At 43.3% G+C, this 111,473-nt stretch overlaps 3 protein-coding genes across 3 annotated transcripts; all 3 read left to right on the forward strand.

The window, feature by feature from the left end:
• Positions 1 to 1,029: 1,029 nt before the first annotated feature.
• LOC310878842 (phospholipid-transporting ATPase ID-like) lies at positions 1,030 to 21,793 on the forward strand (the record flags this gene model as incomplete). The annotated part of the gene is made up of 25 exons (XM_083793257.1): positions 1,030 to 1,084; positions 1,546 to 1,604; positions 2,428 to 2,541; positions 3,646 to 3,744; positions 4,577 to 4,638; positions 4,937 to 5,009; positions 5,994 to 6,064; positions 6,699 to 6,781; positions 7,126 to 7,284; positions 7,885 to 7,973; positions 8,979 to 9,172; positions 9,828 to 10,036; positions 10,513 to 10,556; positions 10,707 to 10,872; positions 12,225 to 12,413; positions 13,419 to 13,534; positions 14,487 to 14,651; positions 14,776 to 14,887; positions 16,399 to 16,504; positions 16,825 to 16,975; positions 17,732 to 17,915; positions 18,533 to 18,756; positions 19,579 to 19,662; positions 20,730 to 20,975; positions 21,788 to 21,793. The coding sequence occupies 25 exons, from the start codon at positions 1,030 to 1,032 to the stop codon at positions 21,791 to 21,793; spliced, it is 3,060 nt and encodes a 1,019-aa protein (XP_083649383.1).
• Positions 21,794 to 51,754: 29,961 nt separating this feature from the next.
• LOC310879084 (5-hydroxytryptamine receptor 4) lies at positions 51,755 to 89,666 on the forward strand (the record flags this gene model as incomplete). Its single annotated transcript, XM_083793518.1, has 6 exons — positions 51,755 to 51,833; positions 59,181 to 59,339; positions 64,008 to 64,208; positions 67,774 to 67,927; positions 69,124 to 69,851; positions 89,576 to 89,666. Exons 1-6 carry the CDS (start codon positions 51,805 to 51,807, stop codon positions 89,664 to 89,666), a joined length of 1,362 nt encoding a protein of 453 aa, XP_083649644.1. The 5' UTR covers positions 51,755 to 51,804.
• Positions 89,667 to 100,085: 10,419 nt separating this feature from the next.
• On the forward strand, positions 100,086 to 111,076 carry LOC310879221 (serine/threonine-protein phosphatase 2A 55 kDa regulatory subunit B alpha isoform-like). The gene is made up of 10 exons (XM_083793725.1): positions 100,086 to 100,201; positions 101,010 to 101,081; positions 104,357 to 104,454; positions 104,868 to 105,033; positions 105,380 to 105,489; positions 106,266 to 106,443; positions 107,133 to 107,297; positions 108,051 to 108,220; positions 109,074 to 109,165; positions 110,031 to 111,076. Exons 1-10 carry the CDS (start codon positions 100,195 to 100,197, stop codon positions 110,308 to 110,310), a joined length of 1,338 nt encoding a protein of 445 aa, XP_083649851.1. The 5' UTR covers positions 100,086 to 100,194; the 3' UTR covers positions 110,311 to 111,076.
• The last annotated feature ends 397 nt before the right edge of the window (positions 111,077 to 111,473 follow it).

Here is a 111,473-nt window from a genome sequence, read left to right on the forward strand (position 1 = left end):
AAAAGGTTGAGAAAGGAGTGGCTAGATAGATAGATGTCCATGGAGTACTATAGAACAGTAAATGAGCATGTCACCACTGGTGGCGGCTGTTAAAAAAATATATAATTTTAATTCAAGTACTGGTACCTTTCTTTGGCTCCGACACACTTCTGGTATGTAGACCTGCAGAGGTCGAGAGTAAAATCTAGTTTCAAGATTGCTTTATTTGTCATTCTTTCCAACTGCAGCAACAGAAAAAAATGATATTATGTTTGTCCTAGTTAAAAGACAACAAAATGCATTCGACCTGACACTTGCCTCTCGATATCACCTCTGCTGAAGCTGAATTGAATTAGTGAATTCAATGAGGAATCATATGTCATCTATTCTAGGCTTTCCCAGGGTGGACCCACCACTGAAGGCAATCTCATGTAGCAGAAATGCTAAATGTTTTGTAAATGATCGATATTTTTGAAAGAAAACTCACAAGTCATTTTTACTTCCTCCTGCTGCGGAAATCTTCATTTATTTTAACCCATTTTGGGCGGGAACCCCTTTTGGTGTTTTAAGCATTACATTATACTTTAGCTATTGAAAAATAGCAGATCTACTAGCTCATATCTAGAGTGCCGCGCTATGAACTTGTAGGTCTGCTATTTTTGAAAAATCGTGAAAATGTGGCGCACATCTTTGAATATATATTTCAGAGCCAACGTTTTTAACTCAAATCTTTGCTTCTGGGAGGGTCCCTGGAACAACATATTTTCAGATGTGGGATCGGCGGCCAATTACATATATAATCTTGGGGGTCCTTGACATGAAAATGTTTGAGAACGACTGACATAGAAACATGCAGTTTTTCAGATTTAGAAGACATTTGTAGAATCGTCCTCGGGTCCAAAAGGCACACCCGTCTGTGCTTCCTCAATGTACTGGTTCCTCTTCCTTTACCACAATGTCCTGTTTCCTAACGAGGCGTATATTTATCAGCAATGTTTCCCAAATCTTTCTCTTCCCCTCTAGATGTAATATGTGAGCATACAGCTGAAGATGGGCTCACTATTGTCATCCATTGGTCAGTTGTGTGGTGGGGAGAAGGTGCAAGGTGAGATCCCAGGCAAAGTGTCTTAGTTTGCAGGCCTATATATAGGATTATACTTTTACCTTTTTGATGTGTAGGCAGATGGCATGCCCACAATATGAGTACTGTTCCCTGCTACACTATATATAATGTATAGAGGGTATGCGCAGGCATAAAGTGAATGGCAGATCGAGTGACAAAGTGAATTTAATGTTGTTTAAAGTCATTTAATGCAATCAATTGGGACTTTTCTGTTTGGATGTATGGGCTATGAAGGCCGGAAAGTAGTTTTTTGCCACTCAGTCAGCATTCCCGCATAACTTCCGGGTATGATGAATGATGATGTCACACGCATAGTCGCATACCCTCTATTGTTTGAAGCAAACCATACATTATCCATTATGTTATAAATCTCTACTTAACCAAGAAACATTTCTGTACTTTTGCCATGTGATAATGGTGTATTGCGTGTTGTCTCTTTATAGAGACGGAGAGGTTCCTACGAGCCAATGACAGACCCTTCAACTTGTCCTATCAGTATGCTGTGAGTGAAAAATAAGATAATAATAATAATAATAATATTAATAATATCTGGGACTCAAAGACGCTTTACATGTGTTGGGGCCAGGGGGGGGGGGGGGGACGGACAAGAAAAAGGACAACTTTATTAGAATAAAAAAACAATTAAAAGAATAAAACCAATGAGATAGATAGTAGGCCTATGTGATTCTGATAGACATAACAATAGGATTTCTGTACATGCTCATACGTTGTAGCCTGGGTAAACCCCCTCGCCAGATTTGCATTCTGAAATGTTGTCCAGCAGGGGGAGTGGCTTTACCCAGGCTACATGCGTTATGCATTTAATCAGACCAGTGTGTGTCCAGCGGAAACCTCGTATGAATCTGATCTCAGGTCAGAAGTTATTGCAAGGTATACAGTATATTATTGCCTATATTCACAACATGGTCAACGGCATGTGGACACCGGTATGTCTGATGAGCTCATTCTAAAATCATGGGCATTAATATGGAGTTGACCGCTCCTTTGCTGTTATTAGCAGTTGGCTATTTTCAGCTAAGAGATTTTATGTAGTATAGGGGGGGGGGGGGGGAGTGTGAATTTATATGCTGCTTATATACATAATTATCTCACCACTCACTGATTGTTGTCATATACACTACAGTGATATACACTACAGTGTATAGTGGATGTTATGCACAGCTGCTCAACATTGTTTGACCCATCCATTATGCTTAATTAATCCTCTAGCTATAGCACACAAGCTTGTAGATGTACTATGTTCAGTGCACAGGGACCGTTTTATGACAATGCACTGTATAAACGAGGCGTTGCTCTGTTCTCAGGACAATGCCATCAAGACCTCCAAATACAACGTTTTCAACTTCCTGCCACTGAACCTCTTCGAGCAGCTCCAGCGACTCGCCAATGCCTACTTCTTTTGCCTCCTCATCCTTCAGGTTAGACATTTTCACCTATCTGGCTTTAAAACAAGAATTGATGAACGTCAATCGATTACCAGCTGCCTTGTTGTATCTCAACTGAATTGTGCTATGAATGTAAATGTCTGTCAGTTTTGATCACGTCGCATGCGTGTGTGTGCCGTGCCTGTTATCCCTTGGTTTGCATGATAGGTTGTATAGTTGTAGGACTAATGACTGGTCTAACCAATGACTAGTCTAAACCAAAAACTGTCTAAACTAAGTTCTGCACCCCGATGTTAAAAAGTACTTGGACCCCTTGGCCGCCTCGTTACCCATTCCTATCACCGGCAGCGCTCACTGTGACTTTCTTAAGTTTCATAAAAGTTAGTGTTGGATGTTGCTAGCATCCCATGGCTGAGACAGAGTCATTCCGTTCTGTTGCTTGCTAGCATCCCATGGCTGAGAGATTGGCTAGAGGCAAACAGTGCCTGGTTGCCTAGTAGAGACGAGGCAGGCGATAATGGCGGCCAATGAGAATGATGGCTTGCTAGTACGTGAAAAGGTTATCTTTGAAGAACAAAGAAGGGTCCCGCACACTGCCAGAAACTTGCCAAAAATGTTGCTCTTTATGTGTCAACGTTTTGGTCTATTCGACCTTCATCAGGACAGAAACGTTGACAAATAAAGAGCAACATTTTTGGCAAGTTTCTGGCAGTGTGCGGGACCCTTCTTTGTTCTTCAAAGATAACCTTTTTAAGTATGCTTTGTTGCCCTACGCACCTGTCACTAGACTCTTGAGGTGTGCATCGGCCTTTTGCTAAAAAGCTTGCTAGTCAGTGAAAGCCAAAGTGATCGATCATAGACCAGCTCAGCTGTTACACAGCAGCTGGTAAAAACAAATACTAATGTATAAAGGTATAATTCTGATATGTTGAAATGTTCTACTTTGGATTATGCTTATATACATTACCCTGTGTGAGCATTACATTGACTTTTTGTATCATGGAGAGTACAGGCTACTATATCTCTGATATAGTTTACAGTTAAAATGTATGTACTTAACAGACATTATTGGTTATCGCGTGCGTGCGTGTGTGTGTGTGCGTGTGTGTGTGTTGCACGTGCGTGCTCTGACCACAGGTCATTCCAGCGATCTCCTCTCTCTCCTGGTTCACCACGGTCGTTCCTCTGCTGCTGGTGTTGTCCATGACGGCAATCAAGGACGCCAACGATGACATCGTGAGTTCTACACAATGCCCATATTTTCTATCGTGGCTGAACATTAAATGAGGCTGTAGATGATCACGATATTAAAAGGTATTATAAGGCGCGATCGGGTGGCACAGGGATAAAGTAAGAGGTCCACCGCCGTGGAGAGTATATAGGTGTGAGAATCCACTGCTGTGCGTTCGGTTTGGCCGAGCGCCTCTCTATGTTGTCACTGTGCTTGTTGTATAGCCCATTCTGACCTGAGATCAGATTCTAAAAATGTCTGACAGTTTTCTGAAAAAGCTATGTTCCTATGTCAGTGGTTCTTCGATTTTTCAAAAATAGCAGACCTACAAGCTCTTAGCGCGCCACTCGGTGGCGCGCTATGAGCTTGTAGATCTGCTATTTTTCAATAGCTAAAGCATAACATAATACTCTATACCAGGGTTGGGGTGCCCGCACTTTTTTGACTTAGAGGGCTACTTTCAAAATGACCAGCTCAACCAGATCTACTGACCAAAATAAGTATTATCCCTTTGCTGGAAATAGTTACATATACAGTAAGACACACTAGGAACAGGGAATGGAGAGGAGAAATAGAATTGGGTAGGTTTTCTCGTATATAACTTTGTAATGCGTACTGACATTTGCGTGTAACACTCTTGAAAACAGTGGGTTTGAGCTGGCAGGCCATTTTTTTTATGTCAATCAATCAAGTCACCTTAATTCAAGTGATAGATTTTGCGTGGTCTACCTGCACAGCCTTTGTGATCTCCTAATGGATCATGATCTACCTTTTGGGCACCTGACCGATCTGTATCAAATGGTCTGTTCTCCTTCCTCTGCTCTCCCAACCTAACAGAACAGACACAAGAGTGACCGGCAGGTAAATAATCGCAAGGTGGACGTCCTCATCAATGGAGAGTAAGTCACTTCTGCTTGCCCACAAAAACAAACGTCTGGCTGGCCCATCAGGCCTTGTCTCTCGTAAATCAAATCTCTTTGGTTATATAGGTTTGACCACCAAAAGAAAATGCGTGTCTGTCCAAGTAATTCAATTCACTTTAAACATTCAACCGGAAGAACTTCATTCACTATAGTGAAATCTAAATTATCGTAATTTAAAGGACCTGTCTGACACACATACAAAGACACATAATTTGTATTGTATTATCATTTTAAACTTATATACTATATGTTTATGTCTTTTGTAATTCACCAGGATGAGCAGTGAAAAATGGATGAACGTTCAAGTCGGAGACATCATCAAACTGGAGAACAACCAATTTGTCACAGTAAGTTTATGGACAAATGGAACTGACGTAAAATGCCATGGTTAAAATTGCATAGATTTAAATACGCTTTTACTTGAGGCAATGGTGCTTGCACATGAAGCTGCATTTTGTAAGTGGCATAAATTCAGATATCGTTTGTATTGTTATTATAATACAGGTTGTGCTATACATTGGTTTTGATGATGATAGAGATGGTAGCATCAGCATTGAATCACATGTGGTTCTATTTTCATGGTTCGCATAGCCTCCCTCCTCCCTCCCTCCCTTTTTTATTTTCTGTTATTTGATTGACTTGCGGTTGTTCTTTTTTTGGCCATTTGTTATTTTGTGGTGTTCTGTGTCAGCCGGCTGTTGTATCTTGAAAATCACACCCGTGTGACGTGAGTGGTGCAACTGGGTTCCTGGGGGGGGGGGGGGGGGGGGGAGTTCCAAGGAGCACCCAGGGTGCCGGTCCGGTTCCGGCGAGCCGCCACGTGTCCGAAACGGTTGAGAAATGACAGTTATCGTGTGGCGGTCCCTCTATTGTACCCTCTACTCAGTCTACTGTACTGTATTGTACTGTCACTGTACTGTACTGGCACACCCGAAAGCATCATATATACTACAGTTAATACATGCGTGTGTGTTTGTGCGTGTGTGTTAGGTTGCGCACAGGTGGTGAAAAACAACCATGCTGTTTTCGTGCTCATACCCACCCATACACCCAGCCAGCCACCCACACGCATAGCTCCGTAAGGGAGTGGTTTCACCACTCAAAAATCTAATCAAATGCTAATCATAAAAATGGGGACAATAAAATGTATAATATAAACATAATCTACAGTGACAGAAATAACACTGTTTACACCCAGCCTTACGGAGATACAATGCTTCTGCCTGATAGCAACGATATAAGGGCATTTAGAATCGGGTGAGAATGAGATGCACGCTAATGCCAAATGTGTTCTTTATTTTCTTTATTGTATAATGCTTTATATTCTCCAGGCCGATCTTCTTCTGCTGTCCAGCAGTGAGCCTCTCAATCTGGTTTACATTGAAACTGCTGAATTAGATGGGTAATGTATATACTGTATGTCCTTCCTTTTAGCAATTACAAAGAACGTCCAAAAACGTTGTGGATCCAATGGAGTTATTTATTCACAAGCTTTGTGAATCCACAAAAGCACTTTAACTTTCCTATCTGACGAGGTCATAATGTGTCACATCACGACGTGTATAGTGAGCTTATAGAATATAGATTATCTATTTTCACTACTTTTGCACAAGACAAATGATGAATTAGGACATTAAAGAAAAAAACCCCATAAAATCTTAAAATATGGAGGTTTCTGCCCAATAGCGATGATGGGCCTGTAAAGAGGTGTATCTCTGTTCAAGTCCAACATACAAGTCTCAAGTCATTTGTGACCGGTCTCCAAGTCAAGTCACCAGTGGCGTGTATATAATTTAGGCCCCAAAACCTATAAATCTCACACTATTAACACTGCGTGAAAAGAGGAGTTAACGGGGAATTATGGGCACTAGATTTGCCCGTAGACCTCAAGTTTAGCGGGCATATACAGTAGTATACGGTAATATACAGATGTGATGGTACAATTCTGGAGTTTACCGGGATTTGTTTAACGGGAGTTTCCTGTAATATACACATCCGTACCCCCCCCCCCCCCCCCCCCCCCCTCCCACACACAGGGAGACCAACCTAAAGGTGAAACAGGCCCTGACCGTCACTGGAGAGATGGGCAACAGCATTGAGGCACTAGCCAACTTCAACGGTAAGAGCCGGGAGAGGAAAGAAAAAAATGATACTTATATATATATTTGGTTTGATTAAGGCTAATCTTCTAGTTTAAACCTAAAAGCTATACCTTAAACATGCAATATTTGGTCACCTGTTGAATAGTCTCTCAAGAGGCCTGGGCCATGAGCTCAGCGGTCCAGGCACCTTGGCCGGTAGCCCGAGCCTGGCAGCGTGCCGCGGGTTCGACTCCCGATCCCGACGGCCTTTACTGCATGTCAACCCCCCATCGCTCTCCCCACCCCCCCCCCCCCCCTCTCTCTCTTGTGTATTTTATCCCCTCTGTTTAATGACGTGATGTGAATCACCTGTGTGAACCAGGTGAGGTGCGGTGCGAGGCTCCCAACAACCACCTGGACAAATACAAGGGGACGCTGACGCTGGACGGAGAAGCATACTCCTTGGACAACGACAAGATTCTGCTCAGAGGATGCACTCTGAGGAACACGGGCTGGTGCTATGGCCTGGTGGTTTTCGGAGGTGACGGATGGATGGAACTGACTGATTTTTCGTTCGCAATGTTGCTTTATGATTTTTGTGCTTGAATACAAGCGACGCCGTAGTGTTGTCTTGGAACTATAGGGCTTTTGGACGGGAACCCCTTTTGGTGTTTTAAACATTGTTATGATTTAGCTATTGAAAAAAAAGCAGATCTACAAGCTCATAGCGCGCCACCGAGTGGCGCGCTATGAACTTGTAGGTCTGCTATTTTTGAAAAATCGTTAAAATGTGCCTCAAATCTTTCCGAAAATTGTCATGGTTTAGAAAACTTTCCACTCAACCACTCGTTGGTAAACTTTTGCACCGTTCTGGCACTTTCTTTTCTTCTTGCTACGGTATATGTTCATAAATAACGTGGATAACTTGGATTTAGGCTCATGTACAACATGAAATCACACTGAAACTAACTAACTCACTGTTTATAAAGTGGCACGTTCACGTATAGTAAAACATGGCATCATTAGACATTCTTTGTATATTTTAATTATCTAAATACTGTAACCTTTTATGCCCTGTATTTTTAAATGATACTTTAGTATAGTATATGACATGGCAGCGTATGTATTTCCTCCTCTCCAGGCCCAGACACCAAGCTGATGCAGAACTGTGGAAAGACGACGTTCAAGAGGACCAGCATCGATCACTTAATGAATGTGCTTGTGTTGTGTGTAAGTCTGTCACATCTGCCCAACAGACACGCACGCACACACATGCACGCACATAAGCACGCAAGACTCGCGCAATATCAAAGCAGAACATGTTATATGTGTGTGTGTGTGTGTGTGTGTGTGTGTGTGTGTGTGTGTGTGTGTGTGTGTGTGTGTGTGTGTGTGTGTGTACTGTCTCTCTCACTCCTCTCATCTCTCTCTCCCTCCCTCTGCCTCTCAACTGACGTCACACACAACAGAAACGCTCATTTGTGCTGACGTCAATAGTTGACCAACAACAGAACATTTTTCACTGGCTTTGGGCATGTCCGGTCCATATACTGTACAGTACAGTACGGGGCATTTTTGTCCAGACGGACTCGGAGACAAGCCAGACAACTTTAACTTTATAGACAGAGACAGACATGAGTGGAAAGAAACTTTATTTATCTTGAGTGAAACTGCACTGACTGAATACACATGAGTAGTGTAATCACATTATCAGTGGTGGAAAGTCATTAAGTACTGTACGTACTTAAGTACAATTTTGAGGTATTTGTACTTTACTTGAGTATTTCCAATTCCCAGTACTTTTACTTCTACTCCACTAGATCTCGGAGCCAAGATTTGTACTTTTACTCCACTACAATTATTTGAAAACTTGAGTTACTTTGGCGATTAGACAACATACATTAACCACTTCGACCCTATATGCCTACAGTACATTTCGGCCATTTGAAAAGAGCCGATCTACAAGCTCTCAATGCGTCGCAACGCGACGCATTGAGAGCTTGTAGATCGGCTCTTTTCAATAGATTTTCTACACATTTTGAACTTGTTCTACACATACTTTTACTTTTAGTACTATAAAGACATTTTGATGCCGATACTTTTGCACCTTTACTCAAGTACATTTTCAATTCTGTACTTTGACTTGTAACGAAGTAGTTAAGAAATTGCAGTATTGGCACTTTTACTTTTTTCCACCACTGCACATTATTATTATTCCCTTTCCTCCTCCTCTAGATCTTTGGCTTCCTGGCCAGCATGTGCACCATCCTGGCCATCGGCAACGCCATCTGGGAGGTGAGGGAGGGCTCCGTGTTCACGGCGTTTCTCCCACGGCCGGACGACATCAGCGCCGGCTTCTCCGCCTTCCTGTCCTTCTGGTCCTATGTCATCATCCTCAACACCGTCGTCCCCATATCTCTATATGTCAGGTATAGAACAACACTGTAATCGCTGCTGTTGTTGTTGTTTTTTGGCAGCAAATTTTTTATTTAAGTTTTTTTTTTTTTTTGTCTCTTCAATAGTTTTCATTTAGTTTCAGTCACATTTTAGTCACCCGGAATGTTTTAGTGTTGAGGCTTAGTTTTTGTCGACCTAATATCATTCGATTGTAGTCGACTAAAATGTATTTTGGCGGGCCTTCAGCCTTGATGCCGTCGTAATGTTTTTACACGTGCTGAAAATAGCCGATCTACAAGCTCACACTGCGTCGCACTGCGACGCGTTGTGAGCTTGTAGATCGGCTATTTACACTTGGTTGCATGCAACCAAGTGTAAAATGACTTATACTGGATCTCTCGTCCACTATATTCCTTTGCTAACATTTTAGTCTAGTTTTTATTTGTTGACAAAATTGTCAGTATATTTAGTCTCATATAGTTTTAGTCATCATAGCTTCGTTTTCATTTAGTTTCCATTTAGTCTTGAAAAAAGATAGTCGACAAAAACATCACTGCACGTTCTGTTCTGTCTGTCTGTCTGTCTGTCTGTCTGTCTGTCTGTCTGTACATCATTCTACATGCCGCTGTATGATCTGTTTGCCTCTATCTAAACATGTGTGTTGTCTGTGGGTCGTTGGCTCTCTAGTGTGGAGATCATACGTCTGGGCAACAGCTTCTACATCGACTGGGACCGTAAGATGTACTACCCCAAGAACGACACGGCCGCCCAGGCCAGAACCACCACCCTGAACGAAGAGCTGGGACAGATCAAATACATCTTCAGTGACAAGACGGGCACCCTCACTCAGAACATCATGACCTTCAACAAGTGTTCCATCAATGGAACGTCATACGGTATACTAATAACATTAAATAAACCATCATTTTCTTAACCACTTAAGCCCTATACACTTCTACACTGTATGATTTTCCCCCTCCCCCCAGCAAATCAAACACTGACATCAATACAATGTGTTTTTAACTAATTCAGCAGCAGTAACATTAGCGTTTTCGCACAGTCAGTATAGATTCTTCATATCCATATGAGTGAAACGGCCGGGATGATTTGCTTATTTTTCAATTGCAATTCTTATACAATGCAAATAAAAAAGCACATGAACCCGTGGACTTAGCGCCCTCTGCCGATATCGACGCCAGACTTCCGTGCTCTAAGTACTCATTGGCTTTCACATGAAAGTGTGAAAGTTGTGATTTGCATGACTGCAACAGCAGTTGTGCGAATGAATTACGTGGAATGTGAACCACAACATTGGACCATTTGATTGAACATTTGGTCTCTGGCCATCTTTTTCTTTTCATCCGTTATCCAGGGGAGTTGTTCGACTTTTCTCGACAAAGGGTGGAAATTACAGAGGTGAGGGGACAGACGTAATTACTCTGAGAGAAACCTCGTATCATTTTTCAAAAACAAACGAACACAAAATGGCCCATGTTATACATTGTCGTATGATAGTGTCCGTGTGTAAGAGTAACTACGTTTCTCCTCACCTCTTCTCGTCTGCAGAAGACCGAGAAAGTGGATTTCTCCTGGAACAAGCTGGCCGACCCCAAGTTCGTTTTTCACGACCACAGCCTGGTGGAGGCGGTGAGAGGCGGAAACCTCCAAGTCCAGGCGTTCTTTCGCCTGCTGGCCCTATGCCACACCGTCATGTCTGAGGAGAAGAAAGAAGGTAGGTACAGAACATTATGACATTCTGATTCCCAGATGGCCTCTCTACCCATTCAGGCTATAATCCATTATCCAACAGGCATCATTTCTGAGCAAGCTAATCTGAATGGTCAACGAGACCATTACGTAGAATGTGGTCAAATCAGCATGCCTTTTTTGAGTGGTGCAACCACTCCAAGGAACCGCAATGTCCGTGTTCACCTATGTGTTGTTCACCTATGTGTTGGTTAATGAGCACCAGTATGAGTACCAGTAGGGGCACTGTTGTGCCAGAAACAGAGAGAGAGAGAGAGACAGTGCTGCACTGTTGCCTGCTAATGAGAGAAAAACTCTCTTTTACAATGAAAAATAATTTCTTATCATACACGCTCTCAAGGTTATTTGATGCTTGAGACCATATATACATGCCTCCACTATACATCTGGAAAATCTGCTTTCAAGTGCTCTGTCCCGCACACTTGGAACACCTTACAGACGTCACTAGAGTGAAGCTCTCTTCCTTTCTCTGTCACTTTCAACTGGATATATCAACGTTGGTAAATCTCAACTGTACCGGTTTTAACCCATTCAAAATGGGAACGCCTTTTGGTGTTTTAAGCATCATGTTGTACTTTAGCTATTGGAAAATAGCAGATCTTGAGCTTGTATACAGTAGGTCTGCTATTTTTTAAAAATCGTGAAAACGTGCCGCAGGTTTTGAATGTATATTCTTTCAGAGTGAACGTTTTTAACTAAAATCTTTAGTTTGCTTCTGGGGGGTCTCTGGAACAACATATTTTGAGATGGGGGTCGGCGGCCAATTTCATGTCATTTTTGGGGGTCCTTGACATGAAGTAGTTTGAGAACCACTGATATAGTGTCATTTACTTTATTCATCTATGTTTGGTTTTTCCTTTGTCTCCTACCCCTCTCCCCATATTTACATATTGTACATCAGTGGCGTGCACAGACATTTAGAGGGGCAGGTGCTCAAGTAAAAAAAGGGCACCTTGTGCAGCGCATTTTGGTGCTTTAGCTATTGAAAAATAGCAGATCTACAAGCTCATAGCGCGCCACCGAGTGGCGCGCTACGAGCTTGTAGGTCTGCTATTTATTTTTTAATCGAAGAACCACTGACATAAAAACATAGCTTTAGATTGTGGGGGGCCTAAATAATATAGAAGAAGCGTTTTTTATCAAGATTTGATCAATGTCACCATGGTCCACCATGGTAAGAAAAAAAATAAAAGTTTTTTTATTTTATTTGTTTAGAGCACATTGCCAAAAGGGCAGGGGGTGCTCTAGCACCCCCTAGTGTCTATCTGTGCACGCCACTGTTTCATTCCCTTCCTCAACCTTTTCCTCCCCGTGCAGGGGAACTGTACTATCAGGCCCAGTCTCCTGACGAGGGTGCCCTCGTGACCGCGGCGAGGAACTTTGGCTTTGTCTTTCGCTCGCGCACGCCAGAGACCATCGTGGCGATGGAAATGGGGAAGGAGGTGACCTACGACCTGCTGGCCGTGCTGGACTTCAACAACGTCCGCAAAAGGATGTCCGTCATAGGTGAGAGAAAAATGCGTGTTCTACACACCAGAAATAGCCCTTCACTAAATCCCACCCCAAAAGGCGATTCTCCAATGCCAATCCAAATAGTTTAGCAACGGTTGCTATGCAGGTCAAGCTTTCTTCGCTGCTGATGTGCCTATTGGACTAAAGGATAGGTTGGGGTGGGACTTAGTGAAGGGCTCATTGGATCTATCGAATTCTAGCTGCGACCCCTTGACGTACTGTACATGCAAGTCCTGACGCTCCCGTGAGGTGAGAGGGTGGCACTCGTAAAAGGTTGGTTTGTGTGGGAGACTGTTTATTACAGTAGTTACACCCAGGTTACATAATTTTTTTAAAGATTGGTTTTTTGGCTTTTTCTGCCTTTTTTTGATAGTATCAACTAAGAGGGAGAGAGAGAAGGGGAGAGACACGCAGCAAAGGTCGAACACGACTCGAACACGCAACCCTGTTCCCTAGACTCCTTCAAAACCGCTCAGTCAAAGTCAAAGTCCCAAACTGTGCATGTTTTCCCCTTTTTGAGGAGCGCTAGCCCCTCCTATATTCAGCAATAGTGTAGATTTTTGTCCTAACACAAAAATTAAATGCCATTGAAAATGAATGGAGAATGTACGTCATATGTGGACGAGCAAATTGGCGGGCTATTTCGGTCAAAGCAATATAAGGCAAATGGACATGATGACAAATTATTTGACACAAACATAGATATCTTCTATATACTAGACCTCTAAAAAAAAAAAATTCAATGTTTTATTTTTGTGGTTTTCACCTTTATTTTATATATTTTGTGGAGGGACAGACAGGAAATGGGAAGAGAGATGGGGGGTGTTTTTGGTGTAACACAGGTACCAATAGCCGGAATTCGAAAGTTTATTGAAGCAGATATTTCCATTTTTCTGGTAGACTACAGTACACACTATAGGCTGGTAGTGTGTGCAAAGATCCCCCCCCCGTGTTTATGTACATGTGAAAAATGCTATGTCCCTCCATGTGTTTGTTCAGTCCGAAACCCTGAAGGTAAGCTGACTCTGTACTGCAAGGGAGCAGACACCATTATCTATGAGAGGCTTCACCCATCCTGCAAGAAGCTGATGGAGCTTACCACTAGTCACCTCAATGTGAGTGACACATTATCTATTTACTTACCACTATAGTCACCTCAATGTGAGTGACACATTATCTATTTACTTACCACTAGTCACCTCAATGTGAGTGACACATTATCTATTTACTTACCACTATAGTCACCTCAATGTGAGTGACACATTATCTATTTACTTACCACTAGTCACCTCAATGTGAGTGACACATTATCTATTTACTTACCACTATAGTCACCTCAATGTGAGTGACACATTATCTATTTACTTACCACTAGTCACCTCAATGTGAGTGACACATTATCTATATACTTACCACTATAGTCACCTCAATGTGAGTGACACATTATCTATTTACTTACCACTAGTCACCTCAATGTGAGTGACACATTATCTATTTACTACCACTATAGTCACCTCAATGTGAGTGACACATTATCTATTTACTTACCACTAGTCACCTCAATGTGAGTGACACATTATCTATTTACTACCACTAGTCACCTCAATGTGAGTGACACATTATCTATTTACTTACCACTATAGTCACCTCAATGTGAGTGACACATTATCTATTTACTACCACTAGTCACCTCAATGTGAGTGACACATTATCTATTTACTTACCACTAGTCACCTCAATGTGAGTGACACATTATCTATTTACTTACCACTATAGTCACCTCAATGTGAGCTTTTGTAAAGCATGTGTAGCACTCATGCTCTGAGATGAGTGCTACAGGCAATTATGTAACAAACCTACAATATACGCATAATAAATCTAATAAATCTACAAGCTCATAGCGCGCCACCGAGTGGCGCGCTATGAATTTGTAGGTCTGCTAAAAATCTGTAAAATGTGCCTAAAATCTTTCCGAAAATTGTCATGATTTAGAAACTTTTTTTTTTTTTAATTCGACGTCAGGCCTGAATGGGTTTAATTTGCTTCCGTTTGGCCTGGCCTCAACAGGAGTACGCTGGTGATGGTCTGCGTACATTGGTCCTGGCATACAAGGACTTGGACAACGCCTATGTAGAAGACTGGGAACGGCGCCACCATGAGGCCAGCACTGCCATGGACGGACGAGAGGAGATGCTGGATGAACTCTACGAAGAGATTGAAAAAGACCTGATGGTTGGTTCCCACACGGACACGTCTATCTGTGCTGTAGCTACAGGATATAAAAGGAGGGATGAATGGATTTAAAATCAATTATTAGTTTGATTAACTGTTGAACCCCTAAATCTGTCTAATCTAGTTGCTGGGATCCAGTGCTGTGGAGGACAAGCTCCAAGACGGAGTTCCACAGACTATAGAGCAGCTAGCCAAAGCCGACATCAAAATCTGGGTGCTGACTGGCGATAAACAGGGTTGGTACAGAGATTATTGTTTTACGCACATAACGTGGTACCGGTGTTACATCTCATCTAATCTATTTTTTTCTTTTTACATGCAGTACATATTGTTGTCGTAAACGGGACAAGGTTTATCTCCATCCTAGCTCTCTCCTTTGGACCACAAGTTCATGGGTTCGAACCATAGACTGTAAAAAAGCGTTCGCCGGGTCTGATATGGACGTAAAATGAAGCCAGTCAGTCCTTGTATTATAAATCGCCATCTTTCTAGATCCGTTTTGGCCCAGCTGGCCATTGGCTAGCCCAGACAACGAGGCGGGACTTCCCCCCCTTCTTCTCTGTTGGTTTTTATTTTGACTCGAACGGGGGGTGGCTCCCGTTCATAGACTGTAACGGTAGCCATGCCCCTCAGAATATACGCGACTTTATGGTCCTTTTTTTAATAAATGGGACCATAATTTTCCAAAAAGAATATTATGACATGAGAAATTAGATTTTAAACTAGTGACTGGAAGCAGAAAGTAGTCATGACCATGTTTATTAAGGTAATACAGTCTAGGTGAAGTTGGGCCCGCCCCAAATACATGGACCTCTATGGGGATATGGGTTTTTTTTGGGCCCAATGACAGCGCCACAACAGGCCATTATATGAACTTTCAGGATGTCCCGATTTCCTTAGTGGCTTCACAAAATATCTGTCTGACTGCCCCCCTGGTTCGAACCAGGGCACGGCCAACTCAGAGTATGAGTTAGCACGGCTTTGTGCAGCAAGTCGTGCGGTATAAGTACTGGGAGCTGGTGGTAGGTATGGCGCTCCACCTCAGCAATCCATCTCCCAGGGGTTACCGGCTGATACCGACAATAAGCCACTCCCGACCTACGTCTTACTTCTTATCGGTACACATGTTCTAGGTATGTAACGATAATATATCGTATATCGATAGTAATCGATTCCATACTTTTTTAGGGGGTCTGGTAAATTATGGTGGGTGTGATATGAAATGTGTCCATCATATTCAAGTGGTTTTGGAGAAAAATGAGACAGACTCCATGCAGTCACTTTCAGTAGTATAGAAGCCTGCAGAGGGGAGCTGTGACTGTGACCAGGTGATGGTCGTTGATGCTCATTAATACATCAAGGAAGGCAATTATGTTTCTGCACTGTGGAATAGGTCTACATCTATCCTAAGATGCTATCAAAGAAACCTTTTTTTTTTTTTACATGTTAACTCGGTTAGCTAGGTTCTAAACAAGAAAGCATGTTTACAGTTGTTGCACAGAAATTAAGTAATTTTACATGAAAAGTAATGCTGCTTTTGCAATGTAGTTAAATAAAAATAAAATTTGAGGAAAAAAAAACTGGGGGGGGGGGGAGAGATAAATCATTAAAAAAAGATTTGTCTGGAAAACATTCTGTGTTTAAAATATCGTGAAAAATCGTATTGTGAACCTCATATCGTGATGCGTATCGTGAGTTGAGTGTATCGTTACATGCCTAATATATGTTCGTTGTGTTTTTGAGACAGAGACGGCAGAGAACATTGGCTACTCGTGCAACTTGCTGAGGGAGAAAATGAACGACGTGTTCATCGTGGCTGCCAACACTCCTCAGGCAGTGAAAGAAGAACTAGAGTAAGTTTATGTCTTTGAATTAAAATGATAAAAGGCTAAATTAAGAAACCAATTTGTGTATGTAATTTGTAAGATAGGAAAAGGAGGGCTTCTAAGGTCATATAAGAAATGGAACAACATATTTTTAGATAAGGGTCGGCGCCGGCGGCCAAATACAGATATTCTTTGGGGTCCTTCACATGAAATAGGTTGAGCACCACTGACATAGAAACATCTGGGTTTTTCAGAAAAATGTCAAGGATTTTGAAGACATTTTTAAAATGTCGACGTCAGGCCTAAACGTGTTCTAAAACACAACCGGTCCTTTGCTATGTGTTAAGGAACGCAAGACGGAAGATGTGTCCGGATGCACCCGATCAGCCACACGTGGTCACAAGTCGTGCGGGTCTGTTCTGGCGCATCAAGCAACAGAGGGTGGAGGACGAGCAGGTGGAGGGAGAGTATGCCCTGGTCATCAATGGACACAGCCTGGTAAGGTCACAGTCAGAGTCACTGTGAACTGGACACAGCCTGGTAAGGTCACAGTCAGAATCACTGTGAACTGGACACAGCCTGGTAAGGTCACAGTCAGAGTCACTGTGAACTGGACACAGCCTGGTAAGGTCACAGTCAGAATCACTGTGAACTGGACACAGCCTGGTAAGGTCACAGTCAGAATCACTGTGAACTGGACACAGCCTGGTAAGGTCACAGTCAGAATCACTGTGAACTGGACACAGCCTGGTAAGGTCACAGTCAGAGTCACTGTGAACTGGACACAGCCTGGTAAGGTCACAGTCAGAATCACTGTGAACTGGACACAGCCTGGTAAGGTCACAGTCAGAGTCACTGTGAACTGGACACAGCCTGGTAAGGTCACAGTCAGAGTCACTGTGAACTGGACACAGCCTGGTAAGGTCACAGTCAGAATCACTGTGAACTGAAATCCCATAAGAGAATATATATTCTTTCGGAACGTTTTTAACTAAAACAATTGCTTCTTGGGGGGGGGGGGGTACAAATTTCCATATATTTTTGGGGGTCCTCGACATGAAAACGCTTGAGAACCGCTGACATAGAAACATGGGTTTTAGAAGACATTTTGTAGAATCGTCCTCAGGTCTAAATGTGGCCCACGCGTATGTCGGACTATAGCGGGATGTCGGACTAAGGGCCGATTCATACTCCTATTTTACCGCTGTAGTGCCGAAATGATTTCCCCCTTTTTCCACCATGTCTCAAACCCAGGCCTACGCTCTGCAAAAAGACCTGCAGGTGGAGCTGCTGAGGACGGCCTGCATGTGTCAGACGGTGATCTGCTGCAGGGTCACCCCTCTGCAGAAGGCCCAGGTCGTGGAGCTGGTGAAGAAGTACAAGCAGGCGGTCACCTTGGCCATCGGCGACGGGGCCAACGACGTCAGCATGATCAAAGGTAAGCGGGGTTTAACATAGAACATGTTTGGAGGGGCTTCTGTCTATATAATACATTATACATTACAATAGATCCGCTTTTGCACAACACTCTTCTACAACGAAGTAGTGCACTGGTTGCACCCAAAGTGGTCTCCGGGGACCCCCAGGGGTCCTTGAGGGAGTTCCAGGGGGTACCCAGCTAAATGATAGTTTGGACCCTTATGGGTCCATTTGGTTCCATTTGTACACTCTCAGAGTTAAATTAACATTGATTTTACAATATAAATCGGGGGTCCCAGAGATAGAAATGACATTAAATGGGGGTCCGTAGACTAATGCATGTCAAACTGGGGGTCTTTGAAATGGTTGAGAATCACTGCTAGAGCTGTCGAAATCTTCTCTTATGGGGGGGGTCCCTGGCATATATTTTCCAAATGGGGGTCCGCGGGCTCATTGGTGTCAATTTGGACGTCCTTGACATGAAAAGGTTTGAGAAGTAGTGCATTCATTTACCAAAAAACAATTGGAGAATTGGAGATGCAAGGTGTCTTTCTACACAACAGCAACACCATCTACTTATTGCTCTTTCTATTTGTACCCTCTCCATCTCGGACCCCCCCCCCCCCCCCCCCACAGCGGCCCATATAGGTGTGGGTATCAGTGGTCAAGAGGGCATGCAGGCGGTGCTCTCCAGTGACTTCTCCTTCGCCCAGTTCCGGTACCTGCAGCGCCTCCTGCTGGTGCACGGGCGCTGGTCCTATCTGCGCATGTGCAACTTCCTGCGCTACTTCTTCTACAAGAACTTCACGTTCACCTTCGTGCACTTCTGGTACGCCTTCTTCTGTGGGTTCTCCGCTCAGGTGAGTGAGAGGCGACACGCGTCGTGTGTGCTTGATCACGACGGGAGATGGTCCCCCTGCCATTTAGGCCTGACGTCGGAAATGTTCACTTTTCTGAAATGTTGCTGTATCAGTGGTGCTCAATATTTCACGCCAAGGACCCCAAAAATGATATGTAATTGGCCACCGACCCGTATCTGAAAATATGTTGTTCCAGGGACCCCCTCCCCCCAGAAGCAAAGATTTGAGTAAAAAAACGCTCGCTCTGAAAGATTATATATTCAAAGATTTGCGCCACATTTTCACGATTTTTCAAAAATAGCAGACCTACAGCTATGAGCCTGTAGATCTGCTATTTTTCAATAGCTAAAGTGTAACATAATGCTTAAAACATCAAAAGGGGTTCCCACCCAGAATGGGTTAAATTCAGGGTGTAGCTGATACTTATTGGGACAGCTGTTGCCTGTTTTCATCATGTACACTGTCCTATCAATAAACCTTCATCACAATATAAATTAGAAATGGTAACTACATAGGATATTAGTAGAGTAATATTATAAGATATAACCTAAAACAAGTACCGGTAGTAATAGGCAATAGTGAAAAGATGCTTTGCATTTATAAAAAAAAGTCACGCTGTGTGTGTGTGTGTGTGTGTGTGTGTGTGTGTGTGTGTGTGTGTGTGTGTGTGTGTGTGTGTGTGTGTGTGTGTGTGTGTGTGTGTGTGTGTGTGTGTGTGTGTGTGTGTGTGTGTGTGTGTGTGTGTGTGTGTGTGTGTGTGTGTGTGTGTGTGTGTGTGTGTGTGTGTGCGTTTCCCCTACACCTTTCTTTTGTTAAATGCAGACTGTATATGACGAGTGGTTCATCACATTGTACAATCTGGTTTACACGGCTCTCCCTGTACTTGGTATGAGTCTCTTTGACCAGGTAAGACAAGAAAGAAAGAGTGCACACATTGTGTTACAACTGTACGAAATGCAAAAGTATTCTGAACACTTTGTGTCCCAAATACAATGACAGTATAATGTCTCTGTTTCTGTTAGTGTGTACGCCTGTACGGCATATTGTGTGTATACTGTACTGGTGCTAATGTTTTGTGTAATGTATATTCTCTAAAGAAAGAACATACTCTTGTATATTTCTCTCTGTTCATCTTCTCACTCCTTCCGTCTATCCTTTGTTCTCCTCTCTCTCCCTTGCCCTTTCTATCCCATGGACCGTCCCCTCACTCTCTCTGTATCCTATATATATATATATATATATATATATATTCCCCTCTCATTTCTCTGCCTTTGTTCCAAGCCTCGGTCCCAGGCTTACTTATCTGCGAAAAGAAAAGCTTGGTCACAATGTAAGGCAGAGAAGCTATCGGCGGACGTATCCTCTGGAATATCCGCCAGATGTATTTCCCCCGGATACGATATTTTCCCGACCAATCGCAACGCTTGTTTCATTCGCGGAGAATGTAAACTGATTTGCAAAGCATCAACGTCATTTCCTTGGGCAATACTTCCGCAAAAATCCTGCAACTTCCGCTGATATAGTCTTTTCAGCGTAGGTCTTGCCCAGGGTGCTTTGTTCCACATTCTCCCCCTGCTCTCTCTCTCTGGCTTTAAAGTCGTAGTCTCTTCAATAGTTTACATTTAGTTTGAGTCACATTTTAGTCACCTGGAATGTGTTAGTCTAGTTTTAGTCGACTAAAAGAATATTTTGATGGGCCTTGATGCCGTCGTAAAGGCTGTTTTTACACTTGCTGAAAATAGCAGATCTACAAGCTCACAACGCGTCGCAGCGGCTATTTTCAGCATACAACCAAGTGTAAAATGACTTATATGGATCTCTTGTCCACTAGTCAACATTTTAGTCTAGTTTGTATTTGTTGACGAAATTGTCAGTATAGTCTTTAGTTTTAGTCATCATAGCTTAGTTTTCATTTAGTTTCCATTTTTTTCCGTCTTAGTTTTGACTTTGTACTATCTGGCCACTTCTTGCAGGACGTGAACGACCGGTGGAGCTTCCAGTATCCTCAGCTCTACGTTCCCGGGCAGCTCAACCAATACTTCAGTAAGAAGGCCTTCGTCCGCTGCATGATGCACAGCGCGTACAGCTCCCTCATCCTCTTCTTCATCCCCTGGGCGACCATGCGCGACACGGTCCGGGACGACGGCAAGGACATCGTAGACTACCAGTCCTTCGCCCTGCTGGCCCAGACGTGTCTGCTCATTGCCGTGAGCATCCAGGTGAGAGGACTGACCATAGAAGTTTTCGCGGCAGTGGCGTACTTGAGTACACATTTCCAGGTGCTTTTACTTACTACTGGAGTACTTCCGATTTTCAATACTTTTGGGTTGGCCCACCTTGTGGAGCGCATGCTATTAAGGTTCAGTAGCCTACTTATGTCAGTCAGGCTTCGGAAAATCTCACTCCACTGACACATTGTCCGTTGTACTTGACTGATTACATCAGACGTGAGGTGCACTAAGGCAAGTACTGCGGCATGGTCAAGCTGTACATCTCCCATGCTCTGGTCGGACTCTTCTCTCAGGGTACCTCTTGTCCTATATGTATAGCTCCCAGCCTTATGTATAAGGATTATTTTTATTTGTTTCATGGTTGTTTTGTCTGTACAGTATATGTTTGAGTATAGTTTCATGTTACAAGGTGGACCACAATGGAAACAAGCAAAGGCTTTTTTGTGTCTAAGTCCATTTGCCGTTTTCTTTTTTAAATGATGTACTTTCAAATCTGCTCTGAGGCTCTTTGCTGCTTGGTCCTTCCCCACCCCTCTCTCTCCCTGTAATGTAACTATCTGACTAAAGCATGAAAATGTCTAAAACAATCAAACAAAAACAAGAATTCTCTTAATAGGGAGACACACAAATCACACGAAATCACTTCAAATGGGCGGGTTTTCTGCCAAATACATATATTTACACAACATGTTTGACCACTGGTATACTGCATTTGTGTCACTCAAGAATGTCAAGATAGCTTGTATGTATGTGTGTGTCTTGCTTCTTAAAGCTGTGCCTGGACACCCACTATTGGACAGCGGTGAACCAGTTCTTTGTGTGGGGCAGTCTGTCTGCTTACTTCGCCATCACATTCACCATGTACAGCAACGGAATGTTCTTCATCTTCACCTCAACTTTTCCCTTCATAGGTGAGTGGCACATGGGCCAATGTACAACTTATTTCAACTAAACTAAACTGTGTTTTAAACCAGTGTTGATTTTGTCGACTAAAGCTAAAGACGGAAAATGTCCGTCGACGTACCTTTTTCCACTTTGAAAACTAAATGGAAACTAAATGAAAACTAAGCTATGACGACTAAAACTAGGACTAAATATACTGACAATTTCGTCAACAAATAAAAACTAGACTAAAATGTTAGGAAGGGACTAGTGGAGACAGTATGTCACGAGGAAAGCTTTAAAGAATGTCAACCGAAAATAGCCAATCTCACGCCGCGTTGTGGGTTATGGTTATGGTTGCAGATCTGCAAATTTAGTTGAGAGATTTGGTGTAGAAGTGGTTAAACCAAAATTATCTACAGTGGCTAAATTCAAAATATTGTATATACTGTAGTACAAATATAGTATTCTGAGGCACCCTTGGGCTTGTGTCAAGGCACCCTTAAGTGTCACGGCACCCACTTTGAGAAACTAAATAGTAGACAACACTTGTCTGTACTGTGTAAGCAAACACCTTAGGGAGGTGTTTATGGATCTTAAGAGTCCATATCCAAGTGGAACTTTCCACTAGACTATAGAGTGCATAAATCAAAACAATTATGCCTAGCACATAATATCATAGAGATGGTAAATAGTTTCAAGAATATTTGAACAGTACCATCAGGACTTCTTACTATATGTCAGGGTTCCCCAATAGGCGGCCCGCGGGCCATTTGCCCCAATGAATTTTCAGGGCAAGACCTCGACCTTGCGCGTGCGGACTCGGCCCCCAGTCAAAATATGGCCCTTGAGGAAAATTAATTGGGGAACTCTGCTGTATGTTATGTGGTTAAACATTTTGAATATTCTACCCCCCAAAAAAAACAATAGCTGATCTACATGTTTGCGATGCGTTGTGATCTGATAATAAAATACGACGCAGACATCGAGGCTAACCCATCTGATCCGTTATCCATGCTTGGTAAACATCAGGTACGGCTGCAAACTCTTTGAACCAACCGAACGTGTGGCTGACAATTCTGCTCACCTCCACACTCTGTGCTCTCCCTGTGGTGGCCTATCGCTTTGTGCTCATTCAGCTGTCACCAACCATCAATGACAAGGTGAGTGAACTACCGGTAACCACTTTATTAAACCATTGACCACAGCCCGGCCTCACCATTAGATGAACCGTTTTTTTTTCATGATTTAAAAAAAAGAAAAAAAGAATGTCGACGTCAGGCCTAAACGGGTTAAAAATATGTATCTATTGTAAATTAACCCATTTTGGGTGGGAACCCGTTTTGGTGTCAGCATTATGTTGTGCTTTAGATATTGAAAAATAGCAGATCTACAAGCTCGTAGCGCGCCACCGAGTGGCGCGCTACGAGCTTGTAGCTGCCTGCACAAGAAACTTCATTCCATCTCTGTTGCCCATGAGTCTCCGTCCAGCCGTGACGTCACGCAGTCACCACAACAAACCACACGTGCGCCCTGTCTGTCTGAGAGCCTTAAGGCTCATACATAGTCTGGATTTACGGTGGTGGGGTGACCACCGAACTACAACATGACGTCACGAGCCGCGGTGAAGAGCAAACCACCGCCACCGCTCCAGCCCTTCTCTCTGTTTTTACTCACCACCGCTCAACGTTATTTCAGCTCCGGTGGTCAGCTCACCACCGGAGCGGTGGTCACCTTACCACTGAAAATCCAGACTATGAATAGGCCTTTAGTCAAAGCACCTCATTCCGTCAGCATACCATCTCATCTTAAATGCGCACTGTTTAACTCCCGTTCTCTCATCCTCAAGGAATCCATTATCAACAACTACATCACTGACAAAAAACTGGATTTTATATTCATCACTGAAACCTGGCAAAAACCCCAGGAATACATTACACTAAATAAATCTACCCCCTCCGGCTATTCCTATATGGACAAGCCCCGCCTGGACGGGCGTGCCGGTGGTGGTATTGCTGTCATCCACCAGCTTAAAGGACCTATAACATAAAATTCAACTTTTTCCATTTCTTTTGTGTTTTTGGGGCTCCCATATGTGTTTTCTATCCCCACAAATAACCAATTTTGAACAATCAGGCTTTCATATCATATGGGTGTTTTAATGGAAATTGCTCTCAGGAACAGCTCAACTGATTTTGGTCTCATCGTGATGTCATCAATGTCACCCTACTTTGTATAATTCTTCCTCTCCTCAGTCTTCAGTTCCAAATTTATGATATGCAGATTATTTAATATTTGAGTCATTATAATACTGATGCTAGATAAAAACCAGGCTTGTTTCCATTCCATGCCAGCTTGGAAAATTAACAATGGTGGACATTTTAAACAAAGTGGAAATGCTAATTTGGAACTGAAGACTGAAGAAGAGGAGGAATTATACAAAGTGGGGTGACATTGATGACATCACGATGAGACCAAAATCAGTTGAGCTGTTCCTGAGAGCAATTTCCATTAAAGCACCCATATGATATGAAAGCCTGATTGTTCAAAATTGGTTATTTGTGGGAATAGAAAACACATATGGGAGCACCAAAAACACAAAATAAATTGAAAAAGTTGAATTTTATGTTATAGGTCCTTTAACATAAAATTAACCAAAATCCCCATCCAGCCCCCACCATCATTCGAATCCCTCACTTTTAAACTATCCGGCCCCAAACCCCTGGTCATCGCAGTCATTTATCGAGTCCCCAAACCCAACCCATCTTTTCTCTACGACCTATCAGGATTTCTCACACAACTGTGTTCCATATCCCCATCTGTCACACTCCTGTGTGACTTCAATTTCCACGTGGAAAAATCCACTTGCACTGCTGCTTCTGAATTTATGAACATCCTGACACTATTCAATTTCACTCAACACATCGATTTCCCTACCCATATTAAAGGCCATACCCTCGACCTAGTCTGCTCCACCAACTCCAGTATCAGCCAAATATCTAGCACCAATTTTGGTGCTACCATCTCAGATCACTTTGCCATAGACTTCCACATTGACACCCCCACCCCCCACGAGAAGCTAAAACGCACCATAAAGTTTCGGAAGTTAAAATCCATCAACTCCTCGTCTCTCTCCGTATCCCTCTCCGACGCCATCTCCATCTCCTCCTTCACACAGTCTGACTCCCCCACCGAACTGGTTAACATATTCAACACCACACTCTCCTCCTCCCTTGACCAGCTTGCACCCGTTCAAACCCGTTCTGTCTCATTCACCCACACTGCTCCCTGGTTCACGGATGAACTCAGCAGCCTCAAATCCAAGGGCCGGCAGCTTGAAAGGCTATCCAAGAGGACAGGGCTCACTGTCCACTCCGACATGCATAAACGGCATATGCAGCTCTACAAGGACACCATCAACTCCACCCGCACCTCACACTACTCTGGAATCATTCAGTCAGGCAGTGGCAACCCCAGAGTACTTTTCTCCACAATAAACAAACTACTCAAACCCATGGACACCATTTCCCACTCCTTCACCACTGAAAAATGCAATAACTTCCTAACCTTCTTTCATGAGAAAATCAACAATATTCACAGCCAGCTGGCCACCCCTCCCCCCCCCCCCCCCCCCCCCCCCCCCTGGACCTGAACCTGAGCCTACCATACCCACTACACACTCCTTCTGCTCATTCACTGACATCTCACCATCTGAGCTGTCAACTGTCATTGCAGGCATGAAATCCTCAACCTGCTCCCTGGACCCCCTCCCCACCTACCTCCTCAAGGACTGTCTCCCCACTCTCTCACCACTCATCACTAAAACAATAAACTCCTCCCTTTCCTCTGGTTTCGTTCCCCCTTCCCTAAAACTTGCCTCCATCACACCGATCCTAAAAAAACCCGGCCTCGACCCTGACTCCCCCAATAACTACCGATCTCAAACCTCCCATTTCTGTCAAAAATTCTGGAACGAGTCGTCGCAAACCAAATCACTGCATACCTGGAAACAAACCACCTCTATGAACAATTTCAATCCGGCTTCCGCACCAAACACAGCACTGAAACTGCCCTCCTCAGAGTCACCAATGATCTCCTGCTATCTGCTGACACCGGTTCACTCAACATCCTCATCCTCCTTGACCTCAGTGCCGCCTTCGACACCATTCACCACTCCATACTCATCTCACGCCTCAAATCCACCCTTGGAATCACTGACACTGCCCTCTCCTGGTTCCAATCATATTTCACTGACAGACAGCATTTTATTTCCATCAATAACTGCCAATCACTCACGTCACCTGGCTGTCACCCACGGCGTCCCCCAAGGTTCAGTACTTGGTCCCCTTCTCTTCATCCTCTACATGCTCCCCCTTGGCCAGATACTCCGCACTCATGGTCTCCGCTTCCACTGTTAAGCCGATGACACTCAACTATATCTCCCCGCCAAAACCATCACCCCCACCACCCACTCCACCCTCACCTCCTGCCTGACTGACATCAAAACATGGATGCAAACAAACTTTCTAAAACTCAACTGCAATAAATCTGAAATCATCATCATTGGCCCCGACTCCCTCACCCGCTCCTCTCATGACTTCTCCCTCACCATTGATGGCTCCACTGTCACCCCCTCCACCCGAGTCCGCAACCTTGGTGTCATCCTTGACCCCACCCTCTCCTTCCAGCCCCATGTCAACCAGATCACCAAAACCGCCTTCGAAATGTTCAAAAGCACACTCAAAACCCACCTTTTCAAACTGGCTTTCCCTACATAACCCCCCCCCCCCCCCCCCCCACACACACACACACACACACCTACCTTTCTTGTTTGTCCCTCTTTTGATTTTGATTTCTAGTTTTTAACCTTTTAAACCTTTTTAAATAGTTTTAATAGTTTTCTAATAAATATGTCTGAACTTCTTTCTGTAAAGCGACGTTGGGTACCCAGAAAAGCGCTATATAAATCGTATATATTATTATTATTATTATTATTTTAGGTCTGCTATTTTTGAAAATCGAAGAACGACTGACATAGAAACATAGCTTTTTCAGAAAACTGTCAGGATGTAGAAGACATTTTTAGAATCTGATCTCAAGTCAAAATGGGTTAAACTATAATAATAATCTCTGCCCAATCCCTCTGTGTAGGTGAGGTACAAGGTACAAAGGGAGGCCATACCGGCGCCGGCTCCTCGCAGAATCCCCGTCCGACGGATCAGCACGCGTCGGTCGGGTTACGCCTTCTCCCACACGCAGGGCTACGGCGAGCTGGTGACGTCCGCGCGGTTCCTGATGAGGCGACCTCAGAAGACACGGCCGGCACTGTTCACCCACACGGACTCCCCTCTCTCCCAGAGCCAGCCGCAGCACTACCGCACCATCGCAGAGGAGCACGAAGAACCGGCGCAAAGCACTTAGAAAAGGGTACGAGGGCTTTAGACCTCACTCACACCTAAAAAAACCACCCGTCTTGTGTCTTGTCCGTGTTTACTATTTCACATGGAAGTCACATGGTTTGACCAAACATTTTTGTTTGATGGGGGGGGGGAGGCGGCAGAACACAGCCATCAAACAAAAATGTTTGGTCAAAACGTGTGACTTCCAGCATTGGGGGGGGGGGGGGGGGGGGGGGGGGGGGGGGCATTAAACACGGACAAGACACACGACACAGACAAGACAGGTGTATTTTAGGTGTGAACGAGGCCTTAGGTGTGAATGAGGCCTTAGGGGGGATGTTTTTGTTGTTGTTTTTGAGGGGGGGGGCTTCAAAATGAGGGACCTATTAAGCGGCACCCTTGCTTGTTTGGCATATGGCAGTGGTTCTCAACCTTTTTTCACCAAGTACCACCTCAGAAAATATTTGGCTCTCCGGGTACCACCATTATGACGTTAAAATACTTCAAACAAATACAGTAGCGTATATACACCTAACCTATCCCATCCTATTCACACAGGAGGGAGATTTGAACGGCACTAATTTGTGCTGGGACCTCAACACCGGCCTGGATGTCGACTCATTAGTGCTGTAAGTCTGTTTGACTACGAGACGTCCCACCAGCTGTTTCTACTGTACGTGCAGCTGCTGCTGGTCAAAATATTCTCCTTACACTTCCTATAGTTCCATTTTAAGCCACTGCGTTGCCACCGTTTAGTTTGTTGTGATCCGTGAACGCATCGTCGGCAGTGCTCGGCACAAAGCCAACAACAAAACTCCCCTCCGCGCGCGCACACACACACACACACACACGCACACGCGCGCGCACCTTTGTCATGTTCAGGAAGATTTCTGGTACCACCAGAGGAGCACTACTGGTATAATTAACAGGAACACAGCCCGAGTTGGTTGAATGAATGTAAGCCTGCTGCCTGGATGTCTGGCGTCCGAGACAACCCTGTAAAACTATCTTTGATTTAACTGCTTATTATTTTTTAATGGACGCATGTGCATGCAGGAAGTCACTGTGAAAATTACTAGCCCCTGGCCTGGACACACTTAGATGTTATGAGATTTATTTGACTCGGAGACCTGATTTTTATTTTATTTTTGTTTATCACCTGATTGCGGTGGCTGATCCCATAATGATGCCAACACTACCACAGACTTCAAAACAAAGGATGCCTTTTATACTATTTCTCTGAATGCCCAAGTGACCTGTTAGTGTTGGAATTAGGCAAAGGGGCCAGTGATTGTAGTTTATATTGATGCACTGTATATGATGAACTTCTTATATCATTGTCAAAATGTTATTTTATTTTTACTCTGAAAACCATCTTGGGATTCATACTTTACAATTTAGGCATTTAGCAGACTTAATCCAGAGCAATTTACATTAAGCAAGAACAAAAAAAGCATTTTTCATGAAACATGCGTAAGCTATAAGAACGTAACAGTGGTAGTATGTAATTGTAGTATGACTTGAAATTAATCGTCCTCAATATTGTTTTGTTTTTGTTTTTGTTTTTATAAACTTCACAACATGTTCATTTCATAGTGTCTTGTGCTTATTAACATTTATTGAAATCAGACTTTGGTCTTTGCTAATTTTGCTTTATCACAACAACCAGGATCCACATTTAGTCCTACTAGGTAGGATCAAGGATAAACTAGTAGCTGGGCAGAGATTAATTATTTGGTGAATTATTTCCCCCTATACTGCAGAAAGTTACATTTAAAATTAAGATTTTGTTTTTTTACAGACTAATACTGAATATTTCCAAAAGAAATACATAGGCCTGTGGGCCTATTGGTAGCCGCAATTTGCAACTCTCGATTGTTTTTAAATAATGGGATTAATCTAGAGTTGCAATAGCCTCCATTGACTTCCCACTCATCCAATTAGCGTTTGCAATCTGCTTGTATTAAACAACGTTAAACTCACCAACATTGCAGCTCTAGGCCAAGCTTGAATTATCCTCTTTCAATCTGCCGAGCTTTTGTTTCATAACCGTAGACATGTCATGAGCTACTTAATTCTGTCAAGAAATTCTGTGCAGGTGATTCTTTTTCTAAGTGTTGGAGTTTGGAAGCAAATTGGATGAATGGGGAGTCAATGGAGGGTATTGCAACTCTAGATTAATCCCATTGTAAAAAAGTTGCAAATTGCGGCTAGGCCTATTAGTAGCGTATCATCAGTGAATGAGACTATTTTCGGCTTATCATTTTTAAGCACCTGTCATCTTGATAAAATAAAAAATAAATAACATTATTGTAACAATGTGACTGGCACTGCACTGATATTAATAAAAGTGAATTTTATGTAATGGATAATTATATACGTATACGTGTTACAAATCGGAAATTGCACACTGTTAAAGGACCACTTCACCACTTTTCAACCTATCTTCATATAATAGGTCCTCACCAATAATCATGATAAAATGGCATGATTTTTTCCTACTCACCCCGCAGGCAGACCTTCGCGCACAGCCGCGCACGTTTTCGGCTGCGCACAGCTTCAAAACCGGGTTTTTAGACAGCTGGTGGATGGAAAAGAAGCTCCACCTCCGCGGCTGACTGACGCGGAGGAGAGCGTTTCCGGGAATCTGTCCGTCGCGTCAGTCAGCCGCGGAGGTCTTCTTTTCCATCCACCAGCTGTCTTAAAAGCCGGGGTTGACGTCGGGCGTCAGGTTCTTCTGACGCGGCTGTGCGCGAATATGTGCCTGCGGAGGAGGGCTGTCTGGGCAGTTCAGAAACTCATCCACCAGTGACATCGTTAGGCAGATTTATTTTAAATATATAGGCCTATTTAGATTTGTTTATCGTGAGAACGATGGCTTCCATTTTCGCATTGGAACTTTTCAGTAATAGAAATCCTGCAGTTTCTATTAGCTTGGATTTCCCATCGATGATGTCACTGGTGGACAGGTTTCTGAAGTGCCCACAGCGGCACAGCCTATGAGAGACAGACTGAGTAGGACAAAAAAAACATTAGTGAGGACCAATTTGAAAAGTGGAGAAGTGGTCCTTTAACCACTAACCAGACAAATACAACCATACATACAGTCAAACTGTGTTTCCTTTTTTCCTAGTGTTTCCTACCAGTGTATTATCATTTTAAATGATATCACCTATCTCCTATCACCTCCCAAAACCCTATAGTCTATCCCTGTTCTCCCTTGCTCTATAACTCTATTGTTCTACCACACGGTGGCGGTATTGACTTCCAACATGTAAGCCACACACACACACACACACACACACACACACGCACACATCACGGCAAGTGAAGTCTCCCACTTCACTGGCAGTAACGCAAAACCACGTGCACTTGCACAAATACATACACAAGTGCTGTTGCCCCAATGCCAACTCTCCCCCCACCCCCCTCTCTCTCTCTCTCTCTCTCTCTCTCTCTCTCTCTGTGTGTGTGTGTGTGTGTGTGTGTGTGTGTGTGTGTGTGTGTGTGTGTGTGTGTGTGTGTGTGTGTGTGTGTGTGTGTGTGTGTGTGTGTGTGTGTGTGTGTGTGTGTGTGTGTGTGTGTGTGTGTGTGTGTGTGTGTGTGTGTGTGTGTGTGTGACTGAGTGGGTTGTGCTCAGCTCACTCAATTTCAATGCACTCACTGGCTGGCGCTTTATACTACGCTGAGTACGCTCATCGTGCTCGTCTAGACTAGAGACTAGAGAGAGAGAGATGCGGTCTAGAGATTTGAGATTTCTGACCCGTGACCAGATTCGGGTGGAAATTGGAATATGAGCGTCTCCGGAGGTGCTGGGGACAGCGGACACCACAGGGGAGCCGAGGAGCGAAGCCCTTTACAGTTACAGGTGAGGTGAACTGCTATAGCCCGGCGGCAGAAAAGTTATTTTGAGCGCGTGTTCAGTTCAGCTGTTATTGTTACTTTGTTTGTTGCCATTAGGAGGATATTTATTTATCTGTAGGCCTATAAAAATAACGCAATTACACTTCAGAAGTGTGCACTGTGTATCTTTTTAGGTGATAAATGTCTGCCGGTAGGCGTTAAATCAATTAAGGCTAAAGATTTTACCAGCTGTTTCACACATTAGTGTAATATTAATTCAGCTGTTACCAATAATAGGCTGATTAAAGCTTAAAGGAAAGCTCTGTTACCAAATGTAAGTTAGGCTACTTTGAGGTGCACATATTATATTATATTTTATTATATTAGGCCTATATTATATTGAACAGAGTTATTATTATTATTATTATTATTAGTATTATTATTAAAGTGGGGTCCGGGGACCCTGCAGGGGTCGTTGAGTGGGTTCCATAATGATCACCAGCTAAATTAGGCACAATTTAACCACAAAAACAAAACAATGAAGGGAAAACTTACATCATGTCATATTGTCTCTTTATTGTTAATGGCATTTAATGTTTTGTTGGCACAGTTTGTTTTACATCACCATTACATCACCTGATCAACATGAGTTAGACTTTAATATATTAGCGCCCCTCACTTCACATGTGTGGGATTTTTCCCCCCTTATTGGTTGTTAATGGTATGGTCACATATTATGCGAAATTTATGTGAAAATTACTCAACACTAGACCTGTACGTTCCCATCGGCCATCGGCCTGCTTGAGAACGATGCAACTTGGGAACCTAATAATACCCGTTGTCAACTTGTCATAGCACCCGTTTTAATCTGTCTGTGTCACACATGGAGATCTCTGTATCTGCCGGTCTGCCTGTACCTGAAGAGTGCAAACTGATTGTGGCGGTTCTGGAGAGCTGTGGGTCCGACCGACTCGATACCGGGCACTGCACTCCCTGTGGGGGTGTGGAACGCATGTGTCTAATTTGAAGTCGGTGGGGCAAACAGTTCTCGAGTTATGTGCATTACAACCGTACACACACACACGCACGCACGCAGAGTCTCAGACAGAGATATGCAAGTTAGCATCCGGCAGTTTCCACATGTTGGAGACCCATACTCAACATTTCTAACATAAAACTTTGGTGTAGCCTACTCCTGGGTTCACATTCTGGCAAGTGGACTACCTTGTGAAGTGAGGGGCGCACCAAGGCCAGTGTTTATATCAGCCACATCACGTCTTACGTTGTCATTTACTTCCCTAAACTAACATTAAAAGTCCATAGACTTGGCTGCCACATGACGTAGTTTTTGGAAAGCCATGCAGCCTTAAAAAAATCACACCTGTGTGAAGTATAGGGGCGCTCTTATCACCATACATCATGACGTAAAATTCACACAATGACGTAAAATTGTCCATTCATTGTCAATGGGAATGTAATGTTTGTGTAGGACAAAGTTTGTGCACACACACCAAAAGCTGGACATGGGAGGGGCCAGTGACCCTCCCGTGTGTGTGTGTGTGTGTGTGTGTGTGTATATATATATATATATATATATATATGTATATATATATATATATGTATATATATATAGATATATAATATACACAAAACAATAAATTGCCTTACATCCCCAAAACAGGGACACCAGGTTGAAAGTGGTTACTGTAGTTTCACTATAATTTCACCAGGTAATTAGGTAATGCAATAGAGCACTGAAGTCCTGACGTCACTCGCTCATCCCCTGGTTCACGGAAGTAATGTCTCTATGGAGAATAACATGGGCTCATCTTTAAAAAAAAAGCATTGTTGTCCAAAAATAAAAAAGCTGTCTGAGCGATATTGTCAGGGAGGTACGTCTCTGTATCGTTTACGACTGTCAGTCACTCATTCAGTAACATTAGCGTTTTCTCTCAGTCAGTTGATTCTTCATAATACATATGAGTGAAACCAATTTTTCTCAATAAAAGCTCTCGTAGCCTGTAGCTTTTATTGAGAAAAATCGGTTGGAGGGAAAAGGAATTTGCCGCCTGTTGTTCCTGCCTGTCGACTACAAAACAATACTACAACATGACGTAACGATATCATCCGCTCCCGACGATATGACAATGGAAATAATATGTACATGAACCCGTGGACTTGCGCCCTCTAGCGATATTGAAGTCAGACTTCGGTGCTCTATGCCACCTACCTACACCACACCACCTACCTACAGCATAGACAGCTGTAGCATTCTGTGTAGCCTATACTTAAAGGACCACTCATTTTCAACCTTATCTTTATGGCCTAATGGTCCACTCCTCACCAATTACTCCGTCTAGACAGTTATATGAAGATAAAGTTTAAAATGGGTGAAATCATGCTTCTTTTAATCCAATCTAACAACTAAGGTCCTTCTTTTAATCGGTTCCCTGTCTTCAAATGGGGGTCCGCGCCGGCGCCGCGACCTAATGCGTATCAATCTAGGGGCTCTTGACAGATAAAAGCCATGTCAAGAGCATGTGAGCAGAGTTGAGTTGGGTGGGGTGATTAAAGCTATTCGGATTTCTCGGAAATCCGAATTGCTTTGAATCACCCCAACAGTCTCTCTCTCTCTCTCTCTCTCTCTCTCTCTCTCTCTCTCTCTCTCTCTCTCTCTCTCTATCACTTCAATGATGCTTAGAGAACTTGCACAAGCGTCTCATTCCTGACCATGTCTCATGTAATATATAAATCAATAGGGTAATTTTGTTTTAATCTGTTTTATACGTAATTGAGAATTGATGTATGTTATTTAATTGTGTTTTATACTGATATTGATGTAACTGAATTAATGCAATTCATGTTCTGAATATGTTGTGTGTTGACCCCAGGAAGACTATAGCTGACTGCCATGGCATCAGCTAATGGGGATCCTTTTTCAAATAAACAAATACATAAACAAATAGATCAGAAATAGGAAATCCCTGCGCAAAGCCCACACTGTAGCCACGGATGTTAACTCGACATTAGGAACCTGTGTGCACTATACATAGTTTTTAAATAGACGTTTTAATTAAGTTTGAATAACCGTCTGCACGCTGAACGGCCCTTTAATTCCTCGTTTACATCCTGTTTACATGGAGTTTACGAGGGGCGGGGCAGATTTTTCCAGTGACTTCAGCCAAGTTCAGGGCGATAGAGACTATCATAAGATACGAAAGCAAAAGTCAGACGAGGATAGTGTTGAACAAAGACTACTAGCAAAAGAGAGAAGCAAAATCAGAAGAATAGTTCACAATTCACATATATCGGGTGCACGGTTATGGCAGAAATAGCATATTAGGAAAGAGCACTCCCTTTGATCCTCTCAGGCCATCTTCAGCGTGACACGCTGAAGATGGCCTGCAGGCTGAAATGTCTGTCGTGTATGATCTGCATGCTGGGGCTTATGTTATTATTAAATAAACAAGAAAATGTGCTGGTGATCTTTCCTTTGATCCAAGACTATAGTCTTATACCATGTGAATACTGTATATAGTATTAGTGGTGGATTTTCTTTTTATTTGACAATTAAGCCTCGAAACCACATTGGTACAGCAATTCGAGGATTGCCCTATAGTAGAAAGTCCTGACATTTTATGGCGTGGTAATCTTGTCAAGAATAGATTCCGAGCGGCGCTACTGAATCTGTCAGCAGGGGCATTCAGAACCTGGCGCGCCCCATATAGGAAGAGGAGGGCTGAACGGCCCGACCAAACGGGCCAACATCCTGTTATCCACATTCTATAGAGTGTCGCAGTCCCGCCCCCTTTCATGATGACGCCAGGCCCAGGAAATAATTCCCAATGCATTTTCCCCATAGACATTTCAAAAAGTATTTATTTAAAGACCTTTTAAGCGTCGTACGGAGCCAACTCGAGGCATCATGACAACAAACACAATATTTTGGACCAAACAAATAATTACAAAGAATAAAAACAACAACCTGCTGTTTTTTCTTCTTCTTTCTAATTACTAAACATTGTGTTTATTGTCATCACAGATTCGTCACGACAAGAGTTGGCTTTGTCTGCGGCGTAAGCGTCTTTAAATAAATACTTTTTGAAATGTCTATGAGGAAAATCAACAGGGAAGTATTTTACGGGTCTCTCGAGGGGGCGGGACTGCAACGCTCTATTGGGCATAGACATAAAGCTTGTCAAGCTTCCGCGTGTGTAACATAAGTCCCGGGAAAAGACGCGCTGTGAATGTGATTGGCCAGTAGTCACTTGAGTGACAGCGAGAGACGCCAATGTTGGCAATTTCTTTTGCCAATGGGTTCCCAGATTGATGGCGGCCACAGGTCAGGATAGGGCGTTGTGTTTATGCAAAAGTAGTCCAATCACAGCTCATGCCGATGTGCGCATGTCACCTCTCCGGCAATGAAAATCTTTTATAGCTGGAAAAGCTAAATTGGAAGTGAAACTAGTGGAAAAGCAATGTTGCTTCACCGCTCAACACGCAATGTGATTAGTAATTTAGTGCAGTTCATCAACTGCACACATACACAATAACTTGGATAGTTCAAGATTGGACAGTATGGGGCGCCATGCCGTTATTAAATAATGCTATATGATATCTGATTTAAGAAATAAATCATACAAGCTCATAGCGCGGCACTCGGTGCCCCGCTATGACCTATGTTTTCTACGAACTGACATTTGTAGAATCGGTCTCGGTCAAAGTGGGTTAATTGTCCCCACCAGGCGATTAGGTTTTATGTCCTGTGGGACTCTGGCTTTCTCTGGCTTTCCGTCCGTAAACATCTAATATCGGGCACCACTGTTAATGTAACTTTGCACGCACACTCTCAGTATAGGCCAAGTCAGAACGGGAGAGATTCTGGTTTAGGCCAGTGGTCCGGGGACCCCCAGGGGTCCTTGAGGCAGTTCCAGGGGGTCCCCAGCTAAATGATAGTTTGGAACCACCATGGAACCTTATGGGTCTGTAACTCTGAGAGTTGGTTCCATTTGTACACTCAGAGTTAAATTTACATTGATTTTACAACACAAATTGGGATCTCAGAGATAGAAATGGGGGTCCGTAGCCTATAATTCAGGTCAAACTGAGGGTCCTTGAAATTAAAAGAGCAGAGAAAAATCTTCTCTTATGGGGGACCCTGGCATATCTTTTCAAATGGGGTTCTGTGGGATAATTAGTGTCAATTTGGGGGTCCTTGACGTGAAAAAGTTTGGGAACCACTGGTTTAGGCACAAGTTCAACCCGGGGCGACACACCAATGAAAGAGGAAGAGCCTCATGGTGGCGCTGTAACAGTTTGCAACACAGCCCTGGGAAGGCAACACGGCCTGCTGGACAGTTTTCTAGTTCAGGTGTGTGGCGAGGGCCACTATAGTTCCATACTCACACCAGAGGGCCACTATAGTTCCATACTCACACCAGAGGGCCACTATAGTTCCATACTCACACCAGAGGGCCACTATAGTTCCACACTCACACCAGAGGGCCACTATAGTTCCATACTCACACCAGAGGGCCACTATAGTTCCACACTCACACCAGAGGGCCACTATACTGTAGTTCCACACTCACACCAGATGGCCACTATAGTTCCACACTCACACCAGAGGGCCACTATAGTTCCACACTCACACCAGAGGGCCACTATAGTTCCACACTCACACCAGAGGGCCACTATACTGTAGTTCCACACTCACACCAGAGGGCCACTATAGTTCCACACTCACACCAGAGGGCCACTATAGTTCCACACTCACACCAGAGGGCCACTATAGTTCCACACTCACACCAGAGGGCCACTATAGTTCCACAATCCACACTCACACCAGAGGGCCACTATAATTCCACACTCACACCAGAGGGCCACTATAGTTCCACACTCACACCAGAGGGCCACTATAGTTCCACACTCACACCAGAGGGCCACTATAGTTCCACACTCACACCAGAGGGCCACTATAGTTCCATACTCACACCAGAGGGCCACTATAGTTCCATACTCACACCAGAGGGCCACTATAGTTCCACACTCACACCAGAGGGCCACTATAGTTCCACACTCACACCAGAGGGCCACTATAGTTCCACACTCACACCAGAGGGCCACTATAGTTCCACACTCACACCAGAGGGCCACTATAGTTCCATACTCACACCAGAGGGCCACTATAGTTCCACACTCACACCAGAGGGCCACTATACTGTAGTTCTATACTGTATATCGGCTATTTTTGCTACTGTATATTTGAATTGAAATCCTGAATAGTTTTTTGTTTGCAATTTTTTTATTGGAATCCTGAAAAGTAACATTTTTATTTAATTTCAAATGCATTTAGTTATACTTATGTTAACTTTATGAATTTAAATGCAAACGCAATGAACATAAAAAACTTGAATTGTAACAGCTGAAATCAATAAGATATCAGTATTGTGATATTAACATGTGGGCCAGATTAAGTGAGCCCCCACCAGTTGCCCATGTATGTTCTAGTTTTTACTTGGGAGCTACTTTCAAAATGACCAGCTCAACAAGATCTACCCAGCAAAAAAATAATGTTATTCCATTACTGAAAATAGTTTAAACTGGACCTGAGGGGGCGTTACATGTAAGACAAACATACACGGAATGGGAAATGGAATTGGTCAGGTTTTTCTGTATATAACTTTGTAATACTGACGCTTGTGTGCAACACTCTTGAAAAAGGTATTGCTTTGTGGGTTTGAGCGGACATGCCCTTTTTGATGTCACTCAAACAAGTCACCTTAATCCAAGTGGCAGATACATTTCTTTAATATATTAAAATTGTATACAGTATATATACACAGCAGGCTTTGTGATGTACTGGTAGATCACGATCTATACCTTTTGGGCAGCCCTGTTCTATAGTTCATACCGAGTCGGTACTGAGCGTTCAGTGACGTATTATCGCTTGCCTTTTCTGTGGGAAAATCGGCTACATTGCTGTACAGACGGAGCATGCTGTAGTTAGTATATGCTGCCGCTAATACAGATATAGAAACCACACCCTGAAATAAAAATAAATAAATAAATGTATCAGTACAGTACAGTTATTGTTTATCTTGGGGTTTTGGTTTTGCGAAACATTTAAATTTATCCTCGGGGATCAATAAAAAGGGAATCTAATCTCCAGGCACGGTCAGCCCTGTTGGCACGTGTATACCGTGAAGACGCCATGGACCTAACAAAGACACCATGGTCTGAATGTGGGTCATGACTCTTTGCTGCCTGTCATCTCGTATAGAGGCGATTCTTTATCATTTCCTCTTGCTTAATAGAGAGCAACACATCTGTTCCAGAACTATTTCTGTCTGTCTGTCTGTCTGCCTGATTTTCATGCTCTGGTTAATGTTCGGTCATTTGAGGGCAATCCTGTTCCTCTCTTCTTTTTACCGTATAGGCGGAAATGTATTGATGTAGAGACTAACGTTCCCGTGAGAAAGTGGAAATCCAGGCAATCCCGACTAAACCCACGGCTGCTGCGTGGCGGAAACCTTGTATCTCTCCATAGTTCAACGTGTGTGTGTGTGCGTGCGTGCGTGCGTGTGTGTGTGTATGTGTGCGTCTGTGCACATTGTGTTTTATTCCATGCTCATTGGACTCGTTGCCCCTCATCCAGTAAGCTGGCACTCATATTGTGCCTGCATGGCCCCGCATGCTCAATTACCCTCTCACAACCCATTACCTTCACACACCCACCCACCCACACAGCGTTATTCATGAAACTTACTTTGTGTGTGTGTGTGTGTGTGTGTGTGTGTGTGTGTGTGTGTGTGTGTGTGTGTGTGTGTGTGTGTGTGTGTGTGTGTGTGTGTGTGTGTGTGTGTGTGTGTGTGTGTGTGTGTGTGTGTGTGTGTGTGTGTGTGTGTGTGTGTGTGTGTGTGTGTGTGTGTGTGTGTGTGTGTGTGTGTGTCAGCTTGCTCCAGTCATGCGTGCAGTGTGGGCCAGCATGTGAATTTGCAGCATCTCTGTGAAGTGCATGGAAAAGTAACAAGGGCCTCTTCACTGCGTAGAAGAAAATAATGCTAAAAAGTATATAGCCTGAAAGAGCCCTTGATGCTTTTTCTGCTGGGCATAAGAGAGGGGGCAGAACAAACTATAGCGATGGAAACCCCGACGCCGTCTTCCTATTGGTTCACCAACCTATGACCTCACTTTGGGAACCAATGTAGACCTATACTGTATAGCACAAGATGGTACCAACAATTCCTTAGTGAGGGTTGGTTGGTTGGTGCAGCACACCGGGAGGTGGGCGTTAACTGATGTTAACCCATTTTGGGTGTTTTTAAAGCATTATGTTGTGCTTTAGCTATTGAAAAATGTCAGATCTACAAGCTCATATATGAGCTTGTACAGTAGGTTTGTTATTTTCTTTTTATCGCAAAAATGTGGCGCAGATCTTTGAATATATTCTTTCAGAGCGAGCGTTTTTAACTCAAAGCTTTGCTTCTGGGGGGATCACTGGAACTACATATTTTCAGATGGGGGTCGGCGGCCAATTACATAATACGTATTTTTGGGGGTCCTTGACATGAAAACGTTTGAGCACCACTGACACATAGAAACATGGTTTTTTTCAGAAAACTGTCAAGATTTAGAAAGACATTTCGTAGAATTGTCCTCGGGTTATAAGTCTGACTTCTTGCTATAGTTACTCTTAGAGCGACCTTGTGTACACCAATCTTCTACTAGATTCTCATATCAGCTCAACTAGTTTGTGTTTGTGTGTAGAGTGATTTTTTTTAAATTATGTATTTAATTTAGTTCCCATGCAGGGACAATTTAAATAAATTCAATCTAAAACCGTTGTTTTATTCTTCCCAGTATAGGTTCCTTCTTCTCGCACCACTGGCCCGTGTTCTCCAATTCCTCTGTTTCCTCTCGTTGCTGTCAGCCACTGTGCGCACCGTGCGTGATAATTGTGTTGTCAACACAATTTAAAACCTCGTATCATGGGTTACTCTCATACGATAACACTTTATTGGAGGGGAAATTATGTACTAATTTCTGGTCCGAACAGTACAGTACACCTGTCACTGCGTGTTTGCGTGCGTGTGTGTGTGTGCGCGTGCGTGCATGCGCGTGTGTGTGTAATGTGTATGCCTGTGTGTGTGTGTGTGTGTGTGTGTGTGTGTGTGTGTGTGTGTGTGTGTGTTGTGCGTGCGCAAGGCGCGCATAATGTCACCCACTTCAGCAAGTCAGTCTTATTTGATTATAAGACAAAGAACACAGGGAGAAAAAAAAACACCTCATCAGGCTGATGAGGATCGCATGGCAGACGACGGTGATATAATTTCTGACTTTTTTTTAAACGAGGCCATTGTGGCTGTGCTGTGGCTTTGAGTTAAACCGTTCTGACCTGAGATCAGATTAAAAAAAATGTCTTCTACATATGTTTCTATGTCGGTCGTTTTCTTTGATTTTTCAAAAATAGCAGACCTACAAGCTCGTAGCGCGCCACTCGGTGGCGCGCTATGAGCTTGTAGATCTGCTATTTTTCAATAGCTTAAGCGTAACATAATGCTAACGCCAAAAGGGTCACCCGCCCAAAACGAGTTAACGAGAGTCACCATTACACCGCGGGCCATGCCCTCAGACTGTGGCCTCCTTATATAGATACACTGCATGCTTCTGAGATTACAGTGAATTGGGAAGATTCATTTTTCATTACATTTGCTCAGACGTTTTTTGTGTTTGTGGAAAAAAAAACCAAGATGTGATTTGGCCCGCATGTAAATAAACACGGGAACGTTGGGTAGAATTGATGGTGATTTTATACACTTTCATACGTTTTTGACATGTTTTGAATGAAGTTCATGGAACTTGCTTAATGGGTTGGGTGCTAAAGTTACTTATGGGGAGGTAAAGTCAACATCGCACCTTAAAATTAAGTAAAATATTGAAAAAAATCACACCCGTGCAAAGTGAGTGGTGCAACTCCGTGTGGGGGTTCCCGGGAAGGGGGGGGGGGGGGGATGAGGAGTTCCTGACCCACAGGAACGTGCCCAGGGTGGGTGCCGGCCCGGATCCCGCGAGCCGCCCCGCGTCCGAAACGGTTGGGAAATGACTGAGTTACCTTGTGGCGGTCCCTTTACTGTACCCTCTAGTCTACTGTACAGTACTCTACTGTCACTGTACTGTACTGGCACACCCGAAAGCATCATATATACATGCAGTTAATACGTGTGTGTGTTTGTGTGTGCGTTAGGTTGCGCACAGGTGGTGGAAAAACAACCGAAAAACTACTGTTTTCGTGCTCATACCCACCCAGCCAGCAGCCACACACACATAGCTCCGTATAAGGGAGTGGGTATACTGCACCACTCAAAAAATATAATATACTTCAATATAGAGCTTGTGATGCTTGCGGAAACCCTGACGGCATCACTGTCATGCCAATAGTAATGGTGAAGCACTCCCTCTCATGTAATATATTTAAGCAATAAGCCACGAGAGGTCTCAGGTTACCAGGTATTTTACACTGGCTGGGGGCGTAGGCAGACCCGACGCGCAGCGGAGCAATATTAACCTAATAAAACTATTAATTTCACAAAAGTATAGCTACGCTTTGCGCCACCAGAGCGAGCGAGCCAGAGCCACAATACTTCCTTGTTTTGCTCGGCAAGAAGCCTATGTGACGGGAGAATAGCGCTTGATGTATTTACGGGGCTGCCTGGAGCCACACATTCACAGTCGTATGTGCCGGGCGGTGCTTAGACGCCCGCACACGGCATGTGTTTGTAAAGCAATCAAGCACTCCCCTTCCCCAGTTCAGCTACAAGGCTGCAGGATGATACAAAGTGATTGAAGGAGTGGGTTATCGGTGAAATTTACACCGTCACGTGACGGTAACCAGCCAATCAGAATGAAGTATTGGGACTACCCGTTTTAGAATGCTTAATTAAATTGTACACCTTTGATCCCATGGACGTATAGTTTGATCCGCTCTGCGAGTCATTGAACTCAGCCAGCATGGCAGAATGCACTCTTCAACCTTTTCCTCCCGTATTTTGCGCTGCGGTAATCTGATCCTAATAGGTCAGTTCAACTTCATGTTTTTCCTCCCCTGAGTACGTGTCTTCTCGGACAAAACATACCTGGGATCCGCGGTAATAGAATATATGAACCGACCGGCGACCACCGATGATGACAGTCGACGATGATTGTGTACTGTTCTGTTTTCCGCAATATTATGTCGCGAGGTATATCACTATAATCTCACTGAATTTGCCGTGAATTCATCCGCAAATTGTCGTTTTACGTCTTGACAATTGCAGTGATTGGCTTTCAACTTCCTTGATGACTGTATCTCAAGTTCAAGTACACAGACTTGCTTAGATGTAGATGGACAATTCATCAATCAATACACTTATGCATCTCAGTTCCCCGGCTTCTCTCTAAAATGCATGATTTCATGACAATGTTTTTTTGTCATGAAATATAAATGCATCCAAGTGGATCGGCGCAGGAACAACCCTGAAATGCCGTAGTAGAAGAAGTTACTCTCTCCGGTAACATTGCTTTATTAAAATGGCACAAAGTGCATTTTAGAGAGAAGCATGGGGACCCCGAGATGCTTCTCAGCTTTGAGAAAAGACTTTTACCAAGGTCTAGCGGGCTTTGTTTCGGCGAGTAGTTACGTCGTTTTGTTTGTTTTTTAGGGAATTCTAACCCCTCGCACGGCAGTGGGAGAATTGCTAGAGAGGAGTGGAGGCGTGCCCCTCACAGGGCGTCAGTGCACAGACGTACTCGCTGACGCACTGGACCAAGGGCTAAACATCCGCCCAACCAAATAATGTGGCAAATAAAGGAACCTTACTGTGGGCTTCTCAGGTTAAATGTTTAGCACATTCTGAACGGCAACCCGTTTTGGTGTTTTAAGCATTATGTATATATTATATATTGAAAAATAGCAGATCTACACACTCATCGAGCCTGTAGGTCTATTTTTGAAAAATCGTGAAAATGTAGTGCAAATCTTTGAATATATTATATTCTTTCAGAGTGAACGTTTTTAACTCAAATCTTTGCTCCTGACGGTTTCCTGGAACAACATATTTTCAGATGGGTGTCGGTGGCCAATTACATATCATTTTTGGTGTGACATGAAATATTGAGCACCACTGATACAGAAACATAGGGTTTTCAGTAGTCAGGATTTAGAAGACATTTTTTAAATTTCGACGTCAGGTCTAAATGTGTTAAGGACCCAGCACCCCCATCAACAGGCAGGGTGTAACAATCTGCCTTTACTGAACCAGGCAAATCATTAACTAAGGAATAAAAACAACAGGATCGTAGGGTTGTAGTCTGAGTATTGACTTTATATAGAGACCAAAACGCAGCTGTCACAACAACAAAGGTAAGTTACTCAAAATAAGACACTTCACAAAATACACCTGTCCCTGTCTCTCCCTACTAAATAAAAGAAACAGGATAACAAACTTAAACCAACAAACAATTACTTTCAAACCCCCCCCTTCCTGTCCCAAATCAATCCCAAAGTTCTCTCCAAACGGAATGGTGCACGTTCGGGCAGTGCGCCCTACAGTCTATTATAGTTCCTTTGATTCAACAAAACATAAAGTCCGTCCGCTCAAGGCGGTCCAAAAGAAAACGCGAACGGGGTACCCCTCAAGGCTTCTCCTCCAACACGGAACACGTTTGAAACGATCTCACCGGTAAGCGACGTCTTTATCCGACTTCCCGCACGCCGGCAACTGCTTCCAAACGGTCGGTAATCCAACGGTACAGAACAATGCTCGTTGCTTCTCCCGATGGGCACGACTGTCCTTAGTATTGGCTGCAGACACTATGCTTAAACGTTACTCTATAGTTTAAAAGTTGTCTGGCGCCTGGAGCTCCTCTTCCATGCAGGCCTACACTGTGTTTGTGTTTGTGATTCCCCTCCCTTCCCCCGTGTGTCACTTCCTCTATAAGTAACGTTGGGTGGCGACACCAGTGGCGTGTCAATCACCCATGTGACAGACCCGTTACCTTTTCCTCATGAATAGGAAACATTATTATCACATTCATTTCACATGTTACATTTCTCCTTAAATAAATAACACGTACAGAACAATAAAGTAGAATGACATAAATAATGTGCTTTTGTCACAAGGGTGTAACGGAGTCAGTGTGATCCGTATAATCTTTTGTCAATAAATGTCAGAAGAAGTTTACATAATTTTGAAGCTGAAGTCCAATAAATCCAGCTATAGTGTCACATAATTGGCAATTTGAGTCTCTCTATTGAGACGGGAGAAGAAGCCGTTTTAGGAGCTATTGTGTGATAATATAAACAAGTCTAAGTCAATAAATGTGTGGAAGAATTCCAGACATTTTGGACCCACGCCTCAGCATGTCAGTCGAGTCGAGTGAGGAAAACAGGCCATTCTTGTGCAATGATATAAACATTAGAAATTTCCCAGAACTTTAAGACACAAAAGAAAACACACAATCTTCCTCTGTATTGGATAAATGTGGTACAAACGAGTCCATAACCACTGATTACACTGATTATACTTACTTATGCCTATCGCTCCTTTTCATGGAGCATAGGCCGTTGACTATACAGTCCGCCAGAGTCCTCTATCCTGGGCCTTCTTTTCCAGCTGTTTCCATGTCAGTCCACACTGCTTGGTGTCAGTCTCAAGGTCCCTGCGCCAGGTGTTCTTCGGCCTCCCTCTCTTTCTTGTGCTAAAGGGCTTGTCTTGCGATGCTGGTATTGGGCTTCCGAAGAAGTGTGTGGCCGATCCATCCCCCACCTTCTTCTCTTAATCTCCTCTTCCACTGGCGGTATAGACTCGCTCTCTCTCCCAGAGGTCATTATCGCTGATGGTGTCTGTGGCCAGAGGATGCTCAGGATTCTCCTCGGGGCAGCCAGCTGTTGAGGAAGGTTTGCACCTTCATCGTTGTTGCCTTTTTTGTCCTCCACGTCTCTGATTCCGTGCAATAGTACTGGCTTTACGTTTGAGCTGAAGAGTCGGAGCTTTGATGGGGGGGGGGGGGGGGGGGGAATGAATGACCACATAACTGTATAAAGGTGCTACTGTGAGTTGTTACCAACAACACAACATAACAGATGAGACCATTTTAGTTATTAAAGCTTCTGCCTTCATTGACCAGACCACATCCACACATTATTTGGTACAGTACACCAAGTCTGTATTATTGGATCAGTGTGGTTTTTGGCAGCAACCATTTGATTTTAGTTGTAGTCATACAGTATAGTCTCTTGAATAGTTTTCGTTTTAGTTAGTCACATTTTAGTCACCCGGAATGTGATTTTAGTCGACTAAATCTACGGTTGATTTAGTCGACTGAAATGTATTTTGGCGGGCCTTGATGCCGTCGTAATGGCTGATTTTACACTTGCTGAAAATAGCTGATCTACAAGCTCACAAGAGCTTTGCGCCACGTGAGCTTGTAGATCAGCTATTTTCAGCATGCAACCAAAGTGTAAAATGACTTATACTGGATCTCTTGTCCACTAGTCCCTTACTAACATTTTAGTCTAGTTTTTATTTCTTGACGAAATTGTCGATATATTAGTCTTAGTTTTAGTCATCATAGCTTAGTTTTCATTTAGTTTTCGTCTTGGGAAAAGATGTCGTCATAGTTTTGGTCGACGAAATCAACACTGTATTAGACACGCACTGTACAGTATACATCAGAGGTACTGTAGGCCACCTTACAGGCATTGGCACGTGAGGTGCATGTTTCACTCTGCCATAGTGTGTGTGTGAGAGAGGGTTTTTCCTTTTAAAATGGAATATTTCAAAACATGTAGCCAACAAGAGTCCACTCGCATCTGTATGCACTTTTACCTCCTGCACACATAATCCTTCCTCCTATTCATGCTGCCTATGCCATTTAGTCTTGTGTGCACCTTTTGAGAATGTAGCCTACGACACATGCCAGCTCCCAATGATTGCGATATGGCCCTGTATGCCCCAGGTCTGGCTCGGAGAACAAAGGCAACGAAAGGCCAACGAAAGCTCAAATACTATAGATGTTTTGGGCATACTAATGGATAAATATGGTTTTGTTTGAAAACCCATATTTATAAAATTCATAAAATGTTGTTTGCTGAACATCCAGGGTCAGTATACACATGAGAGGTCTTTCAAAGATCAAGCAGACAAGGCAAAGTCAATCAAACCGTACGCAACCTCTGACTGACCTGAATAGAGCGTCGCAGTCCCGCCCCCTTTCAGAACGACGAGTGGCCCCAGGAAATGATTCTCCATTAATTTTCTCCAGAGGCTTTTCAAAAAGTATTTATTTAAAGACGGTTACGCCGCGGACAAAGCCAACTCGGATCGTGACAAATCACGACAATAATTACAATGTTTTGGGCCGATCAAATAATTAGTAAGAAGAAAAACAAAACACAAATAGTGTCGTATCCTGACTTTATTTTCTTCTTTCTAATTATTTGATCGGCTCAAAACATTGTAATTATTGTCATGATTTGTCACGATCCGAGTTGGCTTTGTCCGCGGCGTAACCGTCTTTAAATAGATACTTTTTGAAAAGCCTATGGAGAAAATGAATGGAGAATCATTTCCTGGGCCACTCGTCGTTCTGAAAGGGGGCGGGACTGCGACGCTCTATTGGGACTGGGAGTCTGGGAGATAGGTCAACAGTGACTCAACACCCACAACAAAACAACGCATAGTACAGTAGTAAACATTACAACATGAGGTCCCCACTGTGTACAGAACCATCTTATCGTCGGAGCAAAAGTCACTGAACCATCAACATCTGTTTGAAATGCTTTTTATGTGGTCTCATTTGTAATGTTGACATTGCACACTGGACTGACTATATAAAATAAATTGTTTTAGTATTAAACAGGATAATCCTACTATAAGGTGAGCACAATTTACACAATTGGAAACTGCCAGGGCTTGATATATGTACCTGTTGTGTGTAAATAATGGCGTAAAAAGGTTAAAAGTGTGTGTGTGTGTGTGTGTGTGTGTGTGTGTGTGTGTGTGTGTGTGTGTGTGTGTGTGTGTGTGTGCGTGCGTGCGTGTGCACCTGTCTCTCTCTCTGTCTCTGTCTCTGTCTGTGTGTGTGTGCGCATGCACTCGCAGATGTGTGTGTGTGTGTCCGTCCGTCTGTCCAACTGTAACAGGAAGGTTCCCAGATGGTATCTCTGATTCACAGACACATCTGGGTTCTCTTAACTTAAACTGTCTGTCTGTCTGTCAGATGCCGTATCGAGCTGTCCCGTCTGTCAGCAAATTGTCTGAAATATTTATATCTATAGCAGGTCATTTGCGTTCCTTCTTTTCTCCCTTCACCTCTTCCTCTCTCACTTCACGGTAGACTCTTCATGCTCTCTCTCTCTCTCTCTCTCTCTCTCTCTCTCTCTCTCTCTCTCTCTCTCTCTCTCCCTCTCACACCCCCCCTCCATTGTATCCATTGTACCTTGTGTGCTACAATCCAGAGTTCATTCTGTTCACTTCAGCTGCTTGTCGGACAGATGTGAAATGCATAGGTCAACATGTGAAGGTACGCCTCCTTGGATGCACATCCAAAGAAAGTGTGTGTGTGTGTGTGTGTGTGTGCGTGTGTGTGCGCGTGTGCGTGTGTGCGCGCGCTCGCTTGTGTGCGAGTGTTAGTGCTGTTTCAAGCCGGCTTGGGCTTCTCTTTTAACCCATTCTGAAAGATTATCTGAAAGATCTGAGGCACATTTTAACGACTTTAAAAAAATAGCAGATCTACACAAGTTCGTAGCGCGCCACTCGGCGGCGCGCTACGAACTTGTGTAGATCTGCTATTTTTCCAAAAGCTAAATTATAACATAATGTATGTAACCACCAATTTGTGGAAATGTAACTCAGTTAACAGCATGGTTCACCTAACTGTTGCATTATACCTCTGAGTTGCATTAACTCAAGATAGTTAATGAAACTCGTGTGTGTATGTGTGTGTGTGCGTGCATGCGTGTGCGCAAGAGAGAGAGAGACACTGAGGAAGGGAGGTGGTAGAGAGGGATAATGTGACATTGAACACACAGTGGGCTATTTTAACATTGTTATCTATTATTTTTCAGTGACGTAGCATTTCATATCTTTCTCATTACGTATAGCACTGGCCCCTTATGAGCACAGATCTAGATCTACTGCTTCTGGTCCTCTGCCAGATACAACAGGCTGCAGTGGCAATATATCTCCTCCGTGTTCGCTCTCCCATCTCAAGGAAGTCGAGGTGTCGGCAGATAATTATGCCTGCTCCTGCAGTGTTTCTTATCAGCTGCAATGTCAATTTTGGATTTAACCCGGGGAGCTTCATCACTTTTGATAGAACGTCGAGGAGCGCGGTATAAGGTTGTCTACAGGAGGAAGCCGACGGTGTTTTCCCAACAGTGGGCCACAAAAGAAAGGAGCGAATGTGTCGGCGGTGATTGATTCGGGTGCAATTCAGTCATCGCCGAGTCACAACAAGACGCTTGTTTGAAGACGCTTTCCATGTTAGCCCATTTTGGTGTTAGCACTATGTTATGCTTTAGCTATTGAAAAATAGCAGATCTACAAGCTCATAGCGCGCACCGAGTGGCGCGCTACGAGCTTGTAGGTCTGCTATTTTTGAAAAATCGAAGAGCGACTGACATTTTTAGAATCTGATCTCAGGTCAGAATGGAAAACTGTCAGGATGTAGAAGACATTTTTAGAATCTGATCTCAGGTCAGAATGGGTTATAGCAAAGGCCCAACATTTCCCCCATGTGCGAGCATCAGGTTCTGTGTGTGGGCGGTCGTCTGCCAGAGGGAGGGTGACCGAGCGCATAAAGATGCACAACGTCAAATTACAACAAAAAAAAGCCTGCGATACGAGTAAAATTATAGTGACATTATTGGGACATGAGTTGATTGAGTCTCTCTAGGTCGCCCTCAGACGAGCCCTCCATCGTCACCTCCAGGCGTCACGGTTCTCCATACATACTGGCCAGCTCGTTGGTGCTTTGCACTCCTGCGTCTTTCTTGAGTTTCTGAAGAGTTGGCTTCAGGGAAGAAGAAGCCTGAGTTCGATTTGTCGGGGGAGGTTGGAGTTCCATACACTGGCCATGCCATTCGGGGCCCGCTATATGCAAGTGCCTTCCTCCCTTTTAGATCTTGCTCTGTTGAGTTGACCCATGAGCCCCAAGTATACGTGAAGTCATTGACTTCCTTCAGAGCAGCGCCTCCTGTTGTTGTGAGAGGTGGATGTTCCGTTTGGATGTCATAGTCATTCAAAAGTGAAACATTATAGGGATCGTGGGATGGTTTTCCGAGCTCAATTGCACCCAAAAAGCCTGAACTTTTATCATTCAGTAGATGTGCCATTGCAGCTCAAAAGGCTTCAGAACACACAGAGAAAACCCCAGACCACAGAAAATCCACTGAATGTTCAAAGTTCCCCGGGTTGGGTGTGTGTGGGTGTAATTGAGGTCATAAAAGCTAATAGAAAAAACGAAAAATAAATGAAACTTAAATGTCATGAAACCTTTATGAAAACTAAAGAGATTGTAGCTGGGCTTAGTTGATTCACAGATAAACCAAACATAATGAAGGCTTATCTGTTTTACTACATGTAGTTCATGTAGTGTAGGCCTATTTGCGGGCTGTGAGAGTCTGTCAGGTGTCAGTCTTGTTGACTGTACAGTAATAATGCCCTCATAAAAACACACAGCAGATGTTGTGACGGGTACTAACCCATTTGTACAATTCCACCGGTGCCTTCTAAATCCTGACAGTTTTCTGAAAAGAAAATGTCGGTCGTTCTCAAACATTTTCATGACCTACAAGCTTGTAGTGCGGCACTCGGTGCCGCGCTATGAGCTCTGAGATCTGCTATTCTTCAATAGCTAAAGTATAACATAATGCTTAAAACACCAAAAGGGGTTCCAGTCCTGAATGGGTTAAGGCCGATATAACTCTGCGCTAACGGGATATCCTAGTGCAATAGTGACTGTATTATAAGCCAAAGTTCAAACCCCAGCAACTGACACACATGCACGCACACGTGCACACATGCACGCACACATCTTTACACTGTCATATCCCGCACGCTCTGCAGTGTTATTTACCTTGACCATACAGTAATTACTTGCGCAAGCAGAGTGTGCAAGTACCGTAATCGGCTGGGTATATGTCCGGTCACGGTTTTAACAGAAAGGGGAAAGGACAGACAGGAAAGAACAAACAAAGACACACAGACAGAAAGTTTACTTTTTATGTACGTGATGTATTGCCATGCTTTTTGTTCGCTCTGGATTATGAACGTCTGCTAAATGCCTAAATTGTAAAGTAAAAAGACAGCGCCCTTGTGGTTAGAGTGTCCGCCCTGAAACTGGGAGGTCGGGGGTTCGATCCCCGGCCGGGTCATACCAAAGACTGTAAATACCCAATTGCCTCCCTGCTTGGCACTCAGCATCAATGGGTTGGATTGGGGGGGGGGGGTCAAATCAACTAATGATTGCCGAGCGTGGCGCACGACTGCGGCTCAACGCTCCAAGAGATGGGTCAAATGCCAAGAACAAATTTCCCAGCGGTAACGTGTGTGACTGATTGTACGACTTTGACTTTGAATATGATACCCTAATGAGACATTTTTTTGTTTTAATATATTTGCCGGTATGTACTGTACATACATAAATACATCCATGGCTTTCCAACCAACCTTAGCGTTGTGTCATCATGTACTAATGAAGATAAGACAATCGCATAACACAGACGACCAAGAGAGAGAGAGATAAAAACAGCAAAAACCTTAAAGACCTTAAAATGTTATCTCTCTAAAAAACCAAACCCTGTTTGACTTGCACACGTGCCCCAGTTAGACCATAACTTTGTAAACCTGTCTGTCACGGGGCAACCCGTGCCCTATAGACACGAGAAGACTCCACAATGTGAAACTGAACATTACAAACGCACACTGCACAGCTGCTTCCATTAATTGACTGTCATCAAGCTCCTTGGAGGTGTGGCTATGTGCAGCATCATAATACTACTTATCTGTGTTGCCTAATGCTATCATAATTGTTTTGTGTTTGATGTGACGCCTCGGAAAACATTCAGACATCTATGAAGGAAATGTGTAATTGTATTGTCTAACTCATGGGTCATGGTTTACCTGGGTTGAGTAGATTGGTCCAATTACTAATCCTTGTGGGTGGGGTCTCACCTGGTATATAAGGGAGGCTTGTGGAAATGTTTGGGAGGGAATCCTGAGTGGAAAATGTTCAGTTTTGTTTGAGACTAACAAAGGAGACAACTCCAGGGGAGAGCTGCCAGGGCCAGGAAGGCATATCCTGGTTTCAGTTTCTTAAGTTCTTGGTTTGTTGTTTTTCCTTAGTTTAGTGTGTTCATTTCTTACTTTCTGTTATTTGAAAGTGATTGTTAAGTCGTTATTCTGGAAGTATTATTTTTTGCCTGCACAGTCAAATCCAGCATGGGTCGTTCACTCTGTGTTTTGAGGTAAATAAAATACCAAAAAAGATCTATACATTCTTGGACTGTCGATTCTTGGAGCCTTGGCCGTTCGGGGCAACTTTACACTGTCCATGTGTTCTAACTTCTTCTAACTTAATGTTCTGCAGGGCCAGAGTGTGGGGTGAGGAGGAGTGCTCTCCTCTGCTGAGCTCCATGCAGACGTCCAGTGATGGCAACGGCATCACCACCGACTCAATAGTAAGTGTCGAGGCTACCACCAGTGGCGTGCACAGATAGACACTAGGGGGTGCTAGAGCACCCCCTGCCCTTTTTGGCAATCTGCTCTAAAAAAAAAAAATTGTAGTGTGGACCATGGTGACATTGATCAAATCTTGATAAAAAACGCTTCTACTATATTATTTAGGCCCCCACAATCTAAAGCTATGTTTCTATGTCAGTGGTTCTTCGATAAATAAATAAATAGCAGACCTACGAGCTTGTAGATCTGCTATTTTTCAATAGCTAAAGCACCAAAATGCGTTCCCGCCCCAAAATGCGCTGCACAAGGTGCCCTTTTTTTCACTTGAGCACCTGCCCCTCTAAATGTCTGTGCACGCCACTGTCGAGGCTACCACTGTTGTTTTCGTCGACGATAACTATGACGAAAAGTGTTCGCCGGCGACTACCTTTTTTCACTGACGAAAACTACATGGAAACTAAATGCAGAAAGTAAGCAATGATGACTAAAACTGAGACTAAATATATTGACAATTTCGTCAACAAATAAAAACTAGACTCAAGACTGTTAGGAAGGTGACTATAGTGGACAAGAGATCCAGTATCAAGTCATTTTACACTTGGTTGCATGCTGAAAATAGCCGATCTACAATCTCACAACGTGTCGCATAACCAGTCATTATGATGGCATCAAGGCCAACTAAATCAACTGTAGATTTAGTCGACAAAAATCTTATGAGATTCGACTAAAACTAGACTAACGCTCCCAACAACTCCAACAAACAATCCAGGTGACAAAAAATATGACTAACACTAAATGTTATGTTTTATTCCAAAGACTATGACTAAACTAAAATAGAAATTTGCTGCCAAAAACAACACTGTGTCGCGCGCTATAGCACGTCGAATTAAAGTTTGATAACAGACTTGCATACCGCTTGTTTTATTCATCACAGCATCGTTATGCACTATACATTCAATGTATATGTTCTTATTAACCAAGTGGGCTCTGTCCACAAAGGAAACGATTAGTTTGTGGAATGTTAACATACATAAATCATGCATGTACTGCAAAAGAAAAGTGTCTTTGCACCGTTTAGCTTCCTTCCTGAAAATGATCATTTATTTAATATGATTATGGCAAAATAATCACAGAATGTCACTGCACCGAGAGACATGCAGCTGCTGTATACTCCCGCAGCTGCTCTATACATCTCCTTACAACAGTGTTTTACATGGTTTTGCCGTTTGTGTTAAATAACGCCATAAAAAACCCCCATTACCCTTTTCATTTCATGCACCCCCTAGAGGGCGTTAAATTGCGCACCACAAGGGGCGCACGCACCACAGTTTGGGAACCCCTGCCTTATAGCGTAGCATACAGTAGGTTCCCCACATTGTTGCTGTCGCGTGGAAACCTCATATGTCCAAAACGGTTACATTTCAGGATAAAAAAACCCCCCGCAAAAATAGTTCATACTTTAAGCTTGTAGATCTGCTATTTTGTAAATGTTTGATGCTGTTAAAGTTAAAAACTAAAAAATATGGAGATAAGAGGTTTCTGCCCAACAGCTACAATAGTATTGCTCCTCTGTCTATAAGTCTCTGTGTGAATGGAGGTGTGACCTCCAGTGTCCATGGGCCCCATGATGTCATAGGCCCAATCCCAATAGAGCGTTGCAGTCCCTCCCCCTTTCAGAACAATGAGTGGCCCAGGAAATGAATCCCAATGCATTTTTCCCATAGGCATTTCTTAAAGTATTTATTTAAAGGCGGTTACGCCGCGGACAAAGCCAACTCGGATCGTGACAAATCATGACAATGAACACAATGTTTTGGGCCGATCAAATAATTTATAAGAAGAAAAACAAAACAAATAGTGTTGTCTCCTGCCTTTATTTTCTTCTTTCTAATGATTTGATCGGCCCAAAATATTGTGTTCATTGTCATGATTTGTCACGATCCGAGTTGGCTTTGTCCGCGGCGTAACCGTCTTTAAATAAATACTTTGAGAAATGCCTATGGGGAAAATGAACGGCGATTTCTTTTCCGGGTCTCTCGAGGGGGCGGGACTGCGACGCTCTATTGCCTCCCTCAAGCCCTGAGCCCTGAACCCTCATTGACTTTAGTGACGTCAGCTGTATAAGTGCTTGAGGGTGAGAGGCTGCAAGGGCTCCAAATTGTTGTGAAAGAAATGGGACAGCACTTTGAAGATGAGTCCGCCATTCATGAGTCCATGACACTTTGCATCACTTTATAAAAACTGTCCTTATTCACAGCCAGTGCCTATACCTACATGCTTGGCCTATTTGTATCGCGTCTATTTTAGATCGTTTTATTATTAGTTTCATCAATACACTTTCCTGTGTGATAGGGGTTGTCTGTCTTAATATATAATATTATTCATTATAAATTGCATTTCCATATTCTTTTACTTTTCTCATTAGTCATTTCTCATCATGTTTCCCTTAATATTATTATTATTGTTATTAAATATACAGTATAGCCTATCCTTCCATTCCGTCTCCAGTGAGAACAGTGAGAAAGCACTATTGTGTTTGTTGACATTCTAAACGCGATACATAACTAATTTGCATACTTAAATGATTGACATTCGGAGGATCCCCCTCATTCCCCTGGTAACGCTATGAACTGTGGGTAGTTTCTTTGCCAAAGTCAGCCAAAGTCAGCATCGACGCTGACTTTGGCAAATGGCACATAAAGGGGCGGGGCTGAGCCCTCACTGACTTACCGATTTTAAAATGGGACATCGCTCAAGCCCTGGCAGACTTCACATGAACGCGCAGCTAAGTCAGTGAGGGCTCATTGAGTCAGAAAGGGAGTGGATTGGGATTGGGCCATGGACACTGGGCTCACTTATTTCCTGGACTACATGTTGTCCCAGTAAAACAGCCCTCCCCCTATCCACAAGGAGGAGCAGTGGACCAAAGCATTATGGGAATTGTAGTCCAGGGAGGAAGTGAGCCCAGTGTCCATGACATCATGGAGCCCATGCATGGACACTTTGAAATACTAAAATATCAAAAAAACACATATTACCCACGTAAAAACCCCGGGAAGGTGTTTCTTGTCTCCCAAACTTCATTAAAATAACATCTGGTGGCCCAGGCCGTAGCGTAACGGTCTGGGCACCGGACTGGTGATCCAGTCGCGGTGTGCCGCGGGTTCGACTCCCGGACCCGACACGGCCTTTACCGCATGTCATCCCCCCATCTCTCTCCCGTTTCCTGTCAGCCTACTGTCTGTCCCTTAAAAAATCAATAAAAGGCGTAAGCCGCAAAAAAAATATCTTTAAAAAAAAAAAAAACATCTGGTTGCAAAAGGGGTGAAGTGACCCTTTAAATATGTGTTGGATCCTTATTTACGAAGTATGTGTGCGACGTGTAAACAGGTACTGTAGCTCTCGTGCACATCCGGGTGGAGGAGGTGCTGGTGGGCAAAACAAAAGTACATTAAAGACTTTAATTAAACTTCCCACTGCTTAATTATTTTCTTCTTCTGCACAACGCGTTTCGCACAACACCTAACAAAGCCAACACGGCGAAACACGCCGTGCAGTCAATAAATAAATAATCATTATGTTATACTCTATACTTTTTGAAAAATCGTTAAAATGTGGCATAAATCTTTGAATATTTCAGAGGGGAGGGGGGGGGACGGACATATTTTCAGATGGGGGTCCACGGCCAAATATAGATAAAAAACATTGAGAACCACTGACAGAAACAGTCAGAAAACTATTTTTATTTGCCTCAGTCCTAAATGAAGCTTTAAGTCACTTCCTCAAAGAAGCAGAGGGAAGTTTGCTGTCTTTAAAGGCATATTTCACTTTCAAATAGTTTACTTACTCAGTGTAGTGTCCAGTATTGCATAGGGTACCAACACTACACTCAGGCTTTTGTGAAAGTCCCAGACAGTTTTCAAGTTGCTTGATTCAGTATTTAGATGTTTGATATTAGTTTTGGTGACTGATATTGTCCTTTAATACGCAAGGAAACCGTGTTTTTTTCAATTACTTTTTTTCATTTCTTTTTGCATTGTATGCTTTCGAGAAACATTGTAAATCAAGGTTTTACCACTACACAAAGTACACATACACAGCTGTTTTACGTTATCACCCACTCTAGTGAGTAAATATGAACTAGACTCTCAGAGGTCAAATAACTGATAGCACAATGTTATTATTATGTATGTATTGCCGTAGTTGAGTTTACGTAACCATAGCAGCATGAACATAATTGTCAACATAGTAATCAGCGTCCTCGTGTTTTCATTGAGCATTACATTCATTTAGGGTTTTTATCTGGATTCATTCCAGTGGTGTGTGTGTGTACTACGAAGCGAGTCGAACATGCCCAGCATATCTTTTTGTTATCTGGCTTCCACCAATCCTAACAATCAAAAATCTCACTAAGAGGGTCGACACACAACAATTTAGCTTTGTGTGCACTCTCACATAAAAGGGCCGGTCAGTCTTCGCATTCGTAAGTCTAAGTGGGTTCAACTATAGCATTGATATTATCAAAGCATTCTGCGGCACCGCTGGACTTTCTACAGTACAGATATTATAGTATGTATAGTGTATGTGTATGATAGTACAAATATTGAGAACCACTGAGGTTTTTCAGAAAAAAATACATTTTAAATAGGCAAGTTTTTTTTTTTGGTTAAAAGGGAAGTCTTTAGTCCTCCTAAACATCAACATCATTTAGAGCTCTCAGGTGGTCAGGAAGTGACTTCTACAGTCGAGGGGAGCAGAAGGCCCGGTCGCCCGCGGCGCTAATTAAGATTATATTAAACAAAGTTTTAGAGTTTCAACATAATACTGTATGCACACTAAAAGCAACACAGTGGCAGCTGACAGGTGCAGGACAGACTAATGGGAATAAAATAACTGACAATCTTTAAGTTCAAGGTTTATAATGTCACTTGCCCCATCTTTGATCTGCCTATATTTACATTTTTAATGTATATTCCATTAAATGAATGCTTGGATGTGGTCTTAAGATCCATGTACTATACAGTATGACACATTTTTAAGTTGCAGGACTCAGCAGCTGCTGTATGTTTAAAAAGACAATTAGTTTGGGTAATTTGTTCAGGAGAGGCAGCAGACCGTTGCTAAAGACATAAAATGTAATCCCATTATTAAACTCAAGGAATGATCAAGATTCGACACGTAATGTGCAGGTGCGCTCTCTCTCTCTCTCTCTCTCTCTCTCTCTCTCTCTCTCTCTCTCTCTCTCTCTCTCTCTCTCTCTCTCTCTCTCTCTCTCTCTCTCTCTCTCTCTCTCTCTCTCTCTCTCTCTCTCTCTCTCTCTCTCTCTCAAACACCAGCATGCACGCACGCACGCACGCACGCATTACAGTGCTTCATTGTCTTCATTGTTGTAGGATAATAATGGAATTATTTTGATATTGCTTGCAGCTAACATGACTGTACATAACTCATCACCCGTTATATAAAAACGATGTCGTGGAAAGCCAAAGGGTTTTGCCACAATCCGTGCTCTGAGCTCCACAGGAATACAAGAGAATTAAGTGGCAGCAGTAGGCGGTGCTCTTATATGCGTGGAACTCTTATCTGGAATATAACCTGCTCCGGGGCAGGTTAGGTATGCAGCATAATTTACCATGGCCCACGCACACATGTTTTCATTCCAGCCAAGCACAACACTATCTCGTTGAATTAATTAGCACACATTTTGCCCGTACGGGGTTTGGACTGTTGTGAAGTCAACCTCTGAGACTCTTTATCATCACTCCGTGATGTTCATCATTACGGCAGGAATGTTATGAAGTGCGGTAATGTACTTCTTTTTTTAGTGCATGCAACCATTCCCCCTCAACTTTGTTAATGTACACTAGCCTACAGTGTACAAATGGAGTTAATTAAAAACTGAGGATTTGGTTTGGTTTCCTATTACCAGTAAGAGGTCGCGTGCACGCGTCCGCCTGGGTGACGGCAGACTGCTGGGCGAGTGCTGGCGCTTTGGCGTGGGGGGGTCAGATCAACACATGGAATGAATTCTGTAATAATGGCGCGTGCCTTGAGTGTACAGGGTTTGATGGGGTCAGATCAACATGGAATGTCTGAACAGGTCAGCTCCATATATGGAGATCTAAGGGTGGCAGCGGTGGCAGTGTCTCGTGAGTGTACAGGGTTAATTTCCGGGCCTGTTGAGAACTCTCGTTTTCGCCGGCTGGACAGGTATCAGTCAAAAGGGAGACATGGAAGAGGAAGGATGGATGGGGAAGGAATCAACATATGGAATGTCAGAACAGGTTATGACATTATATCCATATACTAATATTGATGACATCAGGGATCTCCATATATGGACTTAATTGCTACAGCAGGTCACATTTACTATAGAATCTAGCATTTCCCGTCGGTGTGTTGGTTGGTTGGTCACCCCAGGCAAGACCCCAGGTCATTGTGACATCACGTGACATCAGTCACAGTTAAGCCCATATATGGAGATCCCTGATGCCATCAATATTGGCCAGCAACTCTACATCTGACCTCAAACCCTTAGATCTCCATACAGTAGATGGATATTATGTCAGTTGTTCTGACACTCCATATGTTGATCCTTCCCCTGTCACTCAAAATAAACATACATGGGGAAAGCCCCCATATATTGTGCCCAGGTCTTGTGACATCACTATGACATCATCGGGGATGATACTAAATCAGGGATCACATCATAGTAAATGCGACCTGCTGTCGCAATGAAGTCCATATATGGAGAGATCCCTGATGTCATCAATATTAGTACATGGATACTGTATATGTCTGACATTCCATAATGTCGATCCTTCCCCATCCATCCTTCCTCTTCGATGTCTTCCTCTTGACTGAAGTCGCGGTGAGACAACGCGAGCGTGTTTACGTGAGCGCGGCGGTCCCGTGAATTTGTTGCGCGCGTGTTCGTTTCGTGCACGCGCCCGCGACTCATGGAGCCGACCTGTTCTTTTTTTTTTTTTTTAAGATATTTTTTTGCGGCTTACGCCTTTTATTGATTTTTGAAGGGACAGACAGTAGGCTGACAGGAAACGGGAGAGAGATGGGGGGATGACATGCAGTAAAGGCCGTGTCGGGTCCGGGAGTCGAACCCGCGGCACACTGCGACTGGATTACCAGTCCGGTGCCCAGACCGTTACGCTACGGCCTGGGAAGCCGACCTGTTCTGACATTCCATATGTCGATCTGACCTCGTCAAGCCCTGTGCACTCGAGACACGCTCCATATATGGCCAGTGCTTCTCACCCCCAGGCGCCTTACTGGTATAGTTAACTTTATTGTGTGTGTGTGTGTGTGTGTGTGTGTGTGTGTGTGTGTAGTTTGGTGGATGACATATTGAACAGCGAACAGCAGCAGCAGCAGCTCCTGAGCTCCCTGGAGACGGCGGCCCTTGCCATCTTCCTCTCCTTCATCATCATCATGACGGTGTGTGGCAACCTGTTGGTCATGGTGGCACTCTGCAAGGACAGGCATCTACGGTGAGCTCACTCCCTTTTCCCACTGCCGCCAATAAGATCTGATTTATGACACCGATAATAATAATAATAATAATAATAATAACCAGTGATCAAAGTTAGTCGACCGCAGAATGAAAGCTGCTAGTGTGAAATCTGTATACCGAGGAGGAAAGAAAAGAAGAAAGGGAACATTCTTCGGGGGACTGGGTGATTTTGAGTATATACTTTTAAGCTCCCTTTTGTTCACAGAGAACTCAATGTAGCTCTTTCTCAGTGGCGGGACCATGTACTCGAGTACTGTACTAGTGTACTTAAGTACATTTGTTTGTTTTTTTTTGTTTTTTTGTGTGGTGCAACCACTCCAAGGAACAGCAATGTCCGTGTTCGCCTATCTATGTGACGTTAACCCATCCCATGCGCCTATGTGACTGTGAGCACCAGTAGCTATGACTATTAGTACCAGTAGGGGCGCTGTTGTGCCAGAAACAGAGAGAGAGAGAGTGCTGCACTGTTGCCTGCTAATGAGAGAGAGAGAGGGGGGGGGGGAGTTGCAACACTCAGTTCACACGGGTGTGATTATTTTGCAAGCTGATGACTTTCACATTTATAAAAGAAAATGGAAATATTGTACTTTTGTCTCCACTACATTTCTAGGAAGGGACTCTTGGGACCGAAACTTACAAAAATATATTTTGAATTAACCACTTACTGTAAGCCCTGTTTCAAATAATAATGTATAAATATATATACAACATATATACACAAATAAATATATAAATAGCCATGACATGAAATGCTCTGAAAATGGCCACCCATCTGACCATTCAACATGGCAGCCGATAGACTGGTCAGATGGGTGGTCCGCGAGAGGTTCAAGGTGGCCCTGATCCAGAAAGGGTTGACAGCTAACTGCAATACATCATAATTATGGATTATGTATGACACTACAGGCTTCTGTCATTTCTTCTCAAGATGAATGAAAGTCCTCATGTCACAGCTTTGGGCAACGCAGTGTGACCAGTGTCACAGTCACAGACTTTGCCTGTCTAGCTCTTGTGATTCTATGTTATGTTCTAGTTGTTGCACGGGGGCACAGTCGGCAGTGCTGTCGCCTCACAGCTAGAAGGTCCTGCAGGGTTCGAATCCCGCTGGGATATTACATTAGATAATTGACACTGGGTGAAAGAAATGTGTCGCAACATCATGGGATAATTAAAAAAGAAGAAAAGAAAAGTGACGTCTCCTTGTCTGCAAAAATGGAAAGTCCAATGGTGGTAAGAAACCTTGACCATAGTGTTGTTGCTGATCCTAAGTAGATTCATATGTGCAATGGGCCCTGATTACATATCGATCCTGGCTAAGGGGCAAAGTGACAAAGAGTAGTGACAAATGACAGCGAAGTAAATACAAAATTAGAAAAATATTTTTGCAGACCAAGGCAACAAAGCTCACTGTAGATATAATGCAACGTTGTGTGTTTGTGTGTGCAGGACGGTGTACATGTATGTGTGCCTGTGTGTATGTGCGCGCGTGTGTGTGTGCATGTGTACAGTACAGTGTGTTCATATACAGTAAATATGCAGTCCATTTACATGCACTCACATGCACCCATTCATTTGAGAATAAATGTGAGCAATGGGGAAACACCAGGGCAATCTGCAGCACAAACAGGCCATGACTAAAGCTAGGTTTACAGATGGCTGGAAGTGGAACCAATGGCTTGACATTCATTCCAGCACGATATTCCGAGTATTGAGAACCACTCAAATGTGGTCGAAAAGCCCCATGGCAAAGCTAGAGAGTATATCTCCAAATTGATTGTACAAAAATAGAAACTGCCAAATGAAAGTTGTGAAACTGCAGAAAATATCAACTATTTAGTATTTACACATTGATATTATTTTCTGCATGTAAAAACCTTTTCCCGAGCTAATGTCTTACTGACATTGTATTTGTATTTTGTAGTTTTGTAATATAGGTAAATATTTATAAGTGTATAAAACATCTCGACACATAAGTCACACATAGGTCACACATAGGTCACACATAAGTCATTCTGTCTCTGTAGTTATCTGCATCGACTCGCGTAACGCACTGGCATTGATTGAAGTCAAAGATCCGAAGTCCCGTTAGTCCGAACATGCGGAAAGGTTGTCGAACTGCATGCGCTGCTGGTTGTCGAACATGCGCTGCTGGTTGTCGGACATGCGCTGCTGGTTGTCGAACATGCGCTGCTCCCGTGCTTGCGGGCATGTTTAGGTTTAGGGTTAGAGATAGGGTTGGTCATTTTGGCACAACGGGAGGTCGGACCAATTATATAATAAACCTAACTAACTGACACATAAGTGGTTTGAAAACAACTGAAAAGTGAGCATCTATAGCAGCAGGCGTGCAACCAATGTCTCTACACTCCTCGCACATTTTGGAGAGCTCTTGAGGAAGGAGGGAAAGAGAGAAGATTGTCCTGCAGCTGATAAATATTCTCAAATAGCCTACCTCTGATAACGTAAGAATGTTGTGTGACTCATGAATCCATAGCCTCCTCGTGCCATTCTTGGCACATTCCGTCTCATTAGTTCCGTCCACATCGACCCTATATCCATTTGTGCACGTAGCGCACTGGCATCGGCATGCTTTATATAATAACCTAACTGAGGATGACCATGTGAAGATATATCACAGATGTCTGTTGGACATGAGACCTTATATTAGGCTCATAATATGGACATAAAAAATATGGACAAAGCGTTCCCCGGGTCTAACATGAACGTAAAATGAAGCCTGTCAGTCCTTGGATTGTAAGTCGCCATCTTTCTAGATCCGTTTGGGCCCAGCTGCAGGCCCATTGGCTGGCCCAGACAACGAGGCGGGACTTCCCCCCTTCTTCTAAGTTGGTTTTTATTTTGACTCGAGTGGGTGGGGAATCCCGATCATAGACTGTAACGGTAGCCACGCCCCTCAGAACATGCGAGACTTTATAAATGGGACCATCATTTTCCAAAAAGAATATTATGACATTAGAAATGAGACTATAACTAGTGACTGGAAGCAAAAAGTATTCATGACCATGTTTATTAAGGTAATACAGTCTAGGTGAAGTTGGGCCCAGATACATGGACTTCTATGGGGCTATGGGTTTTTTTGGGCCCAATGACAGCGCCAAACAGGCCATTATATGAACTTTCAGGAAATCCCGATTTCCTTGTGGCTTCACAAAATATCTGTCTGACTGCCCCCCTGATTAGGCTACAACGATTCTGACCACAGCGACGGCCATGCCTGCGTTTTGGACACCTCTCGTTCCGATGTGATGAGATTTTGTTTCGTCAAATCTTCCGAGTCCATGGGCGCCCCGCTGGCCTGGTGGTCCAGGCGCGTGCCACATGTGGGTCTCTGGCCTGGCAGCGCGTCGCGTTTTCGGGGTCCCGCTCATGACGACCCTTTGCTGCATGTGTCTCCCCTTCTCTCTCTCCCCCTCTTTCCTGTCTATCGTCACTTGTAGCTATCAATAAAGGGCAAAAAGCCAAACAAAATCTTCCAAGACCATGCATTGAATTGTCCAAGCAAAGCAGTTTCTGGGCTAGGTGTCAGATGTTAATGTCAAACACAGTATAGTACTATTTGGAGTATAAGACGTCAAATCCAGAAGAGGTGGGTTAAAGTACAATCGGCACCCTAACATTTGCTGCACATTGGTGACAAATCAGGAAAGAGTCTATATGCAGTTGAACCTTTGAGCAGTGTAGTCTGCAGCGTACTGTACCTTGTGTTGGAACAGCTGAGTTGAAATCTGGCATTAACAGGGCTAGCCTGGTTAATAAACCAGACTAATATCGCACGGATCCGCGGGATATTAGTCTGGGGAGGCTCAGCTTGGATTTCATTTCCAGGGAAACATTTTCTCTTTGACGCAATTGGTCAGAGCTACTGTCAGTCAAAGGTCTCAAGCATTGAACGTCACTGTACCAAAGCCCGCCCATATTGCATACCGTGTCCCTATTGGGCGCACACGTTCTCGTGTGTAGAAAATGGGCGTACAATTGAGCCTCTCCAGACCGAAATCCGCCGGTAGGCAATTTTTTTTTGCCAACGGCTGATTCGGTCTGGTTTATTAACCAGGCTATAACAGGGCATGATTTAATACCCACCAAAGCATCCTCCCAGACACATCAATCTCAATGTCCAGTGCCTCTGGGCATTGAGGGTGCTGGGCAACACTTGCTTCATGGGCCAACAGTTTATCTTCAGACAGTGATGATGTAATATCAGGATCTTTCTAAGGCGGTCGGTCTGGTTATGATAACACAAAATAAATCATCAATCCTCTGCCCCATGATCACAGGACTGTCCTTAAAGTACATTAAGATTGATTTGGCAGGACAGTTAAATTCAGTTATAGGGGACAGTTCAATGGTAAATAGACACAGCTTCAACAAAATGCATTCAGTTAAGATGTTGCCTATCTTAAACTGTGCCACAGTACTACTGACTTTGTTGTGATTGTCACAATATAAGATGTAATGAGTGTAATGTGTACCACTCTCTCCCAATAACAGTACTTTGAATGCATCTCTTGTTTTACAATAACAGTAATCTAACCAGCTGAATTTAATTTTCTCCGTATTTTTTCTCTCCTCTCCCCTCCCCTCCCCTCCCCTCCCCTCTCCTCTTCTCTTCTCTTCTCTGCAGAAAAAAGAAGACCAACTATTTCATTGTGTCTCTAGCATTCGCTGACCTGCTCGTGGCGCTGGTTGTAATGCCCTTTGCAGCCATCGAGTTGGCCACAGGTCAGTGGTACTATGGACACATCTTCTGCCTGGTCCGAACATCTTTGGATGTCCTGTTAACAACATGCTCCATATTACACCTCTGCTGTATTGCCTTGGACAGGTGTGTATAGAAGTGGGTAAGGTGAACGGTGCGAGCGTGTGTGTGTGTGTGTGTGTGTGTGTGTGTGTGTGTGTGTGTGTGTGTGTGTGTGTGTGTGTGTGTGTGTGTGTGTGTGTGTGTGTGTGTGTGTGTGTGTGTGTGTGTGTGTGTGTGTGTGTGTGTGTGTGTGTGTGTGTGTGTGTGTGTGTGTGTGTGTGTGTGTGTAGAGAGTATGCACATGCATGATTTTCCCATTAGGACACGCCCCCCTCATCTAGACTGAGTGGCAAAACATTGATGTGTTGGAGTTTGGAAGCTCGTTGGAAATCACTCAAACGCCCTGCGTGCCACCTGTTTCTATAAATGTCACATAATGCAGGAGGCAGCAAAATGTTCTGTTATATTGAAAACAAGCACTTCCAAACTCTGACACTTGGAAAAATAATCAAATGCGGGGCATTTCTTGACAGAAAGTATAGCTCATAACGTTTCTATGGTGGATTTTCATGAAGCAAAAACTTTTGCAGATAGAAAGAGGATAATTCCAGCTTTTCGTTCAGCTGCAACGTTGGTGAGTTTAACATTGCTTAATGCAATCAGACAGGACTTTTCTGTTTGGATGAATGGGGCTGTCAAGGCCAGAAAGTCGGGTATTTTTGCCACTCAGTGGGCGTTCCCGCATAACTTCCAGGTACGATGATGATGTCACGCGCATGCCCTCTATACATGCCAAGAAAAGCTCTGTGGAAGATGCATTCAACGTGTACCAGATCAGTCATGAGATCAGTCATGAGTGAGACGTGTTGTGTGTGCTTGATGATTTCGTACCAGGCTCATGCTCTCGCATGCAGCAGCGACAGGCAGTGCGGGTTTTTCCGCCCACACATTAAGGTGGGTCTTGGTATAGTAGACATTAGCTACTTCCATGTAACTGACAAAGCCTGACATGAGGTAGATGCGGATGAGGATCAAATGCAATCTTTTTCAGAGAACACTGGTCTCTCTAGCCCACAGGTTCCCAAACACGGGGTCGGGGGACCCATTCTTTATGGGTTGCGACTTGCGAGTAGATATCCCATAGTTTCCTACGTACGCTTATTATAGGCCTTTTGGTCTTCAGGCAGAGGCATGAACCACTCCGCTACGCTCAACCCCCCTTTAAACTATACGTACGTCAACAAAGAGAAGAAGTATTTCATGTGTGAAATATGATGTGATGAAGTGTAACAACGGACACTAGTCTGCAAGCCCTGCACTACGTCAAGATACTTTATAATGACAGAAATATGTGTACATCTTTTTATTTATGCCTGTCTGTTACTTTTGTTTAATTATTATTATTCCAGGCACCATGCCATCTGTTTGTGTTAATCAAGATACTGGTTATTTTGCCAACTGTTTGTGCTACTATGGGTACCATGTTATAGAGGGTATGCGCATGCATAAAATGAATGACAGATCGAGTGGCAAAGTCAGTGACAAAGTTAATTTATTGTTGATTAAAGTAATTCAATGCAATCAAATAGGACTTTTCTGTTGGATGTATGGGCTGTCAAGGCCAGAAAGTAATTTTTTGCCACTCAGTAGGCGTTCCAACATAACTTCCGGGTATGATGATGATAGCACGCGCATGCCCCCTGCAAGGGCCAAACGACCGCCAATGTCAAACACATTTATGTAACCTTGGGGTGGCGCTGTTGTTTACATAAGCGTCAAGTTCACGGGCATGGTGAGGGAGGATCGAAACCGGAAGGGCAAATGGCTTTGACCGCAGAAATACGTCAGCACATTCAAATACTGGGAGGGCGAAATGTTTGTAGTTGGGCATGTCTGACCTTTCCAAAAGGCCACTGGCTTGATGCACCTACTTCCAACTCCTCCGACCATCCTTTCCATTGATGTACAGTAGGATATCCTGTGGTAGGTCGTCATCCCACCCACATCCTCTTCTACAGAGTTCCTGCTGCATTATTTTTTGCACGCAACGTGACTGGTGCCAGGAAACCTAGAGGATCATATACTGAGCTGGCAGTGGACAGCATGCCACGCCTGGCGAGAGACTGTCGCTTCAACTCTAACTTGAATCTGAAAGAGTCCGTCTCCACACACCATAGTAGGCCCCGAGCCCTTTCCATCGGAAGTTTGTCTCTGTCCAGATCCAACTCCTTTAGATCCTTTGCCCTTTTGCTCTGCTATACGATGGACTGCAAAACACCACGGCCGTCGCTGATCCACTTCTCCGGAATGAAGCCTCCCTTTGCGACACAATGCAATGAGATCGGTTATCGTCTGGATAGCTTTTCCTTCAGTGGCTGAGCTCTATTCCAGCTACGCCACGCCATCTTCGTGTGTCAACCCATTTTGGGGCGGGAACCCGTTTTGGTGTTAGCATTGTGCTATGCTTTAGCTATTGAAAAATAGCAGATCTACAAGCTCATAGCGCGCCACCGAGTGGCGCGCTACGAGCTTGTAGGTCTGCTATTTTTGAAAAATCGGAAGAACGACTGACATGGAAACATGGCTTTTTCAGAAAACTTGTCAGGATGTGGAAGAATGTTTAGTATCTGTTCTCAGGGTAATCCTGGCCCTGTGCCATCTGTTTGTGCTACAATCCATGTGCTTCTGTGTGCCATATGATATTGTTTTTATATACGTTTATTCCAGGTACTACTATGCCCACGGGGAGGATGGGGGAAGATGAACCACTTTTTACTTAAGTTGTCCTGGAAGCAAGGCAAAATGAGATGGCAGTCAAATCTAATGATCTACACATAGTTCAGGATGTCCTCTATCAATTGAAATGATGAGTAAGCAGCTATGACAAAGGGCCATGAAAATATGACCTTTTCAAAAAAACTGGTCATGTGGCTCAATTTGCCCCAGGTAAGGGGTAAGTTGATCCAAAATTGAACCACATGATATTTTAATGTAAAGAGCTTAAACTTGAACAGATAATGTATTGAAAATAATTTAATAACAGTTTTCCCTTTTGCAAATAGTCTTATTTATCTGTTTATTTATTATTTAAACAATATAAAGACAATTAAATAAAGTTTGTTATTCAGAACCTTATAATATTTGCAATATTGTTAATACAATAAAGCAAATTTGCAAACATTTGCAAACATCCAAATTAAAGATCATTCAGTATAATTTGAGTAGCAAATACTTAATACAAAAATATGAATGGTGATTCACATTAAGAAAATTGGCTCAATTTACCCCAAGGAATTGGTTCAACTTGCCCCATGGCCACTTTTTGACAAAACATGGCTAGCTTAATGCTCCAGGCTAATGTTTAGCTAAATGTTTCACATGGGTTTTATACATTGGTATATCACCAACATGCATGATATATAAGTTTTTTTTTTTACTGTGACCAGCAAAAATCACTTTTTCGTGTATAAATGTACTTTGTCCATGTGTCTCTCATCTTCACAGTCAGGTTGAAATGGTTGGTGTGTCCTGATTTTGAGGTCACATGACAACTCATGTGTGTAGTTTTAAAGATACAGGGGGTGGTTCAACTTACCCGACGGTTCATCTTCCCCCATCCTCCCCTACTGTATGTGTTATGTTATTTCAGGTACTATGCCATCTGTTGCCAGCCGCTGGTTTACAGTCACAAGATGACGCCGGTGAGAGTCGCCGTGATGCTGGGAGGCTGCTGGCTCATCCCCACGTTCATCTCCTTCCTACCCATAATGCAAAGCTGGAACATGATTGGCATCGAGGACATAGTGAGTCATTCGGTAGCTTTAGAGGATTTTTCTGATTTTTGGGGATAGCTGGGGATCCGACCAGTATGATGTGCTCAAACAGCACCGCAGAGCTTAAGTTAAATTCTTGAAAAAAGGGGGGGATCCGTACATCAAAGGTTACCTCAACTTAAACTTGTGTCTGGGCTTGCAAGCTGCATTATTTTTTTGTGTACTTTTTGAAAAATGGATTTATTTATAATGCAAGTCATGCATGTTCCACCGCTGTTCGGACATGCGGATCCGTCGGATCATTGGTCCGTCGGATCTGCGTGTGCATCCCTATTATATAGAGCGTCGCAGTCCCGCCCCCTCGAGGGACCCGGAAAATTATTCCCCGTTCATTTTCCTCATAGACTTTTCAGAAAGTATTTATTTAAAGACGTTTACGCCGCGGACAAAGCCAACTGGAGTTGTGACAAATCACGACAATAAACAAAAAAAATTGGGCTGAACAAATAATTAGAAAGAAGAAGAAAACGGCAGGTTACAACCATAGAGTATTAAAAGGAAAGAGACTGATCTGGCGCGAAGCTCCCCCCCCCCCCTCCGCGCTATTCATGTCAGTGGAAGTTGCTCAGTGTCGTTTTGAAGCACCCGGAAGGACCGTCTATTTCCGCCTTTTTTCGCCGATTCAGCATTTGGGCACCAAATTTTTGTGCCCAAATGCGGAAGTGCAACCGAGCGCTCAATGTTAAAGCCCAGCTGCACGGGGTTTCCTCGTCATGAATCCACGGGTCCGCGACCGTCCGCCTGCAGTCCTTCCTCTTACCACTAGGGCCCATAGTGCTTCAACGTTGGAGTGCCTCACTGGCCCCTTGGTTACAACACTTTTTTTTCTTCTTTGTTTGTTGTCATGATTTGTCACGACAAGAGTTGGCTTTGTCCGCGGCGTAAACGTCTTTAAATGAATACGTTTTGAAATGTCTATGGGAAAAATGCATTGGAAACTATTTCCTGGGCCTGGCGTCGTCATGAAAGGGGCCGGGACTGCGACGCTCTATAGGGCCTAGGCTTGTTTGTCCTCTGTATAATATCGGTAATCGGTCAGAATCGGTATCGGCAGATATGATCCTGCAAATAATCGGAGGTCGGTCACGATTTCATAACCGTGCACCCCCCATAGTATAGGATGTATACTGGTTTGAATGACATAGTCGTCGTGTCTCTTCCCACAGATCGAAGAGCGGCGCGCCTTGGTGGGCGCGTCCAACGACACCTACTGCGTGTTCATTGTCAACCGGCCCTACGCTCTGATCTGCTCCGCCGTGGCCTTCTACATCCCCCTGGCCCTCATGCTCCTGGCCTACCAGCGCATCTACGTCACCGCCATGACGCACGCGCGCCAGATCGGGAACCTCCAGCGCGCCGGCTCCGCCTCCATCACCAGCACGGCTCTGTTCAACGCCAACACGGCGAGGTCCTCGTCGTCGGCGTCCTCCGACCACTCAGAGAACCACCAGCTCCGGATGACGGCGGCGGCGGCGGCGGCGTTCCCCTCCTCCTCCTCCTCCCCCTCCTCCTTCTCCTCGTCGGCGGAGCCCGCCCCGGCGATGAACAACAGCCGCATGCGCGTGGAGACCAAGGCGGCGAAGACGCTGGCCGTCATCATGGGGTGCTTCTGCCTGTGCTGGGCGCCGTTCTTCGTCACCAACGTCGTGGACCCCTTCGTGCGCTACTCGGTGCCGTGGCAGCTGTGGACGGCGTGGCTGTGGCTGGGCTACATCAACTCGGGGCTCAACCCGTTCCTCTACGCCTTCCTCAACCGGGCCTTCCGCCGGGCCTTCCTGGTGATCCTGTGCTGCGGGGACGAGCGCTACGCGCGGTCGTCGGGGAGCTACGTCCACGGCTACGCCCACAGGCCCAGTTCGGCCGCGTCCGTCAACGGGACCTCCATAGCGCTGAGGTGAGTTTTTTTTGTTTTTTTATATAAAGTATATTTATTGTTTTTTTACAAACAGACATTACACAACAAGAACATAATAACAAACAAAAGAAAAGAAAAACAGCTCAGGCACAACACTATTATGAATAAAAAGATTGAATATACAAAGACATGACAAGGACAATGAACCATAATGACAAGTGGCTTTCGAATTTTTATAGACTCCGGTCGCATTCAGGAAATACATCCATACACAGTACATAAATACATTATATTAAAAAGGCAGACAATAGTTATCATAGGCACCAAATCATTACAACAAGAGCAGACCCATGCATGCTCCAAGCACTGAGGTGAGTTGAGTTCAAATTAACCCATTTATAGACCTGACCTCGTCTTATAAATCATGACAGTTTTCTGAAAGTCGTTCTCAAACATTTTCACGTCATGGAACCGCGCTATGAGCTTGTAGATCTGCTATTTTTCAATAGCTAAAGTATAACGTAATGCTTAAAACACCAAAAGGGGTTCCCGCCCCAAAATGGGTTAAAAGATTATAAAACAAGTTCAGTATAGGTTGCAAAGAGAAGCCAGTGGATTAGGGTTTTGTGCCACCTAGCACCTGGCTCAGCGGTCCAGGCACCTTGGCCGGTATTGTCCAAGTCTGGCAGTGTGCCGCGGGTTCGACTCCCGATCCCCACGGCCTTTACTGCATGTCACCCACCCCCCCCCCCCCCCCCCCCACCCATCTCTCGCCCCCATTTCCTGTCAGCCTACTGTATGCCTACCTGCCTGCCTGCCTATGCTAGAACCATTTTCCTACTGTACAGTATGCTTTCACTCTGTCTCTCCACTGAGACGCACCTCTTCAGACTCCCACCACCCTCTCCCTCTGTCCCTTCGTGTCACCGTTGTTCCATAATAGACACTAGTTTACTATGCAGACTATTATGTTTTTAGTTTTTTTTTGTGTTGTAACCACTCCCTTACGGAGCTATGTGTGTGGGTGGCTGGCTGGGTGGGTATGAGCACGAAAACAGCATGGTTGTTTTTCACCACCTGTGCGCAACCTAGCACACACACAAACACGCACCCACGTATTAACTGTATATATGATGCTTTCGGGTGTGCCCATGCAGGGGGCCGTGCCGGTTACTGTACTGTAGTACAGTAACCGGCTCGGCCCCCTGCATGGGCTCGTTCCTGGGGGTCTGGAACTCCCCTGACTCTCCCTGTAGCAGACACATGACCACTTCTGCTCGTCAGCATTGACAAGGAACTCCAGTTTCGTCAAGGCCATATCAATTCCATGTGTCATGCAAATAGGAAATTTTGCCCTGGCAAGTTTTCCATTGTTTAGTAGTCCATTGTTATGGGCTAGTGTGCAAGTAGAAGAATGTTTTGTTGCAAGGACGTTCTTTCTTTGTGTGTTGTTTTTCCCCAGCAAAAATATTCTGATTCTCCCACAGCTGAGTCGAGTTAGTTTCAGTCATAGGATTTGGGTTTTGTATAGTCTTAGTACACATAAGTATTACATCAAAGACATTCTTCTTCTTTATTTATATATTATACACAGTACTAGTGTAAGTAACTGGACCATCCAAAGCGCTTTACAAGGTGCAGCGCGGACATTTAGAGCCTTTTATTAGGTGCTAAAGTATACAGGAAGAACGACTGACGTTTCGACCTTGCAGTCTTCATCAGAGTCACTGCTCCAGTCTCTTCTCCTTATGCAACTCATGATGTCCCTGTACCTGTGAAGCACCGGATCAGCCATTTCACGCTTGAGGCGCGTTGTTAGACTCCCTTTGTTCGCTTTAAGAGGTATTTCACATTCAACCATTCACAAATCAACCAACTTGCTCATCTGGAAGAGTGAGGGGTTCAGTGTCTTGCTCAAGGACACGTGGACATGCAGTCAGACCATGAGGACAAACCAGGGGTCCAACGAGGAACCTTCCAATTCCAAGTCGGCAGCTCTATACCTCCTAAACCTCCGCGTAGTTTAAATGTTCTATTTACTTTGTTTAAGCTAACTATTATGTAATGTTGCTGTGGTTCAACTCAACATCAACTCTGGCTCTGTGTAAAGTAATGTGATGTTTAGTAGTTTGCAAATTAGACTTTCAGCGTTACTTATAGCTTCCCCAGCACTGTTAATGATTCATTATGTGTTTTGTGTTGTGCAGAAGTGCGTGAAACAACTGACTGGTTTTGAAGATTTGCGAGGCATTTCTGATTTAATAGATGTGACCAGATTTGACTGGGAGCCTGCCATCGCGCAAAATCCAGCTTTTCACCAGAGGAGGAAAAAAAAGAAATCCCCCCAAAATGAGTTAATAATAATAATAATAATAATGAAATCGACATGTAAATATGAAATAAATGTAGCTAGGTGTAATGTTAGAGACCACAGAAGTGAACCTTTCAAGCCTGTTTTCTCAACTCGCTGTTTCTCTGCAAGACATTATTCTATGAGCCATATCTCCAAAACTGAACTCAAACTGAACAACCAATATGTCAATTTGAAGCTATGATTCCCTGCTTTCATATGACATGACAAAAACAGTCCCTCAGCCAAATTTGGTCACAGATAGTATGCTGAAAGGAAAACAGGAAAGAAAGAACAGAGAGCGAGGAAATTGAATGCAGGACAGAAGTTGAACCGATACCATTTGATGACATTTAGCCTCGCAGACCAAAGACGGCGAGTATTTATTTTAGTATTTAGTATTTATATGAATATTTTGTTGTTGTCGTTGGATAGGACCCTGGACAGGATTTTGTCCACAATTCCATGCTGTATTGATGTTGGTACCATTAGGAGTGACCACAGGCCTTGAGTAGACATCTGCATGTCTTAAGTAATGCAGATGTTTAACAATCATGTAACTCCTGAGAGCGTAAAATGAAACCAAATGTTACGGGTCCATTTGGTTTCATTTTTACAGATCTATAAAGGTCCATTTGGTTACCAACATCATCTGGGGACCACCTGGAAACCCTCTCAAGGACCACTGGCGGTCCCCGCACCACTGGTTGAAAACCACTGGTTTAGGTAAACAGGTGGGCATGGATTCATTTTACACTCCTCTCAAGAGTCTACCAGGGTCCATTTGGTTACCAACTCTCCGTCATTTAGCCGGGGACCACCTGGAACCCCCTCATGGACCACAACCACTGGTGCAGAGGGTAATACTAAAATAGTAAACCTATTTTAACCCAATTCGACCTGAACTCGATTCTACAAAATGTCTTCTAAGACAGTTTCCTGAAAAACCTATATGTTTCTATGTCAGTCGTTCTCAAACATTTTCATGTCAAGGACCCCCAAAAATGTATGTATTTGGCCGCCGACAAACCATCTGAAAATATGTTGCTCCAGCGACATAAAACATTCGCCCTGAAAGAATATATATTCAAAGATCTGCGACACATTTCCACGATAAAAAATAAATAAATAGCAGATCTACAAGCTTGTTTTTTCTTGTTTTTCAATAGCTAAAAGTATAACATGGTCTTTAAAACACCAAAAAGGGGGTTCTTCCCGCCCAGAATGGGTTAAACCAACGACTGTTGGTATCCGGCGACACCGGGCTGGAATAATGAAGTGAAGTTAGTTATCTGTGTCCAGGAGGGACCGGGGGGGGGGAGGGGGAGGGGCCGGGGGGGGGAGGGGGAGGGGCCATCAGATTAAACACACGCTGGGATTTTCCATCCTCTTGTTTGGTTTGGTGTGTAACCTTTTATAAGTGTTTAGCGGAACCATCTGTCACCATTTACTGTTACAGACAGTATACAGACACACGTTAACACGCGCACGCACTCACACTCGCACTCACACACGCACACACACAAAGGCAAGAGCTTATCTAGCACACACGTGACTCGACATAATGTACTCACACAGACACAAACGCAAAATGTGTTTGTTCACACATGTCACTGTCGGAGGTCACCACTCTTGGCACAAGCATGCTTGGCACCATTCTGGAAGACAGTGGGGATGACACGCACGCACGCACATGCTTTAGAAACTCCAGGTGTACTGTACAATAGTTATCCTAGATGTTTTTTTGTTGCCGTTGTTGCCATTGAATTTAAGTGACACACTTCGTTCATTATATAACCGTTTCTTTGCGTGGCACGCCGTCATAGGATGGAGCATATAGATTATAGGACAGATATGCACACACATACACATACGCACACACACACACACACGCACACATACGCACGCACATGCACATGCACTTGCACATGCACATGCACATGCACATGCAAATGCACACACACACACACACACACACACACACACACACACACTCACACATAGATGTATTATACTGTACAATAGCATAAGCTAACACAATGAAGCTACACCCTGAGGGACCAAGAGAAGCATCAAACTGTCACGTAAATCACCACCATTAACATCAATGTGGCAGTAAACCTCCCGGAAACACACTTCAGGATTACTATTGTTATTATTATAATAAAGGGAAACTTGTAATCAGAGCCGTATCCAGCACTTCACAGATGGGGGGGACCAATCCGAACCGGGCGCGAAGCGCCTGTGCATGTGGGGTGCCTCGCACGGGCGCGAAGCGCCCCTGCGGAAAAATCGGGTATTTGCGGTTATAAAGTCGTTATTTTCGGGTAAAAACGGGTCTGCACAGCAGAAATAGCCTAGTGCAAATCTTACCTTTTTGATGAGCCTGCCCGAGACATACACGGCTTTAACCAGCACTGGGCATAACATAAACAACTTCCTGAATCCTATCCAAGTTCCCCCATAGAAATACACTGAAATCACAAGCACTCGCACAACACTGACAGCGAGTCAGCGGCGGCCGCATGGTCCAAGTGCCTGCCCTATTTGAGGCTTTTTTATTCCCCGTGGCCGGCGGCCCAAAACGGTTCGCGGCCCCCCGTGGGCCCACCGGGGACGTGTCCCCGGGGACCCCCGTGGTTCCTACGGCCCTGCTTGTAATAGAGCAGACTAGCCACACTAAAGTGGAGTGTGTGTGTGTGTGTGTGTGTGTGTGTGTGTGTGTGTGTGTGTGTGTGTGTGTGCGTGTGTGCGCGTGCGCGCGTGCGTGCGTGCGTTCGGAAATGTGTGTGCTAGCATTGGTTTAGTATGTTAGTGTCTCTCATTGTTTGTGTGTGTGTGGGAAGCAACATGCAAACACTATTAACACCAATGTAATGTCCTGTATTAAAACCTCTCTGGGACACAGAACAGACCCATTGAATCAGATTACAACTAGCCAGATAGAGGAGAGTTCACAAATTATTGGAATAATTGTGTTGAATTATATTGTCAGTAACGTGCGTGTGTGCATGCGTGCGTGCGTGCGTGTGTGTGTGCACGTGCCTTTTGGTAACACGTTATATAGCCTGCTTTTTCCAGGCTTTCATCTTTCGCGCAGACGAAATGAAAGCCTGGGTATCGAGGCTACACGTTATATGATCTCCGAGGCTAGAATGCAGTATAAACATACTTGCATCGCAGTGTTTATAACACTGTAGGCTATACTTGGTATTGATTGCTATAAAGTGTTGTTTACTTAAAGGTGCTATAAGTGATATTTTTGGTTAAAACAAAAAGTTTTTTGTTTTGGTTAAAAGGTTAAAGATCTATATTTCGATAGTAATTACCCTATTCTTCCCTTGTTTATATATCTTACCTTTTCAAAGCATTTTTTTGATAGCAGATACAAGCTGATAGCGTGTCAGTTTGTAGATCTGCTATTTTTGAAAAATTGTGAAAATGTGTGCAAATCTTGAATATATACATTATATTTTTATTTTAAGTGAGCTTTTGATATAGGGGGGGGTATATATTTCATCTTCAACACCTAGGGCCCTATTTCCGCCTGTGCCTATTGAGTACTATAGACGAATAACAGTTTTAAGTCCACACTAATTATCCATAATGTATAAATGATGGAGCCTTTTTGTTGTATTTATTTTTTTAATACTTGTGTTTTTTTCAACTATTTGAAAAAATAAACATTAAAAATGAAAAAGGCAAAGAAGTTTAGAGATAAGGGGTAAGGGCACCGGGCAGACATAGGGCCCCTACCTAGTGTGACATAGATTAACTATACGAAGATAACCCCACACCCACCACGCAGAGTTGTTTTTGGCAGCAAATGTATAGATTTTCATTTTGGTCATAGTCTCTTCAATAGTTTTCATTTAGTTTTAGTCACATTTTAGTCACCTGGAATATTTTAGTGTCAGTCTAGTTTTAGTCGACTAAATATCATAAGATTTTAGTCGACTAAATCTACAGGTGATTTAGTCAAACAAAATGTAATGTAAAATGACTTATGATCTCTTGTCCACTAGTCCCTTCCTAACATTTTAGTCTAGTTTTGATCCGTTGACGAAATTGCCCATATATTTCGTCTTAGTTTTAGTCATCATAGCTTAGTTTTCATGTAGTTTCCATTTAGCTTTCGTCCGTGGAAAAAGGCAGTCGACGGACATTTTTCGTCTTACTTTTAGTCGACGAAAACAACACTGCGCCGCAGTGCGACGTGTTGCGAGCAAAGTACTGCACTGTATCTATACTGTACATCAGGCATTGCTGTTCTTCTGGGTCCCCGGGGGAGAGGAGTTGAGGACCAGACCGTTTGGCGACTATAGCCCATGCAGTCAACTCACATGTCACAGTCACAGAGGGAGCTCTCAGGAATAAAACGAGGATAGAATAAGACGATTTGAGGCTGTGACCGTCAGTTTTAAACTCTGTTGTGTCTCGTGCTGCGCCAGACCTGTCATGAGCCGTCATCTTCGATCTAGAGACTCTGAGCTATACGCTCGAGATAGGATTTTGGCTGCATTCTGTTTCAAAATGTCGTTGGCCGCACTGCCAAGAGGCTGATTCTGAACAGCTCTTTGCCTCACGTTGAAGTTATGGTGACTGTGTGTGCGTGTGTGTGCGTGTGTGCATGTGTGCGTGCGTGCATGTGTGCGTGTGTGTCAGGGCTGGACTGGCCACAGGTTATACCCGGGCATATTCCCGGTGGGCCGTGACTGTAGGGGGCCGCCATGATAAAAAAACAAAAAAAGGCAGGCAGGCCAATAGGCGGCAGGCCGCCAGGAAAGGTCCGGGCGTGCTGCCATTCTGCCAGTGCCATCATGATCATTTCACTGTACCTGTATCAGTGAGTGACAAATAAACCCTCTACAAAGGGTTGTGTAGTTAGTTGTCTGTTGGTTTTTATCATTTATGTTGTTCTATATGAAAGTGGAGGTATTAGAGCTTGTTTGTTTGTGTGTGCCTCGACGGAGCAGGCGGTAGAGTTTCTGCTATCTGCGCGCTGGTTGTGGTGGGCCAAATTCACGCGAAAATGACCGGGCCAAATTTTTGTCCCAGTCCAGCCCTAGTGTGTGTGTGTGTGTGTGTGTGTGTGTGTGTGTGTGTGTGTTTTTAACATATTTGCCTCATTCTTCAGAGCTAAGAGGCTGGCATTGTAATTGTGCCCAGCGTGCATTTCGTTCACCTCATTTCAATTGACTTTTATGGAAACTCAAATCACTTTCAACACGTTTTGATAGTGTTAGTTACACGGTGGGAAGGGAACACACCACCTGCTGAACTGTATAATGATGTGTTATTCTAGCAGGTGAGCACACTCACTTGTTAATCAAGCCAAACGACTTAATCAATGATTATAATTATTAATTGATAATTTAGTGTTGGGCGTGTCATAGGCGTATACATTTTCCACATATTTCAGAATCTTTGAAAAATCGCGAAGGCATCGGTGCAAAAGCACGTTTCTTGATTTTCCTATTAATCAAAAAGTAATCAATATAATTATTGCTAAGAAAATAATCATAGATGCTCATGTTCTCCTGGCTGTTTATTATTCTGTCCAAAAATAGAAGAGGAGAACCTTGGAATTGCTTGTCTTGCAAATGGGAATGTATCCCCCTTACCCGAATCCAGGTTGTGTAGTACAGTGGGTAACCAACCTTTCCAAGCCCGCAAGAGCACTTTTTATTCCAATGGGTAAGCCGAGATCTACCACAACCAATATGTTCCAAAAGAACACCACACGTAAGACATCATATTTAATTTCGCAATTTCTGACGGGCTCAATCTATCTGCATAAACGGCCTTGCAAACGGGAAGCGATAAAACGCGCCTATAGTTCATTTTCAATGAGACGGCGCAACAACGCAAGCATATTTACGTGAGCGCGGTCCCGTGAATTTGTTGCGCGCGTGCTCGTTTCGTGCACACGCCGGCGACTCACCAGACCTGGATTCTGTTTAGCTTTTTTTTACGCTTGCGTTGTCGCGCCCCTCTTCAACAGACCTGGAGGAGACAGACCTGTGTTGATCCAGGCAAACAACGCCTGCGTTCCTCGCTTCACGTTTGTTTAATACATTCACACAAAGGCTAGGAGTCTAAATACTCCTAGAATAAGTAAGTCGTGTACAAATGAAAATGTTTTCAAGGGGGAGGGCTTTACCATGCAGAGTTGTGACAAATCATGACAACAAACACAATATTTTGGACCAAACAAACAATTACAAAGAATAAAAACAACAACAAAAGTGTTGTAACCAGCTGCCGCTTTCTTTTTTGATTGAATGATTAATTGATTGATTGGCCCAAAACATTGTGTTTGTTGTCATGATGTGTCACAACTCAAGTTGGCTTTGTCCGCGGCGTAAACGTCTTTAAATAAATACTTTTTTGAAAAGTCTATGAGGAAAATGAACGGGGAATTCTTTTCCGGGTCTCTTGAGGGGGCGGGACTGCGACGCTCTATAGACGAAGCTGTTTTTTAAGATGTTTTTGGGGGGCTTTTTCTTCCTTTATTGATAGAGTAGATATTGATAAATTACAGTAGTCTGACAGATAATGGGGAGAGAGATGTATATGGGGAGTGCGTTTGCGGCATGTTTTTTCTGGCAGCAGGGATATTCACGTTGACGTGCCGTTTAACCCATTTAGTGGTGCTCAATATTTCATGTCAAGGACCCCAGAAATGATATGTAATTGACCGCCGACCCCCCCATCTGAAAATATGTTGTTCCAGCGACACCCCCAGAAGCTGAGATAAAAAAAACGTTCGCTCTGAAAGAATAAATTCAAAGATTTTTCAAAAGATAGATCTACAAGGTCGTAACGCGGCACTCGGTGTGTAGATCTGCTATTTTTCCAATAGCTAAAGTATAACATAATGCTTAAAGGTTTTATGACATTCATTTTCATTTCTTTTTTTCTTTTTTCTTTTAGGTTTTATGACCTCAATTACACCCAAAAAACCTGAACTTTGAACATTCAGTGGATTTTCTGTGGTCTGAAGTTTTCTTTGGGGTTTTTTGGGCCTTTTGAGCTACAATGAAAACAGGCAACACAGTGAAACAGTGACATCTGCTGGCAAATCCCATTGACATATATGGGATTTGCAGTAAGTGATGTCACTTACTGCCGGCAAATCAGAGCACCTGTTTGAGCCAGAAAACCCCAGATCACAGAAAATCTACTGAATGTTAAAAGTTCATATTTTTTGGGTGCAATTGAGATTAGAAAACCTAAAAAAAAACAAGAACAATTCCAAAACCTTTTTTTTAATGTCACAATCCCTTTAAAACACCAAAAGGGGGTTCCCGCCCTGAATTGAATATGAATATTGAGTGAATTGAATATGAGTGAATTGAATATGAATATGAGTTTGCACTACAACACCTGTAACATAATCAAAACGGGACGTGTGTCATCATCAGCATCTTAGAAGAAGGGGGCGGGGGCGCTAAAACAATCATTGTGGGGTCCTAAACAAATATTTCCTTTTTCAGTGAGGCGAGACGAGGCTGCCTATTTTCCCTCACATTCCTGTGGGGGGTGGGGAAAAAAAGCTCTGTAGCCCCCCCCCCCCCCCCCCCCCCACCAAGCCATGAGAGATAAGACTGCTGGCGTTTGATTATTTAATGTCCCGGAAAATATATTGCCGTGAAATTAAGGGAACAGGAAACTTTTTTTTTTTTTACCATTTCCTGTCTCACTATACAGTCATGTAATCATGTGCGCGCGCACGTGTTCTTGTTCAACTTGGATTGCATTTCACTGTGAGAGTGAAAAAGCAATAAAGGACTGTACTGTAGAAAGGGGAGAGGGGCGAGAACCCCTTTTGGTGTTTTTAAGCGTTACGTTATATTTAGCTCAGGGGTTCCCAAAGTGGGGTCCGGGGACTCCTCAGGGCCCAGGGGGTCCTTGAGGGAGTTCCAGGGGGGACCCAGCTAAATTATCATTTGGAACCAAATGGACCCTTATGGGTCTGTAACTCAGAGAGTGTACAAATGGAACCAAATGGACCCTTATGGGTCTGTAACTCAGAGAGTGTACAAATGGAACCAAATGGACCCTAACGGGCCCATTTGGTTCCATTTGTACACTCTCACAGTAAAATTAGCATTGATTTTACAATATAAATTGGGGTCTCAGAGATATGACATTAAATGGGGGTCCGTAGACTAATGCATGTCAAACATGGGGGTCCTAAACGGGTTGAAAATCACTGCTAGAGACATAAAAATCTTCTTTTATGGGGGTCCCTGACATATCTCTTCAAATGGAGGTCCGCGGGCCAATTTGTATCAATTTGGCGGTCCTTGACATGAAAAAGACCGGGAACCACTGCTTTAGCTATTGAAAAATAGAAGATCTACAAGCTCATAGCGTGGCACAGAGTGGCGTGCTACGAGCTTGTAGGTCTGCTATTTTTGAAAAGTCTCGAAAATGAGGCGCAAATCTTTGAATATATATTCTTTCAGAGCGAACGTTTTTAACTCAAATCTTTGCTTCTGTCATGATTTAGAAGACACTTTTTTAAATGGGTCTAAATGGGTTAAAACACTGCAGTGTTAAGTAGAGGTGTGGAAACAAATCGGTTTCCGAGATGCAACCCTTCATTGTCAATGGCGTTTTTAATGTTTGTTTAACTAAAGACAAACATTGAACCTGTGGGTCTAGCGCCCCTCAAAAATAGAAGCCTGCACACTGTAACTGAAGACAGAAGTTCTGATGAAGACTTGAAATCATGTCAAAACATTCATCTAGTTACAGTGTGCAGACTATATATTTTTTATATTCAGATTTTTATTGTAAGCCTTTAAGCTACTGCTTTTCATTGTGCTGTCATGGAATAAACAGAAGGGGTTATTATTCTTAATGTTGCCAATTATTTATGTAAATTTTGGGGACAATTGTGTTAATTTAAATAGTATTTTCGGGACAAAATGTTTCTATCTCGACTCGGGTACTACTGATATACACAGTTAGTAATAGTAAAAACCCTTAAACATTGTACTTACTATCGATAAGCAGAATCGGAACTGGAATTGATCAATTCAGCCCAGCCGACAAAGCCTCACAGGTGCATTTGGTGGATACCGGAGAAGTCAAAGTCGTACACGTTAGTCACACACGTTACGCAGTAAAATGTGTTCTCTGTGAGCCACAGTCGTGAGCCGCACTCGGGAATCATTGACCCCCAATCCAACCCTTTGATGCTGGAGTGCCAAGCAGGGAGGCATTGGGTCCCATTTTCTTTGGTATGACCCCGGCCCCGGGGATCGAACCCCCGACCTCCCAGTTTCAGGGCGGACACTCTAACCACAAGGCCACTGTCTGGTCGAGTTCTCCGGATACCCATTTGGTTTATTGGTGACTAGGCCTATAAAGCGCCGAAGTCCTGACGTCACTCGCTCATCCCCCTGGTTCACGGAAGTCATTTCTCTATGGAGAATAACATGGGCTCATAAAATCATCTCATATAAGCATTGTGGTCCAAAAATAAACAAGCTGTCTCGGCGTTATTGTCAGGGAGGTGCCTCTGTATCGTTCGCGGACAGTAGGTCACTCATATATGATACAGTCTGTTTCTAGCGAAAATGTAACTAATTCAGTAGCGGTAACCATAGCGTTTTCTCTCAGTCAGTTGATTCTTCATATCCATATGAGTGAAACGGCCGGGATGACATGTTAATTTTTCAAACGCAGTTCTTATATGAGGCGATCTAAAATCCTCCTATGGGGATTATACAATGTAAATAAAAAGTACATGAACCCGTGGATTTGCGACCTCTACTGATATTGATGTCAGACTTCGGTGCTCCATACTGAATCGTAATCAAATCAAATAGGTCCACATTTCACCTAAGTTATGAGTGTGTGTGTTTGTGTACGTGCGTGAGTGAGTGCCTGAGTGCCCATGCGTGTGTGTGTGTGTTTCAGAGAGAGAGAGAGAGGGGGGGGGGGGGGGGGGGGGGCTGTAATGTACCATATAGGCCATTAATGTCAGAGGTACCTTTAGACAGTTTGAGCTATTGTATATTTAAGACGTTCAAACATTCGGTCCTCACAGAGATCATGACGAAGACGTAGACATGTAGAGCTGTTTTTTATGTGTGTATTTATTTCACATGGACATTGATTTTGTCATGCAGGAATGTGGCCATAATGTAGCTCAAATAACCTGATGGACTGCATCGGTTTGTTGCAGTCCACAATGCTATCAGCAGTCTATTATGTACTTTAGTTTCTCAGTTTCCTGAAGGAAATAAGTCCTCCACCCTTCAGACAAGCACACTCAAAAGACAAGAGCAGGGCTCTCCAATTAATTTTCCTCAAGGGCCATATTTTGAGTAGGGTACCAGGCTGGGGGCCGAGTGTGTGCGCAAAAGAAATGTGGGTTTTTATTTTTTCATTCAGTAATTAAGCTTAGAATAGATGCGTTGAGAACAGTGGTTCTCAACCAGTGGTCCGGGGACCACCAGTGGTTCTTGAGGGGGTTCCAGGTGGTAAATGCCCCGTACAGTGGCCAGCTAGTCTCATCCTCCTCACTGCTATCTCCTCTGTTACACTTGGTAATGCCCCGTACAGTGGCCTATAGTCTCATCCTCCTTACTGCTATCTTCTCTGTTACACTTGGTAATGCCCCGTACAGTGGCCAGCTAGTCTCATCCTCCTCACTGCTATCTCCTCTGATACACTTGGTAATGCCCCGTACAGTGGCCTATAGTCTTATCCTCCTTACTGCTATCTCCTCTGATACACTTGGTAATGCCCCGTACAGTGGCCTATAGTCTTATCCTCCTTACTGCTATCTCCTCTGATACACTTGGTAATGCCCCGTACAGTGGCCTATAGTCTTATCCTCCTTACTGCTATCGCCTCTGATACACTTGGTAATGCCCCGTACAGTGGCCTATAGTCTTATCCTCCTTACTGCTATCTCCTCTGATACACTTGGTAATGCCCCGTACAGTGGCCAGCTAGTCTCATCCTCCTCACTGCTATCGCCTCTGATACACTTGGTAATGCCCCGTACAGTGGCCAGCTAGTCTCATCCTCCTTACTGCTATCTTCTCTGATACACTTGGTAATGCCCCGTACAGTGGCCAGCTAGTCTCATCCTCCTTACTTCTATCTTCTCTGATACACTTGGTAATGCCCCGTACAGTGGCCAGCTAGTCTCATCCTCCTTACTGCTATCTCCTCTGTTACACTTGGTAATGCCCCGTACAGTGGCCAGCTAGTCTCATCCTCCTTACTGCTATCTTCTCTGATACACTTGGTAATGCCCCGTACAGTGGCCAGCTAGTCTTATCCTCCTTACTGCTATCTCCTCTGTTACACTTGGTAATGCCCCGTACTCCATACAGACGCTTGTTGGTGATGTCCTCGTCCCTGTTGATGTTAAGTACCACACGTAACATTCTGGTGTAGCACCCGTCCAGGGATTTCTGTAGGGCTTGTGTTAAGTGTCCAGCATTCACAGCCATAGAGGAGGACGGGCTTTACTTCAACGATGACTACCATCTCCGCGGAGTAAACCTGCCCGTTGCTATATATAGTCATTGATGATATGGGTGGGGATCAATGGGAGATGGACGGACACTTTTTTCCCCCTTTGGTTCCAGAAATGTTCTCCGTGTTTAGACTTTACAGCGTATGGTTTCTGCATGACCCTGGTGATGATGTGAGATCCGATCCTATTTGAAGGAAGGCCTGTAGCCCATTTTTCATTTAACCCATTTAGGCCAGACGTCGAGAAAAAAAAGGGGAAAAAGTCTTAATTTTTTTGTCAAATAGGTTTTTATTGAGAACAGATTCATTGTGTAGATTAAACATTGTGATATAATTAAATTCTTTTTTTAAATTAAAAAATAAGTCTTCTGAAAGAATATATTTTCAAAAGATGTGCCGCATTTTCACGATTTTTCAAAAATAGCAGACCTACAAGCTCGTAGCGCGCCACTCGGTGGCGCGCTATGAGCTTGTAGATCTGCTATTTTTCAATAGCTAAAGTATAACATAATGCTTAGTTAAAACACCAAAAGGGGTTCCCGCCTAGAATGGGTTAAACTGGGAAAGTTCTAGTATGGGGGATAAAACAAATAAAACAATTTCTCTTTTTTTTTTGTTGCATAGACTAGGCTACTACTACAAATGTGGCCAGCCAAATTGGAGCCACACTGTCTGTGATTTAAATTAGTGGGTTGTCTGAAGGGGCCGAGAGACATGCAGTATATTTGACAATGGGCTTTAATGTTTGTGTGTTTAAACGTTATACATCATTTGATGCCGTCAAAACATCTCCTTTCGTACGTTTGCCCTATGGGGTATAGGATGTAAGGATAACACGCTCTACTCGTTGGTTTAGTCATGTACAATACCATATAAGTAAATCCTCGTCGTAAGTGACCCCCGAACGGAATCTAAATTAAAGAGTGACGTTCCCCTACCAGCAATGGGGCGGGTTAGCCCTCGTTACAAACTATGCTGCTCCTTTGTCAATTAGACCAGACGGATTATTATGAAGTGTGTGAAATTATAATGGGTGTATAGTGCCTGTTAAATTAATTTGCTTGTGCTAATCGCAGGTGTCATTACAAAATATAAATAAAAACACCACTGTAATTTAACCGCACACAATTCTTGTTTGCACATTTTTGATTCACGGTGAAAATTGGTATAACCATATTGGAATCTGTGACTCCGGGTGTAGTTGTAAATGCTTTACTTTTCACAAAGGTGACAACAACTTAAAGATGCAGTTGAAGTTTGAGGATTTTCCTCTAAGTGTGGTTAGATAGCCTAATCAAACACTTGTGGAACTTAAGATTGTGCCTAAAAATAGCCTCAGTGGAAACAACGGAAGGGACAAAAGTTAACTACCGGTATGTGAATGACTGACGACATAGTTCACGTCTCAAGAGCTCGCCTCCATCGTCCAAACACAGGCCTGCAGCGCTGGCGCCTTAATTGTCTGCAGAACAGGGACTTGCACGGCATTTATTTTCATTTCTGGTGAAAGAAATGCAAATGCCTCTCCTTTCCATGCCATATACCGGAAGTCTCCTGAACTTGGAACGCAGCATTTTGCGTTGAACTAATTTGTTTCTATAAATCCATGTCGTACACACCGCATCTCCAGTAAACCCATTCTGTGGCGGGAACCCCTTTTGGTGTTTTACCCCCTCAGGCCTGTACAGTACAGTATGTACAGTATTCATGATGATGCTGCTATATAAATATTTGAAGTTTTTCTGAAAACTTAGGTCAGGATTTAGAAAAGTTTTTAGAATCGGCCTCAGGCCTAAATGGGTTAAAGAGTGCTGGGTTGCGCCCCAAAAATAGCCGATCTACAAGCTCTCAACGTTGTGAGCTTGTAGATCTGCTATTTTTGTCCAAAAGTGCCCTCTTACGTCCACTCTAATCTGAGCATGTAGCTATACCCGAACACCAGGATTAACAGATTGTGTAAACTGTCACTCATCCTCTTCATAATAGTGGCATACATGATACTCATTGAGAGTGTGTAAGCTGTATTGGAGTTGAAAAATCACACCCGTGTGCAGTGAGGGGCGCTAATATATTAAAAGTCTAATTCATGTTGATTAGGTGATGTAAAACAAACAGTGTCATTTTCCCTTCATTGTCGAAACAACACAAACATCTACTATATATAATGCGCCACGTTCCCAAGAAGGCTGGTGGCCGACTGCAACGGGCACGCGTCGTACAGGTCTAGTTGAACTAAATACAGACATTAAACCTGTGTATAGGAGGTGCTGGTGCCCCTCAATGTATGCATGTAAATAATGGAAAAGGTTTAGCCGTCGTCTGGACACCTGGGCTGTTAATGCTGCCTGACAGCGGCGCGGGCTCGACCCCCGATCCCAACGACCTTCCTTCTCTCTGCTCATTTCCCGTCAGACTACCGTATCTATCAATAAAGGCAGAAAAGGCCTAAAAGAAAGATTAGGTTTAGGATTGCGGACTCCCATCTCAAAATAGCTGACTTACAAGCACACAAGTGAACTTGTAGAAAAAGATAATATTGTTTTTGTTGGCATTGATCCATACGTACATTTATTCCATGCGATTGCACATACAGTACATTAATCAAAATGAAGCCATGTACTATTTTCTTCTTTTTTTTTTAGGAATAAGTGAAATGATGAAGCCCAAAAGTATTTGCAGTGGGAGAGAAACTTGCATGTTGAGAGAAATGTAGTGTTTGCTCCCCAGTGCTGCGCAACTTACTCTTCCATGACTTATTAGACTTCTGTAGAGAACAGGACAAATGGGATAGTTTTTCAGCTCATCCAAATATAAACCCTGGATTCAAACTCACATGTGGGAAACTAAACATCTAGCGCTCGGCTCAACTCAAAGGGAGATCCCCCCCCCATCATGGCCAAGGGGGATATTAGGCTTTTGGTCTTCAGACAGGACTATTCTGCTATAGCTAGTGCACGTAAGGGCCACATGTGTGTGGAAAATATATATTTTTCATTATCCACTTAATCTGGCTTTGATTCCCCCCCCATCAAAAAATGTTAAAGCACGATATTCCATGTGGATATTTCTACGGTCAGGGAGATAACAGTAATTTACTTTGTCTCAAAAAGGGCAACAGCCCTAAACTAATCCTGTTGTAGAGCAGCAGTCTATTTCAAGTTTTTTTTTTTCTTTTCTTTTTTCCCCTGCATTGCAATTCAGTTAAAATAAATCCAATAAACTCCTAATCTTCCTCAAGCTGGTTGGGAGCAGCCGGTGCCAAAGGAAAATTGATGTTGAATTTGTAGGAATAAATAGCAGCTCCTTGAAGCGACTCCAAAGACAAGAGATTGCATTACGCGTCAACACAGAAGTGCCAAAGAAATAAACAGGACGGCCCATAACCCCTAACTGCTCCCCGCACGGTATTAATGGCACCCACCTGCTCCTAATCGTTAGCAGAGTAATAGTTTTTGCAGAGTAATGTCACGTAGGTGTAGGTGAGGTAAGGACCCAAACGCAGGACAGCCAGGCATGTAGTGTTCAAAACCATGAATTGGTGATTTGATTCAGAAGACAGGTGAACATGAACAACTTAAAACAGACAGGATACAGGTGACAGGATACAATGACTCAACAAGGACTGACTGGGCAACAAGACTGATATACACATGAGGGTGATTACAAAATGAGACACAGCTGGAGCAAACAAACATAGAACCAAGAAAACTAGCCCAGGGAACAAAACATAGAAATACAAGACCTAGACTGTACAATAAATGATAAAAAGTCTGTGACTGTGACAGAGTAATATAGTTTTTGTCCAGTGCTTCGATGCGTATGTCGCCGTTTGATGCGTACTGTATGCGCCGTGCCAGCATATGACGTAATGACTACTTGTGCTTGATATGGCAGTGGTGTCACAGATTACATATGTGTATACATAAGGGCTTTAATCCTCCCGACACTAAAACATATCGTCATTACGTCACGGTCGAAAACCAATTACCTTTAACCCATTCTGAACGGGAACCCACTTTGGTGTTAGCATTACGTTATGCTTTAGCTATTGAAAAATAGCAGATCTACAAGCTCATAGCGCGCCACCGAGTGGCGCGCTAAGAGCTTGTAGGTCTGCTATTTTTGAAAAATCGAAGAACCACTGACATAGAAACATAGCTTTTTCAGAAAAATGTCATTTTCAAACAGACATTTTTAGAATCTGACCTCAGGTCAGAATGGGTTAATCCACATCTTTATTACGTCATCATTGAGAGCTAGTTGTACCAGTTATACCCTGACGTCATATGCTGCTACGATACATACGCATCAATACGCAAAGTAACCACAGTATACCGCTAATCAACTTACTAATGACATATACATAGAGGCATTTCCTTTAATCCACCCGACACTGATCGACATATACGTCACCATCGAAAGCCGTCACTCATCCGTATTAATTACAGCATTGCGTAATTGATTGTTGTTAATTACGTAACGAAAGTTACGTAATTAACGTTACGTTGAATTACGTTCATGTTCTTCAACAGATCTCTAAATAGTGTCAGATAGGTAAATACTTTTCAAGTAAGTTATAGAGGTGATTAGACAGTTTGTAGCGGTTGACAGTATTTGCCTGCTCTGCTTGCGCACTAGTAGGCCATTTATGGCCTACAGAGTTCTAGTTTTATTATTATTATTATTATTACTAGACCTGTACGTGCCCGTCGAGAGCGATGCAACTTGGGAACCTAATAATACCTATAATAATTAATTCATTGTTGTCTGTGTCCCACATGGAGATCTCCGTATCTGCCCGTGTCTGAAGAGTGCAAAATTACTGTGAAAAGTGGTGGTCAAGTGATCAATTGTCAGGTGTGGGGTTGCCATGGCAATCAATTGGCTGAGGCAGAGGCTGGAAATTGCACAGGTGAGGGGACTTTGGCTCATTAGGCCCACTGGCTCACCAGAGGCTTTTGTGGTTGTCCTGGAGAACCGTGCGTCCGACCGACTCGATACCGGGCACTGGACTCCCTGCGGGGGTGTGGAGCACATGTGTGAAGACGGTGGGGCAAACGGTTCTCGAGTTACGTTCATTACAACTGTGCAGTGTACACACACACACGCACGCACGCAGACAGAGACGTGGCACATTTATAGTTAGATATCACATGGTAGACGTTTTTTGCAACATGGAAACGATTATAAAAAAATATTACGATTATGAAATAATGGTGATCAGGATTGGATTGGATTATTGTGACAGGCCACAATGATAGGTTGTTGTATTGTGTCTTAATTGTCCTGTCCCAGACTGTGACAGACTTCAGTACATATATAGTCATACTGTAACTGCAACTGTGTTTGGTGAGTAAATACCCCCCTCCCCCCGAACAGCAAACACAGCCCAGAGGAGCAAAAGTTACAGAAGAACATGTCTGTTTATCTTTCCCCGTCAACTCTTCACCCTGGACATGCCACCAGATGTGTTGAGTGTGCGTTTACGTGCATTTTACACTTGTCTCTGAGTGGGTGGGTGTGTGTGTGTGCGTGCGTGTGTGCCCGTCGTTGACTGCGTGTGTGCATGCGTGAGTATCTTTCCCTATGCAGACCGACCGGTCTTCCTCTCTTTTTCATTTTCGAACCCTTTCTCCCTTCCGTTCCGTCTGCCACAGTTGAATTGCTCCCGTCTCAGTTGTCTTATCCGCCTAAATCCTACCAACCCCAACCCCAGGTAGACCGTTTCAAATAGGCGACGTAGTATGGTTTAAACTGGTTAAAACCCTGGGGGACTCCGAACCACTGTACGAAAGCAGTTACACTGACCTCGGCGTTCAAACTCGGAGAAGGGAAGCCAATGTACGTGAAACTCTGTAACATAAATTATGATAAATTCTGTCCCTTATGTCCTCCCGTATAGGCTGTCCTTCCTGCCAAATCGAAGCTACAGTGACAACGGCCGCAGGATACTGGCCAATGAGCAAGAATCACAGGAATCTATGGGACCATGACTACACGGAAGAGCACCTGCTGCACCGATGATGTCACACTTAACAATAGCAGTGGTATGATCTTGTTGGCTGGATCTGGACATTTTTCTGTTAAAATGAATTTCAGCTCAAATTGCTGAAACGTTTAGTCGGTAGATCTCTGTGATCTCGGGCATGGTTGTTTTATGATGATCTCATTTGGCCATCATCCACACATCTGTGTGTGTGTGTGTGGCGTTGTTGTAAGCAGACAGGAGGACTAGAGCACAGAAGCTCTTTTATGTCAGGCTCTACTAGGCCCCAGGCACGCCACAAACCCCTCCCGAAAACAGACCGTTCACTATTTAGGATCTCTGTGGACATGACATCACAATGCCCTGGTCCAAAGTGGACACGTGTTTGTGAAGTGCTTCAATTGGGTGAGGCATGCTGTTGACAGCCAAGAATCCTTGGTATCGTTGGTGTGTCCATCTGACACCTGGAAGAAAGTGGCCGTTGCGCAATCGGACTTCCAATGAGCAGTAGATCTGGCCAGTTTGCCGTCTGGATCTCAGAAAGCTAAATAATGTCACCAGAAACAGACTCACCACTTCATTTTCGTCCTGCTAGGTGGCGGAACATTAAGAACAGCAATGTTGGTCAGTCGGAACGGATGGTCTGAATTATTGTCTGCCCAACGCTTGGTCCCAAATGAGATACCTCAAAAACTACTCATTGGAATGCCATGGAATTTGCACCTTTATATGGTCCGTACAAGATGAATTCTACTGAGTTTGGTCTTGTCTGTTTGCTACCATTAGGCCTACTTTCCTCTTGCACATGAAATATATAAATCTAATGGGCCACACAACTTTGCTGAGTTAAATCATGTACCACAGATGATGGACCCTGAAAAGCAGGTTTCTAAGGTTCGGTCATGTCAGTCGCTTCGAACCGACACTCACTAGGGTTAGTCCAACTAACTAGTCCAGTTAAGTGTAAGGAGAGGCACTGCCTCTATGGACTGTTGGTGGCATATTTTAAGAAAACAAGGACCTCAGTGAATCAGGTGACCGCCAACATGAAGCCCCGTGTAATCTTACAAATGTATACTAATTTATACATGTCAGTCAGCGAAAGTAAGATGATTTTCACTGTTGCGACATGGCTGTCCAGCAAAGTACACACAAGTGGCACACTAGCAACAACAAAAGGACTTAAGTGTGGTCAGCTAATGTCGCCGAGTCGCTGTGTTGCTCAACACACTCGTTGACAAAGTGTGCAACATCGACAAAAATATAAAGGAAAATATGAAGGCTTGTGGGCTAAGAACAGAAAAAGTGGCTGACGGCAATACTTTTTGTTTTCCACCCATTTCAAGCAGGAATTGTGTGGAGAGAGAGAGAGAAGAGGAATGGAAAAAAATAAGTTTTAGCCAGCTTAACTTTTTTTGCAGCTTCATGTCACTGAAAATGGCATGCCTGTCACTAGTATGAAGGCAACATCAGTCTACTTACTTTACGCGTGCCATTGTCACATGACCAAAAACAGCTGATCTCCAGAAGATCCCAACGGCACACAACTAAGCACTTAGCTCACCGTTTATTTCTACAGCGACTCAAACGTATTTTCTCCCACATTTATATGAGTGAGATCCAGCAGCCAAGGATCGGTGATGTTTTTTTTTTGTGCAGAATGCTTGATTTCTGTGACAGTTTCATGAGAATTGTGATATAACATAATATAGAATTATAATAAAAATATAAAATATAATGTTCAAGTCGATTTGAACAGTGATAGTGTCCTGTCGTGCGAAACCAAATATCTTGATGTTTGCTCTGGTATACCCATGCACCAAGTTTCAACACTCATGTTACGTTGTTTACTAATGACCCATAGGCTATTTACAGGAAGGGGTTACAATAAAATACAAAAATATGAAAGATTGGAGATACGTTGACATGACAAGTACACTGCAGAGGTGGTGTTATGTGGCAACAGGTCTCGTTGTGTAATTAATTAATTTCAACAGGGTTTATGATCTGTTTAAGCTTAGTATATCGGTAAAACTTTGTCTACAATGACTTTAGAGACATGTCTTCAGTCAAGCCAATACCAGTTAAACACGGGTGTGAAACACTCAGTGGCCTTCTTTTCATGAAACTTCATCTTGTCAATTAATTTAACTTGATTGATTGATCGATCGACGTGATGGCATGATTTTGTCTTTATCTGCTTTGCACATTCTCTGCTTTATGTCAAATATTGAAGACAACATTGCAGTGTGACACCAATGTTTATTCATCATATTTTGTTTGTTTCAGTGCACCACCACCACAACATCCAGCTTCAACAATGAGGAGCTAAATGAACGTCTTGTTACTATGTGACATTTTCTATAGTCTTGTGTTTTTCAATGTTTAGTGATGATGCTATAATAAATGTACCGTCTGAGAATGGTTTGGTGAGTCCTTCCATATCTAAAAATAATTGTAGTTGTATTCATCACCCATTAGTATTACTCACATTTGTCTGTTGATGTGTTAACCATGTTAATGGTACCCATTCTGGGTGGGAACCCCTTTTGGTGTTTCAAGCATTATGTTATACTTTAGCCATTGAAAAATAGCAGACCTACAAGCTCATAGCGCAGCGCTACGAGCTTGTAGATCTGCTATTTTTTAAAGATCGCAAAAACGTGGCGCAAATCTTTGAATGTATATTCTTTCAGAGCGAACGTTTTTAACTCGACTCTTTGCTTCTGAGGGGTCCCTGGAACAACATATTTTCAGATTGGGGTCGGTGGCCAATTACATAGCATTTTTGGGGTCCTTGACAAGAAATATTGAGCACCACTGAAACATGGGTATTTCAGAAAACTGTCAGGATTTGGAAGACATTTTCTTTTATTTCGACGTCAGGCCTAAATGGGATAACCAGTGAGCTTTCAAATTCTCGTTCTCTGTAGGCTCTAATTAAAATTCAAAGGTCCCTGTCTTGGTCCTCCCCTTTCCAATAGGACCCAACTCCTGATAAAAGGTGTACCTTGCATGGTTCCTGCCTGCTGGCTGAATGGATATTTACATCAACGACATAATTGAACCGTCCAACTGAACGACTTCAAACACGGCGTGTGCAGTTCCCTCTGTGAATTATCTATTCTATAAATATGCAAATCCTCCTGGAACAAGTGATCTTCCCAGACTCAAGTCTATATTCTGAGAATACATGTTTTAATTTCTCAGGTCTTCCTCCCAAAACACACGTGCATGTGTCTGTGGAGTTTGCATTTGCTGGCCTGACTGAAGTTGAGGATAGGATATGATATGGCAAAGTTGGATGCTGAGATAAATGCCACACATACTGATAATCAGTATACATTATTATTCCATATTTTAAAAAGGAAATGAGTAAAGCATGTATTCTTTTAAGCAAAATAACTAAAAATAAAACGCCACTATATATAAGTATACTTTTTCCCCCCTATTTGACTGCAGGTTCTTCCTCAAAGAATAGTACAAAAGCACCATCTAGTGGTGTTATCGGGCTATTGATTAAAATAGTTTGGCGCTTTTATCTTTTTATCCAATTAAAGAAAGTTTCCTGCTTAGGTTTAACTAATGATTTTGTTTGTTTGTTTTTACATTACTGCTAGCCAGCCGTCTTTCATAATCCTATGTTTTGAGGCAGGGGCGCTAGCCGCTCCGATGCCCATGCAACTTTGAGTGTGTGTGTAAACACAAACATTGTGTAAACACAAGATTCAAGATGTTTATTGTCGCACAGATTGTACAAGTAGGCTACAGTGCATTGTGCAAAACTTAGTTAGGCTGCTCCACAATACACATAAATAAAAACGGTAAATATACCAATAAGACACCTAAGGGCGAGGTCGCATTCGCCTCGTTGACGGCATGACTGCTGGGCGAGTGCTGGTGCTTTGGCATGGGAGGGTCAGATCAACATGAAATGAATTCTGTACTGGCCATATAAGGAGCATGTCTTCATTGTCTTGAGTGTACAGGGTTTGATGAGGTCAGATCAACATATGTAATGTCAGAACAGGTCAGCTCCATATATGGAGATCTAAGTGTTTATGATGAATTGAAAATGGTGGACCCTCTTGTAAACAAGTGTAACGCTTTATGGTGTCGTCCACTCACAGTTAACAGTTTTTTGTATTGAGTTGTGCTTGAAATGTACTGTAATTCTGCAAACTGTTAATACATACTTCAATCGATCAATCAATCAAAAACAGGGTTTGATGAGGGCCGGGCCTTAATTTTCGGGCCTGTTGAGAACTGGAGTTTTCGCCGGCTGCCGGGCACGGCTGCACTAATAACTTGGGGGCAGGCATGTCTAGAGTTTAAATGGACAGGTATCAGTCAAAAGGGAGACATCGAAGAGGAAGGATGGATGGGGAAGGATCAACATATGGAATGTCAGAACCTGTTTTGACATTCCATATGGGCTTAATTGCAACAGCATATCCCTTTTACTATGACATCAGATGTCATAGTGATGTCACAGGACCTGGGCAGTGGGCACCATATATGGGGGCTTTCCCATGTATAGGGATTTTGAGTGATACACTGGCGGGAATTGCAAAAATGTCCAAATGTCATAGCATGTGACATATGAATCTAGGGGGTTTTCATGATTCTGAATTCATTCCAAGCATTAGTTTTGCACAAAAAACACTCCTTGGGCTAAATTAGGCCATATCCGTCATCATATCCACTGATGACGGCTATGGCCATTTTCCTCATATAACAATTTAGTTCCCAGATTTTCATAGATTTCTCTTGCGCTCAACCTTTTTCACGTCAAGGACCCCCAGTATTATCTGTATTTGGTCGCAGACCCCCATCTGAAAATATGTTGTTCCAGGGACCTGTTTTGGCTATAACATCCTGAACAACACCTGAAGCTACTGATAGAACTTCAATGAAACCACAAGCACTGTGGCTCACTGTGCGTTATGTTCTATGACGTTATCCCAAGATCACCCGTTCAAACCCCTCCAAGGTTTTGGCTTCAAAGAAGAACTGTGTTAAGACGTTATGTATGTAAGTGCTCCGAAGGTCATTGTTCTTCCTGGGGGCGATTGGATCAAAGATACAGTAAATAAGGGTAAATAAGGTTATCATTTAATTTATTCGTTTTCTTTAGCCTTCTTTTTTCTCTTCATGTGAAAGGCCTTTGAGCCTTAATTGCTTGGGTTTTTGTCTATCCTGGCTGGCCATTTCAATCATCTAAACAGCTTGACCAGTCGAGGCTTTGGTGGTCAGTCCAGCTCTGACCAGCCATACTAAGCTGACCAACAAATGGGGTGCGTGGTGGCAAATGTCATTTCCACACCACAGGTAATTTATGTACAAATTGTAATGCTTCTCTCTCTCTCTCTCTCTCTCTCTCTCACACACACACACACACACACACACAAATACACCTGACACACAACTGTAATGTTTTTGATTGATTGATTGAAGTATTTATTAACAGATTGGAGAATTACAGTACATTTTCAAGCACAACTCAATACAAAACCGTTAACTGTGGATGACACCATAAAGCATTACACTTGTTTACAATAGGGTACACCATGTTCAATTCATCATAACATTTAGAGACGTACACATATACACTTCTATATAGCCAAATACAGGAAATCATCAAAGAGGAGGTAAAAAGGGGAAAAAACATATACAGTGAGGGGGAAAAGAGGTGGGTGGGGGATTCAGATTTTACGGTATATAGACCTACACGTCAAAATCAAGAAAAAGACGGTGCTGCTTTTCCTTTATCTTTTGACGATGGGTTCTCAACTTCTCAGATTCGGTAGAATCTGGACCTGGTTCGCTGATAACAAACTATCTTTACACCTGTGAAAAACTGAATCCATTCTCTTTGGATCAAATCGTAATCTCAGCAATTAAGGCAGATGGCTTCTTGGTTAGAGTGGGTGACAATATTATCACATGGTTCCATCCTGGAGACAAATCTTTCCGGTGATAAAATGGCCACCAACGTAATCAAAAAAGTCAACCAAAGAACAAGATTCCTGTACAGGATCTCCTCACTGGTCGACAAAAACACCTTGAAGACGCCTACTACTGTAGACGGGTCAGTGTGCAACGTGCGTTTGATTGATTGATTGATTGATTTGATTCCCGGGTGTTACACTAACATTCAAAACAACTGTTGAACAGCTCTCAAAGCATTTGATGAATGTGATTCTGTGTTCAAATCCCAATTCAAGACTTGATTTTTTCAACTTTACTAACTGAAGGCTAACATACAAAAGATCGCTTCAACAGTATGAAGAGCTATAGTTGTTAGGGGCTGATGAACAGACAGACTCTCAATATAGTCCTTAGGCCAGAGGCCTTATTATCGGATATCGTTGCCATAAAAAGGGACAAAGCGACAATGTGATTTTTGTATTGCTACATGTCTGTAGTTTATGAAATGATGTGATGGCAATGTCAAAATGGCAGCTGATTACTTGTTTTTGGCCCTTATATCTGATATAAATGTACAGTATAGTGAAAGGCATAACTCAACGACTAATGGGACGATTTGGATGATTCTGACATCAAAGTATGCATTTTCTGGGGTGCCGAGTTGATTTAAGAGGTGACTGAAGCGATCCAAGTTCAGGGTCATGTGTCAAAGGTCAATGTCAAGGTAATTGTGTATCCAAAATGTCCTATAATACTACACATGTCTTGGATTGGTTTTGATCACATTTGCTCCTGTCTACCTCTGATTCGGAAGCCATAGATTAACGTTGCACAGGTTGTGGAAGAGCGCCCTCTATCGCGAACACTGATAACACCAAATTATGTCTATAGATGTCAATGGCTGTATTGAACTATGCAAACTCTTCCTCATCAGAACTGTGCTGTTCAACTGTAGGCATTGAATCTTCCTCAGGTGCTTGGTGTGTACAGTTCTGTAGTTTGCAGAGGTCTGTACATCTCAAACCATTGCTGAGACAACTGCAGTTAGGAAGCTTGCATACTTGTGCACATTTACAGGCCAAAACTCAAGGACTACATCTGGTGCAGGGGCTGTGCGCATCCACTGAATTGCTCTCCACCAACAGTTGTCCATCCACTCTGTATTCTAGTCTGGTAATTGGTGTTATAATCTGATGGCCCATGGCTGTGTACTTGTACGTGAAAAAAGTGTAGTACAGTGTACTTGATAATGTATTGTGTACTGACTGAAATGACATCTCAGACAGCAAGGTCAGCTTGCTTGCAGTAAGCGGTTGTTATGTCTCAAGTGTTGTGTCACGTCATTAGGATCCGGCTATATATTTCCAGTAGGTGTGTAATAAACTTGTGAACCTTTTAGTACTGTCTCGTGTCGCGTTATTGTTCTCCCGGGCCCGTCGACCGCCGTCGCCGTACCAAGGTATACTTCAACTGGATTGTCACACACCACCCTGCCGGCACACACTACTGTACCTGTCTGTCAAACCAGATGAGGGTCCAGTACTTAGAGTTTTACAACAATTGGCACGGAGGGAATGGAGAAATAGACATTCTCTACATGGTGGGAGTTAACTGGAATCAGCCTCCCCTCTCCTGGCACAGAAAAGATGGTAGCGGATCTCGTTAACGTCACTGGAGGTGGTCCCAGACAGGTACCAGCTACAAGTGAACGGCTGCAGTCAGTCAAAGAGCTCTGTTGAAACATCCCAAGTCTGGCCAAGTTGTTTGAATGTCTCTTGAAAATCAGGGTTTTTCTTCAATAACCTCAGTGCATTCAGATTTCCATGACCAGCAAAGGCACATCAGTCACATCCTGTAAATATGTGACAGACTCTCACAGAGGTTCTCTCCCAAACCAAGGCCACAAACTGTGTGCGGTATGGCTACAAGAAGTATAATTCAGCATGTCTGTTGTTCTATTATGATGTTGGTCATGCCCATCCATGGTACAAACTTCAGAAATGTGCATGAAAGTGAATAGTTTTGGAGTTTAGATAACAATGAATTATATGGTTTTGCATAATCAGATGATACCCCTAAAACATAATCAGCTGCCCTTCTGAAACTGCTATCACACAATTTTACATCAGTACTAAACATCATGGCTCCTTTGAGAACCGTCAGGGTCAAAACCTGCTCGGAGCCATGGATGAATTCGGACATACTGACTGCAATGAAAGCCAGAGACAACAAATGCTCTGAACTTCTTAAATGCAAGTCCATGCTAGCCAAGCGCTTCGACAGTAATCTCCAAACCAAACTGTGCAACCTAAAAACCCAGTGTAACAAGCTAAGAAACGGTGTAATTGCCATGACCAAATCTGCCAAATGTAACTTTATCAATGATAAAGCCGAGGAAATCAAAAACAATCCTCGGGAGCTCTGGAAGTTACTAAACAACCAACTAGGCTGTGGTCAGAAACTAAAAACCAGGTTTACTAACATAAACATCAAATCGAATAACACCCTCATCACTGACAAGCTTGATGTAGCCAACCACCTGAACATCTTCTTTACAAACATTGCAACAAAGCTGGTTAGCAAACTGCCCTCCCACTCTGGGCGTTTTGGTGTAGAGCACATCAAAGCCTTCTACAAAAACCTTGGTGTTTGTAAAGATGATTTCAAAATGGCAATGGTAACAACCGAGGAGGTACTTAAAAAACTGAGTGCCCTCCAACCCCACAAGGCCACTGGCCATGACAATATCCCCTCCAAATTTCTCAGAGACTCAGCCTTTTCCATAGCTCCAGTCATCACCCACATAGTTAACCTCTCCATCAAACAGGGACAGGTCCCCCAAGATTTTAAACTGGCCAAAGTAACCCCCTTGTACAAAAAAGGGAGTAGATTAGAACCCGGCAACTACCGCCCTATTTCTATTCTAAGCTCCATCTCGAAAGTGATGGAAAAAATAGTCTATGAACAGGTTGAAAAGTATCTTGCCACTAATAAATTGCTGTACGAGTTCCAAATCTGGTTTCAGAACATCCCACTCCACTGACACATGCCTCCTCTATTTGAGCGATCACATCAAACACGAGGTGGACGCTGGAAAATACTGCGGCATGGTCATGCTGGACCTCCAAAAGGCTTTTGACACCGTGAACCACTCCATACTGGTTAACAAGCTTAAAGCTATTGGTTTTGATAGCACATCAGTGAGCTGGATGCAATCCTACCTGGAGGGGAGAGAACAGATGGTGGAGGTGAACGGAACACTGTCCCCTCCCCTCCCAGTGAGCTGTGGCGTCCCACAAGGAAGCATACTAGGGCCTTTACTGTTCCTAATATATGTTAACGACATGACTTCAGCTTGTGACTGCAACTTGTTCCTGTTCGCAGATGACTCAGCACTGCTGGTCTCGGACAGGAACAAACTGCAGGTTGAAAAGACCCTCAGCTCTGAACTCGGTAGAATCTGCACCTGGCTCGCTGATAACAAACTATCCTTACACCTGGGAAAAACTGAATCCATCCTCTTCGGATGAAATAGTAATCTCAGCAAGGCAGATGGCTTCTTGGTTAGAGTGGGTGACAATATTATCACACGAAAAGATCAAATTACCTACCTAGGTTCCATCCTGGAGGCCAATCTTTCCGGTGATAAGATGGCCACCAACGTAATCAAAAAAGTCAATCAAAGAACAAGATTCCTTTACAGGATCTCCTCACTGGTCAGCAAAAACACCTTGAAGACCTTAACAGGAGCCCTCGTACAAGGTTTCTTTGACTATGCATCCACCTCTTGGTACCACAGCACCTCAAAGGCCCTTAAAACAAGGCTCCAGACCTCCCAAAACAAACTGGTCAGGCTCCTACTTGGCCTCACCCCCCGAACCCACCTCACCCCTGCCCACTTTGACAGGCTGGGATGGCTTAGGGTCGACGACAGAGTACAGCATCTTGCAATGGGTCTGGTCCACAAGATTCGATACACCACCAAGATACCCATGTACCTGTCTAAATACTTCCTTAATGTAAACGAAGTCCACACCCACAACACCAGAGGGAGTGCAACAAACCATGTACAACCCAGATTCGGCACAAACAAGGGACTAAATTCTTTTCGCTCCTATGCCACCAAAATGTGGAACGCCCTACCAACAGTCATTAAGACATGTGAATCCCTTGACTCCTTCAAAACCGCTCTCAAAGGGCACCTACGGATGGCTGCAATTCGAAACTGGCCTCTGTAAAATCTGAATCTGAAAAGAAGTATTTAGACAGGACAGGTACATGGGTATCTTAGTGGTGTATGAGATCTTGTTTGTGTGTGCTTGTGCGTGTGTGTGTGTGTGTGTGTGTGTGTGTGTGTGTGTGTGTGTATGTGTGCATGTGTGTCTGTGTGTGCACGTGTGTGCGCGCGCCCCGGGGTGGGGGGGTTGCGCGCATGCGCACGTGCGCGACACACACCGTTGACGCACGTCGCACGTCGGGTACTTCCTGTGTTTGGCAGAAATATGGCGGCGCCCGTAGCTCTAAATTCTCATCCATGGTTGTTGTAGCACTTACGTTACTTCACTTAATAGGACCGAGATAACAACAAGCATTCACTCGTTATAATGGCAGGTATGTAAATATACTACAAGTGAAGCTTGGAAATCAACCAGCGCGTCGATATTAGAATAAGTCTGATTTATTGCTGTCGTTCGTTCTTTCCATCTCAACAAGTTACCGCCTATAACAGAAAGAAGATACGGTAGTAGTTTAAACTTGGCTTAGCGCAGCTAACGTGTGCTAACTAACTAAACTTTTATAACAAAGCTAGATGCGTTCAACAAAACCCACCACCCCGGCCCACCTTTTAAGAAGTTATACCTTACCAACAATACGCTACATTCTAAAATGTATGTGTTTGTTATACTCGGGGAAAATATAACAGCGGTGTCGTTCATCAAACAAAAGTGTTTGCTGCTGCTATTCCAACATGTTTTGATCATACAAATACGACGTCTGTTGTCGCTGTAACGTCCCCGCGGTCACTCAGAAGAACTATAAATCTGGCTTTAGTTGTATGTATCAACAAAGGCATGTACAGTCAGTCACTCAATACACTGTTGCCATCACACCATTTTTGTTCATTAGACCCGTCCAGTTGTTGGACTGAAAATGTCATGTTAGAAAACAAACTTAATATTAAGCGATGGCATATAGATATAATAATATCTGCACTAGCCTGTTTTATAGAATGACTACTCTGAGTGAGTATTTTATCTACGTAATATAAAAAAGAATAGTGTGTACCTGTGTACCAAATCTACAACAGTCCTAGTACTTTGATTGTTAAAGCAATTCCTCTGGACTTTTCCTGACTCCATCAAGCCCTTCTGCATGCATAAATGACCAGTCTCTCTTGGGTGTCCTTTTTTCGCTACAGGAGGTGACTCTAATGACATACAGTGGTGCTTGTCTCAGGTGAAAGGAGCCATCGATGATGATGTTGCTGAAGGTAAGAGCTCTAGTAGTCTCAGTGAGACCTGAAGTTCATAGTTATCTCTTATCAGACTTTTTATGTTTTAAGCCAGATCATTATGGAATGCAATTTCTAATTTGATTGTTTTGTAGAAGGAAATTATTATTTCAGGCATACAACGGTTTCTTCCCTTTTATTCTAGGGTATTTTTTATATTTTATTATGTTTGGCTCAATTGTCATGTTGTGTCCTTTATGCTCTGGAGTCTGGACATTGAATTTAAATGAGCCCAGTCAGACAACCTATAATAGCATACCTTTTTATGCTGAGCAATATAGCCTATTGAAACACATACACTATATGATATTGTATTACTCGACGACACTGAAAATGAGTTTAATTACTCTGTGTAATTTCGAGAATAAACAAAACTTGACTATTAAAATACATTTTAACAGATTTTTCTTTTAGGTAAAGGTGGATTGTTTATCAACCAGCCATGATTTTATTTAAGTCTCTGCTGTTGTTAATTACAGTAAATTCAGCATGTTCTTGCTACTTAATTTCGTTCAGCTTCCATCTTGCTTAGTGGTTGCTTTTCTTGTGATGCTACACAGTCCTAGGCCATTTCTGTTTTGCTGAGTTGCTCCAGAAAGAGAGTTTATGATCACTTTGCCTTAAAGAAAAGGCTTGTACAAATAATGTGAGGACCACTACACTCCATGTGTCAGTTGTCTGCATGGTTTGTACAATATCAGGGCACCCCATTGGAATTGCAACATTGTGTACAGCAAATCACTGGTGCTGAACTTACAGAATGTTCAGCAGCTAATGGTTCAGCACTTTGGAACATCTACTTTGGAGTGAGAGGGTAATGGTGCATATCGTTGCAGTCGGGCAGAAACCTGGTATCTTCATATGACGTCTTATAGTCCGGCAGCCGGGCACACGGAGTGGGAACATTTGGTATATATTAGTGATGCACCGAATATTCGGCCGCAGAAAATATTCGGCAGAAAATGGCTAAATATGCATTTTCGGCCTATTCGGTTTCGGCCCAAATAGGCAGAAAATATATCACCGAATAGTGTATGCAATTAATGCATTCAAAGAGCTGAATAAATGTTTTATGGATCCATAACAGTGATTATTAATTAAGTTAAGTTTTGCCATAACCATAACATAACATTTGTAGAATCAAACTCAGGTTAATGGGTTAAGTGAGGATACTAAAACAGCGATATTCAGTTACACTTCATACCAATGATACTGTGTGGGTGTAGGTATGTTAAGTGATAACCACTTTCAACATGGCAAAAGCTTTCTAAATCTTTCAAAATTTCCAAACATCTACAAGCTTGTAGGTCAACAATCTTTGCTATTTGTTGTACAACAAAGTATTTATAGTGCTTAAGTGGCATTCTGGACTAGACCTGTCTGGCTGGAAACATTGTGGTTGCAAGGACTGCATTTCTGACCTTTCAGATACAGGACTGTGTCACAGTCATTACCAGGTGATTGAGAGATTATTGTCTCCACCAGCCGAAGGCATGGGGAGAGTATGTTTTGCACTCCGTCCGTCCGTGTGTCCGTGTGTGTGTCCGTGAACAGCTAATCTCAGCCACCGTTAACCCGGTCGATGCCAAATTTTGCACACACACTCCCTGGATGCCAACCATGAACCTCTGCCCCAAACTTTCCAGAACGGCCTGTTATAGCGCCACCAGGAGGCCGCTTTGTTTTGCCCCGAATATACAGCCGCAGAAAATGTTCGGTTTCGGCCCAAATAGGCAGAAAATATATCACCGAATAGTGTATGCAATTAATGCATTCAAAAGAGCTGAATAAATGTTTTATGGACCCATAATAGTGATTATTATTTAAGTTAAGTTTTGCCATAATCATTTATTTTAAATAAATCAGGTAGCTTTAAGGTACGGCCATGACAGCAATGGTAGGAAAAAAGATGTATAATATTAATCATATTCGGATATTCAGTATTCGGTTTTCGGCCAACTGTTTCCTATATTCGGTATTCGGTTTCGGCAAAGAATTTCAATTTCGGTGCATCCCTAGTATATATCCCATTTTGGACTAAAAAGTGCTCTAAATCCTTACCTAAGCTTTCTGAAAAACTTCAAAGATATTTATATAGCAGCATCAAAGTTTTTACATTTTTGAATCCTGTACATACTGTACACTACAGAACTCCAAGAGGGGTTCCCGTCCAGAAGGGTTAGGACACCAAAAGGCGTTCCCGCCCCGGAATGGGATATATATATATTTTTTATTGGCCTAACATATTGTCTATATACTGTACATACATTCATGAATCCATCTGCTGACCGGCTGTCATCATTGAGCAATTTCTTTTAGTTTTGCACAATATATGTTGTTAATGGTATGGTCGCATATATCCCCCTAAAATAATTTGCTCAATGATAACAGCCAGTCAGCAGGTGGATTCATGAATGTATGAATATAGACAATATTTTAGGCCAAAATAAATAAATAAAAATACTATTATGTTTTTTCATTAATGCCCTATTTTTTGCTAGAAAAAAGAGACAATCTGCAAGTTGTGACTCATTGTGAGCTTGTACACCTGTTATTATTCTTTTATGTTTTGAAAACGTTGGCATATGACATGTTGAAAGTATGTCGATGGGTTTATTTTATAAATATTTAACCATTACTGTCTGTGACTAATACATTGGATCCATTGGAGCAAAGGTTATTCTTTTCCTGAAAGGTAACCATTTTGGACATACAAGGTTTCCATATGACAGTGACAAAATCTGCTGCCGAGACAATTCTGTGTCCGTCTCTGTCACTCTGTCATGGTAATTCTGCATGTTTGTTGCTCATGGAATTACTACAACACCAACATGAGCAAGGCAGCTGCAAAGTAAAGTTTATCACAGACTGGTTCCGCCTCTTAATGGCAGTGATACATCTGATCATCAAACAAAAATGACTGACATCGCTAATGCAGGCATGACATTTTTATGTCATAGTTCTGTAGGAGGTGAGCCAGCTCCGGAGAAACGGTGCTACTGGAAATTTGTTTATCCCTCTACTTCAGTTGTCTACAGAGCACAGAAGTCTGACGTCAATATCAGTAGAGGGCGCAAATCCACGGGTTCATGTACTTTTTTTTATTTGCGATTTTAAGATGAGCCCATGCTATTCTCCATAGAGAAAATACTTCCGTGAACCAGGCAGAACCAGGGGATGAGCGAGTGACGTCAGGACTTCGGCACTCTATGGCCCAACTCTAAATGTGTATATCTACCTTTGTGTCTTTGCAGCGGACATCATATCCACTGTTGAGTTTAACGACTCTGGGAAACTACTAGCCACTGGAGACAAGGGTGGACGTGTTGTCATTTTTCAGCAGGAAATAGAGGTACAGTTTGATATTTTCTTGCATCAATACAATTAACCCATTCTGACCTGAGATCAGATTCATACGAGGTTTCCGCCGGACACACACTGGTCCTGATGAACCCATTCTGACCTGAGATCAGATTCTAAAAATGTCAGTCGTTCTTTGATTTTTCAAAAAATAGCAGACCTACAAGCTCGTATCGCGCCACTCGGTGGCGCGATATGAGCTTGTAGATCTGCTATTTTTCAATAGCTAAAGCATAACATGATGCCGACACCAAAATGGGTGCCCGGTCAGAATGGGTTAAAAAGATAGTCACACATTACCATTTTGTTACCTAAATCGTCCCATTCAATTGTTCTCTCCTAACTCCTGCCCTATTGGTGTCTCTTTCTTTCCTTCCGGTGCTTATTTGACATGCCTCCCAACAGAACAAGAATCATCCACAGTGTCGTAGTGAGTACAGCGTTTACAGCACATTCCAGAGCCACGAGCCGGAGTTTGACTACTTGAAGAGTTTGGAAATTGAGGAGAAGATCAACAAGATCCGCTGGCTTCCCCAGAGGAATGCTGCTCAGTTCCTGTTGTCCACTAATGGTTTGCCAGACATTTCTTCTACTGTTAATGTGGCGATTGTAAAATTAGGATCCCCCCCCCCCCCCAAAATATGAAAAACGGCACTAAGTTAAGGCAGATAACTTGTTACACCTTGCACAATGTGACACACTGCAGCTGTTAGTGGGATAACTTGAGTTTAGTCTGTGTGTGCATAGAAATGATGTATGGTTGCTTGTGGATGTAGTTGTTCCCTAAAAACCCCAGCCTGTATTTCATCAGATTAATTTATATTCACAGATTATCTCCTAATCTGGTGTTTGTCATATCAAGTTTGAACTTTTTTCTTTTATTCATTTCCTTATATTTTGTATTTATGTTTTTGCAGATAAGACTATTAAGTTATGGAAAATCAGTGAACGAGACAAGAGACCAGAGGGATACAATCTCAAGGAGGATGGACAATACGTAGACCCCAACACTGTCACTTCACTGCGGGTCAGTAAGGACTGTGGCTACTGGCTAGCACATCACGGCCATTAGATTAGCAGATACGAGGGATTCTTTCTGCAGCGGTAAACGGGGAATTGACCGGGACGAAGAACGAAGAGTATGGTGACCTTGGAGGCCAACTAAAAAGAGAAGAATTCATAATATTCTCGTTTGATATAATTGAAAATGTGCTTACACGTCCTAGCACGTCGGTTGGATTGCTTATGACGTGCCCACACGTCGTACGGTCTGAACTCTGAACCAGTTAACTAAAAGTAGAATAATAAATGTTCAGAGAATGCAGTTGAAGGGAAATGGTGCTTTGTTTGCCATGGAAAAAAGAAACTTCCTTCCTGTGTCCATTTTTGAGTGGTGCAACCACTCCCTTACGGAGCTATGTGTGTGGGTAGCTGGGTGGGTAGCTGGCTGGCTGGGTATGAAATCAACATGGTTGTTTTTCACCACCTGTGTGCAACCTAACACACATGCACATATTAACTGTATGATGCTTTCGGGTGTGCCAGTACAGTGACAGTACATTAGAGGGTACAGTAGAGGGACTGCCGCACGGTAACTGTCATTTCTCAACCGTTTCGGACGCGGGGCGGCACGCCGGAACCGGCCCGGCCCGGCCCCCTGGGCGAGTTCCCCCGGAAACCCCCACACAGAGTTGCACCACTCACTTCACACGGGTGTGATTTTCATTTTTAATTTAATTTAATGTATATGCAGATACAGGTTAACTGATACTGTTGTAAATATCCTCTCTGTTACCTTCCCAGGTGCCAGTTTTCAGACCAATGGACCTGATGGTGGAAGCCAGCCCACGGAGGGTGTTTGCCAACGCTCACACCTACCATGTTAACTCCATCTCAGTCAACAGTGACAACGAGACTTATCTGTCTGCAGATGACCTTCGCATCAACCTGTGGAACCTGGAAATCACTGACCGCAGCTTCAGTATCCTCAGACGTGTGTGTGTGTGTGTGTGTGTGTGTGTGTGTGTGTCTAACCCAAATTCTGTCCTTCCTAACACAAACATTAAACAATGAAGGATTTAATACCGGCGGTATTAAAGTGTTAGTGTGTGTCACAAATAAATGTCTTCTAAGGATGTCTACAAAGCTGCCACAGTTTTAACAGTGCTTTAGTTTAAAATGAACATTGTTATTAATTAAATGTGGTGTTGTTACCTTTATGAATATTATGACATTTCGGTGATTCAGAATGGCTGCTTTAATGTGTCAACCTGAAAAAACAAAAAGAGAGAGAGAGAGAAAATATCAACTACTAGATTACTTTGGAATGTAATGAATTGCCAAGAATATTATGAAATGTACTAATATACCTACACAAGAATCCGAATTATTAGTTTAACTGTGTAAAATTGGACCTGTAAATGAACACTCCACAGTGTACTGTGTTTTTAAACGCATGGATGCATTTATATAAACAAACTGCGGTGTCAAGGGGCAATAATGAGAGCCGATAAGACACCGCAGTTATGATTGCGCCCAGGGCAGCGCTCCGGATTCGTCCGTGTGTGTTGGTGTCTTAATCCATTCGTGTTCTCGGTGCCTGGTCATGCGCTAATGCTGTCATAATTGCCAGACGGGAAGGGTTGTTCCTCTTGACCATTGGCTCTTCAGATATTGTGGACATCAAACCATCCAACATGGAGGAGCTAACAGAGGTGATAACGGCAGTGGAGTTCCACCCTCACCAGTGCAACACGTTTGTCTACAGCAGCAGCAAAGGCACTCTCCGCTTGTGTGACATGAGGGCATCTGCGCTGTGTGACAATTACTCAAAAAGTGAGTAGTTCCAGGAACTTCCAGCAGTTATTTCTGACCACTTGTGGTCAGAAATTATTGCTACTGGTTTAGCCTTAAGTCATTCCTATTGTCCTCAACTGGGAGTAAACCACAGGGGGACATGTTAACCTCATGCTGGGAAGTTGGGAACCCACCAAAAAAAAAGATCGCTCACACGCTTTTTTTTATTGTTCACGCAGGTTTTGTGTGACTGTTCTCACTTCTCACAGTGGGACGTTTGTTCAATGCATTTCAATGAGACTGGCGGGACAAACTATCTTTTCCGCCAGAGCGGAGACAAAAAACAATCTTCGTGATAGCGCCTGTGGAAAACTGCTGCATTCATTAAACCATTCTGGGTGGGAACCCCTTTTGGTGTTTTAAGCATTCTGTTTAGCTATTGAAAAATAGCAGCTCTACGAGCACTATTTTTGGAAAATAGTGAAAATGTGGCACAAATTTGGAATACCGGTATATATTTTTTCAGAGCGTGCGTTTTTAACTGAAATCTTTGCTTCTGGGGGGGGGGGGGGGGGGGTCCTTGACATGAAATAGTGTGAGCACCACTGACATAGAAACATAGGTTTTTCAGAAAACTGTCAGGATTAAGAAGACATTTTGTAGAATCGTTCTCGGGTCCAAATGGGGCAACATTGACCGGAAGAAAGATCAGCGTCTTTGTGCTTGTGCCTGGTGGGTTCCTTCCTAGCCTTCCGTTTCATTTACGTGCCCTCCTCTCTTGTTTTCCTCCAGTGTTTGAGGAACCAGGGGATCCCAGCAATCGCTCCTTCTTCTCCGAGATAATATCCTCCATCTCAGACGTCAAGTTTAGCCACAATGGCCGCTACATGATGACTAGAGATTACCTGTCGGTCAAGATTTGGGACCTGAACATGGAGAGCAGGCCCGTGGAGACCTACCAGGTGGGACTGACAGAAATGGAAGCCTGACGCTACCGATCCTATAAGCTCACGTTGTGTCGTGAGCTTATAGGTCAGAAATTCTTTGCTGTTTTTATGTACGTTGTTGAGATCGAAATAGCCATTGCAACAAAACGGCGAAACCATTCTAAATTTATTTCTGATTCTTATAAAAGTAACGGTGCCTTTTTGTAATGACATCTCTTATTTATGTCTTTACCACTTTGGTAGATTAATTATAGTAGTATAGGACAATTCCTATCAAGTCATTTTATAGCATGGGTTTTTGTGTAGCACTGGAAAGGCTGCACTGGTACATTTTTCCTGGGGTTACCACACCTTATCATTGGAGATGCTCCGATACCATTTTTTTCTGACTGAAGTACAAGTACTTAATTTCGAGTACTCACCAATACAGAGTACTGATACGAGTACTTTGGTTTTTGTTGAGCAACCACTTATTTTAACACCCTTTTCAATTCTAGTAGTTCCACATAACAGCCACTAGGGGTTACCCTACTTCTAAATATTATGCAGACTTTCAGTACGCCAGTGTATTTTGTTTTACCAGAGCAGAGAGGAGCATTTAACACAGTACTAGCTGTCTTATAGTTGTCTTGTCTGGGGTCTCATGAGAAAATCTACGTACAGTACATGCATACATAATGATATACATGCAGATAAAACCTGTGTTCAAGAGGAAAATATGTATGTACACGTCTGTGTAGATCCTGACCAGCTACTAATCAACATCGGCATATAAAAGGCTAAATTGTACTAAAATTATTATTCCACAGTGGTTATATTGATTAATATTTAACACATTTTCTTTACTTTCCTCTGATTTCTAATATAGGTTCATGAATACCTGAGGAGTAAGCTGTGCTCGCTCTACGAGAATGACTGCATCTTTGACAAATTTGAATGCTGCTGGAATGGGACTGACAGGTATGACTATGCATGCAAACCGATATGAATTAATCTGTGGCTCCATCTTTAACGGGAACCCCTTTTGGTGTTTTAACTAAGCATTATGTTATACTTTAGCTATTGAAAAATAGCAGATCTACAAGCTCATAGCGCGTGAAAATATTTATTTCAGAAAACTGTTGGAGTTTTTTTTTTTTATGTTGAGGTCAGGCCTAAATTGATTAATGGGGAATGGGGGGGGGGGGGGGGGGGAGACATTGGACATGAGGATGGGTTGCCAAGCCCCAAGAAATAAAGATGTAATTAAGCAAAATAATATTTGGACAAGGTTTAGGCCATTGTGGGTGAGAAGAGTGGGGGGAGGCGTATAAAATTAATGGACAGACGTAAGGGCATGTCTGCGGTGTGGCCACAGTGCATATCACAGGCATTGTGGGGAACCTTTCAACACTCGACCCATGGAATCACCACTGCACTTATCCATGTGCAGGATTATAGGATATGCATATCTGTGTGGTTATTGGTTAATTTGATTTGGTACTTTTTGTGATTAATTTTTTGTACTCTATACTCTTTTGGCATGACAAACTCAAGGGTCATCTTCCTCAGGATTTCTTTATATGGGGGTACAACATGTACTTTCATATACAAACTCCTGTTATAAATAATTGCCGGAAAACACTTGAATCAGAATGTGAAATCTGTTTCACCTACAGTCTTATCGTTCCATTCTGTGGGCGCCAGTGGCTCAGGGATCGAGTGGCTGAGGGTTCATAGCAGACTAGTGGTAGTGACGCCAGCCAGTGTCATTTAAAAAAAACAAAAAAACACCAGTGTGTCTGTTTCTGTTTCACTCCATGTCTCCCCCCTTTCTTCTCTTCAGTGTGGTGATGACCGGCTCATACAACAACTTCTTCCGGATGTTTGACCGCGACCACAGGCGAGACGTCACGCTGGAGGCGTCTCGGGAGAACAGCATGCCCATGCAGGTCCTGAAGCCCCGTAAGGTGTGCACGGGTGGCAAGCGCAAGAAGGACGAGATCAGCGTGGACAGTCTGGACTTCAACAAGAAGATCCTCCACACCGCCTGGCATCCACAGGACGACATCATTGCCGTGGCGACGACCAACAACCTCTACATATTCCAAGGCAAAGTGAATTAACGAGAGCGCTCGAAAAACCCAACGTGACATCTGCAACAGTGTGATCTCTCATGCAGACCCTAGTTCTGGATGAACTGTAGTGGACAGTGGAGACTACCCCCTTGCTTGTTATTACTGGATCACCAGACTTTGCCATGTTCCACATCAGATAAAACCTAATTTTCTTTTGATTGCCATCAGATCAGCCTGTCTGTAGCACACTGATGTGTGTCTGCCTTTGTATTGTTTCAGTGATGTGCCATTTTAAAAATACGATATCACCTGCCCTTTCTTGCTCCAGGGTTTTATTTCTTTTAATTAAAAGTGGTTTAGAGACGCACTTATTTTTATTTTTTATTATTATTTTTTAAACGGGAATGGTGTAGACGAACCAGAACCAGAATGCACTTATTTTTTTTTTTCTTTTTCTTTTCTTCTTCTTTCAATGGCAGTGCTGTAGACCAACCAGAACTCTTCAGGCCTCTCAGACCACTACAGACTTCCTTTAAACATCTACCAGCATTCATGTCATGGAAGCCCCTCTGTAATGGAGGCCTCGAAGCCTGAATGATACTTAGTTGCCCATCGATGTGCGACACGCTAAAAATAGGCAATCGGCTATTTCCGGGCATGCAACACAGATGCGCAACCCAAGTATGCATTAAGTATAAGAACGGCGTTCTCCACTATCCTGTGCCATTATTATTATTTTTTTGGCCTGGGCGGCCCTGCATGAAATGCACGTGTGATGCGATTTCTATAAAACCTCTTCTCCCCTTTTGAATTATCACTGTTTCTGTCTCATTTCTATTTCTCCATTTATTTTTATTTGAGAAGATACATTTTGCATCTAGAAAGCTAGAGTGACGCGGCCTTTGTCCCTTTTACCTCTTAAGATTTTGGCATTAATTTAATACTTATGCTAATAATTTGATTATTGTATTTATAAAAATGAGCAAATTTCACCTGGTCACTTTCTTTCTATTTTATGAAGCTTAACCTTGAGGTATTTTTGAGTGATATGCACTGCAGTATTGTTTTTCCACACATCCTCAGTGTATCGGACCTTTTAGGACAGTGGAAAGTTTTATTTTTGTACACTGGACTCCGTTACCATCGACTAAACTACTTATAGTTGGATGTCTATACTGCTTGTAAGACTGCATATAAAGCCATTATTTGAG

The sequence above is a fragment of the Protomyctophum parallelum genome (genome assembly GCF_964188405.1).
Source record: "Protomyctophum parallelum genome assembly, chromosome: 21".
In the NCBI taxonomy this organism is placed as follows: domain Eukaryota; kingdom Metazoa; phylum Chordata; class Actinopteri; order Myctophiformes; family Myctophidae; genus Protomyctophum; species Protomyctophum parallelum.

Excerpts from the sequence above, each read along its gene's own strand:
- LOC310879221 (XM_083793725.1), top strand. Across the intron at positions 105,034-105,379 it reads GTTCCTGTTGTCCACTAATG|ATAAGACTATTAAGTTATGG; the intron begins GTTTGCCAGACA and ends ATGTTTTTGCAG. Across the intron at positions 105,490-106,265 it reads ACACTGTCACTTCACTGCGG|GTGCCAGTTTTCAGACCAAT; the intron begins GTCAGTAAGGAC and ends TTACCTTCCCAG.